Source organism: Suillus subalutaceus, assembly GCF_016647625.1.
Source record: "Suillus subalutaceus strain FC151 chromosome Unknown DFJ58scaffold_107, whole genome shotgun sequence".
NCBI classification, from domain to species: domain Eukaryota; kingdom Fungi; phylum Basidiomycota; class Agaricomycetes; order Boletales; family Suillaceae; genus Suillus; species Suillus subalutaceus.
The window spans coordinates 69,921-179,464 of NW_024540356.1; the positions used below are offsets into that span (position 1 = coordinate 69,921).

The 109,544-nt window shown below is 46.6% G+C and overlaps 38 protein-coding genes and 1 non-coding gene across 39 annotated transcripts; 18 read left to right on the forward strand and 21 right to left on the reverse strand.

Annotated features, from left to right (window-relative positions):
- Nucleotides 1-3,613: 3,613 nt before the first annotated feature.
- On the reverse strand, nucleotides 3,614-4,204 carry DFJ58DRAFT_731525 (uncharacterized protein; the record flags this gene model as incomplete). The annotated part of the gene is made up of 4 exons (XM_041386047.1): nucleotides 3,614-3,678; nucleotides 3,727-3,855; nucleotides 3,907-4,003; nucleotides 4,058-4,204. The coding sequence occupies 4 exons, from the start codon at nucleotides 4,202-4,204 to the stop codon at nucleotides 3,614-3,616; spliced, it is 438 nt and encodes a 145-aa protein (XP_041240399.1).
- A 77-nt stretch (nucleotides 4,205-4,281) lies between these two features.
- DFJ58DRAFT_717758 (uncharacterized protein) lies at nucleotides 4,282-10,037 on the forward strand (the record flags this gene model as incomplete). The annotated part of the gene is made up of 10 exons (XM_041384398.1): nucleotides 4,282-4,636; nucleotides 4,685-4,761; nucleotides 4,811-5,056; nucleotides 6,328-6,676; nucleotides 6,787-6,788; nucleotides 6,826-7,047; nucleotides 7,090-7,353; nucleotides 7,392-7,676; nucleotides 9,202-9,640; nucleotides 9,844-10,037. 10 exons carry the CDS (start codon nucleotides 4,282-4,284, stop codon nucleotides 10,035-10,037), a joined length of 2,433 nt encoding a protein of 810 aa, XP_041240400.1.
- Nucleotides 10,038-10,137: 100 nt separating this feature from the next.
- Nucleotides 10,138-12,933, forward strand: DFJ58DRAFT_731528 (uncharacterized protein; the record flags this gene model as incomplete). The annotated part of the gene is made up of 7 exons (XM_041386048.1): nucleotides 10,138-10,974; nucleotides 11,037-11,098; nucleotides 11,223-11,980; nucleotides 12,033-12,193; nucleotides 12,255-12,552; nucleotides 12,589-12,798; nucleotides 12,851-12,933. 7 exons carry the CDS (start codon nucleotides 10,138-10,140, stop codon nucleotides 12,931-12,933), a joined length of 2,409 nt encoding a protein of 802 aa, XP_041240401.1.
- A 1,244-nt stretch (nucleotides 12,934-14,177) lies between these two features.
- DFJ58DRAFT_853649 (uncharacterized protein) lies at nucleotides 14,178-16,728 on the forward strand (the record flags this gene model as incomplete). The annotated part of the gene is made up of 10 exons (XM_041393858.1): nucleotides 14,178-14,511; nucleotides 14,584-14,827; nucleotides 14,940-15,259; nucleotides 15,308-15,459; nucleotides 15,510-15,888; nucleotides 15,936-15,973; nucleotides 16,031-16,145; nucleotides 16,212-16,318; nucleotides 16,421-16,584; nucleotides 16,659-16,728. The coding sequence occupies 10 exons, from the start codon at nucleotides 14,178-14,180 to the stop codon at nucleotides 16,726-16,728; spliced, it is 1,923 nt and encodes a 640-aa protein (XP_041240402.1).
- Nucleotides 16,729-21,545: 4,817 nt separating this feature from the next.
- Nucleotides 21,546-22,073, reverse strand: DFJ58DRAFT_731531 (uncharacterized protein; the record flags this gene model as incomplete). Its single annotated transcript, XM_041386049.1, has 3 exons — nucleotides 21,546-21,568; nucleotides 21,619-21,794; nucleotides 21,853-22,073. The coding sequence occupies 3 exons, from the start codon at nucleotides 22,071-22,073 to the stop codon at nucleotides 21,546-21,548; spliced, it is 420 nt and encodes a 139-aa protein (XP_041240403.1).
- A 3,940-nt stretch (nucleotides 22,074-26,013) lies between these two features.
- Nucleotides 26,014-26,392, reverse strand: DFJ58DRAFT_844275 (uncharacterized protein; the record flags this gene model as incomplete). The annotated part of the gene is made up of 2 exons (XM_041393063.1): nucleotides 26,014-26,057; nucleotides 26,104-26,392. The coding sequence occupies 2 exons, from the start codon at nucleotides 26,390-26,392 to the stop codon at nucleotides 26,014-26,016; spliced, it is 333 nt and encodes a 110-aa protein (XP_041240404.1).
- Nucleotides 26,393-26,549: 157 nt separating this feature from the next.
- Nucleotides 26,550-28,058, reverse strand: DFJ58DRAFT_804213 (uncharacterized protein). Its single transcript, XM_041391011.1, has 10 exons — nucleotides 27,773-28,058; nucleotides 27,623-27,709; nucleotides 27,548-27,570; nucleotides 27,456-27,489; nucleotides 27,333-27,402; nucleotides 27,226-27,276; nucleotides 27,106-27,178; nucleotides 26,993-27,050; nucleotides 26,692-26,938; nucleotides 26,550-26,631 (listed from the first exon to the last, which is right to left on the reverse strand). Exons 1-9 carry the CDS (start codon nucleotides 27,808-27,810, stop codon nucleotides 26,737-26,739), a joined length of 636 nt encoding a protein of 211 aa, XP_041240405.1. The 5' UTR covers nucleotides 27,811-28,058; the 3' UTR covers nucleotides 26,550-26,631; nucleotides 26,692-26,736.
- A 2,086-nt stretch (nucleotides 28,059-30,144) lies between these two features.
- DFJ58DRAFT_804226 (uncharacterized protein) lies at nucleotides 30,145-31,449 on the reverse strand. Its single transcript, XM_041391012.1, has 6 exons — nucleotides 31,285-31,449; nucleotides 31,128-31,217; nucleotides 30,770-30,918; nucleotides 30,595-30,654; nucleotides 30,484-30,541; nucleotides 30,145-30,429 (listed from the first exon to the last, which is right to left on the reverse strand). The coding sequence occupies exons 1-6, from the start codon at nucleotides 31,320-31,322 to the stop codon at nucleotides 30,231-30,233; spliced, it is 594 nt and encodes a 197-aa protein (XP_041240406.1). The 5' UTR covers nucleotides 31,323-31,449; the 3' UTR covers nucleotides 30,145-30,230.
- An 824-nt stretch (nucleotides 31,450-32,273) lies between these two features.
- DFJ58DRAFT_804235 (uncharacterized protein) lies at nucleotides 32,274-34,109 on the forward strand. Its single transcript, XM_041391013.1, has 12 exons — nucleotides 32,274-32,426; nucleotides 32,520-32,582; nucleotides 32,640-32,775; nucleotides 32,844-32,930; nucleotides 32,983-33,005; nucleotides 33,065-33,098; nucleotides 33,150-33,219; nucleotides 33,276-33,326; nucleotides 33,382-33,454; nucleotides 33,511-33,568; nucleotides 33,619-33,842; nucleotides 33,903-34,109. Exons 3-11 carry the CDS (start codon nucleotides 32,729-32,731, stop codon nucleotides 33,821-33,823), a joined length of 648 nt encoding a protein of 215 aa, XP_041240407.1. The 5' UTR covers nucleotides 32,274-32,426; nucleotides 32,520-32,582; nucleotides 32,640-32,728; the 3' UTR covers nucleotides 33,824-33,842; nucleotides 33,903-34,109.
- Nucleotides 34,110-34,440: 331 nt separating this feature from the next.
- DFJ58DRAFT_804241 (Extradiol ring-cleavage dioxygenase class III enzyme subunit B) lies at nucleotides 34,441-35,869 on the reverse strand. Its single transcript, XM_041391014.1, has 5 exons — nucleotides 35,481-35,869; nucleotides 35,296-35,426; nucleotides 35,019-35,242; nucleotides 34,808-34,946; nucleotides 34,441-34,752 (listed from the first exon to the last, which is right to left on the reverse strand). Exons 1-5 carry the CDS (start codon nucleotides 35,752-35,754, stop codon nucleotides 34,576-34,578), a joined length of 945 nt encoding a protein of 314 aa, XP_041240408.1. The 5' UTR covers nucleotides 35,755-35,869; the 3' UTR covers nucleotides 34,441-34,575.
- A 75-nt stretch (nucleotides 35,870-35,944) lies between these two features.
- On the forward strand, nucleotides 35,945-36,041 carry DFJ58DRAFT_t121. Its single transcript has one exon. It is a non-coding gene; the product is annotated as a tRNA-Leu (tRNA).
- A 40-nt stretch (nucleotides 36,042-36,081) lies between these two features.
- DFJ58DRAFT_804244 (uncharacterized protein) lies at nucleotides 36,082-37,333 on the reverse strand. Its single transcript, XM_041391015.1, has 10 exons — nucleotides 37,205-37,333; nucleotides 37,095-37,153; nucleotides 36,981-37,044; nucleotides 36,873-36,925; nucleotides 36,773-36,820; nucleotides 36,608-36,717; nucleotides 36,506-36,555; nucleotides 36,367-36,456; nucleotides 36,278-36,317; nucleotides 36,082-36,227 (listed from the first exon to the last, which is right to left on the reverse strand). Exons 1-10 carry the CDS (start codon nucleotides 37,213-37,215, stop codon nucleotides 36,219-36,221), a joined length of 534 nt encoding a protein of 177 aa, XP_041240409.1. The 5' UTR covers nucleotides 37,216-37,333; the 3' UTR covers nucleotides 36,082-36,218.
- Nucleotides 37,334-38,205, forward strand: DFJ58DRAFT_706817 (COQ7-domain-containing protein; the record flags this gene model as incomplete). The annotated part of the gene is made up of 3 exons (XM_041383743.1): nucleotides 37,334-37,686; nucleotides 37,742-37,941; nucleotides 37,998-38,205. Exons 1-3 carry the CDS (start codon nucleotides 37,420-37,422, stop codon nucleotides 38,203-38,205), a joined length of 675 nt encoding a protein of 224 aa, XP_041240410.1. The 5' UTR covers nucleotides 37,334-37,419.
- A 100-nt stretch (nucleotides 38,206-38,305) lies between these two features.
- On the reverse strand, nucleotides 38,306-38,746 carry DFJ58DRAFT_731538 (uncharacterized protein; the record flags this gene model as incomplete). The annotated part of the gene is made up of 5 exons (XM_041386050.1): nucleotides 38,306-38,359; nucleotides 38,413-38,523; nucleotides 38,579-38,611; nucleotides 38,662-38,672; nucleotides 38,734-38,746. 5 exons carry the CDS (start codon nucleotides 38,744-38,746, stop codon nucleotides 38,306-38,308), a joined length of 222 nt encoding a protein of 73 aa, XP_041240411.1.
- A 23-nt stretch (nucleotides 38,747-38,769) lies between these two features.
- On the forward strand, nucleotides 38,770-41,791 carry DFJ58DRAFT_804263 (uncharacterized protein). The gene is made up of 12 exons (XM_041391016.1): nucleotides 38,770-39,025; nucleotides 39,077-39,286; nucleotides 39,346-39,415; nucleotides 39,482-39,933; nucleotides 39,990-40,299; nucleotides 40,346-40,555; nucleotides 40,617-40,660; nucleotides 40,716-40,787; nucleotides 40,844-41,032; nucleotides 41,112-41,452; nucleotides 41,504-41,612; nucleotides 41,684-41,791. Exons 1-12 carry the CDS (start codon nucleotides 38,897-38,899, stop codon nucleotides 41,705-41,707), a joined length of 2,160 nt encoding a protein of 719 aa, XP_041240412.1. The 5' UTR covers nucleotides 38,770-38,896; the 3' UTR covers nucleotides 41,708-41,791.
- Nucleotides 41,792-42,951: 1,160 nt separating this feature from the next.
- DFJ58DRAFT_687601 (uncharacterized protein) lies at nucleotides 42,952-48,748 on the reverse strand. Its single transcript, XM_041383330.1, has 14 exons — nucleotides 47,715-48,748; nucleotides 47,580-47,663; nucleotides 47,464-47,530; nucleotides 47,078-47,401; nucleotides 45,911-47,029; nucleotides 44,905-45,859; nucleotides 44,786-44,845; nucleotides 44,601-44,731; nucleotides 44,384-44,551; nucleotides 44,265-44,333; nucleotides 44,133-44,216; nucleotides 43,958-44,084; nucleotides 43,616-43,905; nucleotides 42,952-43,565 (listed from the first exon to the last, which is right to left on the reverse strand). The coding sequence occupies exons 1-14, from the start codon at nucleotides 48,644-48,646 to the stop codon at nucleotides 43,107-43,109; spliced, it is 4,869 nt and encodes a 1,622-aa protein (XP_041240413.1). The 5' UTR covers nucleotides 48,647-48,748; the 3' UTR covers nucleotides 42,952-43,106.
- Nucleotides 48,749-48,871: 123 nt separating this feature from the next.
- On the forward strand, nucleotides 48,872-49,500 carry DFJ58DRAFT_747852 (uncharacterized protein; the record flags this gene model as incomplete). Its single annotated transcript, XM_041387557.1, has 2 exons — nucleotides 48,872-49,094; nucleotides 49,145-49,500. Exons 1-2 carry the CDS (start codon nucleotides 49,067-49,069, stop codon nucleotides 49,498-49,500), a joined length of 384 nt encoding a protein of 127 aa, XP_041240414.1. The 5' UTR covers nucleotides 48,872-49,066.
- A 71-nt stretch (nucleotides 49,501-49,571) lies between these two features.
- On the reverse strand, nucleotides 49,572-50,508 carry DFJ58DRAFT_37087 (uncharacterized protein). Its single transcript, XM_041380083.1, has one exon. It carries the CDS (start codon nucleotides 50,394-50,396, stop codon nucleotides 49,896-49,898), a length of 501 nt encoding a protein of 166 aa, XP_041240415.1. The 5' UTR covers nucleotides 50,397-50,508; the 3' UTR covers nucleotides 49,572-49,895.
- A 1,329-nt stretch (nucleotides 50,509-51,837) lies between these two features.
- DFJ58DRAFT_804280 (uncharacterized protein) lies at nucleotides 51,838-55,616 on the reverse strand. The gene is made up of 15 exons (XM_041391017.1): nucleotides 55,109-55,616; nucleotides 54,951-55,055; nucleotides 54,605-54,883; nucleotides 54,137-54,552; nucleotides 53,582-54,083; nucleotides 53,419-53,525; nucleotides 53,332-53,367; nucleotides 53,232-53,282; nucleotides 53,112-53,176; nucleotides 52,996-53,063; nucleotides 52,855-52,943; nucleotides 52,739-52,806; nucleotides 52,552-52,690; nucleotides 52,367-52,504; nucleotides 51,838-52,316 (listed from the first exon to the last, which is right to left on the reverse strand). Exons 1-15 carry the CDS (start codon nucleotides 55,437-55,439, stop codon nucleotides 51,948-51,950), a joined length of 2,763 nt encoding a protein of 920 aa, XP_041240416.1. The 5' UTR covers nucleotides 55,440-55,616; the 3' UTR covers nucleotides 51,838-51,947.
- Nucleotides 55,617-58,881: 3,265 nt separating this feature from the next.
- Nucleotides 58,882-59,674, forward strand: DFJ58DRAFT_804288 (uncharacterized protein). The gene is made up of 2 exons (XM_041391018.1): nucleotides 58,882-59,420; nucleotides 59,476-59,674. The coding sequence occupies exons 1-2, from the start codon at nucleotides 59,298-59,300 to the stop codon at nucleotides 59,578-59,580; spliced, it is 228 nt and encodes a 75-aa protein (XP_041240417.1). The 5' UTR covers nucleotides 58,882-59,297; the 3' UTR covers nucleotides 59,581-59,674.
- Nucleotides 59,675-60,825: 1,151 nt separating this feature from the next.
- On the forward strand, nucleotides 60,826-66,689 carry DFJ58DRAFT_804290 (myosin 5). The gene is made up of 15 exons (XM_041391019.1): nucleotides 60,826-61,030; nucleotides 61,099-61,228; nucleotides 61,280-61,517; nucleotides 61,577-61,598; nucleotides 61,647-61,841; nucleotides 61,889-62,572; nucleotides 62,619-62,672; nucleotides 62,721-63,514; nucleotides 63,567-63,994; nucleotides 64,045-64,132; nucleotides 64,183-65,338; nucleotides 65,397-65,928; nucleotides 65,982-66,103; nucleotides 66,156-66,257; nucleotides 66,305-66,689. The coding sequence occupies exons 1-15, from the start codon at nucleotides 60,890-60,892 to the stop codon at nucleotides 66,509-66,511; spliced, it is 4,893 nt and encodes a 1,630-aa protein (XP_041240418.1). The 5' UTR covers nucleotides 60,826-60,889; the 3' UTR covers nucleotides 66,512-66,689.
- A 239-nt stretch (nucleotides 66,690-66,928) lies between these two features.
- Nucleotides 66,929-68,195, reverse strand: DFJ58DRAFT_915940 (uncharacterized protein). The gene is made up of 4 exons (XM_041395456.1): nucleotides 67,856-68,195; nucleotides 67,480-67,810; nucleotides 67,357-67,425; nucleotides 66,929-67,303 (listed from the first exon to the last, which is right to left on the reverse strand). Exons 1-4 carry the CDS (start codon nucleotides 68,167-68,169, stop codon nucleotides 67,166-67,168), a joined length of 852 nt encoding a protein of 283 aa, XP_041240419.1. The 5' UTR covers nucleotides 68,170-68,195; the 3' UTR covers nucleotides 66,929-67,165.
- A 110-nt stretch (nucleotides 68,196-68,305) lies between these two features.
- On the forward strand, nucleotides 68,306-69,469 carry DFJ58DRAFT_804295 (vacuolar sorting protein DID4). Its single transcript, XM_041391020.1, has 5 exons — nucleotides 68,306-68,406; nucleotides 68,457-68,621; nucleotides 68,669-68,824; nucleotides 68,883-69,098; nucleotides 69,150-69,469. Exons 1-5 carry the CDS (start codon nucleotides 68,395-68,397, stop codon nucleotides 69,327-69,329), a joined length of 729 nt encoding a protein of 242 aa, XP_041240420.1. The 5' UTR covers nucleotides 68,306-68,394; the 3' UTR covers nucleotides 69,330-69,469.
- A 179-nt stretch (nucleotides 69,470-69,648) lies between these two features.
- Nucleotides 69,649-69,903, reverse strand: DFJ58DRAFT_665201 (uncharacterized protein; the record flags this gene model as incomplete). Its single annotated transcript, XM_041382489.1, has 1 exon — nucleotides 69,649-69,903. A coding segment is annotated over one exon (255 nt), but the record flags the coding sequence as incomplete, so codon positions are not given.
- Nucleotides 69,901-72,974, reverse strand: DFJ58DRAFT_804297 (COG4-domain-containing protein). The gene is made up of 12 exons (XM_041391021.1): nucleotides 72,597-72,974; nucleotides 72,415-72,540; nucleotides 72,134-72,365; nucleotides 71,878-72,083; nucleotides 71,642-71,821; nucleotides 71,356-71,592; nucleotides 71,029-71,307; nucleotides 70,807-70,977; nucleotides 70,575-70,754; nucleotides 70,425-70,526; nucleotides 70,244-70,375; nucleotides 69,901-70,191 (listed from the first exon to the last, which is right to left on the reverse strand). Exons 1-12 carry the CDS (start codon nucleotides 72,960-72,962, stop codon nucleotides 70,099-70,101), a joined length of 2,304 nt encoding a protein of 767 aa, XP_041240422.1. The 5' UTR covers nucleotides 72,963-72,974; the 3' UTR covers nucleotides 69,901-70,098.
- A 67-nt stretch (nucleotides 72,975-73,041) lies between these two features.
- Nucleotides 73,042-73,808, forward strand: DFJ58DRAFT_687612 (uncharacterized protein). Its single transcript, XM_041383332.1, has 6 exons — nucleotides 73,042-73,271; nucleotides 73,322-73,369; nucleotides 73,423-73,460; nucleotides 73,513-73,594; nucleotides 73,646-73,710; nucleotides 73,767-73,808. Exons 1-6 carry the CDS (start codon nucleotides 73,097-73,099, stop codon nucleotides 73,788-73,790), a joined length of 432 nt encoding a protein of 143 aa, XP_041240423.1. The 5' UTR covers nucleotides 73,042-73,096; the 3' UTR covers nucleotides 73,791-73,808.
- Nucleotides 73,809-73,810: 2 nt separating this feature from the next.
- Nucleotides 73,811-75,480, reverse strand: DFJ58DRAFT_804301 (uncharacterized protein). The gene is made up of 6 exons (XM_041391022.1): nucleotides 75,368-75,480; nucleotides 75,247-75,318; nucleotides 75,135-75,197; nucleotides 74,988-75,087; nucleotides 74,276-74,936; nucleotides 73,811-74,221 (listed from the first exon to the last, which is right to left on the reverse strand). The coding sequence occupies exons 1-6, from the start codon at nucleotides 75,379-75,381 to the stop codon at nucleotides 73,926-73,928; spliced, it is 1,206 nt and encodes a 401-aa protein (XP_041240424.1). The 5' UTR covers nucleotides 75,382-75,480; the 3' UTR covers nucleotides 73,811-73,925.
- Nucleotides 75,481-75,605: 125 nt separating this feature from the next.
- On the reverse strand, nucleotides 75,606-77,398 carry DFJ58DRAFT_804306 (carbon-nitrogen hydrolase). Its single transcript, XM_041391023.1, has 12 exons — nucleotides 77,212-77,398; nucleotides 77,107-77,147; nucleotides 76,893-77,052; nucleotides 76,766-76,834; nucleotides 76,642-76,712; nucleotides 76,535-76,583; nucleotides 76,408-76,482; nucleotides 76,277-76,355; nucleotides 76,159-76,228; nucleotides 76,075-76,103; nucleotides 75,967-76,022; nucleotides 75,606-75,909 (listed from the first exon to the last, which is right to left on the reverse strand). The coding sequence occupies exons 1-12, from the start codon at nucleotides 77,339-77,341 to the stop codon at nucleotides 75,824-75,826; spliced, it is 915 nt and encodes a 304-aa protein (XP_041240425.1). The 5' UTR covers nucleotides 77,342-77,398; the 3' UTR covers nucleotides 75,606-75,823.
- A 165-nt stretch (nucleotides 77,399-77,563) lies between these two features.
- On the forward strand, nucleotides 77,564-78,792 carry DFJ58DRAFT_717771 (ATP-NAD kinase-like domain-containing protein; the record flags this gene model as incomplete). The annotated part of the gene is made up of 2 exons (XM_041384399.1): nucleotides 77,564-78,616; nucleotides 78,664-78,792. The coding sequence occupies 2 exons, from the start codon at nucleotides 77,564-77,566 to the stop codon at nucleotides 78,790-78,792; spliced, it is 1,182 nt and encodes a 393-aa protein (XP_041240426.1).
- A 694-nt stretch (nucleotides 78,793-79,486) lies between these two features.
- DFJ58DRAFT_915945 (WD40-repeat-containing domain protein) lies at nucleotides 79,487-81,082 on the forward strand. Its single transcript, XM_041395457.1, has 6 exons — nucleotides 79,487-79,767; nucleotides 79,827-79,939; nucleotides 79,989-80,164; nucleotides 80,224-80,608; nucleotides 80,663-80,773; nucleotides 80,832-81,082. The coding sequence occupies exons 1-6, from the start codon at nucleotides 79,642-79,644 to the stop codon at nucleotides 80,980-80,982; spliced, it is 1,062 nt and encodes a 353-aa protein (XP_041240427.1). The 5' UTR covers nucleotides 79,487-79,641; the 3' UTR covers nucleotides 80,983-81,082.
- Nucleotides 81,083-84,519, reverse strand: DFJ58DRAFT_907372 (fungal-specific transcription factor domain-containing protein). Its single transcript, XM_041395059.1, has 15 exons — nucleotides 84,139-84,519; nucleotides 84,021-84,078; nucleotides 83,907-83,971; nucleotides 83,807-83,851; nucleotides 83,585-83,757; nucleotides 82,990-83,528; nucleotides 82,916-82,939; nucleotides 82,687-82,860; nucleotides 82,535-82,639; nucleotides 82,345-82,486; nucleotides 82,193-82,290; nucleotides 82,038-82,142; nucleotides 81,931-81,990; nucleotides 81,638-81,878; nucleotides 81,083-81,579 (listed from the first exon to the last, which is right to left on the reverse strand). Exons 1-15 carry the CDS (start codon nucleotides 84,180-84,182, stop codon nucleotides 81,182-81,184), a joined length of 2,271 nt encoding a protein of 756 aa, XP_041240428.1. The 5' UTR covers nucleotides 84,183-84,519; the 3' UTR covers nucleotides 81,083-81,181.
- Nucleotides 84,520-85,451: 932 nt separating this feature from the next.
- Nucleotides 85,452-86,559, forward strand: DFJ58DRAFT_37494 (uncharacterized protein). Its single transcript, XM_041380095.1, has 2 exons — nucleotides 85,452-85,815; nucleotides 85,872-86,559. Exons 1-2 carry the CDS (start codon nucleotides 85,564-85,566, stop codon nucleotides 86,511-86,513), a joined length of 894 nt encoding a protein of 297 aa, XP_041240429.1. The 5' UTR covers nucleotides 85,452-85,563; the 3' UTR covers nucleotides 86,514-86,559.
- DFJ58DRAFT_804327 (uncharacterized protein) lies at nucleotides 86,260-87,431 on the reverse strand. Its single transcript, XM_041391024.1, has 5 exons — nucleotides 87,334-87,431; nucleotides 86,903-87,276; nucleotides 86,770-86,845; nucleotides 86,533-86,710; nucleotides 86,260-86,465 (listed from the first exon to the last, which is right to left on the reverse strand). The coding sequence occupies exons 1-4, from the start codon at nucleotides 87,397-87,399 to the stop codon at nucleotides 86,687-86,689; spliced, it is 540 nt and encodes a 179-aa protein (XP_041240430.1). The 5' UTR covers nucleotides 87,400-87,431; the 3' UTR covers nucleotides 86,260-86,465; nucleotides 86,533-86,686.
- A 580-nt stretch (nucleotides 87,432-88,011) lies between these two features.
- DFJ58DRAFT_37512 (P-loop containing nucleoside triphosphate hydrolase protein) lies at nucleotides 88,012-91,169 on the reverse strand. Its single transcript, XM_041380096.1, has 16 exons — nucleotides 90,945-91,169; nucleotides 90,813-90,890; nucleotides 90,620-90,756; nucleotides 90,440-90,568; nucleotides 90,334-90,392; nucleotides 90,056-90,275; nucleotides 89,918-90,003; nucleotides 89,724-89,856; nucleotides 89,623-89,676; nucleotides 89,188-89,577; nucleotides 89,066-89,134; nucleotides 88,934-89,011; nucleotides 88,562-88,879; nucleotides 88,417-88,511; nucleotides 88,335-88,367; nucleotides 88,012-88,285 (listed from the first exon to the last, which is right to left on the reverse strand). The coding sequence occupies exons 1-16, from the start codon at nucleotides 91,099-91,101 to the stop codon at nucleotides 88,237-88,239; spliced, it is 2,085 nt and encodes a 694-aa protein (XP_041240431.1). The 5' UTR covers nucleotides 91,102-91,169; the 3' UTR covers nucleotides 88,012-88,236.
- A 55-nt stretch (nucleotides 91,170-91,224) lies between these two features.
- DFJ58DRAFT_37600 (uncharacterized protein) lies at nucleotides 91,225-92,171 on the forward strand. Its single transcript, XM_041380100.1, has 5 exons — nucleotides 91,225-91,397; nucleotides 91,446-91,533; nucleotides 91,584-91,787; nucleotides 91,834-91,904; nucleotides 91,953-92,171. Exons 1-5 carry the CDS (start codon nucleotides 91,233-91,235, stop codon nucleotides 92,025-92,027), a joined length of 603 nt encoding a protein of 200 aa, XP_041240432.1. The 5' UTR covers nucleotides 91,225-91,232; the 3' UTR covers nucleotides 92,028-92,171.
- A 249-nt stretch (nucleotides 92,172-92,420) lies between these two features.
- Nucleotides 92,421-92,812, reverse strand: DFJ58DRAFT_639186 (H/ACA ribonucleoprotein complex, subunit Gar1/Naf1; the record flags this gene model as incomplete). The annotated part of the gene is made up of 2 exons (XM_041381322.1): nucleotides 92,421-92,698; nucleotides 92,752-92,812. Coding segments are annotated over 2 exons (339 nt in total), but the record flags the coding sequence as incomplete, so codon positions are not given.
- Nucleotides 92,813-92,980: 168 nt separating this feature from the next.
- On the forward strand, nucleotides 92,981-97,080 carry DFJ58DRAFT_804343 (AAA-domain-containing protein). The gene is made up of 14 exons (XM_041391025.1): nucleotides 92,981-93,318; nucleotides 93,371-93,902; nucleotides 93,957-94,087; nucleotides 94,136-94,212; nucleotides 94,260-94,574; nucleotides 94,626-94,831; nucleotides 94,886-95,079; nucleotides 95,134-95,290; nucleotides 95,343-95,500; nucleotides 95,563-95,732; nucleotides 95,785-96,026; nucleotides 96,079-96,457; nucleotides 96,507-96,730; nucleotides 96,781-97,080. The coding sequence occupies exons 1-14, from the start codon at nucleotides 93,085-93,087 to the stop codon at nucleotides 96,996-96,998; spliced, it is 3,237 nt and encodes a 1,078-aa protein (XP_041240434.1). The 5' UTR covers nucleotides 92,981-93,084; the 3' UTR covers nucleotides 96,999-97,080.
- A 377-nt stretch (nucleotides 97,081-97,457) lies between these two features.
- On the reverse strand, nucleotides 97,458-99,623 carry DFJ58DRAFT_731559 (uncharacterized protein; the record flags this gene model as incomplete). The annotated part of the gene is made up of 9 exons (XM_041386051.1): nucleotides 97,458-97,557; nucleotides 97,615-97,706; nucleotides 98,511-98,552; nucleotides 98,614-98,751; nucleotides 98,799-98,963; nucleotides 99,023-99,115; nucleotides 99,167-99,319; nucleotides 99,377-99,466; nucleotides 99,528-99,623. The coding sequence occupies 9 exons, from the start codon at nucleotides 99,621-99,623 to the stop codon at nucleotides 97,458-97,460; spliced, it is 969 nt and encodes a 322-aa protein (XP_041240435.1).
- A 1,776-nt stretch (nucleotides 99,624-101,399) lies between these two features.
- On the forward strand, nucleotides 101,400-105,634 carry DFJ58DRAFT_717778 (uncharacterized protein; the record flags this gene model as incomplete). The annotated part of the gene is made up of 8 exons (XM_041384400.1): nucleotides 101,400-101,603; nucleotides 101,626-101,979; nucleotides 102,027-102,333; nucleotides 102,358-102,449; nucleotides 104,077-104,331; nucleotides 104,355-104,438; nucleotides 105,092-105,393; nucleotides 105,559-105,634. 8 exons carry the CDS (start codon nucleotides 101,400-101,402, stop codon nucleotides 105,632-105,634), a joined length of 1,674 nt encoding a protein of 557 aa, XP_041240436.1.
- Between the last annotated feature and the right edge of the window lie 3,910 nt (nucleotides 105,635-109,544).

Below are 109,544 nucleotides of genomic sequence, written 5' to 3' on the forward strand. Positions count from 1 at the left end.
TGCTTCGCCAGAACGTTGTAAATAGTAATCGCTATTTAAATTAAAAAATGCCGTTCAGGGAGGCCATAGTGTCATATTTATTGATACAATACTGGGGATGGTAGAACGTGAGTTATGCATACTGGCCAAGGATCCCCGACCCCCTACAAATAGTGCTGCTATGGTCCGGTTCGGTCTGCATCAGGACCCCGGCTGCTCCCTATACCGCATGTCCGCAAATTTTCTAAATTTTCCTCTTGGGGCGCAACGTTTTTGAGGCTTGTGGGGCGCACTTCGGACATGCTAAGGTCGCCGAAACATACCAAAAAAGGAAATTTTCCGTAAAAATTTCATACTACTGAATTCTAGTTAGGTACACCCGCGATTCTGCTTCTTGTGAGACCGTACGTTGAACTGTGATGCAATAATGTTGCGCACTATTACCATACCCGCTGTTTCCCATCTATAGAGAAAGATAACCATATGTTTTACGGTGTTTTGTAGAATAAAAACTTGCCATTCAAAAGCCCATGGTTTCAGAGTGTGATACCGGCCATCTGAGATGCTGAGTGCGGATGTTCCAAGATTGTAGACAAGTTCCTTGATACTGGCAAGCATCCATAAATGTCCCGTCCTTGATTGCTGACTGTAGTGCTGCCGTGGTCCGGTCCTGAACCATGGTTCGAACCGGACTTTTGGTCCGGTTCCCCTGTGGTTCGGTCCACGGTCCAGGTGTCAGCCAGAACCGGACCATAGTACGGTTCTCGGTTCTGGCATTGGGAACGGTTCGACTTTGGTTCGGACGGGTCCCGAACCGTTCCGAACCCCGAACCGATATGACGTTGGCAAAACTCTAGGCGCTATGTATACGACATTCCTAACGATGACATCAATGTTGCCTCGTCCCATCCGCCACCCTCGCCATTGTAATTAACCACCACAACCTCATCTAGAATAGCCTATGGTATTATTCCTTGTTCGACCCAATCCAACTCGTCAAAATCAAAAGCATTTCCCTCAAGCACTTCAACTTCGTTAACATTGTGAACTTCTTCAGTCCTTTTCAACTCCTACCAACAACTTCGATCTTGATCCCATCGGTCAATCATATATCATCCCTCAAATCTCACTTTGGCGATGTAAGCGCTGGATTGTGGTGTATCAAGCATGGATGTGATCGTTATGTATGTTCAACACCATCTGCACCAGCACTCTACTCACTTGCATCGTCCAACAGGACGTTCACGTACTCCCTCAATACCTAGTTTATCAACGCTCAATGCATTACAGACCCATATTCGAAGTTCTCCAATTCCAACTCGACGTTCTGCACTCCCGTTTGTCCCTCTGCTCCACTTATTCCTTCATTTTAGTTATCAATAATCAAACTGTGTCTTTCAACAGGTTCTTTCTTTTCTTCTACTCTACAAACTCCTTCTCGTAGCATGTACAGTTGCATCTCATATTTTCAAATATTCTCTTCCTACAATTTCAAGCACACGGTTTTCTGTTTGGCAGCAGCAGAATCCCGTTTGACCTTGCGCACCAACGACCATTGACGATATTGCGCTATCTTGTGATCATTGAATGGACTCTCCCAAGACTTCTACACAGCATCTTCGCAACTCAGTGAGATTTCAGGTCCAGGATTTGGTAGATGAATTTGAGGGCGTGGATGCAGCAGCGAGACAGGCATGCATCAAAGGGATGCGGTGCATGCCCATTTTCCCAGTCAGTGGGATATTCATTGTGAAACTACACAGGGGGTTTGACAGCGTCTATGGATAGGCACTGTACGTGCATGTGTTTACACACCTTAATGTCTGTGCCCCCAACAAGCTGAAGTACATGCATGACCTATCTTCATTATTTAATCTAACGTTGCTGTAGCCTGCTGATTGACCTGGAGAAGATGAGAAGAGATTGGGTATCACGGGACAACATGTGGTGTCTTATAAATTTCAAGGCCATCAAGGACGTGTTGTCTGGACTAATGAACCAGGTTCAGCACTTACCCTCCCTTGTTGTGTATCAAGTGTGATTCAACTGATCTTGTCCAGGCTCAAGTGGAGTTGCACGTCTGTAACCAATCTCTTACCGGCCAGTCCAGACTGCACACGCTAGACATTCAAGACATTGGGGCATTGATTGCCAGTTGTTCAACCGACCCACATGCTACTTCTCAGCTAATTACGCTCAAAGATGATAAGGGACATTGAACTTCACCACTGTCCTTACACCTTGCCGTATCCTCTTTTCTTCACTTCGACTCTGCCATCGTCAGGAGTGTAGTTCCCATTGTGCGAGGAGAGACAATCGGACTTAGACCAACCAAAACAGGTAGCAGGCCCTGCCACGGATGTGGCCCTCCATGACTTATTTAGCATTGCATCCATCCGATCACGCCATTGCTTACATATGAACCACCAAACTGGAGCCATAATACATTCATCAACTCTGTTCACATCACTTGTGATTGACGAGGACTCAACAAAAAAATTCACTCACTACTAGACATTTTAGGGTTCGGTTCGTGTTTGAACCCAAAAAAAACTGAACCTGACCGCTCCGAACGGTTTGTGAAGGTTCGGTCCAGGGTTTGTCGACTCTGGTAGAACTGGACCCAGGTTCGGTTCTTGGTTCTTGCTTAACCCCCGTTGAACAAGACTGAACCGGACCGCGGCAGCACTAGCTGACTGCCAGTACAGCTTTTTTCAGCTCATCTAGGATGTTTCACCAGGCCATGGAGTGGGCTTCACAAGGGTGCAGAGGTTGAATGGTGAAAATAATGGATTGATCCTTGTTTGAGTACTGCAACTACTGCTACCACTACAGACTCTACATAGACAATGTTCTGTCTAAGTATACTATATGTTAGACATAGTCTAAATCGGTCTACATGGTGAATCACTTTGTCGGTCCATAGTAATCAACCAGTACTTGTTTAGGGAAATCGAACATCAGTTTGAGATTTGTTGTCAGTCTAGGCTGTCTGGTGCCCCCTCCAATCCGGGATCAAGGAGGATCCAAGGCCTCTCGGGGCGCTACTGACAAACATAGGGTGTGTCGTACAGGCTTGTGAGGCGCAGCATTTAGGACCATAGGATGGGTGATTTTGCAGGCATGTGGGGCGCTACCGGTGGACATGCAGTATAGGGAGCAGCCGGGGTCCTTCTGCATCAGCAAACTACAACTTTTCCCACAGAAAGCACAAGACTTGTATTCCCACGACAGCTGATCACAGATTTCACAGTTCCACCAAGAGTCACAGCAAATAGTGCCACAAGGTATACATTCATTACAATCACTCACAGTTCTACATGGCTCACAGGACTTTGCATTTGAAAGTTGAGGCTTGGAGTCTGAGTGCGAATCATACTAGTAGTACTTAAAGTGTATATAGTAAAATACCATTGAAATGCAAACTTGACATTTTATTTCAGACTACTGATGGACTTCAGACAATGCAAAATTTAATTCAAACACTAAGACAACAACATGAACATAAAACATTGTGTGAACTGGAAGGGATGGGAGCATAATGCTAATACTAGTAGTATGTACATGAGGCAAATACTATCATAATAACATATACACAAACTTGAAGTGACTCTTGACCGTTTGTGACAAACAGTCAGTCAAGCTGGATAGTGACAACGTGGCCATTTGGGACCTCTATCGTAGCAGATGATGAATTTTCTGTACTCGATAAGGACAATCGTTCTATCTCATAGGTCATAAACTTACCGGGATGCTGATGGTCATCTTCACATTGTGAAGCAGATAAAGGACAATGAGACCAGCCATTCTGTTTGAAGGCAAGTCTCATGCACCCCAGGCCCATGTCTGCATCGTCTAGTGTCTTCTCTGCAACATCTACTCGAAATCTGAGCAAACTCACCAATACTTCACTTTCCCATACTAAACAATCTGCAAGTGCCTTCTGTGCCCAAAATACTTCACGCTTGGCTTGTGCAAGGTCCATAACAAGTTTCGCTTCAGAATTGGTTTGATCCGGTATTGACTGGTGAAATTTTAGGCACCTTCAATAAAACAAGAAATGAATGATTGACTTTACCAAGTAACCAATAGCTTCAAGGAGTTCATAAAGGTCCGTCCCACGTGTCCCTGGTTTTGTGTCATCACAGGGCTGATGATGTGGATTGAGAATGTCATCCGCTAGACCTGATGCCCTTGTTGATAATGCACGCAGATTAATGGTCATTGTATATTGAGAGTATAGTTTCAGGAAATGCTGATATCAGCCTGTGTTATTGATGTGTCTCTTACCAGCTCAGACTTATGTCTCATTCAAGCTGCCCCTCATGCGGTAAAGCCTTTAAAGATCATACTTCCATTGCTCATCATATGAGCCAGCCTCGGTCTGGATGGAATACATGGTTAGAAGATGTCATCAACTTTATTACGCCCAGTGAAGATCATAACATGGACTCAGCAGATGACGAGAACATCGATGTTTCTTATGATCCTGGACTTGGAGGCGAGGAAATTTTTCATTATTTTGGAGAGGATGATATCACTGAGGGAACTGGAGGTCATGAAGTGCATGGTGAAGTAATTGATTACTTTCCAGAGCCTCCTCTGGCCTATGAGGATGGCTACACATTTTTGGGGCTGTTTGATGCAGATGAAAACAGTGTGTGTTGTAAAATGAACCTTTACTATCGGTTTAGCAGTTGACAAGATTGGCAAGTTACAGCATGGCTGTTACGTTCGGGCCTGAGCATGGGGAACATCGACTCTTTTCTATCACTTGAAATGGTCAGTCTGTATACTTTGCTTTCACTGCTAACGATTCACTTCTTTTTAGATCAAGGATTTACCCTTGTCATTCTGCTCTGCCAGAGAATTACGTGGTCGAGCTGAGATGCTGCCCAGCGGTCCATGCTGGAAGTCTCAAGTAATACCTACATCACATCCTACAAAGTCGCCAGTAATTCTGTACTGGCGTGACCCTATCGAATGTATCACCAGCATTTTCAATCACCCGCTATTTCACCATCATATGGACCTCACACCTTGCAAGGTTTACTCTACTGCAAAGAGGCTGTGTCGTGTATACAGTATTCCATGGTCACTTGCGTTTCCACCATCACTTGCGTCGATGCGCAACAACATTGTCAAATCACATTATTTAGACACAATTCTTGCTGGTATGTTTTCGTGGCATATAGAGCTATGCATGGCTGGTATAATGTCTCAAATCTGCCAGCAGGAAAAATCATGATGTTGCAATTTGTAGCTGAAATTTCGCTTTTCTGTACATAGTGCCTTCAAATGATTTTTGTAGCACAATCTGACTTCATATATCAATGAAGATTACCTTTGCTGATATCTAACATGTGTCATTAGTAAAGATCGTAGCATTCCTGGTGTGCCAGTTCAATGCTGGTGAAGGGCTATGTAAAACTTGACAATCAACGAGTTATCAAATCTAAGTATGTTATGCATGACAGATATTAGCTAAATGAGGCGTGTGTTACAAACTGGTGTGTCGCGTACTAACAAAAAACCTTCCTACAAAATGCCTGGTATTGCTCGCTCTGTGGCAAAGAAGAAACAGATGGCTCGTGCTGAGCAAGATAAGGCCTATGCAGAGGCAATGAAGGTATACCATGATGAGCAGAAGAAGCCTGAAAGTGAGAGGAAGAGCAGAAAGGCCATTTGCAGAGATGTTGCGGAGAAGTGGAAAGCAAAGAGGAAAGTGGTTACTGTCAGTGCTGATACACTTCGGCGCAGGCTTGAGGGAGGACAGAAACGAGGAACGTCAAGCCATATACAAAGAAGAAATAAGGCTGTGGGAGGAGGAGAGAGATTGTGCCAAGCTCGAGAAACGTCGGCCAAGGTGGAAAAGACTGAAACAGGGCAAATTAGAGTCGCCGATACCCAAACTGACTCTCGATGACACTGAAGAAGAAGATGAACATGGTGTGAATGAAGACGAGGACATTGACGGCAATGATTCTGATGGTGGGAGTGAGGTTTGATCGGCTTATCGCGATAATTAATCATGTACAATGAGTTCTTATCATTAAGTAATACCTTTTTTGGGACCGACGCAAGTGACGGTGGAGTGTTGATAAAGGCCAGATTTTTGATTCATTCACCGCTCTACACATGCTCTGATGCTCTCAAGATTTTATTATATGCAGTAGTACATGTGTTAAAAACCATTGGTCAATCACGATTTTTTTACAAATGTGCTGTTGTATTGTGCGGTGCGTTCGAAGTTTCGCCGATGCAAGTGACGGGGGAATACTGTATGCTGGATGGATGTCAGGAAACGACGCATGGAACATGCAGGTGAGTAGATGTTGAATATTGAAGTCTGGCACTCATCATGTATTCTTGCAGTCGGCGATACCCAAGAACACAACCCTCCTTGGCACCATTCTCTCTTCTGACAAGACAAATCTCACTGCATTAACAGGGGATCATGTAGCTCATCCCCTCCTAATTAGCCTTGCCAACATTCATATGAATGTACACCTAAAATCATCAACCAACTCTTTCATTCTCGCTGCCCTGTTACCAGTCCCCAGGTTTATTCACAAGAAAAAGCAGATGAAGGGCATATTGGAGGATCACCTCATACACCAGTGCCTTAAGATTGTTCTTGAACCACTCAAGCAAGCCACTCAACATGGTATCATGCTGTCTGATCCTATCGGACACAGTCAGTATTGCTTCACTGCTCTCATGAGCTATATCACTGACACCCCCGAGGCCATGATGCTGGCCATTGTTGGTGGAAAAACATCACCGGTGACGATGGCAATGTATAAGCAGTTCGGGGATGCATTCTGTCATGAACCCCGGACAAAGTCAACGACTCTTGCACAACTTGCTGTTGTGCGCTTATGCACTGATCCCAATGATCTTGAGGTGTTTTTCCGCGAGGCACAGAAGTTCCAACTGAATGGTGTCGACAAACTGTTCTGGTGGGACTACATACTAGCAGACCCCTCCCGTTTTCTTACACTGGAATCACTCCACCATCTTCATAAAGAATTCTTTGACCATGATGCCCAATGGCTCATTAATGCTGTTGGAGATTCTGAAATAGACTTTTGATTCTCAGTGTTACAGCCTATCACTGGTTATCAACACTTTTATGATGGAATCTCCAAGCTAAAACAAGTCACTGGTTGCTGTGAATGGGAAATTCAACATTATATCATCGCTGTCAGTGCGGATGCAGCACCTGTTGGTGTCATCACTGCTGTACGAGCGCTCATGGAGTTCCGGTATCTCATACAGTCACCACATGTTGATGAAGACGATCTTGAGTGCATCTCAGGTGCACTAACTGAGTTCCATGCAAACAAAGATGCAATCATTGCTGCCGGGCTCGTCGGGGGAAGGGCAATAGAACTATTGACAACTTTTAGATCCCCAAGCTGGAGCTAATGCAAAGTATCATTTCCAGTATTTGGAACTCTGGCGTTATAGGACAGTGGTCTGCCGACATCACTGAACACGCCCACATTATGGAGATAAAAGACCCTGCCAGATTGACCAATTACAACAATTATAACACACAAATTTATCGACACCTTGACTGTGCTGAAAAATGTCATCATTTTGAGCTCGCCACTAGCCTTCTAGATCATGGGCAGAGGGTTGAGGAAGAGAGGTTGGACTTGGATGCTGAAGATAGTGACGTTGACGCTGATGTTGACACACAAGATATTCCTATCAATCAAACCTGCTGTGAAAAACACAACCTGACTAGGCACTTGTTAAGGTACTCAGCCAGTATATGTCTAAGCTCTGCCTATGCTGCTATACTTGCAACAAAGATGCAAGAACGTTCGACCCAAGGGAAAAGCTACTAAGGACAACTCAAGATCGAAAGACCCGAAAGAGCGCTAAAGCGTGGGAATAGCGCATCGCAAGATAGAGCGCTAATGCGCGGGAAAGAGCGGAAGTCAAGAAAGCGGACACTGAGTCAAAGGAGGGTAATGGATAGCGAGTGAGATCAAAGGTATTGATTGCAAGAGTAAGGGAAAGTCAAATAGGGGCCATAGAGCGCAACTAAAGGGTGACTACTTCTAAGTAAAACCTAATGGTAAGGAAATACAGTTGAAGGGAAGTAGTGTCGAAGTAGTCACCATAGGCTTCTTATACTAGTTAACTATACCATCTCGGACTCGGAAGGGATAGGATATACATGTAATAAGACTGTAGCACTTTTTACAAACTCGAGGCAAGGCAAATTACATACCAATGAGGTAGGATGGACAATGGATGGATTCTGACATTTCGGGTGGATCCTAGAGTGGGAGAACAGCGTGCTGGATAAGCGCTGAGCGCGGAGGAGGGAACAAGCACTAGATAGAGCGGACAAGCACTAGATAGAGCGGACAAGCACTAGATAGAGCGGACAAGCACTAGATAGAGCGGACAAGCACTAGATAGAGCGGACAAGCACTAGATAGAGCGGACAAGCACTAGATAGAGCGGACAAGCACTAGATAGAGCGGACAAGCCTAGATAGAGCGGACAAGCACTAGATAGAGCGGACAAGCACTAGATAGAGCGGACAAGCACTAGATAGAGCGGACAAGCACTAGATAGAGCGGACAAGCACTAGATAGAGCGGACAAGCACTAGATAGAGCGGACAAGCACTAGATAGAGCGGACAAGCACTAGATAGAGCGGACAAGCACTAGATAGAGCGGACAAGCACTAGATAGAGCGGACAAGCACTAGATAGAGCGGACAAGCACTAGATAGAGCGGACAAGCACTAGATAGAGCGGACAAGCACTAGATAGAGCGGACAAGCACTAGATAGAGCGGACAAGCACTAGTAGAGCGGACAAGCACTAGATAGAGCGGACAAGCACTAGATAGAGCGGACAAGCACTAGATAGAGCGGACAAGCACTAATGCACCTAAAACACATTGCTGGTAGTTCCAACAGCGCTATAAGCGTGGGAATAGCGTTGGATAAGTCGCGGGGAGCATGAATAGCGCTGCGGGAATGTGCACGCATAGTGCGGGAAAGTGCGGAATAGTGTTGGACAAGGGTTATGGCTGAGACAAGTGAAGACTGCTGATAGGGGAGTAGTGAATAATATGAGGAATAACTTTGGTCCACCTATTGAAGGCTTATGCAGGTATACATGCCTAGCGCCAATATGATTGTCACACCGCCAACCACGCCAAACTACAAATTATTCTGCGATCACTAAGGCACTCCAGCAGCGCAAAGTGGGTTCTGTGCCTGTTCCACTTTGCTCCTTTGTCAAGAAATGTACTGCCTTTCATCTTGGATATGAGCCCTCCATTCGGAGCATCACTGTTGATGAAGTCACTATCAGATTTAGCTTACCAGATCTACGACTGGCCATAGCTGATTTCCTTCAATGCGAGGCAACTTATGGACGCCAGCACGTTCATGCAATAGGTGGCCCTAGAAGGGCAGGACCTACTGCTGTCCTCCCATTCAACAGAGTTCAAGTCTGGTTCAAGATTCAGCTGCAAGAGATGGACTTCCACGAGACTCACATCATCAAACCAGCTCAGACGCTAAATTGTGCGCCACCAAATAACCCATGGATTCTAGGTCATTATGATACAGTCATTATCGAGATCAGTGTGGGCTACTCGTGGCCTAGTAGTCGTCTTTCAGGTGCTTTTTGTCTTGCATTATGATAAATTTATGCTCACTAACTGTTACAGGTCATACAATCACACAGATCAGACTCATCATGCGACCCATCAGCAAGAGTGGTGTGCAATGGTCCTGGAAGGATTGGTTCCTCACGTATGTCCAACATTTTGATCTTTCAAATGATTGCGATCCAGCTACATGGCTTCACATACTGAAGTGAGCAAAGCGCTCCAATGGAAACTGGATGGGTGACATTATCCTGGTATCTCAATTGAGGGCTCCTGTCCAACTCATCCCTCGCTTTGGTGCTACTGCTGACAAGCGTCTCACAACATACAACAGCTTGGAGCATGCCGCAGAGTTTTGGCTGAATGAATTTTGGGATAGAAGCACTTTCTTTGCGCTATCAGTCTGAGATTTGATGCAAGATAAGGCCATTTTTGTAGGGTATCAAATAGATCATCAAAGACATTATTTTTGTACCTGTATCCACGCATCCATACTAGTGCTCCCTCATGCCACTTGGCAAACATTTCTGTTCAGTGGGCCTCGGGATGAAGCTGGCATCTTTGATGTCAGCTCCAGAGGTTCATGACATAACAACAATCGATAAACTGACCAGCTTGGAACTTATTCGCTTGATCTTGCAGAAATCTCCACCTGCCAACAGCGATGAGCTCACCCATTTATTATCGTTGATTTTTAAGTCCTGTGCAACTGAAGTTCCCAAAGCAAAGGATCTTAAAGTTCTATTGAAGAAAATCCACCTGGATACCAGGATTGAAGCATTTCAGCACATTCAAAATGAAGCAACCCTCGTACCGCTCTATGACATACATGCATGCCGTTGGAATTGGCCACTCCCAGATTCACATCTAGACAAACTTCCTGGGCAAAAAAGTAAGTGGGCAGGAGAGAAGAGTAGTACGGACCAGGAAGAGATGGAAGGAGAAAATAGTGGTACCACGAATGAGAGGTTGGGAGATTGGGTTTTCATCAATGAAACTAGCACACCCACTGCCTCCGAGTCACAGGCTGAGAGTGTTGGCCAACCTGAAGATGATGAAATATCAATAAATGCCAGCTCCACCAGTGGTGACAGAACCCCAGTGCTCCATGAGATCATCCATGATCCTACAAAACCATGGACAACCGAACAGATTTTTGTGTCCTTCTATAACATCCTTGCCTTTGCCCTCCTGCAGCAACCTGCACTCGCTCAGAGGCATAACTTATCTCGTGTCTGGAGTGCATCAAACTCCTCACGCCCAATACACGGCAATGAAATCGCGCGCAAACCAGACCTCACCTTACTTGATGATATCGAGGCTAGATGGGACACAATCAAGGCCGTATGTGAGCTGACTTTGAGTGCCTACTTACCTTCACATCCCCTCACCAAAACTCTTGACAGCAAGGCTTACCTGCTACTCAAGCACCAACTGTGGAGACGCTTCACACTGTTGGTCTCCATTTGTAATGGGTATCGTGAGCTTCATGTCCACCTATATGACTACTCAGGTGGTGTTGTCAGCCCTTGCATGCATATTGATTGAGAGCTGGACAAGTACTTACAAATATTTTCATCCATTGTCTTCAGCAATCTCGAGTGTATCGGGTTTGACCCCACGATCAGTATCTTGAAGCATACACTTCACCACACACTTCGATCTCCTGATTTCCGCCCTGCCAAACCCTCACCTTCTCTACAGCAGACTCCCAAAGTGATCCCAGATGCGCAGATCATGGAGAACGACTCAGAGACCAATGCCATAGAGGATGTGGTGCCCGAACTTGCAGCCAATATCCCTCCAAACACAGTCGACTCGGAGACCAATGCCATAGAGGATGCGGTGCCCAAACCTGCAGCCAATATCCCTCCAAACATGGTTCCCCTCATAGAAGAAATCCCTCGTGATCCTCTCTGTGGGCCCCTCCCAGAGCCAATAGGAAAAATACGAGTCAATCAGAATACATACAATATCCTGGATCTAATATTCTCTACCCAAGGCCTTGTTGGTTGTGGCACAGCGTGCTATCTGGTCAGAAAGGACGAGGAAGAGTATATCGTGAAGGATCACTGGGTTCTCGGGGGTAAATCAGAGGTCCTGAACGAGATTTGTATGATGGAGAAGATGGATGGGATCCATGGTGTTCCTCACCTTGTCAAATATTGGCTGGTGGAGATGGAACCTGGTGAGGTTGACGAAATGGTGAAGTATCGTCAAAAGGTCCCACACAGCATACAGGGCACCTCCTGTACACATGTTCGCCTGGTCCTGAAACCCCGCGTGCGACCCTTATATCAATTCTGTTCACATGCGGAGTTCTTAACCCCGATACGGGATATCATGAAGAGTAAGTGATTTCAATCGTATTTACCTAACTGTTGCACTCACAAGATTTTCAGTTCAGAAACAAGCAGTGGAGCAGAACCAGGTTCTTCATCATGATTGCAGTTTGAATAATGCAATGATCGAGGATGATGGTAGTGGCTCCCATGGGATGTTAATAGATTGGGAGTTTGCTGTAGAGATTATACAAGGCAATCAGTATGGTGTTGGGGGCACAGTTAGTGTTTTGATATCTTTCTAGGATATGGATATAAATAAATATTATCTTACAACCTCAGGGCACAATACCTTTCATGTTGCGGTCCCTTCTCTTCCAGCTTTATCTCAACATGCTGGATCCATCTGATGAGTGCTTGGGTACACAAGCCTCAGGATCAAAACCATACCCAGCCCCCATGATCACGCATGTTTACAACGACAATCTTGAGTCGATGTTTTACATTTTCATCTGGGTTTGTATTGAATTCAGGGGCCCTCTCAGCATGAAGCGTGTTCTCCCTGTTACTCTCCCACAGTATTCAATGCAGTGCATCAAATGGATAACACGAGAATGGTCTGCATCCACGTACCAAAAGTGTGGGGACAGCAAAACTTGATTTTTTCATCAATCAGACCACTACACTATGGAACTCGCCAAACAGTTTGACCCATACTTCAAATCTCTTCTTCCACTCGCATTAGAGTGGTATGAACTCATTAAAGAACCTAAATGGTTGCTCTTCAACAATGTAATTGATCTGCTGGATAGACACATTACTACACTTCTGAAGGAGGACTCCCCTGAGCTCTTAGTCTCGAAATGGGTAATTCTCTCAGCAGCAGGTTCGTTTACTAGTATCACTAGTGATGAGGAAAGTACATATGTCACCTGTAGATGAAACACGACAGAAGCGAGTGGTTGATCATCGGTGGACGATGGAAATCATACCCAAGCTGAAGAGGAACAAAACTGGGTAGAGTTTGATCATACATACTTTACACATTTAGTATGAGTCACATGATATCCCCATTCTGTACTTGTGAAATAAAGCGCGTGCATCATTACTACCTCGCTGAAGATGAGGAATCATGAGTGGGTCTATACTGAAAAATATAAGATAAGTCGCCTGCAGTAGTCCTCGAACGCAAGTAGAAGTCGGCCCAAGAGGATCTTTACTGAGTCTTTTCCTCGAGTAAATGCGAGGGGATGCGCTGAATGAGTCAGCAAGGGAATCTGCGCAAAGCGCGGGTGCGAGACGCCTTGTAAATGCGAAACGCGCGTTAACGCGACGAAAGGCGAAAGCACGACGTAGGCGGAACCGCGAGGCGGAACAAGCGCGCTATAGGCGCGCTATAGGGGGCAGTGAAGAGGCGGAAGTAGCGCGAAGGTCTTTCAAGATTTTCTCAAGAGAGCTTGTTGCAAAAGAATAGAGAGTCGCGCAGTGGTTGTGTTGCAAATGAATAGAAATTGATTCACAGTATACACTGATGCAGGATGATGGGATGTAGTGAGTAAGTAAGTAAGTGAAAAATCTATCAGAGTCCCCATGTCTAAGGTAAATGTTCCCAGGCACTGAGCCGAAGCGGAAGCGAAGCGAAAAAGAGTTGTTGTGTTGTAGAATAAGGAAATATGTGTAAACAGACGAGGTATATAGCTAAAGTCAGTTGAAAAGATAAAGGGAGACGCACCAGCGGATCATAGAGGGACAGGACAGGACGTGCGGAGGACAGGCGACTTGGAAAAGCGAACGCGAAGGTAAAGCGCGAAAGCGCGTGCAAAGGCGCCGTAGTAACGCAAAAGGCGCTATAGAGGCGCGCTATAGGCGCCAGAATGCGCGAATGCGCGGATTAGGCGGAAGCGTCGCGCGTTTAGCGCGTTTAAGTCGCCTTGTCGTATATAGCGCGCGTTAGTGGAGACGAAGTGGAAATACGGCCTTTGTGAGGCTACTCGCAATGGAGTCTCTACATCGCCTCAACATGTTCAAGCTCCCACTCTCTACCTGCAGACAGTGTTCGACTCATATTTCTGAAAGGTGTCATATTCAGCTTCACAAGATCCTCTCACATTGCCTGCAGGCACTGGAGACATTCAAAATGTATTTGCGATTTTCCGATTATGAGTCATGGTTGAACATTTCCGAGCCTTAAAAGATAGTGCGTATCTCCCAGTGATTTACTTGTGCTGATTGTATTACTATTTCTACTCTCAGTGTGCTCTAGTCATGCCTCCTTGCACTAGCCAGAAGAAAACAAAGTGTAAAGCTGTGGATTCTGATGGTCAAGCAACTTCTGCAAAGAAGTCGCATGCTGGGGCTGAGGCATCTGTAGTGTTGCAGCAGTCAATTTCTGCAGACAAACCATCAGCTCGACGTTCTGGACATCCTGGTGCAGGAAAAGGAGGTAGGGCAGAGCAACTGGAAAAAATTAGTGCTCTCTTAGATGCCCCGGCATGGACTACTCAGCCCAAGGGCTCCACCTCCCTTGACTTGGATGTATCTACCAATCCACTTGCACCCAAACTGCCTCACAAAGGTCGTGGAAGTCGCCCAAAGGCAGGTCTGTTTATATTGGTTTTATATAGTAATGTTGAATATGGACAGAAACCCCCTCCGTCATATACCGCCTCAGAAACAGTGGTGGATCCTGTAACTTCTAAAACAGGGAGGAAGAAAGGTACTAGTAAAGTGAAGAATAACGCTCTCACTCCTACCACTGACTCGGATGTATTGACTACTATCAATCCTGCTTTTTCTCATCACCATCCTGGTGGCCAGTTTGGCTTTGTGCAGTCAATCATCCCTCCTGGCACAGAGCCTGACTTGCAAGCACTCAATAACTCATTTGTAGCAGCTGCCATGAAACAACATGCTCTGTCAGCTTCCCTGGATCTCATCAGGCATCTTCTACCTATTACCACCTCCAGAAATAACAATTTGACACAACTAGCACCTTCAAAATCCACGTCGATTCAATCTAACGCTCAGTTTCTACAAGAACCTGGACCCTGCTCTATTGTCAGCTGAAGATGTACATTCAGGAGCAGGAGATACTGGATCTGAAAGTTCAGAGGCATCTGCTGATGACAACAATGACAATGGAGGTCATGCTGATGATGATGAAGAGGAGGAGGAGGAGGAAGAAGAAGAAGAAGACGAAGAAGAAGAAGAAGAAGAGAAGAAGAAAGAAGAAGAAGAAGCAGAAGAAGAGGAAGAGGAAGAAGAAGAAGAAGAAGAAGGCGATGTTGATGTCGAAGATCAGGAGGTCAGATGGGGAGCTGCGCATGGGCACCTTACTGCGCATCCTGGTAAGTAATTCGCTTGTCACAATTTTGATCACACTGAGCATGAGACAGGGTTCTCAAAGGAAGTTGAGCCCTCACAACCTTGGGTCACCACTGCTCTTCCAAGTGACTTCGAGTTTCAACACTCACGTGATGAGGATGAAAACATGGCCGAGAAGAATTTAGTAGCTGACACGTCCAGCGATGAGGATACTATGATCCAGGTATATATTATTTGTTTCTATGGAGTCTACTGACCTTCCCTTCGTTGAAGCCCGCAGAGCATAATCCTGATGATGTTCTACGGCTTCACCATAAGCGAAATGGACATCCCCACCTGCCTGATCCTGCAGTCCTCGATCTTTTGCGTCAGGCTGAGACCAAACCTTCCGATTCAAAGTCAAGTGATTCGAATACCAAAGCTCATAAGGTATCAGCCAAGATAACAGGTGAAGGGCCTAAGGCTACACAGCTGGGTTGGTATAGTCCCCATTGGAAGAGGTTCCTTGAAGAAATGAAGGGAGAGTGCCATGTCCAGCATGCAATAGAGAATCCATTCCCGACCTTCATTGATGGCTTGTCAGGAACCGTCCCTAAGATCCTCACAGCTTTGCTTGTACAATGGCTTGAAAGCGGTCAACAAGTTGAAGGCAGTAAGTATTTCTCTTCCCTTGAAACAACTTACTCACATGTCCATCAGATATTTGGCCTGATCACAAGTCTGACATGGCCAAGCTTGTGTGTCTGTGTTTTTAGTCACATGCCTGTATCTGATGTACTTTTTATTTATTTCAGCTGTTTGAAGATCTATCAACATGGCGCTCAGACCTCAAGAAAACCACTATTTGTATCACACCCTCTATGTATGACCTTATCCCACCATCTCATGTTCCCCCCAAGAATGTGCTACGTGGGTCGAAGAATGCGCTGCAAAATTACTGGAATTGTCTCTTTTTTTGCGCAACGGTGTAGATAGTCTTGGGAAAACTCGAAACATTGCTCATCCCACACTCCGCGAAGCCAGCACTTCGTTCTTTTACACTGGGTCTTATTGTGTTGCTTGCAGGAGACCCGAGATTTTCTGTGAGCAACTTCCGCTGGAGTGCTTAGCATTGGTTTGCACTGCGGTATTTATTTTGGTGCTTGTACTTACTTGACAACATGCTGACACCATGTTTTTTCTAGTTTAATTGTGTCTTTGACGGCTTAGTCAAGAACAGTAATGGAAAGGTATACCCAAAGTTTTCTGCCAAGGAGTACAAATCAATCTATACCAGGATGGTCGGGCTACTCAACAATATCCTTCAGGATCCTTATCACGGACCAAAGTTGGTAGAACAGCTTCATTTGTGGGCTGTGTCCGGATGGCAAGATTTTTATTTTTTTTGGAGTTTTTCAATACTAATCATTTTTTTCCATACAGGGCAGAGTTCTTCAAGGTCGATGGCAATAATGTTTTGAAGCATCATCATCTACAAGTCGTGCTTGATTGAGTTCTTAGGATCTTGACGCTGCATACAATGAGTTCATTTTACTACAAGTCAAACATCATTTACTTTTAGGATACTGTGCATTCATGTTTACCGCTGTGTTGTTTAATTGAATACATATTGTGATCGTCCTTATTTGTACATGCAAAGACAGTTGGGCAATCAATATGTCATTGGTGAATCCTGTACAAGAGCCTTCAATTTGGGTGTCTGTGAATTTGTGTACAAAAATTCACAAGGAGATGTAGTACTGTGGTGAACTGTCCAGTAGGGACCAAGCTGTGGAGCTTGCATGCTGTACAGCTCTGTATAGAGCCTGGGAGTTCACTGATGTGGTTCAGAGGGGCCCTGGAAGAGAACCAAGAACCAGACCATTGGTTCAGTTCTACAAAATCACTGAACCCAGAACCAGACCACAGAGAACTGTTTGCTGTGGTCCGGTCTGAACCTGAACTGAACCCAAAAATTTTCAGTATAGCGACTGGCCTTGTGTAGGTGAAGCCCAAGCCAGAGTGTCCAGCAGCACATACTTCAGTCATTTTGCCACATAGAACACTGGCCCTGGATGTGCCAAAAGGCTGTAGAATCATGGCCAGCCAGTCACCAGCCGGAGTATGTAGAATCCAGCTGGCCGGAGCATGTGGAATCAGTGTGGATATATGCACATTAGTATTACTATGAAAAAAGTAGCTAGCCTTATGGCTACAGGATGTAGAATCCAGCTGGCTGGAGTATGTAGAATTAGTGTTGATGTAGATAGATATATAATTACTAGGATTACTATGATTGAAATAGTGGCTAGCCTTATACCTACAAGATGTAGAATCAAGGCTGGCCGGTCACTGGTTTCAGAATTGAATACTGGTCAGATGACATCTACAACATGTAGAATCAGGGCTGGCCAGTGTGACAATCATATTGGCACTAGGCATGTATACCTGCATAAGCCTTGATTAGGTGGACCAAAGTTATCCCTCATATTATTCACTACTCCCCTATCAGCAGTCTGTACTTGTCTCAGCCATAACCCTTGTCTGACACTAGTCCACACTTTCCCGCACTTTCCTGCACTATGTGCGCGCATTCCCGCAGTGCTATCCATGTTCCCACGACTTATCCTGCGCTATTCCCACGCTTATAGCGCTATCAGAACTACCAGCAATGTGTCTATAGGTGTATCAGCGCTTGTCCGCTCTATCTAGCGCTTGTTCCTGCGCTTAGTGCTTATCCAGCATGCTGTTCTAGCGCTCTAGGATCCCTTTGGAATGTCAGAAACCATTCACTGTCCATCCTACCTCATTGGTATGTAATTCACTTTGCCTTGAGTTTGTAACAAGTGCTACAGTCTTATTACATGTATATCCTATCCCTTTCAAGTCTGAGATGGTATAGTTTACTAGTATAAGAAGCCTATGGTGATTAATTTGACACTACTTCCCTTCAACTGTATTTCCTTCCCCTTAGGTTTTACTTAGAAGTAGTCACCCTTTAGTTGTGCTCTATGGCCCCTATTTGACTTTCCTTACCCTTGCAATCAATACCTTTGATCTCACTCGCTATCCTTTGACTCAGTCCGCTTTTTTGACTTCCGCTCTTTCCCACACATTAGCACTCTGTCTTGCGATGTGCTATTCCCGCGCTCTAGCGCTCTTTTGGGTCTTTCAATCTTGAGTTGTCCTTAGTAGCTATTCCCTCAGGTCTGTCATATACCATATATCCAGGTACAGATCCAAAGATCCAAATCTCAGATCCGATCCAGATCTGTTGGACACATCTGTTGTCCGGTCCACAGATCCGATCTGATCCTCATTTCATTTCCTGTTCATATAACTCTAACTATCGTTCATCTCCTTTCAGTATTCCTGTACACCGGTAATCTGGTTATCCTTTACTTCCGCTGTTCTTACTGATCCACTTTAACTTATACTTCATTCCTGGTTCATGATTTGTGATCCGTCCGACTTACCAATACACTTTGTTTATACTTTGCTTATTGATCATTCTGTTAGTTATCCGTAGTATATAAACCCTTGTACATGCACTGTAGAAGATCAGTTCGAATATCATCTTAGATTGCACTCATCCCATCCGGACTCTAAGTCCCTCCGTTCATCCTCCGTTGTCCGTCCAGACTTGAGCCCTATACTCTTGTCTAATCTGAGACTTAGGATTGATTCTGATAGTCTATATATCCGCCTCTGTCTTCAGACAGTCTTTATCTGTTAGTTTCTAGTTTGGATCCAATCCAGATTAGCCGTTACTCTATATGTCCGATATCCGGAAGCCTTAACGGATCTGTTACGATACCTATCCGTCCTGCTAGACGCGATATCTTAGTACTCTGAAATAAGGGGCAATCCTCGGGAAAGGGGCACAGCGCATGAGCTGAGGCCAAAGCCCTTTGTATCCGATACCTCTTGAGTACGGTCTTAACAGTATATTCAAACTCATACCTTTCCGAGTATACTTACACCTATCATGCCTTCTACTAAGACACGAACAACACTACACGCAGTCGGACTTACATCCCTCTGTCATGACCCGACACCCATAGTCAACACCTTCACCAGTTTCTCTCAGCAACGCATTAGTAACCGTGGACCCACTCAAACCATATCTGAACTCCTTAATTGTTGACACCCGGAAACTCCTACACGCACTCCTGCCGGAGGACCTCTGGACGACGAAGATCCTGATAATGGTGATGATGACAATTTTCCCGGTGGAAACCTGCCGGATGACTTCGGTGGTGAACCGGACAATGATCCGGATGATGACGGCAATGAAGATGACAGCCTAAACCCACAGGACCGCATTATGCTCCGACTCTCAGAAGCCATTGATAACCTTGCTCGCAATAATCATCATGTACCCGCATACGAAGATTCCAAAGTCAAGGTCCGAGAACCAGATACCTTTGATGGATCCGAGCCACAGAAGCTCCATGCATTCTTCGTCCAGTGTGAGCTGAACTTCCAAAGCAAGCCAAAAGCTTTCCGTACCAGATGGGCTAAAGTCAACTTTGCCCAATCCTACCTTAAGGGTATGGCCCTCGAATGGTTTGAACCGGATCTCCTGTCCGACGATTCGGATGATCGTCTGGACTGGGTAAATGACTATTCCGCATTCATGCTTGAACTCCAAACCAATTTTGGACCTCATGACCCATCCGGTGATGCAGAAATGCAACTCGAGTAGCTCCACATGCGTGACGGACAGCACATTAACAAGTATATTGTGGAATTCCAGCATCTCGCTTCGCAAGTCCACAGTTGGGGTGACGGAGCTTTATGACGCCAATTCTACAATGGACTTCTGGCTCGCATCAAGGATGAAATCAATCACTGACACGCACGAAACCTGTTTCGTACATGATCACGGACACATAACATACTCTCGTACAACCTAATACTGCCAATAAAGGCAGTTCTAATTTCTTATGGCTTTATTACAATTTACTATAATTTTCTTGAAGGTTTTTCATAGCTACATGAATTAATCATTCATATTACGTACTTAGCACAGTCAACAAACTGTGTTAAAAACCCTTATCCTTTCATTAGTAAGCACATTCCCGCACCTTTTGGGATTTTCTTGTACATTTTCCCACCTAATGAGCCATATTTGTGTTAACATCTTAACATCTCAACATCTGCGCAGTCATCATCTGAGCAGTGTCAATCTTCTTACATAATCTACATTTTGTTTAATGATTAGTCATAGTTTCTGGACAGTTCCGAATAGCGGTAACCTCTAAGTGAACATTTGGACACTGAGTCATAGTGAGTCACATGGAGTCATTATGAGTCACTATTCCATATTTAGTAGTTGCATAGCCACCTGTAGAGTAGTATATAAAGGGACATAGTTTCCCTCTTTGAATAATAAGATCCCTTTTTAGAGAGTTTGCGTATCTCTCAGAAAGTTTCTCACCCCTTAATATCTGTGTGAATACTGAGTGAATATTAGTTTATTCCCTCCACTCTTTTGTCACTGTTTCCCACGACATTCTGACTACCTGAGGCCACCTCTAAAGTCACATTAAATACTCTAGCTAGTGCACGGTTACTAGTCGTCTAGTGTAGTTTCACTGCAATTCTCTTTACGACACAGGAAATCAATTCTGTGGGGGAGAAATCCACGTTACTTTAATGATTGAGGATGATAAATAGGACTTATACTTTAGTCAACAATATTAAGAGCTTGGCCACTTAAGACTACATCAAGAAGGTTGTATTCTAGTCTGGATCTGCGTCATTACTCATTGTGAGATCCTGAGCAGCAGAAAGGTCAGTTTCGAAGCCACGTATTTGATTGATTCAACTGTATCCGACTCCTAGTTTGATCTCCCCTGATTGTGAGAATAAGGAGTATCCCAGAGATATCGCTCTGACTCACCACAGATCGCTGTAATTCACGTAACTTTCCGTAATCTGCGTACTGTCGCATCATTATCCCTGAAGAACCCTAAAGTACTGCATCAAGCCAGTTAACTGGGCATTGTTCCTGAGATTCCCAAATATCCTCACCCCTTTTTTAGTCATTGGTAAATTTGTTCAAGGAGAACGCAATCTATATTTGCACCCCCACGAACAACCACATTATCAACCGTTGGTATTGTCTGAACGTTGACCGTGGAGGATAAGTGAAATTTGGTGTTTTATTGCCTTTCACATCCTAGTAAGACAGCGGGCCACACACGGTGGGTCTGACAGAAAAACATCAGGGGTGCGAATTGTAATAGCAATTGCAGGATGAAGGGGAGAACTGCCTATGCAGCCATATTGGAGTAAGGAGCATTGATGAAAGGCAAGGCATGATTAAAAGTGTGGATACTGCGCATCTAGGCTACATGAGATATACAAAATGCTGAGCTCAGAAACTTTGACTCACCGAAAATATCAATCACCTTGATTGAGAATGAACTATCAATGGCGGGGGAAGGTGCTGTTGTTTGATGATCACGGTGATGGTAGTGAAGAAGCGCATCTGTAAGGTCATTGTATTGGGTAGACCAGTCAGCAAGTTGCTGGGCTACACGACCACTGCGATCACGTAAGTCAAGACATCTGCAATACATCGGATTGAAGTGAGGATAATGAGAAAATGATATGAAGAGAGATGAACGAACCTTGAGCTTTCAGTTGTGATTTCCTCCAGTTCCGCATACAATGATACCTCTTCTCCCCATGACTAAATGAAAAACCTTCTTCCCCAGGAGGAGGAAACATGGTGTCAACATCCATGGTGTAGGAGGCAGGGCCATGTCCATCTGGTGGGGTAGAGGTGTTCGCAACAGACTGCTGGTTTTCAGCACTCAACAACTGCTCGCGTTCCCTCAGAGACATCTCTAGAGCATGATGTTAGTACAGAATCAGTAGTGTAGTGAGTCCTACTTTTGAGAAGTGATGCTCGGAGTGCATGGGCCTCTTGTTGACGTTTTTGAATGGCGCCCGCATATTGCTTTTGAGGTTTGGTTCCCCCAACATACACAGTACACTTTCTTGAAATGCCACCCACAGAATGACGTGTTGTGCGCCCCGTCATCTATAGGACTGGCTGTCGGTGTCGTTGTCGTCATGAAACTGCGAGTCAGTGTGGTGGAAGAGGTGAGAAGTACAAATTCCCACATACCTCCTTGGTGTAATCAAGGTGAGTATGTATGAGCAGGCATTAGTGCATAGAGAAGGTGCCCAATGAGAGCGTGTGTAAAGAAATAGAAATAATACGGTAGAATAAAGGAAGAATAATTATGAGGATATGAGCTCACTGTTGTTGACGACAAGCAGACAGGTGGCGGCATTGTGCCCATTATGGGAGGCGGCGAAGTTGCCAAAATGGGTGATGAAGTAACCAGCACCCACGGGTGTGCACCGCGGGTGTGCACCGGCAGTGCTCCCTACGAAAAGAATACAAGTAAATAGCTTATAAGTGGCCTATAGCACCGCTGGTGTGCACCAGCAGTGCTCCATACAAATGAGTTTATGCTTTATTCAGTGTTACTAAGATTACCATAAGGCCAGTTTACTAACCAGGTAATGTGGGAAACATAGGTGCAGCTCACCTAAGGGAGGATATTAATAGTACCCTTCATCCCACCTCTGTGCTGCCTGCCACCCACCAGCTGTCAGGAATGCTATTCTGTGCCCGCCTGCCACTGGAGGTGATGTCAATGGCATCCTCGATTTAGACGCCGCTCGAACCATGCATGAGCTGCTCAAATACCCTGCCCGCCTGTCGTTACATCCATTCCTCATCTTCCCCACACATATCTTCTTTCCTGGCTTACCTTGTTCACATTGCCCAGGACAGAGACGGTGTGCAGCTGAGGTAGTATAATATTATCTTTGAGAAGGCTGGTACACCGGAGAAAGGTGGTGAGATCAAGAAATGGCATGGTGGCAAGCTGATGGTGTTGCTGCATGGCAGCAAAGAGGGACATGATGCCCATGGCCCATGCATTGAGATGCAGTGCCTGGCGGCGGCGGCGGGTGGAGGCGTGATGTGACTGGTGGGAGAGATGTGACTGGCAGGAGAGATGTGACTGGCAGGAGAGATGTGACTGGCAGGAGAGATGTGACTGGCAGGAGAGATGTGACTGGCAGGAGAGATGTGACTGGCAGGAGAGATGTGACTGGCAGGAGAGATGTGACTGGCAGGAGAGATGTGACTGGCAGGAGAGATGTGACTGGCAGGAGAGATGTGACTGGCAGGAGAGATGTGACTGGCGGGTGTGTAATGGTCAGCCATGCTCGGGGGACGCCGGTGTCTTCAATCTTTGTCAGAGCATCACCACCTGTACCAAGACCCAAGACCTAAAGTCTCTTTACTATTTAGACTTGTACCAAGACCAGCCATTTCAGAGACGCCCTCGTCGCGGGAAGATGGGTACCACGGATAAAAACTACCTCATTCACCAATGGTGAATCATTTCTTTTCCTCCTCGCCAATGCAGGACTCCCCTTGTGGACGTCATTGCGACACGACACAAATATGTAAGTTTTCCCAATTTTTGGATATCCGTCTCATGATGCTGATATTGTTTTGTAGTGCACCGCTAATGGAGAAAGGGATAGGCTGGCGCAGCCACCACGTCCTCCTCGCCAGTAAGCCCACGCTGGTGTCTCAACTTGAAGCAGCAGCATGCTACCAGCAGGGACATCCAGTGTAATTGGCGGAGCCACCCCAGTAACGTTGCAGACCGGAAGTACCAGTGCAGCTACTAGTAACCGACCCCCTTCCCCATTAGATGTTGAACATGTTCCAGTCATCAGATGCCTTGCAGTTCCCATGTCTTTCACGCACCGGACAAACGAGTTTGTCTGCTTCTAGCTCCCGCTAGGCTTTCTGCCCTTTCCAAACTTTTACGTTATAGTGGATATCACCACATGTACCAAGTATTTGATGACGCATGCAATTTGATGTTTGCTCCCAATAGACGACTGACATCGCGGTATGGTACGCAGCATTCAGATCATAGAGAAAAAATATTCTCGTTAGGTTTCAAACCTGCACCATCAGGAAAGAACAGACTTGGAATCTGTTAACAACTTGGTCATGAGGTCTTATGGTTGATGTTTGAAGACCTCTCCATGAACTCATGCTCGAGGTGCAATCATAGAGAAAAACTATTGCCAGCAGGTTTTGAACCTGCACCATCAGGGAGGAACAGATTTCGAATCTGTTAACAACTTGGCCATGATTCTTATTGTTGACATTCGATGATCTCTCCATGAGCTCATGCACGAGGTGCGATCATGGAGAAAAACATTGTTGGCGGGTTTCAAACCTGCACGAATAGATCTCGAACCTGTTAACCACTTGGCTAAGAATAGCTAAGATAAATCGATGAATTCAAGTAAACATGCCAAACGGGTAAGGTCTGTCTGACAATGTGGCTGGTTGTGCAGGCGAGAATGACAGTAGCACATTGTAGTGTCGTGAACTGCAAATCAGTCTCACTGTCATATACCATATATCCGGTTACAGATCCGATGATCCGGATCTCAGATCCGATCCAGATCCGATGAACATATCCGTCGTCCGGTCCACAGATCCGCTTTGATTCTTATTTCATTTCCTGTTCATATAACTCTAACTATCGTTCATCTCCTTTCGGTATTCCTGTACACTGGTATACCGGTTATCCTTTACTTCCGCTTTGCTTACTGATCCGCTACACTTACGAATCCGCTTTTACTTGTACTTCATTCCCGGTTCATGATTCGTGATCCATCCGACTTACCAATACGCTCCACTTAGACTTTGCTTATACTTTCGTTCATAGCCTCGCACCTTTGCTTATTGATCATTCCGTTAGCCATCCGTAGTATATAAACCTTTGTATATGCGCTGTAGTAGATCAGTTTGAATATCATCTTAGATTGCATTCATTCCGTCTGGACTCTAAGTCCCTCCGTTATCCGTCCGGACTTGAGTACGCTACTCTTGTCTACTCCGAGACTTAGGATAGATTCCTATAGTCTACATATCCGCCTCTGTCTTCGGACAGTCCTCACCCGTTAGTTTCTAGTCCGGATCCGATCCGGATTAGCCGTTACTCTATATGTTCGATATCCGGAAGTCTTAACGGATCCATTGCAATACTTATCCGTTGCGATACAAGACTTATCCGTTACAATACTTATCCGTCTCACTAGACGCGATACTTTAGCTCTCTGAAATAAGGGGCAAGACTCGGGAAAGGGGCACAGCGCACGAGCTGAGGCCGAAGCCCTTCGGATCCGATACTACTTGAGTACGGTCTTAACACTCACAATGATTAGCTCGTGCAAACACGGGAAGAATCTGATGTTAGCGGTGGTCTTCGATGAGACTGCATGTAACAGTAGTGTCCTGTCATCGCTTGATGATAGGCCGTACAGCCCGTATCAATGACAGCTTGTATGCATAATCTCGTGCATATATGGGCCAGTCCACATGTAGGGCTGCACATCCGTGTGGTGGCGATGGTTGCGCGTGACGCCTGTAGATGGAATCAACTTATAGCGGTCAGAAGAAGTCGTGTAGTAATCGAGTGCACTGAGAGGGTAGTTGCCAGTCAATGATGCCAGCAAGAATGAAAAACTGCTTCTCCCTCAGGATGAATGTACGATATTACCGCAGCCATCAAGTCAATGATGGCGAAGCACATTGCAAGTGACCACCGCGCTACTCCTGAAACACTAACTTGCATGTGAGACACCACGTATCTACAGCAAGCCCAACATGTGGATTCAGGGATAGTATTAATATTCTGTAGGAAATGCAACTTAGTGTCTACTCACCTTAGTGCACGCAAGTAACCCCTCCCTCGTCGACGCTCCTGCTGACTGAGACATCGAAAAAGATTCAATGGCAGCCATCACTGGCACTTACAAAGTAGCGTCCCAAGCGCCAACTCAAAAGGAAAATGCCTCATAGACTCGAACTGACGGTTAAGGGTCATGAGAAATTGGTGAATGAGGTAGTTTTCATCCGTGGTACCCGTCTCCTCGTTGCTTTCTCCCACGACAACAGTAGGATCTGGACTTGCAGATTCCCGAAAGAGGTGGGCAGCGAAGCAGTTGAAATGTAGCTCGAATCCGTGTAACCGAAGTTTTGAAGAAGCGCACGCACGTGAGTCACATTCAAATTCATCCATGCACTTCTCGCCATTCATAGACATTGCTAATGAGTGGGTGCACAAGTATTGTGCGTGCAGCACGAGTGATCGGGTGCGAAGTGCAAATGCATATCATTGCAAGGATTGTGCTGAGCGTGGCTATAAGCGTCAGTAAATGAAATGTCTTAGATCTTGTTCAATGCGATGTCACGAATATAGAGGCAAAACTTGATTCAACGCGATACATTGTACAATTCGTAGCCAACACACGAGATACGGGCGACATTCCACAAGACCAGCGACTGAGTGACCCGGCATGTCAGGGTTCCAAATGAAGTTGCTACCAAATTCAAGTTACTAACCTCAGACAACAGATGTTTCAGTGCGCCAATTCCAAAGTTCCTTCCTCACGCCTTGGTGATCTTGTAATGTCCAGTGTTTGCATCCCGCGTGAGGTTCCAGGTGGTGGTCTCAGAAAGTTTGGCGAGATCCATCTCCCACAACATAGGGGTCTGAATTTCACCTCTCAAGATTTCGGTCTCTTGATAATCTGAGGTAATGTAGGCACGCAGTTTGGGAGTGAACTGTGCGGTAACGTTGCTGTCGTCTCTGTGTGCTGCACTGTGAGCTCCCTGGGAGAGAAATAGGGGGACGACGGCGGACCCAACTTCGTTGAAGTACAGCATCGGTGTAGGCAACAACTGTCCAGGGCTCATGAAGCCTGGAGGCGAAATTCACTGAGGTTAACTAACAGGAAAAAATGGCGGGTCACAAACCTATTGCCAAGTCCTCCTTCACCCCAGCGTCATTGGTAGCTTTCACGTAACCGGCGGTTCCTTCCACAGGACCCTACACGGGTTGTTGTTAAGACAAAGATAGATGGAAACCAAACTTACAGAGAACTTGAAAACGTTACCGGTCTTGGTCAGGATGGTTTGTTGGCCGACCTGCATGAATGCTTGCATTGGTGCTAGGAATCGCAGAGTAGATGAGAACCTCTCACGTTTAACTGTACAGCGGTCGCAGCGCCAACGATATTCCCATTTTCGACCTGTGGTTTGGTGAAAGCAAGCCTATAAGTTGGATCAGCAAAGTTGGTGAGCACAATTTGCATCCTGAGTCTTACTGGCTTGTGTAGGTCGCTTTCATCTGATACGGGCCTGGGACGAAGGTCATGTGTAAGTTGACTTCCACGCAGTAAGATGTGAGTACACCCACCCTCGTCTCCGAATGTGCTGACCCTAAAATATTGTAAGGTTCGAATTAATCGCAGGCGAAATCGAGGGTGCTCACCTCCAGACTACGGGGGAGTGGTCGCCCACGCCAGGCACCGGGCCATTGAAAGTGAGCAGAAGATCCGACTGCTTTCCGAGGTCATTTCTGGGAGACGACGGGGTAAAAAGGTAATGATGACGGCGCGATATCGCTGCAAAAGGCACTCACGACTGAAAAATCAAGTTTCTGACAAAGACGGTCGACATTGTTCGAGACTGTACAACACAAAGTGCGGTAGATAATGTGCGTGGAGTGTAAAGTTTCGAGTCCTGCAGTTAGTAGCCCAGCAAGCCTTTCTTTTATAGGCCCGTGGCGCATCGAGGCCTGGGAGAGATCTCTAGAAAATGCACCTACCCCATAGCAGGTCGCGTGTCGCATTAGCAAACATTCCTCGTATGCGAAATTGCTTCTCGGATTCCAGGAATGTTTGCGTAAATTCTTTTGCGATGGAAGCAATCTCCAGTCGTGCTGCCAGATTAGCAAACATTCCTGAATTTACTCAACATCATGATTCCTTCCGCACTTCGAGCGATGTCGAAGAATGTGGCCTGCGCGACAGTGACTCCTAGTATGCTGGCATTCTATTACAAAATAATTTACCAAACATTCATTTGAGCGATTTCGGCTGCAAGGAATGTTTGCTAACCTGGCAGCACAACTGGAGATCACTTCTGTTGCGAAAGAATTTACACAAACATTCCTGGAATCCGAGAAGCAATTTCGCCTACGAAGAATGTTTGCCAATGCGACATATGAGGGGCACCGCTGGACAATCAGCAAATTGTCTTGACTATGTACAAAAATTTAAATGTGATATGTACAAGATGGAAAATCGTGGCAGAATGGCACAGTGAGGGACTTGGTGGATAGCGACTGGCCTTGGATGAGCGAAGCCAAAGCCAAAGCGTTCAGCAGAGCGTCGTGAGGCAGACCACATTCGCAGCACCAGCTGCAGGATAAGGGTCTGTTAGCTGAGGCAAGAGAAACGCTAGATGGCGGGGATGGCAATGGTTTCGAATCTGCAAAAGTTCTCATCAGGGGCTGGTATTACCCCAATTGCACTGACCTTCTTGTTCTGTTTAGGACTGATACTACTGAGCTTATATACCTATTGGGAGTAAAGGACTTAGCACATCGAGATCCTAAACCCACTCACCGAGGACAGTTTGACCAACAGCTGAACCGAAGTTACTGAACCTGGCGTTCGGTTTGGCGTTTAGAAAATGGGCAGAGAACCGGACTAAAGGGGACTTCAGCAGCACTGCATACTGAGTCAGAATTTTTTTAGGCCTACAGGGTCTACACCGTGGAATAGTGTTGCCGTGAGGTGAAGTGAACCGAGACGAAGTGTCACTTCGTTACTTCGAAAATCGAGGTAGAACGAACCGAAGTGCATCGAAGTTGGACCGAGTGACGAGCCAATAGATCGAGCAACCAAATCATCAGTGAAACTGAGCCTGTCTTGCCTGTAGGAGAACTTGATGATTTACAATGCTTCCATCACCTGCGGTGAGAGTCTGCTCCGACGTAATGTGCACGTCTCTTTGCTTGATGAAAAGACGTGCTCGCAGGGTACAGAGGAGACCTGTGCGGATAAAATATCCATGGCAACACAGAAGTGGAGTGGGTAAACCCTTTCCATGCGCTGTTTGAGATCTGCATCAATGTATTGTGTTTTTTTAGCTGAAACTTGAGCATACCTCCCAATATCGGATGAAGTCCGTCACGCACTCGCCCGCGTGAAACATGACCGGTTCACGTTCATAACGTTCAAGCTCCTGCAAGGCATCCCGCTGATCCTCTTCGAGTTCCTTAGTCCGCCGTCCGCAGATGATGGTTGAGGCGATGACGATGGTGGTAGTGTCGAAATAGGTGATGTTGTGGAAGTGATGCTGATTCTGGCTGAACGATGAACGATGAACCAAGACGTGGCTGAAACACGTGACACTGCGTGTGCTTGAACTTGAGCTGCGCGAGACGCAGAGTATTGATGTGGCCGCTGGTCACCGGTCCGGTCATGGGTAGCAGTATTGAGTTAGACTCGCGTCCTGAAGTTCGAAACGCAGTCATCTAGTAGTAGATAGTTAATATGAGTGTGCAGTAAGGATTGTGACAACTTGAAGACTTCTGAATACATTTGCAGCTTCATACAAGTTTGAGCGCACGCAAGTACTACTGTGAGGTATCACACTGTCACATCATATCTAAACCATCACTGACAAATCTGGTGTAGATAAAGCACCTCGTTGCCACTTCGTAGATTATCCTGAACGAGGTGCAACGAACCGAGGTGGATCGAACTGCGAACCGAAGCGAACTTACCTCGATATCACCTCGCTTCGACGGCAACACTACCGTGGAATGCCTACTAAGCCTACAGAGGCTAGCCTATCAGAGAGACTCGCGACCTAAAGTAGGCTGTCACTGTCTATATAGTCAAGAGTCAAGACCTGCGCAGTGCGCACCTAAATTGTGCGTTTTCCTAATGTGGTAGATCCCTGGATGTTAATCTAACTGTCTTTTTGTGTTTCTGTCTACAGTACACAGATAAAATACAGTACTCTAGCCTGCCCGGGGCCATGTCCGGTGATTTATTGATGAGTGGCACCAATTTCTCATCCCTTCATCACGCCTCAGTGATCGCGTAACGTCCACTTGGGTCCCACGTAATATTCCAGGTAGTAGACTGGTTAAGAGCGGTGAGGTCGCGCTCCCAAATTGGAGGGGTGTGGATTGCAGCTCGCAAGATGTCATCCTCTTGATAAGCTGGAGTAATGTAGGCGCGTAGCTTTGGAGTGAACTGTGCGGTAATATTACTGGCATTTCTGCATGTTGCACTGTAAGTTCGGTGGAGGAGAAATGAAAGGAAGAATACAGACTCAAACTTGGGGAAGAAGAGCGCCGGCTCAGGTATCAACCCACCGAGGTTCGTAGTGCCTGGAGGTGGAATTCACCGAGTCAAATAAAAGGAAAAAATGGCGGTCACAAACCGACTGCAATCTCCTGTCTCTCTCCAGTGTCGTTGATGGCCTTCAAGGCACCAGGGAGTCCTGCTTCAGGGGGTCTACACGACCAATTCGTTGGTTGTTAAGACAAAGATCTATGAAAACTTACAGAGAAATGGAAGACATGACCGGCTTTGGTCAATGTGGTTGTTTGGCCGACCTGCATGTGATTGCTTGCATTGGTACCAGGAATCGCAGAGTAGATGAGAGCCGCTCACGTTGATCTCGACAGCGGTTGTAGCGTCAACGATGCGCCCATTTTGGACCTGCGGTTTGATCAAAGCAAACCTATAAGTTAAATCAACCATACTGATGAGCATAGTTTGCGTCCTATCTTACTGGTGCTTGTAGTTCACTGTCAGCGAGTACACGCCTGCCAGGACGAGAGCCGTGTGTAAGTTGGCAGCTACCAGTAAGCAGTAAAGATATGGGTACACCCACCCTCCGCTGCGAATGTGGCAACCCTGAAATGATATTGTGAGGTTGAAGTAATCGCAGGCGAATCAGAGGGTACTTACTTCCAGACTACAGGAAAATAGTCTTCGTACATGCCAGGCATGTCGCTATCGAAAGTGAGCAGAAGAGTCGATTCCTTCCCGATGTTATTGCTGGGAGACGGTCGAGTAAAAACGTGAGGAAGGTAACGCGATGGTGTTGTATTGCAAAGGCACTCACCACTGAAAAACCAATTTTGTGACAGAGGCGGTTGACATTGTTCGAGATTTTAAAGCACAAAGTGCAGTAGAGATGATCACTGTGCGTGGGTTGAATAGCTTTGAGCTCAGCAGTTAGTAGCTCAGCAAGGCTGTCCCTTATATGCCTGGGGCATATTCAGGCCTGGCTACAGGCACTGGATAAGTCCGAGGGAGATTGGGCTGATCAATCTCTAGAAAATACACTTACTCCACGGTAGGTCGTGTGTCGCATTAGCAAACATTCCTCGTAGGCGAAGTTGCAATTTGGATGCCAGGAATGCTTCCATAAATTCTTTTGCAATGGAAGTAATCTCCAGCTGTGCCGCCGCAAGTTAGCAAACATTCCTCGCAGGCGAAATCGCTCGAACAGATGTTTGGTAAATTATTTGTAATGGAAGTCTACATAGAAGTCGCTGATCTCCATAATATGGGAGAAGGCCCCGGCTGCTCTCTATAATGTTCGTCAGGACAGGTAGGACCTTCCAAAATGGCGACAGTCTGACAAGGATTAGGAAAACGGTCGCGTTCTCGCGCATTCGGGGAGTAAACTTCAGGCATATGCTAAGTTTTCAACATGCATCCACCAGGAATTGAGCTTTGGCAACTTCTGTAGAACCGTAACGGCAGTAAGTGCATTTCACCGCTTCTCTGCATCATGTGATAACTTGCACGCTCCACCACGGTCGCCCACTTGTACCTGTAGATTTAAGGGCTACATATAGTATGATACATCATTGTACTGTGGAAGATAGGTTCCCTACAAGTCTGGCTCGCCGTCCATGGGGAAGTTCTCCTCGAATAAGTGAAACAGGCCGTCCATGGCCAAATTCTCATATGACGAGGGAGTGATGAGAACTAGAAGCTCTGAGGAACTGGAAGAAAAAGTGAGTGGGGGACGGCATTGGCAAGATGTAGAGTAGGACCGCCACAACCTTGTGTTGTCAGGACTTACTAGGCTTAGTAATACTAGAGAATACAGCCAAGGAGTTGCTAGGGCTGACTAAGTAACGTCACCTTGCACGTAGCTGATCTATCTCGGAACAGTAACTTACGGTCTATGAGGCAAATAGATCTGGGGCTGGTCATGAGTCTACCTACATACGACGTCAAACGAAGCAACTGGTAAGCGAGCACGCCTAATTCGTTCGAGCGATTTCTGCTAACCTAGCACATGACTGCCATTACAAATTACGTCAACATTCCTGGAATCCGAAGAGTAATTTCAAGTTCGCCTACGAGCAGAGGAATGTAATGTTTGCTAATGACACGCGCCATGAAGTAAGTGTATTTTCTAGAGATCAGCCCAAATTTCTCCCGGGCCTCAATTTGCCCCAGGCATATAAAAATTGAAGACAGCCTTGCCGGACTCTAACTGCAGAACTCTTGAGAAAGCTCTTCAATCCACGCACAATCTCAAATACATTATGTCCAATGAGTCAGCCCCCTTTGTCAAGAACTTGATTTTTCAGTCGTGAGTGCCTCTGCAATGCAGCGCTATCACGCCGTCCTCCTCACTTTTTTTACCCGACCGTGTCCCAGAAAGGACCTCGGAAAACAGTCGGATCTTATGCTCGTTTTCGATGGCAAGGTAGATGGCATGGGCGATCATTTTCCCGTAGTCTGGAGGTAAGTACCCTCTGTTTTGCCTGCGATTACTTCAAACCTTGCAACATTTTAGGGTCAGCACATTCGGAGACGAGGGTGGGTGTACCCACATCTTTACTGTGCAGTAGCCAACTTACGTATCACCCTCGTCGCAGGCCCATACCAGATGAAAGCGACCTACAGGAGCCAGTAAGATAGAATGCAAATTGTGCTCATCAACATTGCCGATCCAACTTATAGGCTTGCTTTCACCAAACCACAGGTCGAACATGGGAGTGTCATTGGCGCTGCAACTGCTGTCGAGATCAATGTGAGCGGTTCTCATCTACTCTGCGATTCCTAGCACCAATGCAAGTATTCATGCAGGCCGGCCAACAAACCATCCTGACTAAGACCGGTAACGTCTTCAAGTTCTCTGCAAGTTTGGGTTGCATCCATCTTTGCCTTAACAGCTCACGAATAACCCGTGTAGGCTCCTGTGAAAGGAACCTCCAGTTACTTGAAGGCCACCAATTTAGCCGGTGCGAAGCAGAACTTGGCAATCGGTTTGTGTCCCGCCAACTTTTCCTTTTATTTGAAACTCAATGAATTCCGCCTCCAGGTTTTATGGGCCACGGAGCGTTGTTGCCTACGCCGATGTTGTACTTCAAGAACGTTGGGTTCGTCGTCTTCCCTCTACTTCTCCTAGGGAACTCACAGTGCAACGCAGAGATGACGATTTCGTTACCGCACATTTCAAGCCAATGCTGCGCGCCTACGTTACTTCGGATTATCAAGAGACCGAAATCTGGAAGAATAGCCCTACGAACTCTACTTTCTTGTGGGAGGAGGATCTCACCGATCTTGACGAGACCACTACCTGGAACCTCACGTGGGATGGACACACTGGACGTTACACGATCGCTCAGGCATGATGAAGGAACCTTAGAATTGGTGCGCTGAGATATCTGTTGTCTAGATCAGTATCTAAAATTTGGTGGCAACTTCATTTAGAACCCTGACAGGCTTAGTCACTCAGTCGCTGGTCTCGTAAAATATCGGTCGTGTCTTGTGTGTTGACTCTGAATTGTTCAATGTATCGTGTTGAATCAAGTTTTGCCTCTGTATTTGTGACACCGCATTGAACAAGATGGTTCTGTACCCACAGAACAAGTTCTGAACCTCGAACCGAACCACGGTTCGGGAGGGTCCAGAGGTGCAGAATATTTCGATCCACCTGAGTGGCACCATTAATCCCGCAATGTGCAAACCAGAGTCTACTGGAAGTGGAGCATAAAGAGTTACCTGTGCGTTAAATACCTGTACTAAAGGAACTCATCGGACGAGCACTTAGCTTACCACTAACAGTGATCTTGTACAAAATGCAAGTTGAACAGACAGACAAAGCATGTGTCGGTGCATCATATTATCGCAGGAGACTCGTTTGTGAGAAATGTCAAATAATCAAGGTTAATTTGAAGTTTTCGCCATACGTACCAGAATGCCTTTCCGGCTTGAAAGATCCATCGATGTATACACCTGAGCTTTATCCTTTCTTGTCGTCATATTACTCCCTGGGCTTCTGTGTTTATTGTCGTCATTCATTCCGTATTTTAGAATATCAAAATTCATCCTGTTCGCAAATGTAACGTAGCTTCTAGTGCAAAGTACATTCTTCCGCATGTCATCAAATGCCGAATGCAATAGTCGGAGCAGAGTAAATGGCGCTGACGACCTGAACACCCCCCTCCTCACCTGCTCCCGCTGCAACGTACAGCGGAACAAAATGCTCAGCAGAGGGGTGCGCCTGCGCGAAGCCATCGTGCTTCATGAGGTCAAACAGCGACTTCTTCCGTTCGTCAAGCTATCAAGGATAAAAAATAAGCAATTTTGAAAAGAGATGAGTACGCAGTACAAACATGGGACTTGGATGCAGCCACTGTTATTGCCTTATCGAACATCGTCACATTGGGTGATGCCGACTTCTCTGAAAATTGCTTTCGATCATGAAGATTGTGGACAGTCAGACCACCTGCTAAGATGAGAATCCCCTCTTCTCTATGAGTACGATACGTCAGAGATGTCGGCTCCTAGAAGGTACGAACGTAAAGAGTAGACCCAGATACGAACCTGAGTTTCGACAGGGCCTTTCCAACCGCCCAGTTCTGTTCTGGATCACTAGACCTTTCAATGGATACTTGAATGATAGGCACGTCGTCGACCTTGTCCCCAAACATAAGCTTGAAAGGAACAAAGACACCATGGTCGAATCCCGGGCCTTGACGTGGCGGAGAAGTCCGGCCATCCCATCCGCGGTTCTCGCGAACGCCAGAGAGCTTGGCTTCTTCGCCTGCCTAAAGACATTTCAGAATTGGTATGAAGAAAGTGAATGACTTTCTGTTGAGACCTCTTTGTACAACAGGACGACGCGCTCAGCTAAAGCGCGGTTTCCTTTGGATTCGAATGTTTGTTGATAATAATAAGGCTCAAACCCGAAGTAGTCCATGAGTAAAGGATTCCTATCTCCGTAATCCGTCACTGCCAGACCTGATATCAGCGAATGGCTCCTTGGAAGCACACTGGAATCCTTACCGTGACGTACCCCTATCGTTTCCCAATGAGCGCTGAATACGACAATGCCCTTCGGCTTGTACTTGGCCCTCAAAGCTGGGCCAAAATCGCGCAAGAACTTTGCGAGATCGCCCTCAGGGCCCACGGCGCTTGGCATGTGTGAGTTTGTGACCTTCTGCCCGGCAATGAGCATCGGGGACCCGTGCCCAAAGAAGAAAGCAGGGATTTTCTCCGGAGTAGAAGGGAGTGCATCTAACGCAGTTCGCCATTCGCTTTGTGACTTTGGAAAGGACATTATAACGCTGAAGTTAAAGAGAAGGAATGGCGTTGTAACTTGAACAGCCCTAGCAGCTAAGCAGCCGCTATCCCTCCGATGATTCCGATCTCATTTTGATCAGGATGTACCTGCCAAAATTGAAAGCGGTAATTTGCCAAGTAATAACCTTGTGCTGATCAACATTGTCATACATTGCAATCAGGTGATTGGTAGCGTGGCCGAGTTGGTCTAAGGCGTTGGATTTAAGAATCGATCTGAATCCCAATGGGCGAAAGTCCGCGCGAGTTCGAACCTCGCCGCTACCATGAAGCTTTTTGATCTGATATTTTTTTTGATCCTTGCTCATAAAACAACCCAACGGTGCGCATGCCTTCACAATAAAAATATAGGACCAACGATATGGTGATGACTACGGTTGGACAACAAAACAGCTTTGGTACTTCTCGATTTCGCCCCAGTATCTCCATACAAAAAATTCACTCTCAGAAAAGCTACTAGGAAATCAACACACAAGCTGAACCGAATTGTGCTGCATGCTTACCCCTTCAATATTGTCTTCTCCTCCTGGACGCTGTCGCACCCTATAGCTAGGATAAGTGAAGAGGAGACAGCGAAGTAAATGACACGTACTTGCGAGTGGGAATAAATTGAGCCTGGGGTGGTTCACTACCGAATAAATTGCTAATAGAGTCATGACCGCCCGGCTGCGTTCTTACACGTCTAGTTAACCGCATTAGTTCGCATCGCAAGACTGCTGGCGTTGTAATACCTCGTGGGTTTAAAGTCGTCCGGGCTGCCCGGAGAACTAGTTTGAACAGGCTGAATACTTTATGTTAAAATTGGAAAGTGGAGCAGCTGAATGTCACTGCACCTGTGTCGCGGTTGGTGGCGGCGGCGCAGTGGATAATGCATCATCTGTGAATTCTTCCGCAAGAAGTCTGTTGCTTTCTGATGAGGAAATCGTGGGACTCGTGACTGCCTCTGTTTACTCCGACTTGTCAAAGACCAATAACCAGGTCACAAATTCCAGAATCACCAGGTGGCTCCTCTTCGGTGCTCGTTAGCTTGCCAAATTTGGCATATCCTGTAGATCAAATGAGCACTTCTCATTGAGAGAATTGTTCTCGATTATTCACGAGGCAGCTTCTGGATATTGCTAAAGCCAGGATCAACAGTGGTCCCTGTGTATCTGGATGGATCCTGAGCCTCGCAGATATCAGGAAGACGTTTGACAGGCCACTTACTTGAGGAACTCGACCAGGCTGCGCTTGGTGAAGACAATGCTCGTGTTATCCCAGTCAAGCATCCCTATGATGAAATGTTGGGCGCGTTTCACGACGAGCCATGAATGAACATACCGAGGTTCATCGGCCAGTCCTTCTCCTTAGACATATCAACAGCTTGCGAAGGGGTAAACCTGTATGAAGTCATGCAGCATATTGAGGCATGGTCGTTATAAAACACGTACTTCGAGGTCATTCCGATCGCGCAGTATAACAATATCAAAGTCTTTATAAGTTTGCGAACGATGGTCAGCTTGAAAGACGCGTTTGCTTGAAGATACGGTTGTTCCCTTTTCCGGCCATTCCAACCGTGGAAAGTAACAACCTAAGTCACGGTGCTGCCGTCAAACTTGTCACCACCAGCCTGCTCAACTGTGCGATCGGCCTGCGGAATCTACAAATGTTGGCGAGGTGTCGTTTCCAGGCTGCGAATGCTCTACGTCCCTTGACAAGAACCATCACATGCAGAGCATCCAATTTTTACACGGACCCCTCTAGGAACCAAGAGCCTGAGGTTTCTACATCGCCTGACATTCCCCCAGAGCAACGCGAAATTCTGGATAGAGCGCTGCGCGTGGATCAGGCTGGTGAAATTGCGGCTAATTGGATTTATCGAGGACAATTCGCTGTCCTTGGCCGCGACCCACGAGTTGGGCCCTTGATTCAGGTGAGCATCTCGAACAACAAACTAACCATGCTCAATCAACTTATTCTGGCGGAAGGAAATGTGGGACCAAGAAAAACTGCATTTAGAAGTGATGGACAAATTACAGCTACAACATGAGGTACGACCAACATTGTTGTCCGACGTCGCCAAAGCTGCTGGCTATGCGCTCGGGGCGGCGACGGCCCTTATGGGCAAAGAAGCAGCCATGGCTTGCACAGAGGCAGTGGAGACTGTCATAGGGGAGCACTACGATGAGTCTGTCCTTGATTTTAGCTGTTATGTCCGCAAATCTTACGCTCCGGTAAATTCAGCCAACTGAAAGACTTTGAGTTGTTGCCATCATCCCATCCAAGCATCCCACTTTTGAGGGACGTTATCAAAGAATTTAGAGATGACGAGTTGGAGCACTTAGATACTGCTGTCGAGCATCACTCTCAGCGAGCTCCTGCGCATGCACTACTTAGCGCAGTTATCGGTGGTGGTTGCAAGGTGGCCATAGAGTTATGCAAGAGATTCTGAACTACGCTGGCCTTGATAGAATCCCGAAATAGAGACGTGAATTACGGTGGATGGGATATACGTTACGCCCTGGGCAGAGAGTGCGATATATGGTCGAAAATCACGCCTGTGCCAATGCCTCCCCTTTTCGCTTGCCTGCCCAGTTCCATTTCAACTGCAATAACCATATCAGTGAATCATGCAATATATGTAAAGGAGGTAATGTACGTGTGTTTTGCTTGCCATGTAACATATCGCTCCGGGCACGAGTACGAACCCACACATCGTAACCCACGTTGTCCGTGGAGTAAATCTGAAATGCTTATAGGCATCTTCACGCTAGAAACAGAGGAAACTTCAGAAAGACGGAGGCACGCGGTTGAACCCGACTGACCATACGGTTCCATCTTTCAATTGCGGGATCAACCTGGAGGACGTATTAGAGAATGGGGCTTGAGTTTAAGAATACGTCCAAACCTTCAAAAAGCCTTGGTTCGTTTAGAAGTTGTCAGTATATCGTCCAGCATTGTAAAATTATGAACTACTCACTGGGTACTGCCATGGTCGTACTATTGAAGGAGTGGTGTTGTTGTAGCTTGTTTGGCCGCGCTTATTGGCATGTTTCTGTCCGCTGCATAGTTCCTCGTGAATATCTTTTGCTTCTTGACTTTCATCATCTTTCAAGAGCATTTGTGTTAACTCTTTTTATTCCATGGCTTATAACCGTGACTGGGATAAAGGAAAGGACAACTGGGACAGTGGGGCATGGACTACTGACAGAGGAGGCAGAGGAAGGGATGATGACTACGGGGATGGAAAGCGTAGGAAATTTAACAATGGCGTGCGTGGTCCCTCTGTCAAACTTATTCCTTTTCTCATTCATGCTCATTAGGGATACGACGCGAGCCACGCTTACGAAGAACCCAGCTACGAGACCTCCTACAATCAACAGTCTCAGGGCAGACCACAGGACTTTGCACAGGATCATTCTCACGACGACAGGCACCAAAAGGGCTTTCAAGGAAAAAAGCGTCTGGTCCCGAGCGAACCCAGCCCCCACGTCATCTTCCTAGGACTGGATCCTGACTTTTCTGAGGCGGATGTTTGTCGACGCGCTTTACATATCTTCGAGTACCGAGCTGAATCTATGCTATACTTTAGCTGCAGGCGTACCTGTCCAACAATGGATGCAACATTGAAACGGTCACCATTATAAGAGACAGATCAACAGGCACTTGCCCATTCGTATTCATATTCATGCCGTGCATTGACGTTTGTGGCCATTGAATTTTTGAAGGTATCTCAAAGGGCTTCGGCTTTGCCCAGTTCGCGAGTGTTGAACATGCCCGTGCATTTGTGGATCCCATTTTCCCGTTTATTCAAGTGCCTCCACCCGCTTCGCACGGTGCTTCAGCGACAGCAACATTCTATAAGGCCCTTGAGACCGGCATTCCCCACAATGGTCGACGGGTCAAGATCGACTACTCGCAAAGTGCTTTGCCTGACAAAGCTCGTGGTCGCCAGAACATGAACGATGGCACGCGTGACATTGGCAATACCCAAGGACCAGTGCTACTCTTCCGTGGTCTAGATCCGCTGTCGGGGCCGCAAGCGATTGCTCAGGCCATGATGAATTCAGCAGGCCCCGGGACAAACGGAGCTAAAGGCATGAAACGGATTGTCCTCATTAAGGATAGGGTCACATTGGCCAGCTTCGGTTTCGCATTTGTTGAATTTGTCGACAATCAGGTAACACGACGAGGAGTAATACGACATTGGTTTTCTGATCCTGGTTTCTTCTACAGTCTGCAGCTTCAGTACTGGCCACTAGCATGTCTCCTCAGATTCACCCTTCAGGCTTTCGAATCTCCGACAAGCCGGTCGCCGCTTCGTTTGCTCATCAATATTCATTCCAACCAGTTGATCATATGCTGCGCGACGAAACTGCAATTCCGTCATCCATCAACCTGGGTGGAGTTGAAGGCGCATTTGTGAAGTATTGGGATGACTCTGCCATGGTTGCTGTTTTGGAGTTCAAAGTGGAAGAACCTGCACAACCCCAGGTCCAACCCTCAACCGGACCCGTCAAAGAGAAGAAAGAAAAGAAGAAGAGAGGTATGCCAGCGAAATCCTTTCTCTCATCAATTAACTGGTGGAATAGATGATGCCTTGCAAAAACCTCCTGCGCCTTCAGTATTGCCCATCTCGGATAAACCTGTCACGCTTAATTTTAACAGAGGTGCTCTCGGAAGTAAGCTTAATGTATCAACTGCAAAGGCTCCGGGACAACTGTCACTGGGTTTTTCCACCGATGACTTCGCCGATGACGAAGATGACGCCGAGCCAACAACCTCTACAGAAGATAACAAAGGTTCTTCCATATGTTCCCTGCAATTATCTGAGTATGAGAATTGACATTTGTCTTATGGCAGTGACAGCGTCAAAGATGGTCGCTCCGCTCATCACAAGCAAGAAGGTTCGTTTGTTGCCACATGATTTGTCAGGAAAATAATTTTCGGCGTTCGCATCAGACCGTCAGCAATATCCAGAAATGGAATCAGGTTCAAGAAGAACTTAAGGATGGCCCGAATGCCAATGCACCGGTTTGCAGACGTGTTATAATACGAAGAAAAGGCAGCTGATCATGCAGGTTCCACAGGCCAATCCCCCGGTTGTTGTGACGCCGACTGTGGTTTCAACAGTACCATCCAGAGCACCTTCTCCGGAACCTGTAGAAACCGAATTCGAGTTCTCTGATACTACTGCCATGACATGCTTGCTCTGCGCCCGCCAGTTCAAGAGCCTTGATCAATTGAAGCGTCACAATAAGGAGTCCAGTCTCCACAAGGCGCGCCTTTTGTTAATGCAATATTGCCAGAGTGAGCTGACGATTGCTCTCGTTGCAATCTATCCTTTCTGTTATACAGAAAAATTTCAAGGACGCTAATCTGAGAGACGTCGCACGGGAAAAGGCCGTAGCTGCTCGTCGAACTACCGACAAGGCTCCTGAACAGCCCAAATATCGTGATCGAGCATCAGAACGACGTATCATGCATAACCAGCCTGACGTACCTTTACCCGACAATATTGTCAGTACACTCGGTAAGAAGAGACGACACGTTGAAGGCCCGCCCCCGCCTCCTTCACCCCCGCCAGTGGTCAATCCTGGACAGGATGAGGCAAATGTCGGCAATAAACTCTTGAAAATAATGGGTTGGAAGGAAGGTTCTGGGCTGGGCACCGATGGCGAAGGCAGGGTGGATCCAATGTAGGTATTACATATTTTATGGCTTGACGCTGCTGAAACGCGCGACTCCAGTCAAACAAACATTTATGCACAAGGGGTAGGTTTGGGCGCCAGTAAAGGCAGGGAGTTGGGGAAGTATACCGATGGTTATGCTGGTTATGTGCACATGGCACAGGATGCGGTGAGTGTAGTCACTTTCAGCCAAAATCAAATATATGACATGGTGCCTTGGTACTCATCTAAATACCCTAGGCGAGAGAAAGATTTGGAAGCTAGTAGCCGCGTTGCTCTAAGACGCATCTCAGCTTGGATATCCTGTCTTACTCGTGATAATTTATGATTCATATGATTTGTACACATCGAGTGATCAAGTGAAAGTGAAAGTAGAAGTAGAAGTAACTATAACGCTAGAAGCCACAAAAAGGGCGCAAGTAAGATAGTCAAGTAATTGCTTGATGACGAGAATGCGCCATTGTGCTGAGCTACTGTACCGGCAGCTGATGCGGACGGTCCACTAGACCCTAAAGACAGAAGAGTAGATGTCACAACAGGAGATGTAGGAGAGGGCGTGAAAGTAGCCACCCCTTCCTCAACCGTGAAGTAGGTTCCCTTAATCAAATGATTAGTGACAGAAGATGATGTATTACTCGCAGAATGCATACGGCAATTAGAGGTCCAATGTTTGAGGCCTTATGAGCGTTCCGTTAATGAGATATCTGCATGAGGAAACGACCACACCTTAACATAATCCGCGAGGTGGCAAAATCCTGGATCGTTGTTTTGGACAGGGAACCCCTGCGGCGGAGGGACGGCTGGAAACGGCTGAGCGTAGAGTAAGATAACATAACTACAGGGATTGTCAGAATCAGTTGTCCTTTTGAGGAAGAAGACAATAGTAACCGATGAGGTCCGCTCCCGGACGGCGGAGTTGGACCCCTGTACTGTTCTACCGCCACTCTTCCGTATGTTAATACAGAGTGGTCTGTACAGACAATACGTTAACCTCAACAAACCAGATGCAATTAGGAGCACGTCCGTACCTTGTACGGTTACACCATTGACAATCCAGTGACAAATCTGACCCCGCGGGTCAGTATATCCTGGAGCCCAGGCATCAACCATCACAAGAGTGTATTTCTCATTTAACAAGGTTGTCATATTGGCGGGCGTGATAGTGAGGCTTGGGGCAGTTTGCGTTCCTGGCACGGGATGAACAAAATCCTACGGCGAAGAGAATTCGCTTACGAGACTTTGGAAGAAGTTGACCCGGGGTCACGATACCGCCGCCGGTGTACGTTGCAGTCAGAAGCGCAGTAGGGGTGAAGTTTGCCAATAAGTATGGCACCAGACCAGCCCCCTGAAAGTGAGCGCGGATAACTTCTATTCCTAGAGTCGTGTTGTCGGACTGGGCTGCATGCACGAGGGGCGAGGCGAGAAGCAGCAGAGAGAAAATCATGCGTCTACTAGTGGAAGGTATCATGTTCGAAGGGTATCTTATATATGGACTGTGTGGGGTCATAGAATAGTTCAGAACTTGGAATTCTGAAAGTTGAACTTGATCGGATCCAACATTGACAAACAAACAGTCCTTCAGTTAGGTGTGGTGAGCAAGACTATTAAATGCAAAGAGATACGATACAGATAAAGAAGCATCTAACGAAGGCAGATGGAGGAATTATGGCACGTCCGAAAAAGTCAAGTCCGCTGTTATGTCTGGGCTGGGTAGATCTGGTAAGCTTACTGTAGGAGACAGGGCAGATTGTGAGTCAACACCCCCGAGGTCAGTCCTTCTCCGCGTCCGCCGTCGTGGCGCAGAAGAGACGGTAGGTGACGACGTCCCGAAGCCATCGGCTTTGAGAGCAGCCAGCATATCTCGCGCGACGTCAACGGTAGTGTCAAGTGGAAGTACGAGAGGTCTAGTGTCCGGTTTCAAACGAGCCTTTCTTGCGCGACGTGTAACCGTGTCTCCATTGCGCAACTTCTCCAGTAGATTGTCCAGAACCGACTCATCTTCCTCTCGTATGCTAGCATCCTTGGCATTCTGGCGCAATTGCCTCGTCTCTGCCATAGCTTGCTTCCGCTTCTCAACCGCAGCCTTCTCTTCAGCAGCGGTTTGGTTCTCCATTTTGCATTTCTGTAAAACACTAGGTAACCACATTGCACCAACATGTCAGGACCACTGACCTTGAAAGAAGTGACAAAGGTTTTGAAAACCGCAAAGAATTCCGGTGATGTAATGTTCTTTTCGTCCTCACCATAATACTTGACCACTTCCGTGAAAGTGGTTTCCGCATGATTTACATCATCGACAAGATATTCTAGCTTCGACGTTGCCTTTCCGACAAAGGTCCACATCTGGTTGCTGAACCCGTCATTTTGTGCTATGTCGGTATGATAGTCATTCAGTTCTTGGCGAATACGTTTCAAACCATCACGAAGTTCGGCGAGATCCTTTCGAATATCCTGAGTATTCACTGGTGTGAGTTATGTCAGTTAATCTAGGTTTGTTGTACAGCAGGAGCGAACCTCGGTAAGCCTCTGCGGGTTTGGCGAGCTCGTCTAAAAACTCTTCCATGCTTGGAAAATGTTTATGAATTGTCCGCTCAAGGAAGTGGAGTAGTGTGGTATTGTTGACGGATTTAGTGTCAACAAGCTGTGGTGAGATTAAGCCAGGTCGAGAGGACAAAAGAGAGGGATCTACCTTGTTAATGCTGCTCACTCTGAAACCAAAGGCACCTCCCTTAATCCCTGTGCCATTCATGTAGTTGCCAATCATGAGTATGAGCTGAAAAAATATTTGAGGCGAAAATAACACTTTGAGCTCAGGACCTACGTTCAGAACTTCCTTGAAATGCTTAGCATGCAGTAAAGCATCTCCTGCTTCGCCCACCTTCCTTGCGCCCTATGTAATGGTGATGAATAACTTAAAATGCCCAATGAATAACCACATACGTCATCCAGGAGCAGCCGCTGTTCCTCGAACTTGCATTTGTAAAGCATACTCTCTATGCGGGGACCAAGACGGTCAATCTGTATAAGTTTGACCATGAGCCGGTCGGAAGGGTGTAATCCAGCCAGTTCCTCAGGCTCAGCGTTACGGTATACATTGAGTTTGCCAATCTAGACATGACTTAACCACCAAAGCCCAAGTATTTAGTGGGTATCGCACCTGTTCTGGGGTGGGAAGGACGCCTTTGAGTTCGCTCAAGAAGTTTTCAGAGCACATCTCCTGATCGAATTGCTGTATGCGGCGTGCAATTTCCTCAGGTTCCATCCTCTTCACCCGTTGGATAAGTATCTCTGGAAGAATTTTAAGTGGTATGTCCAAAATTTTCTGGCGCTCAAAGAACTCACCAACTCGTTTCTTCGTCTGTGGGTCAAGGACACTCTTCAACTCGGCCTGCCTCTGTCGAGCTTTCCGGCGGGAGAGGAGGGATGTCAACTAAAATGACGAAATAGTAAAGAGAACACACCCATGAGATTGATCATCAACTGCTTGGCTTTGAAGTCCTCCTCCATTTCCATCCACACCCCGTCAGATTGTAATTTGGCAAGCATTTCTTTCTCTTTCTCAGGTTCTTCGTCTTTCCAAAGTGTCTTGCCGACTTGTTGTTGCGGAAGCTTGTCCCACTGCAATTGCTTCATCTTGGCACTAGGTGTAAATGGCATATCTTTGCGAGCAGAAAGTAGGACATTGAGATTTGCACTGAGGAACATGGATGCTCGAGCTGAACTTGATGCTGAACTTGGGATAGAATGAGCACCCTTCAGGAAAGAGGGTGGCGGCGGAGGTGGCGGCGGGGGCGGGGCACTAGAAAAAGTTGGAAGAGGAGGAAGATATCCAGGGGGTGGTGGCGGGGGCGGAGGTGGTGGTGGTGGTGGTGGCAGAGGAGGAGCTGGCGGGGTTGATTCATCATCGTCTTTCGGTGGTACTGGCGGCGGCGGCGGAGGGGGTGGGGGTGGAGGGGGAGGGGGAGGGGGAGGGGGAGGTGCTGCTGTAACGTCAGATTCCTCAGCGAGGGAGGCAAGCGGAGATGGCGTTGGACTACCCTCCGAAACAGGTAGTGTTCGACCCCGGGATTGCAGTTTTCTAGCAAGCTGTTCGGTGAAGGACACAGCAGTGGGTCCACGAGACGCTTCTGAAGAGCCGTCCGAACTAACAGAGGTGGGTTGGGTCTCATCGGTCAAAGTGGTGAATCCACTGCGTGTGGATTGACCGAATTCGCTCTCCGCATCATGTTCTTCGCGGAGTGATGATTCGTAATCACTGTAATCAAGCGCGTTGTCGTACCGAGGTGCGAGAAGATTGTTGGCGCGATGTGAACGGGATAGTGATGGTGTGTCATCGCCTAGTATCATACGGTTTGTACGCCTGGGTGAGCGATTAACACTCCGAGGACTAGCGACGGCACCATCTTCAGGCGATAACTGTACGACACCAATGAGCATTTACAAGCATTGCTAATGAAAAGATCATACAAATTTGGCATTCGCTACGAGTTGATGGTTAATTTGTGCCCGTTCGTCCGCCTCGTCAGCATCCATGAATTGCGACTCATGGCCGTTAGGGACTCCAGATATCCGGGTAGCCTTGGAATGTTGCGATCGGCCTCTTGAACCATTAGCACCCCGCTGGACATCAGACTTCCGAGGAGTGGCGTCGTCATCTGATTGGTCGTTTTCACCACTCCCCTGCCTGTTATCTTGAGATTTCTTGCCACGCCCCTCAAGGATGCTGATGGTTTTGGTTCGCTCGAGATGCTTGTTCAGGGTCTCTATTAGGGTCTTCCGGTCCATAGTTCCAGAACTAGAGTCAAGGATTTTCTCGTAACCCTTGCCAACCTCCCTTAGCATTCTGAACAGTTCCAAGATTTGAGCTTCCAGTTGAGCGATTTGTTCCTCATACCCGACTTTCTGCGTCTCAAGTTGTCCTTGGAGACGCTTCGTGGTTTCCCGGTGAGAGCCAAGCTTTTGTTCGAGGAGGGCGACCTGCGCCTTAAGGTGACCGACAAGACCGTCTGAACCTTGTGACATCTCCTCTTCAAGGGCCTCCTTCTCAAGCTTTAGACGCAGAGCCTGAGAACGAGCTTCGGCAGCCTCTTGAATGGCATCCTGATATCGTTCAGCATCATTTAGCTGGCCAATGATCCGTTGAACAGTGTGCCCAAGTCTCTTCTCCGCGGTGGCAAGTTTCCCGTCCATAACCACGTCCGTGACGAGTGAGTCCAACAACTGATAGAGGCGCATCATATCGGGACCTTCCTCTCGGATGAGTAGTAGATGCCGCATCATAGAGAGGAAGTAATCCTTGGCACCTGTGCTCTCCGTTTTGTGACGAAGGGCATTCCAAATGTCTTCAGCGCTATTGAGGTCGCGAAGTATTTTCTGGTCGTACCGCTCCCGCAGTCGTTGCTCGTCTTCTTCTAGTATGGCTTGCAGTTCTGCAAGCTGTGCTTCCATGGGCTCAGTACCGATCTCGTGACATAGAGCAATGATACGCTGAAGACCAGCAGAGTCCATTAACGAGCGATGGTGCAACCGTACGTCCAAGTCTTCTATGGCGTCTATGATATGAACAATCACGAAAAGATTGGTTGACTAGAGACAATTAATATCCTAGCCAGAGCGCAAGTAAAACATACTTACTGCATAATCTGCGAGGGAATTGTCATGTCCAGCGCCTTTGCGAACTTCCTCGCTAGCTCCGACCAGACTCCCCATCTTGCCCCTGCCCAGCAGCGCGCTCTCAAGAGACCTGAACCAATAGTCATAATATCCGTGTGTCTCGCCATTGGCACCACTAAGGGCTTCTAAAGCTGGAAATACTAATGAAAGAGAGTCTGTACCGTTGTAGATGATAGATAAGAGAACTTCGCAAATCACTTTGCGATTTGGCAGATGAGGTGAATTGAGAGAAGACGCGATTTGAGTGACGACACCATTCAATTTTATAGCGTCGCGCACTCTGGACTAAAGCACCGCGAGGATCTGAGCCCAATGAACAATGATGAGCAAATAAAAAAGAAACATACGGCGCTATTGAAGATAATCTTCAAACACTTGGCGATCTCACCCTCGAGGTGGGTGTCAGATGGGAGCCTATGAGAAGCTTTAGTAGATAGACTTGAGTTTCAAACAACGGTGCTACCTCTTGGCACCCTTACGACTTATGTGCATTAGCGCCTGCGCCAATACAGATGCGCCCTGCAGCTCAATGAAGCGTTCAAGCCAACTAAACAGACCAAGGTTATCAATAATTACAACGCAAAGACTAACCTCCCACCTCGTTTCATGACTCTTCAAAGATACCCAGACACTTGAGGCCTGTTTCGCAGTGATGGTGTTGTCAAGGAACTTCCTGATATACCAGTCTGGTGTTCCCTCGCCAAGAGAGCCTGCTGCACTTGAATCACCCTGCTTCCGAGCCTGTTCCTCTCGAGTCTTTTCTTCCTGCCATCGTAATTGTTCTGCACCATATACCAACTGCCATTTCTGTTCAATGGTGAGGGTGTGCACCGTAGGGAGGTCGCGAGTCGCTGATACGTGTTCAAAGAGAACTTCAATCTCCTCGTCTCTTTCTGGCCGAGGAAAGACGAATTCCTCCTGGTTCGAATGAGGTTTATGGAAGAAATGCGATAGATGACTGGAGTGAGTATCGGAACTCGAGAAGCGAGAGGTGCGCTCGGCTTCCGACGAAAAAGGCATAGAGGAGCCAGGTCGAAGAGAAGAGTGAGATGCGGCCGGTGAAGATGGGAGAGGAATTGAGCCAAAATCAGCACCATTTGGACTACGTCTGCCGGATGAACCAGATGCTTCACTTCTGCGAAGTTTATGGGTAGGAGTCTTGGGTCGCTTTCCGGTGGTGAACGAAGCCACAGATTCATTGTAAAGGGTGGAGGAGTCTGCTGCACTAACACTAGAATCCGGACGAGAAATGTTGGCCCGATCCCGTTCAAGTCTGCTGCGCTGGTAAGCAGTGAAGTGACTGTAATTCATCTCAGTCCCATTGTGGGTCAGAGTGGGGTTTGTGAGGGGAGCTGAAATAACCGGATTTGAAGGTGTACCCCGCAAACCTTGCGACACTGTTCCGACGGGCATTGGGACCAGAGAGGCAGGAGCAAGCTTGTCATAGGGAATAGAATGCTCGGAGAGATCACGACCTGTAACCGAGGACTGGCGGGGACGTCCTTTCTTCCTGCCAAAAACTATGTCCATTGTTAAGGACGTTTCCACTGGGCTGAGCCCGTCGACTCTGCAGAGACGAGTGAAAATCTGTCTAGAAATAAAAAATAATTAAGTAGATGAATGCGTCCGTGCTGTTGTTACTATGTACTTGCTACCACTATGCACTGAGCAGTACATTGCCAGCCACTTCCAAATAAAGGTCAACAACACTAAGTGAGATTCTGAATCAGACCAGGGCCCCTATCAAATGCATTCGCTGTTACTACTTATTCAATCGTCTTACTGACAATGAACAATTCACTTTTGCAGCGTTACAAAATTGGTTACTCGTCTTGCATTCTTTCCTTTACGCACAATCATTGACTTTGACGTCCATCTCACTGTTCTCATTATCACCACTCTTGCCAGTGAGAACGATCTGTCGGACAGTCGGACTGCTTTGAGTCATCCATGTCTGTGTCTGTCTCATTCAGCCTCGGTAAGCACCCGCCCATCAAACATGTGGAACACATATTTACAAACCTCAAGGTACCGTTATCATGATCTTCGTCTTCATGGTCATGGTCACCGTCCTCGGCATACTCTTGCTTGTCATCGTGCGTGTCCGTGGCCACAACGATCGTTACGCCTGCCGCTCGTTGTTCCGGAGAAAGGAGAGTTCGGACGACGACTTGACTGTCTCTATCTCCCCTTCTCGTCCAACGGTTGTTGGTCTTACCTCTACCAAGGGCTTTCCTGTGATGCATATGACTGTCACCCCACCCACCCCAGCGCAAGCTCCCCCACGGCCACACAAGAGTGATTCCTGCGAGAAGGATGAGGTTCACGAGTTGTCTCGCAACAGCTACAATGAAGGCATGGTGGCGTATGGGTATGCTATATAATAATCATCGCGCCTATCACAGGCGTCGTAGAATAAGCTCATACTTCCTCAGTTTGACTGTTTCAGATTACGGGTATTTGTATCAACGGACAAATTGTAGTATAACCTGATGCTATACCCAGAACATGATTATGGTGCGGTGAACGCCGTAGATGAAAACAAATGAAAAGACAACCGTCACGAAGACGGGAATATGCAAAAAATTGTTGGACTCCATGGGTCACGAGGTTATCAGCCTTCGCCACTTGTCCTCACTGCCGCTAACCCACAGTGCCCGTAAAGGACTAGGCTCATCCACTTTTGAAGCAAAAAGCTTTCCCCACTGGGACCAATCCCAACCGTCGCGCACCGCGCCAGAAGGGTGGCACACGCACTTTCACCCAGCCACTCATTGAACTATCCTTGTCGTTCGCACAACTCGGACCATCCATCCACACTCGCACACCACCCCATCACCGTCTCCACGACGTACGTCACGGAAGTCGCATCCAGTCCAGAAAAAGTCGTTGACCACTCAGCCGTCGCTCGAGGTCTGGAACACGCTCCTGGCAACTTCCCAACCACCTTCTTGTTCGTACGCCAATCGCAGTAAACCAAGACAACCACAGCTTCCATGAGTCCTTCACCCGTCATCAATATGATCCTTCTAGATCTACCTGTCTTGTGCGTAATCCCGTCATCCGGGAAAGGAACATGCACGCCACAAAGCCATCCCATCACCGCTGAAACTCGAGAATAAGTCTGTCGCCCCTCCCGAAGGAAGGATGATGCAGCGGAATGACAGTAGACTTGAGGTGTGAAAGCCGAACCCATGGTTAAAGACAAAAGAAGACAGGATTGAACCAGTTGAACCAGTGAATAGGGATCCCAAGTAACCCCATGGGGCGGGCCGAACATGGGTACGAGGAACAGACCGGCGAATTGAAGGATAGTTGAAAAAGCAAAAGCGCATTCGACAGATCATGTCTTCGCGATGATCCCGCCGACATACGTCAGCTTCGAGCGAATGGCCTTGAACATAATCTGAACCTTCAGAATGACAACGGTCAGTAGCATCGCAGATATGGTCACAGAACGCGTTGAAGTGTGGGATAAGCTAATCGTACGCGGCAACTCCGCAGCATGTCTCTGACACGTAGGGTAGGGGAGCCGAGGCTGCAGGGACGACAGCAAAGTTGCACCTATAACACACTAGCCGAAACAGTCTTTAGCATCCCTTTCCTGTACGTACCGTACTCGCGACCAAGTGCATTCCAGACCAGGTTCCATGTCGCAAATCACCGCGAAGCCAGGGTGTTTGCTGCGCATACCAGCGCTTTGAAGCTATGCAAATTTTCTCGTTCCAAAGGAAGTAGAGAAAACAACATTGTTCACGGCGAGCAAATCATAAGACGCCGGGGTGAGGAGCGGGTGATCCCAGTGAGACCACCCACAACTCGAGGAAAGAGTCAAAGACTCGGACTACGGCAATCATGTGCGTTGACCTGCTGAAGAATATGAACCACGAGAGGTGAGGGCAGAAGCGCAAGACAAGATAACTGGTCTTCCAAAAGCGGCCCTGGGCAAATTGATCTCTACAGAAATCTGTGCGTGACCCAGGATGCACGCCACTGGCAGTTAACCACAGAATGCGAACCGGTGCGTGATCTGCTCCTTCTCTTGAAGGTCACCAAATAAAATCCCGCGACACCTCTCTAGCACTCGCTCCGCAGTTCAACCTCTGCCCACAACGTGAACCGAAGCATTTCCGGCACCGCCTTCCCTTTAATCGCAGCCATGTCGAACGTACGAAAGTTATTAGTTTTCTGTGCGTGACGTCCAGACACGTCCACAAAGGGTTCCCGAGGCAGCACATGCAAAGGTCTGTGTGTATGCATGAGTGGAGGTGATTCCGTGATTGGTTACGAGCGCGTTCCGAAGAGGCGATGAAGGTGGTTTCAAAAGAGTTCATTGCAGAAGAAAACAGCAGCAAACGGGCAAACGCCCGAGGCGCGCATGAAAGACCACCGTCATAACGCGGCCCGACCCCAGAACAATGCCGCATTGTTTGTGATTCATGCAAGTAGAAGATATTCTCCCCGTAGTGAAAATCATTAGGGTTAGTATACATCCTGTTAGGATGATATTATGGCTGGAAGCAGCGATGAGCTCGATGGTGGCCTGGATAGCATGTTGGTGCGAGTGGTCTCCCGAAGTGGCCAGGGTGATTGGAAAGTGGACGGCAGACGTTAGACATAGTAGAGTTTGGTATAGAGAAGAGAAAGAGATGTCACCTGAATTTATTGACATCGTGTTGTTTGGTCGAATAACAACGCGTAAACTGCGTGACGTCACAATAGAATAATTCACCTTCGTCTCATTACATATGTCACACAATAACTCTAGCTACCATTACCCATAAAATTCCATCTATGCTACATGACAAGGCCTTTGAATGAAATATCCTTTCTACCCACGTCCCACTGTACTAAACCATCCTTCACCGGGCGTTCCAGGTTCTTCATCAACGTTGTAAACAGTCGTTTCTGGCAAGGTATGGGTCAACCACGCCGATGTACCGAATAGCTGGCGGCACAGCTCCAATAAATCCTCTATGGTATCAACCATATCCCTCATGACCTCACCTTCCGCAACTGAGTATGCCAAAGAGATGCCCTTAACCGACACATCCACGTCGATACCTCGTCGCAAGGAGACTTTTATTTGTGATTCGAGTTTTTCAAGTGCTTGTCTTGCAGATGGGAGGAACTGCGGTAGAGGTTGTCGAGCTTGAAAGACGTGCTGACTCGCAAACAGCAAGACGCAGATACAGGATATCTGACAAGAGCATCTGATGCAGTTCAGCAACCGAATTTGTCGGCACTCACAAATTCCTTCCGTTCTTTCAGGACTGACGCAATAGTCTCCTTGCGGGGTATATTTTCCCGTATCTTTCTAAGACCAGTCATCAAGTCAAGAATCTTCTGTATCTTGAGGACAACTTCGCGGTAGTGGCGCATTGGTTTCTGTGAACGAGTTAGTTGTGGAAATTGAACTAAGTATTCAAACCCACCGGCACTAGACTGAGCTCGTCATTCATAATAGTCAGCAGCGACGAAGATCGATGAAGCGCATTGCGAATTTGAAGTTCTGACTTCAATGTCTCTTGCTTGTCGTGCGGTGTGAATACGTATATATTCTGAAACATCCCCCTGGAATTGGTTTAGGAGGAGCACATCATAACCGAAGGGATAACGTACTGTACGAGGAGAAGATATAACTGGCTGAGCAATCTCAATGTCCTGCTGGTCTGTTTCAGAAACAACACCTTCTGAATATTAGCAAATGAGGTCGAGCATGGATAACATTGCCATACCCGGCTGTACCGAGGAAAGACAAGACTATTCATTGCCAACGCAGTGATGATGCCTAAAGCAATCATTGAAGCCCTCATCCAAGCTAAGTCTGCACAATCGTAAGACATATTCATGTCAGGTCCACAAGTGAAAATCGATACCTTGGGTAGACACTCCCGAATCCGGAGTTAAGTATTGGTATAGCACGATAGGAGGGAGCGTAACAGACCTGGATAACGATCAGTATCGTGCATAGCAGGTCAAATGGAGACATTACGCGACGACACCCAAGGACGGGATCCTGCTTTTCGTGACAAGCCACGTAACGGGTATATCAAACAACTGATAACATTGGTCAGAAGATGCAGGGTGCTGTTAATTTATCGGAACTACTTACTGTAATCATTACCACTATGCCAATAGAATTCTTGCCGCAGATAGCCCATGTCTATGTAAATGCGATCAGGGCGGGAAAGTGATGGTATCGTAGGACGCACGATATAAGCATAGATAGCTCCTAGAATGGTCCCTGACTATCAAATACATCAACACGCCGTCGCAGTTTTTGATCAAAAAGGATTTACGAGACGCAAATAACCGACGCGCCAGGTCGCTCCAGTATTTGTTTCGAGGACCCATACGTAGCTGATAATCATCCATTGGCCGTGGATCCACTTAAACCACTGAAAACCTAACATTGAATTTATGACGATTCACACTTGACTGGGGACGCGAAAATAAACAAACCTGCTGAGTTAGAAGGAAGAAAAGCCGGAAAACTTAGCATGGCCACCCCAATGGCATTTTTCGTCGCATGCTGCAAATGACTGGAATGTTGCATGTTGCGGATTACCCTTGATGCTCCTAGTCGAAGCTGAAGTATGAAGGAATGATTCCAAAGGCGTTGTGGTGTCGACAACAAGCATCGTGGAAAGGACTTTAATGATAACTGTTGGCCACTGGGAATTCTTTTGATGGCATGGGAATAGGAAACCTCTTGACTTGTCACCTCATCATGTCGATCGACAAAAGCAATGCCTTGTCGGACTTCCTCAGCTGATAGAGTTGTCTCTGCTTCGGAAGCATCATGGGCCATAGGTGCCCCATATTCCTCCATTATGAAAGTTCGGGGCGCAATGCCAAGCCACTGCCATGTCAATCGCGGGAGCCAGAAGCGAAGTCTAGAAGCTTCGTGGTGTGCGGAAATATTCTGAGCTACTTGCAGTATGTGGCTCGTGTCGTACGCCATCTAGCTTCGTTGGCGCATTCAGTTTATAATAATCCTCGGATAAGCTTACTTGCCTGTAGCAATGACGTCACAAACAGGCACTGATGATGGAGATGAGAAGGAATGATGGAGCCAGATGGGGAACCCGGTTCTTCGCCTAATGTCCGGATAGTGTTACGCAACTCGGTTTTTGCAGTGTACCATGTGAGATTGAGATTGATGGCAGCCGCAGTAACTGCATCTCTCTCTGTACGCAATGACTTGCGCCATAGGGAGGCATGCGTGTACACGCCGAGCACCAGATCTTCGACTGCTTTGATTGAGATCATAATGGTTTTGCCGAGCTCTATCGCTGAAGCCTCGAAGGAAGGAGATGATACACAGTACGATTCGTTGGACCAGTCGGTCTGACCTGGCCGAGGAACCATTCCCCAGGATAATTCACGGCGCAAGTGTTCAACCATGCCCAGCAGAGGCTTGAGGGACTTGACTAGTATGCTATGTTAATGTGTGGAAAATGAGCATGTGAACAGGATGCTCACCGCTAACGCGCCCAATACGGAGTTCAAAGGCTGCTTGATAGTACATCTCATTCAATATCACAGACCGGTGGACCAATTCTGCATGTAAATCTTTCAAGTCAGTGATTTGCTGGGAAGAAGGATACGTGAATGGATTATCCATGCACACGGCTAAGCATCGGTGGATAATTCTCAAAGTCGACGCGAGTTCTTCAGTAAGGTGAGTCGAGGACCAATGCAAGATCAACATGCTAGAAAACAAGCAAACAGACGCAGCGGTCACAGTGATCCATAAAAAAACTGCCCGAGTCCGAGAGGAAAGCCTGAGTGATCGTTACACTACGTGTAAAGAGAGGAGCGCAGCAACATACAGAGGTTACACCAACATTGTCGGTTAACAGCCATATGGACACAAAGCACGATATCCGCGCAGATAAATGGAGACGAGGAAGACGGCTTTTCGCCCAACCAGCTTTCAGAATAGCATGTTAGCTGTGTCTGTATGGCATGCGGCGGGAGACAAACCGAAAAAGCTGATTATCACAAGGAATACAGCTAGTATGAGACGCGATGTCACTGATCCCTCCTGTGGAATAGCTGCAAGGTATTTGGCAAAGGTCGACATGCCAATACCTGCTAGGGCACCTGCGATGTTTATAATAGTAATTTCAAGCTGCTGGGCCAGATCCTCTTGGACAGAGAACACGAGCTCTTTCAAGCTCAACACGAGGAAAGCCGACGATCCCCCCAGCTGGGAAAATGGATGGATAGTCACAAAAAGTATGCAGAGAAAAGTAGACATGACCCGGGCCAATGCACGACGGGAGATACGCTCGTTTACAAGCTCATACAGCATCGACCGTGTGTGAAGACAAACGAAAAGATGGGCTATACCTCATGATAAGATCTTATTAAAAGGCTCTACATGCCTTCAAGCCACAGCCAAACTTGTTTCGTGAGTAAACGAAGAATGACCGCGAGCCGGCAGGAGTCAGCCAAGAGTAGTACCCTGAGCCTCAGCTGGGAGCCTGAGCTCCACGCTTGAGTTGACCTTTTACATAAATATATTTGACACTGATCCGAGTCCGCGCCGAATCCGGGGTTTGAATTGGTTTACATAATTAGGGCTTTACGCACACCGTGACGGTTCACCTTACTACAGTTGGCTGGTTTCCAGTCAAGGGTCTACTTAATAGATATCGATTGTCTATGTAAGTAATTACGAAAAGTAACGTTCGCTACGAGGGTCAGCTGGCTGGGTAAGGTTCAACGTTCAGGCCTCAGGCCTTAGGTACTATATATATATACATATTACATATGTCCTGTCAGTGATACTATCCCCTACTTACGGTCTATTCGTCAGTGCCCATCATTTCGTGAGTCACATTTCGCTTACCGTTACATCGCGTGACCAACCATGTGATCACGTTTCCACGCCAAAAGGTAAATGATGACTGAGTACTGAGGAATATTAGACTGTAGGATAGCAACGTGTATAATTAATGGGGCCCTGAATTCCTGGACCTCCGGGTCTATGCGATTTCCTGGACCTCTGTAGGTCCAGGTCTATGTGAAAAATTGTTTCACGCCCGATCATGCTGGCCCGCCTTATACCATTTGGCATTCTCTCATTGCCACACCTCTTTTCCTATGTGTGCTTCATGATCTCTTCTCGTTTGTACCACTTGAATCAGGCAGACAGAATCATTTAATTCACCTCAGTATGCAACATGTGTTCGGCCTTAGTGGAGATGTCAGTGTTCGTGCATCCTCTGATCCCACAAGCACATGCAACGACGCTCGTGCGTTCTCTTCATTTGTTCATTTTCAATCTGTGCTCAAAGATGTTTGTAGCTAAAATTCTCATAGCTTCTGATGTCCCTCTCCAGGCTCAAGACAGTGAACAATTGATTAGCAGGTATGTACTGCGCCAGAATTTCGAGTTTTATGCAGTTTCACGCAGTCAGTTGTTGGAGGTAGATCATAAATCGATTCCTTTTGGTGACAACGAGTGTCTCCTACGATAGTATACTTCACCGTCTTCTCATACTTTTGAAGACTATTATCATGCCATCTTGCATCCAAGAGGTTGATCAAATAATAATAGATTGTATAATCTGTTGAATCAATTTTATGCTAAGGTCTCGCGGTGATTAAGATGCGTTGTCGCACTTTGGCATCAAAGCAACCCGAAAATGCACTGGCTAATTTGGAGGTCTCCGAGTCAGGGGCCTCAGGCAGGGCTTATAATTGAATTGCTTACCTACTTAATACTTATGGAGGCAATGTGAGGTGTAAGGGGCCTTTGCAGACAAAAGGGGCAAAAGCAAACATGGTAATACGTACATGTCATTCATGGCCGAGTACGTAGAAACTCATTGATCATCATATCGAGTTCATGGTACCTGGTATATAGTAGTACTTCGGCTCCCCAAAGCTCCCGAAAATAAGGTACGTGTAAGAACGTAATGACAAGACCTTGAAAACCTCGTCAGCTGCAAATTTCCCTCTGACTTACCCGACTAGCTAGTAATAGGATAGGAACAGCAGTGGTAAAAATCTCTTGACCACGTTGGCAACAGGACAACTTTATGACGCTCGCGAACGCGAACGACAACGACGAGCTCGAGGCGCCACCTAAATCTCAATTAACCCAAACTACAACTCGGGTTGTTTACCCACTGTCGCTTTGCTCGTCTAAAATACCCACCATCCTTATCTAACTCCCAAGCCAAGTTTCATTGCCCTCCACCGCACCAAACTCCACTCGCTGCCTTCGTCTTTCAGACTTCTCCAGTGATTGAACGCGCGCTTTTAGCGCCCATGGTCTCATACCCCTGTGTGGCCACCGCTATCCTTCTCCGCCAAAGCCCGCCTCCGCCCAACTCATACCACCGACAATCCCGGACATGCCGCCACGGAATTATTCAACATCGATGTTCAACCACATCTCCCAGGCCTGCAGGTATGGGATTGTACTACTCATATCTTATCATCGCCATCCTCTGCCGCACCCGCGAGCTCGCTTTCTAGATAAAAAAATTGGTACGTATTACCCTCGTAACTACTACAGGACAACCTTCTCGTACGACGTACTCGCGAATGGCAACTTGGATGGCAATGATGACTTCGACGTGTTATCTGTTTCGGGGTCCTTTGTTGAAGTTAAACTAGAACATAGAGACATGTCTCCTTATTTTTTTTGGAAATAAGATTTTCTTCTGTCTCCATCACGATAATGTTGTGTTGTGGTCAAATTTTCTTAAATCATCTTTCATCTTATGTGGTTACTAAGTAGAATAAGGATAAACAAACACACTGTCATTTCCTGGTGACTGGGCGAAAGCAGGCAGTGGTGGGAGGACCTCCGGAAGTCACACTGGCAGGAGGGGTGCCGGTGAGGTTTTGAGGCGTGCAAGAGGCAGCGCCAGGTTTCGTGCGGTCGCGATTAGGCCTGGCTCGTGGTGCAGGAGGACGCGGATTGAAGTATGTCGACCCCCTATCTTTACACAATGTGCGGTGTCGCCGGTTTCATGATACGCCAAACACTGGTACAATGGAAAGCGCACATTGCATCTTCGCCCTCTGCGTGGCCTTCGCGGCGATCCGTCTTGCAGCTTGCTCAACGTGCGTAACGCAGCTTTGCGACGACAGGGGAAACAAATTCTGCCAGAAATGACTTTGGTTGGGCTGTAGATCCTCTATTTTCTGACCATGGACTATGGCCGCAATATTTCGACCTGAACCTATATGCAATAATTTGTCTTATCCGGGTTCCCCATTGCGGGTAATTCCCTACGGTCGTCCTCGAAGATTTTGCAGGTGTGGTACGTGTATGGCATTCGTCTCATACTACGGATAGTATATGGGGACAATACAAACGAATCCAAACATACATATAATACAATGATCTGCTTCCTGATGAGTCCTGTTTCCTTACCACCGGCTCTATAACCCCTTAACGTTTTAACGCTTATGTCTCATTTGTTTTTACATAACCTTCATATGTCAACTTTTATTGTCTATTTTCACCTTCGTTACAGAGGAGGTGGATGCTTGAGTTGTACTGACGCTGGGGGTATCTCCCTAGTATGCCTATGACAGTACTTCGATAGTTCGAAAATTTAAGGAGGTACTGGTTTGTCAAATTTAATCTCTGTCTGCTTTAGGGTCCCGGGAATTTGCACCAGGCAAATTTGCCCAGCTAATTTACCCTGCAAATTTACCGTGAATGACAGTGTCAATTTCACACCCTCGAAAACATAGTGTCAATTTGGGTGAATTTGTTTCTACTGGATAACTTGAATATAGAGCAGCGCAGATCTACAAAAATATCAATCCTCTCGACTTTGTCTCGACTTGCTGCCTATTCAATTAAGGAAATCTTATGGAACCTATGCTGTTGTGTCCCCCGAAGATGCGATTATCAAGAGAGTTGGCACGAGTCTCCAGCGCATGTTAAAGCACGAATACGGTGATGTTTACGATGGGGTAAGGTCGAACCAAGTTGCTACATTGCAAAGGTGCAGATCCTTTCAACCGCAAGCCTCGCAAAAACGAGAATGTTCGGGATTGGTGGCTCGCTGTCCAGAAAGATGAAAACGCGCAGGTTCTTGGGGTGATAAAGTCATTTACGCGATTGGTTCAATTCACTAAAGTCTTGTTCTTGTGTCAGGCTCTCGCGATCAAGTTATATTCTGTGGTACCGGTGTCAATGGCTGACGAGAGGACTGTGACGACCATAACGTGGCTCAATAGTCCTACTCGGAGCCAACAAGACATCGCAACATTAAAAGAAACCATTCAAATTCGCCAGTGGCACCGCTGGAAACCTGATGTAAGTTGCCTTTGCTCGTTCGGACTATTGAAAGACTGATGTACATCTGATTCAGTCAGTGGCATCAAAGACGGCTCCTTCGGTCAAATGGCGCGATATGCATGGCCTGTGCAGCTTGAGCCAACCGCTTCCGCGAGTCATGGACCTCCATCCAAGCTGACGTCTGACACTGCAACTTCATCGACGACACCAATGGATGACGAGTGGGAGACATGGAAGTCTGTAGAGTAAATTACAGTCAATTAGGTGAAATTCACCTCAAATTAACGCTAATTAGCGTCAAAAAGCTGGAGCTTTCGGGGGCTCTGCCCCCAAACCCCCGTCAGTAAATTTGTGTGAATTTCGTGTCATTCACACCTGTAAATTTGGCCCTCTGCGAGGGCCATGCTAATTAGCCTGTCAACCAGACGCCATACCCTAATTCCCGGGACCCTAGTCTGCTTGATCATCCCCGTCTTAGTCATCTTGTGACTTTTTTTTCTTCTCCGTAGGCTCTTACTCCTCTTTTATCACCATGGCTAGCAGCTCAGCGCTCATCGACGTTGAATTCTTTATCTTTCGTTCCTCCCGCCTCGCCCGTAGTGTCCGATCAAGAGCTCCCTGACGACGGGAGCTCTGTAGTGTCATCGTGCGTTCTTCGCAAGTTTTTTGGGTTCTATGAGGTTTCTCGAGTGCGCTTACAAGCGCAGAGGCAATATCCTGCGGAGGTCTTCCTGCCAGTCGCTGCTCCCAGTCTGCGCCAGGTGATAGACAATTTTTCTTTCTTTATAAGAGAGCATTATTCTACGATAGCACGTGCTCATTCGTGTTATACCAACTTATCGTAAGGATCATATCCGTGATATGTTGCGTGTCCATGTTTGTGACGCAGATAGTGTATCTAATCTAGTCGTTTTTAAACTCTTGAAAGCTCCTCGGCATGATTTTTCCAACCAGATTGTCCCAGAACCCTTCTGTGATTCTTCTCGCGAGTCTGATGCTGCCGCTCATCGTGTTGCACGTGCAGGATTTTCTGACACGCAACGCTTGCAAGTTTTGGATCGAGATGCAAATCGTCATCGATAGAATGGTGCCTCGGAGGAGAAGGCTGCGAAGATGAAGGTGAAGAAAGCGTCCATGCACACATTGCTATAGCAGCGTAAGGACGACGCGGCTAAACCAGATGTTTATCTCATGTTATCAAGGATAGTGAAATTGAATCAAACAGTATTCCGTCCTGACTCAACGGTTGCAATATCGAGATAGAGGAAAAGAAAGGTCCTGGAATGTCCGGAGGGCCGTTGCGTTAGTATTATCAGTTGACCTTTCAATAAGTCACTGCCTATTTCCGGACATCATGGACCGTGGGACAAATTATTCAAATGAAGGTCCCTCTGCAGTCTCTAAGTGATCACAATTCGACCGTGTTGCACTCCAGCTCAGGCGCACGGTCAACGTAGCTCACGACCGTTAACTACGACGCCTTGGCAATGGCTGAAAACATTTACAGCAAGGGAACGAGAGTCTGGTTTGAAGACAAGGATCAGGCATGGATTTCTGCAGAGGTCGCAGCTGTTACCAAAGGCGCTGACGATTCGATAAAACTGGCGTTTGTCGATGAACGAGGCAAGGTACGCGTTATATTTCCTGCTGTTCAATTTACAGAATTCGCCGACATGAGTTGCAACGTGAATGACAGGAATTTGTCATTAATACCACTGGCAAGGATATCAAGGCCGGAAAGGAAGACTTGCCTCCTCTTCGAAATCCTCCCTTACTAGAAACGGCAGATGATTTGGCTACCCTATCGCATCTAAATGAGCCTTCAGGTATCTATTTTCTACGGTAACTGTCAGAATCAGTGCTGAGTGCTATTCAAGTCCTGCATACCATTCGTAATCGCTATGCCCAACATAGCATCTACACATATAGCGGAATCGTGCTTATTGCTGTCAATCCTTTTCAGCGGGTTACTCTATATGGACCCGAGATCATCCAAGCTTACAGTGGACGGAAAAGAGGAGATCTGGAGCCTCATTTGTTTGCCATTGCTGAGGATGCATATACCGCGATGGCGAAGGAGGGCATGGGCCAGACGATCATTGTGTCGGGTGAAAGGTAATCTCCATGCATCTGTAGTTTGCTTTTAATGCTGACATACTTACATCGTCGTTTAGTGGAGCCGGTAAAACTGAATCAGTGTGTGCAGTGCTTCTCCATGTTACTAGAGCTCTAAACTATTTTTAGGCTAAATTCATCATGCGATACCTGGCATCGGTAAATCCTCCTGGATCCCAAACAAAAACGAAGACGAAGTTTTCTCTCGACGAATCTAGTGAAATCGAGCGCCAGATACTCGCCACAAACCCGATTCTAGAATCATTTGGAAATGCCAAAACAACTCGTAACGACAATTCTTCGCGATTTGGTAAATACATCCAGGCGAGTAATTTGAGTTTAGGCCGCTGAATATCTAACATGCGCTGTAGATTCTTTTTGATGGCAAACAAGAAATTGTCGGCGCCCGAATCCGGACTTACCTGCTGGAACGATCACGCATTGTGTTCCAACCAACGACCGAACGGAATTACCATATCTTTTATCAACTGTGTACTGGCGCGCCGTCGAAAGAACGAAAAGACCTTGGCCTTGACACTGACGTGACTAAATTTCACTATCTGAAACAAGGAGGACCGACGTCGACACCGATAAGTGGAGTTGATGACGCAGAGGAGTTCCGAGCAACGCAACAGGCATTATCGACAGTTGGAATCAGTGTAGAGAAACAGTGGGCCGTCTTCCGACTTCTCTCGGCACTGCTCCATCTGGGCAACGTGAAGGTTACCCAAACACGAAACGATTCGGCCATAGATGATGCAGATCCTGCTCTTCTTCTTGCTACTCGCTTCTTGGGAGTGAACTTCGCCGATTTCAAGAAGTGGACTATCAAGAAGCAGATCATCACGCGTTCGGAAAAAATTGTCACCGCACTCAACGCCGCACAGGCGACAGTGGTTAGGGACAGTGTGGCGAAGTTTGTGTATGCATGCTTATTTGAATGGTTGGTGGCCATCGTCAATGAAAGTCTGGCTGGTGAAAACGGAGATGCCGCCGAACGAGCTGAGATGTTCATCGGTGTGCTGGACATCTACGGGTTTGAACATTTTCAGAAGGTGCATCCCATCCTTCAGTTAATTCATGATACTCAACTGTTTACAGAACTCCTTCGAGCAGTTCAGCATCAACTATGCCAATGAGAAATTACAACAAGAGGTGAGCATAAAGTATCTGCAACGTGTCCATAGCTTAAGACTGTCGTAGTTCAATTCTCACGTCTTCAAACTCGAGCAAGAGGAGTACGTTAAGGAAGAGATTAACTGGACTTTTATCGACTTTTCAGACAACCAACCTTGCATTGATGTGATCGAAGGGAAACTGGGCGTCCTCGCGCTCCTTGATGAAGAGTCGCGTTTACCGTCAGGCAGTGACGCATCTTTCCTTCAAAAGCTAAGCAGCCAGCTTCTGAAGCCTGCCAACAAAAACGTCTTCAAGAAACCTCGATTTGGAAATTCTGCGTTCACCATTGCCCACTATGCCCATGATGTCACGTACGAAGTCGAAGGATTCCTCGAGAAGAACCGCGATACAGTTCCTGATGAGCATATGCTTTTGCTAGCATCCACGAAGAACCCCTTCTTGAAGGAAGTTCTCGACGCTGCCCTCGGATCTGTGAAAGCAGCCGATCCTCCACACCCCGGGTCACCCTCTCTGTCTGATTCCGGCAGCGGAGGTTCCCGTCGTTCATCCATCATTCCTGATCCCGGTCGTTCATCATTGGTCGCAGCGAACACTGGCCCCAAGAGACCAGGAGCTGCCATCCGGAAGCCCACGCAAGGCTCTATCTTCAAGGCCTCCTTGATCACCCTGATGGATACCCTCAGCATCACAAACGTTCACTATATCCGGTGCATCAAACCCAACGAAGCCAAAAGACCTTGGGAGTTCACACCGTCTCAAGTTTTGGGCCAGTTGCGTGCTTGTGGTGTTCTCGAAACCATACGTATTTCTTGTGCTGGATACCCTTCACGTTGGACTTATGAAGAGTTTGCTGAGCGGTACGATCACCACTGCGGCCTTCCGCATTATTAATTATTGATCATTACACAGGTATTACATGCTGGTGCCCTCAGCGGATTGGCAGCCAATGATACAGCACATGGAACTCAGGCCTCTCTGCTCACTTATTCTTGAGAGAACTATCAACGACCCTGACAAATATCAGAGTGGTCTTACAAAGATTTTTTTCAGGGCTGGTATGCTCGCAGCGTTGGAGTCCCTCCGCTCAGAAAAGCTCAATGCTCTTGTCACGATTGTGCAGAAGAACATGCGCAGGCGCATGGCCGTAAAGAAATACCAGGAGTTGCGCCGAGCTACGATCAAAATCCAAACTTGGTGGCGTGGTATATTGGCCCGTAGACTCGTGGAGAACATTCGTAGAGATTTTGCCGCAAGACGCCTTCAAACTGGTGTTCGCCGTTTCATTCAGAGGTCCAATTTCTTGCAAACGAGACAATCTATCGTATTATTCCAGAGCCGTAGGTATTTTGTGAATTCGGACAACAACATATTAAATCTCTCGCCACAGGTATCCGCGGTGCCCAAGCCCGACGGCTGTATAGAGAGAAAAAGACTTCACACGCTGCTATTCTCTTGCAATCTCTTTCCCGTGGATTGTACGTCAGTAATAGTCAAGTGATGACATTTTACCAAAGTTTCCCCCTAGGCTCTATCGTCGCAGTCACAAGACGGACATCAAGCGTGTCGTTTATTTGCAATCTTGCGTCCGTCGGCGGCTCGCTCGGAAAGAATTGAAGGCTCTCAGGGCTGAGGCCCGTTCAGTCTCAAAGTTCAAAGAGATATCGTATCGGCTAGAAAACAAGGTAGTAGAACTCACTCAAACGCTTCAGACACGCACGGAGGAGAAGAAGGTACTGCAGGCGCAGCTTTGCGAATTGGAGAAACAGATTCAACAGTGGACATCGAAATACGAAGAGGCCGACACAAAAGCGAAGTCCTTTCAGACTGCACTATCAACAGCCGAGGCTGAACTATCACGCCGTGATGAGCTTCTTTTAGCAAAGGCTGATGTAGAGAAGCGATTGGACGAGGCTGTTGCTAAGGTCGCGGAGAAGGAAGCGATGATGCAAAAGCTTTCAGATGAGCTCGTCGCACAAGCAGAGAAGCTGCAATTCCAGGAGAAGGCCTTTGCTCATACCCCCTCACGTTCTGTCGAAGATGGGTCCGTTATACTGACTCTCAAGAATGAGGTTAGTAGCCTACGGGAGCAGCTAAACCGAGCCAATGCCTACAACGCCCTCACAAGGAATGCTCGAGTCGAAGCTCCTGTATCACCTACCTTTGCTCCGGCGTTGCGTATACCTGATTCTGGTGGTCTTTCCAACGGCGCAGCCCTTGTCCCGCCTTCGAGTAATCGTCACCAACGAAGACACAGTTCCGCAGGCGTTGTTCAACTCAGCCCGGCCGAAACCCGCACGTCCGTTGATGAACTCATGCTCGATGTCAAGAAGAATCAAGCTCTCAACCATCGCGCAGTATCCGTTGCATATAACGGCGAAGACAATGTCCTTCGCATGCGCAACAACGGCCTGGCAGATGTTCGCTCGTATGATGACCTTGCTGAGGAGAAGATCAAGCTTATGCAGGACACCAAGCGACTGGACGAGGATGTTCTTGTTGGTCTCATCAGGGGCCTGAAGATTCCAGCACCAAGTCTCACTAACCCGTCGGCTGTGAAGGAGATCCTTTTCCCGGCGAATCTCATTAGTCTTGTCACCAATGAAATGTGGAAATACGGGTTGATACCGGAGAGCGAGCGGTTTTTGGCAAACATTATGGAGTCCATTCAAGCCCATGTGATGGTGAGATCGCCGACTATCATCGAGTGTTTTCATTTGCTAACCATGTTGAACCTTGAAGTCGTTCAGCGGTGAAGATTCCATTATACCCGGAATTTACTGGCTGTCGAATGTTCACGAGATGTTGTCGTTCATCTATGTGGCTGAGAGCGACATGCTACAAGGTATTGGCCCTGGAGAAGAGAATGCTGTCCGAGAGTTTGACTGGAATGATTACGAACGGCTTGTCACGGTCGTCAAGCACGACCTTGGCAGCTTGGAGTATAACATATACCACACGTGGATGCTAGAGACGAAGAAGCGCCTTGCGAAGATGGTCGTACCTGCTTTGATAGAGAGCCAGTCTCTGCCAGGGTTTACGACGAGCGATGGCGGTGGTCGGTTATTCAATCGTCTCCTGAATACAAACAGCCAGCCAGCATATAGCATGGACGACATCCTAAACCTTCTGAACATAGTTTGGAAGAGTCTGAAAAGTTATTACATGGAAGATTCAGTGGTGCAACAAGTCATGGCTGAGCTTCTCAAGCTGGTCGGCGTCACGAGCTTTAATGACCTTTTAATGAGAAGAAACTTCTCCTCTTGGAAACGAGGTGTGTCTCCATCCATCACACAGCGTCGTTTCATTGACATCAAGTGATTTAAGCCATGCAAATTCAGTATAATATCACACGTATAGAAGAGTGGTGCAAGTCTCACGACATGCCCGAGGGGACGCTCCAGTTAGAACACTTGATGCAGGCCATAAAGCTCCTGCAACTGAAGAAGGTGCGTCTTACTGTTACATCAGGTCAAACGTTGATTGACACCCATTGAACAGGCAACGCCCGCAGATATAGAGATCATCTATGATGTTTGCTGGATGCTTAGTCCGATGCAAATACAGCGAATGTGTACGAACTACTACGTGGCAGAATATGAGGTATGACACACGCATTCTGCAATTATTTTCTTCGCTGACTCCTCCAGAACCCCATTTCTCCTGAGATTCTACGTGTAGTAGCTTCACGCGTTCAGGCAAATGATCGGAACGACCATTTACTTTTGTCTCCCGAATCGGAAGAAGTCGGTCCATTTGAGCCTCCCTGGCCTCGCGAGGTGTCTGGCTTGGAGACATACGTTCCAGCATACCTCAATGTGTCTCATCTACGCAGATTAGCTGCATTAGTAGCTTGATGTTTCGCCTGCGCTTGACCCCGACGTTCCTATAATATACCTTACACAGCCCATCGATATAGCTCTAGCTACTTCAGGACCTTGTTAAATCCGTTTATGTATGAGGCATCCCCGACTCCCAACGTTAGTGGAGCCCTTGTCGAACACGAACGGTTTCCAATCGACATTTGACCTGTCAGAGGCTTGTCAAGTTGTCTTTGTGTTTGTCATTCAGTTCTCGGTGAGCCCCTTTTTTCTGTTATGCATGCCTCGGTGGGCCAGTCCTGCATGGTGTCTCGAGCCTTCCGTTATGGGGTGTTCTAGAGTTTCGCTGTTGACCTGGTGCCCGGGTCTTGCCACGGCAATCGAAAGTAGAACAAGTTTCGAACCTACAACAAATCTCTGTCCTGTCACGCTTACCACTTGGCTAAGACTGGCCGAGATTATAATTTAAGGACATCATGCATTGACAGCAGAATCACACAGGATTCAGTCATTTGCCAACGCAACACGAGATAAAAAAAGACTAGGTTGTGTTTAATTCGATGGACACAAAACAAGCCAGGAATAAGCGAGTCAAAACTGGCGCCGGCGCCGTTACAATTCAATAGGCTTGTGGCAAATCCGGCGTGATCTTCAAATTGAGATGAAGACGAGTATCATGACATTTATCGATCAATCACTTCGAATATGAGGAAGAACCGACAATATGACAGTACAAGTGTCCTCCACTTGCTCAGACAACAACAGATCATTCTGGAGGGGTGAGCAACTTGAAGGATCTGAGACTGATTTCTCTATGAGGCATAGCGGCTAGCAGGACGATGAGGTTATCGAGATCGTATTCTTGGGCAAATTTCACTGACTGTTTGATACGAGGAGGGAACCCCAAGATTCGCCGAGATCAGGTCCAGTGCCCTGCCCGTGACGACAGACTACAAGCCAAAAATGAGATAATCCACATAGCCTATCAACAAGATGGATGTTACCTTCCTGAACCAAAGTACGCATTCTTGCATGGGCATCCCAGTCACCTCCAATCGAGCTTTGATGTGCAAGCGTTCATTGACAGGTACGGTGGATGGTTTGTCCCTAGGGTCTCCCGCAGTAGCACTGTGACGCATCTTCATGAGTGTAACTTTCTGTATCTGGGCTAATTTCTTCGGGTCCGTAGGAGGTTTGACTGTGCGTCGAACGGCCAGGGGAGTATGTGAAGGTGGGTTGGCAAAATGGCGTGCAAGGATATCTTGAGCGTCCTTCTTCCCATCGGACTCCTGCTTCTGCAGACCTGCACATGAATGCAAATCTGGATGACGATGACTAGCCGGTTGAGTTCATTGTATAAAACGATTCCGGAAGACATACTCGATACAAAATGACAGAAGGCATTTCGGGCATGCCGCAGATGAAGTTGGTTTCGTTTCTACATTAGCCTCTTGACTGATAGTAGCACTTTCAAGGCTCGGTTTCTCGCAATTCCCAAGAGCACATCTCTGGCGTTTTACGATGGGGGTACGTCCCTCGGAAAGCCCATCATGATCCAATGACGCACAAGTGTGTTTATCAGGCGAGATGTGGTACCTACAAAACACCTTGTTACAGTGACACTTGATTGGTAAGAAATCAACTTCATGGCAGGACGTTAGATCGCAACGCAGTCCGACTGCATCAGGTTCCATAGGATGAGCGGAAACGAGAAAATGGCCATATCCAGATTGAGTACTATAGATAAGAACCTAGTTCCCAAATTGGATACAGGCATGTAAGGTCATCTAAGCAATAAGTAACAATATTATTACGTAATTAAATGGATACGTAGTAGCTAACGCCAAGACCCATGCTCGAGAGTAGCAAGCGCGCAGCAATCCTGTAACTTCTTCACCACCGCCCGGACACAGACTGTTATGAACATCATAGTGCGCTCTCTATTTCAATTGTCACTTAACATCTACTAATGTTTTCAAAGGAAACTCTATTTGGAAGGACGGTCACGCCCGCCGAGCGATTGCGACAGCATCAGCGTGCATTGAACAAAGCACAACGAGAGCTTGACCGCGAACGGTCAAAGCTCGAGCAGAGCGAGAAGAAACTTGTAGCAGACATTAAGAGGAGTGCCAAAGCTGGCCAAATGGTACTTTACTTTCCTTCGTCGTGTATCAATTTCAATGTTTTCAGTAGAACGCATGTAAAGTGATGGCGAAGGACCTCGTTCGCACTCGGCGCTATGTCCAGAAGTTTTACCAAATGAGGACGCAACTACAAGCCGTTGGACTGAGGATACAGACTCTAAGAAGTAATCAACAAATGGCAGATGCCATGCGCGGAGCCACGAGGGTATGTTTAGCGATTCTTCACGTGTTCAACCCTGCGTCCTCATTGACACCTTTTCTAGGCCATGGCATCGATGAACAGGGGATTGAATCTCCCAGCTATCCAGAAGATCATGAATGAGTTTGAAAAGGAGAGCTCGATGATGGATATGAAGGAAGAAATGATGTCAGATGCTGTGGACGATGTCATGGAGGATGATGCTGAAGATGAAGAGGAAGAAGGTGATAAGATATTACGAGAGGTTCTTGACGAAATAGGTGTCAACCTTTCTCAGCAGGTAAGTGTGGTCCCATCCCTATCTCACATACATATATTCACCTACCTGCAGCTCACGGACGCACCTACTGGTCTCGGTTCAATATCGTCACCACTGACGGAACGCAGACCTGTGGCACTGGGAGAATCGATTGGCGGAAGTGGCTCTCCCAAAGGCGACGACACGGCAGGGGGTGGCCCATCGGATGAAGATAGCCTCCAAGCAAGACTAGATGCTTTAAGACGAGGGTGAACTTCAACTCATACATCCCGCCCTTCACTTTCACACATTCTCATTGACTGCCTGGCTATCTCATCACGGAATATATATCTATTTGCCCTACGTATAGTGTTGCCGCCGCAGAGGCGAATCGAATTGAGGTGGTAAACTGACACGGTTCGGACTAACGAGTTGAAACGAAGTGTCCCTCGTTCACCTCACGATTTGGAAACGAATTTGGGAGTGATGCGGACCGGTAGTCCAGTCCATGAGAAGCTAGGGATTTTGCATGCCGACAACAACGATTATTTGCAAGTTACTAGTACACGACCAGCAGACATACTAATTATAATCAGTGTCCCTTGCATTCTGGAGCAAGCTCGCGAAGATTCCCAGCAGGCATTAACTCGTCAGCTGCCCTGGGAGTCACATGCCCAGATATTGTGTAGTCCCGCTCGTCAGCCACCAGGTCCTCTGTAAAATTGAGGCGGTCTTGCTTGTAAATAAACTTCAGGACTTGTAGTGCTTCAAGTGTGATCGGAAATAAGTCGCTGCGCTCTAGAGTGCAGGTCTCTTTGCTGAATGAAAATATGCGCTCGGAAGGCACAGATGAAGCATGACCCAGAGTAGAAGCGGAAATCCGGATCCCCACGTTGTACGGGGCATCTAGAAATTCTGCAAAGGCGTGGTCTGCATCAATTGAGGGTTATGGAGTACACCAAATCGATTGTAAATCTCGAGCCGAATCGAGTTCACATCCAGTTTAACTCGCCTCGACAGCAACAATACAGGCTACATAAATTTATACTTTCAATGCCACGACATTTTTTGCATCCTGTAAACTGAAAGTCCAGGATATGCCTGAACCACTGTAGAACCCATCCACATCTTCTTCCTAAAGAGCGAGTTAGTGACTGGAATGACATTTGATTCATAAGTTTACTCACATTATCCAAGTTCAGTAACGAACTGATCTGCTGCAAGCGCACAAACTTTTCCCGGATGTCTCCAAAGATCGTTTGAGACGAGAGATATGTCATTATTGATCGAAGGTCACGGTCGAAACGGACGGCACCCAACTATACTAACGTTACCTTCAAGATGAGCACGGAGAAGCATAGCGCTTACCTCAGAGAAATGTAGCGTCAAAATATACTTCTCCCAGGGTCGGGCAACGACATCGAGTGCAAGCCCAAATAACATGCGGTAGTTATTATCCGTAAACGCATCCTGTGCAAATATCAATATATGCTCCAGACATTGTAGCGGAAAGTTGACCTTGTACCCATCGACCAATCCCTCCCACGTTTTAATAAACCGCTTCCGAACCACGTCGTGTTGTTCTGCGGCATTATAGGAGTCTTCGTCGAGTACATATGATACGTCTTTGAACACGTCTGGAATCAAGGTGCGTAATTTGGGTCTCATTAGCTGGTTGAAAAGCTGTTCTACGCCTGCCTAAAATCTAGTTCAGCGAAGTGATCCTCGGTGAGAATAAGCAAGTACATACTTTCAGCGCCGAACGGAACTTAGCTACAGATCCTGTTAAACTGGAAATTACTCTTTTCACGTGTGGCTGTTCTGCATCAAGGAATAGTTGTGTTATGGTTTGGTGACCAAGAAGGTCTTTCGTCAATCGCTCCATGTGTGAAGAAGATAGATCAAGGTCATTGAGGAGAATCTTGTACACAATGTGTCAGCGTAAAATCCTAGTCGACAGGAGGGTACCTACGATGAACGATGTGCGGCACTCTCGTTCAGATTTTTCCCCACGTCCGCCACCGCCCGTGTTCGCCGCCGTTCGATAAACTTCATCAAGCTTCCTCTTGATGCCGCCAGCATAATCATGATCCATAAAGTCCTTCAAGAGATCAGTCATTCGCTCAACATGCTTGAACGAGCCCGCAGACAGAACTCGCGAGTAGACTGTCTTGAGAATGTAGAATACATCGTCTGGTGTAGTAGTAGTAACAGGCGATTGCGAAAGATCAGGAGACGACAACCGGTGAGCCTCCAGAACAGTTCAGTTCGAGGTACTGATGTGTGCGAGAATAAATACCTTGTCGATGATAGTACGCGTATACCACGTCTCCATCGGAACATAATAAGTCATGAGAAGTTCGTCAAACTCTTGATGAGAGCGACTGGATTCCACCAGTTGTAGTAGATCTGGTTGAATTCCAGAGCCCCAAGCATTTAGATCGTTGTTGATATGTGACTGATGCCCTTCATGATTGGCACCTCGTAAAACAGGAGTGACCCGGCCGCTTTGAGTATCTTCCTCAGCATCTCCATCCTTGGCATTGTAAGCTTCGTGTGGGTTTCGCGTGGATGAGGATACTCACCTGCATTTGCTCCACAAGAAACTTGCGGAAAAGGTACCATCGACCGCTCATACCCGCTATCTCAGATAAGAGTTTGTCGATCTCGCGAGGGTCCAACTCATCGTCATCTTGGGATAAAACCTGGGGTGATTGCTTGCGGGAAGGTGCGATGGAGAAGGAAGAGCTGGACACATCTAGAAGCTACTGGGCACTGGTCTCAAAATCATCATCCAATTGCATGGATTAAAATACTTCACCTTCCTCTTTATTGACCTATCTTCTCTCCAGCTATCCAATGTAAGCCGCACAACACGGTCGCACTCATCCAGCAAGCGCTTGATGACGATCGTCATCTTACCTGCCCCATAATATTTATCGACGACCGGTTGGTGGTGGTCAACTATCATAGCAACACTTTCTAGCAGCGCTGTAAGTGCAGTCACAAAGTATAGAGGTGAGGAGGCTAAGTGAGATGTAAGAATGCGGTTATTGTCCAAGCCTGATATGGCGTACTTTTGGCTGATGTTGGAGCTCTCACTCGCACAAGATCGACCACAAACGATGCATAGGCCTCGAGACCTTCTGCCTCCCAACCGATAGTAGGAAAGAGTTTGAAGTAACGAGTCGTAGCTGCAGCATCTCGCGAGCGAGATGCTTGTTCGAAGTGACTCCTGAAAATGGACAAAAGTTGTTCTCGTGCAGCCTGCAGGGTCTGCGCTGGAGGTAAGTGACTCTCAGCTGTAGGCTGCTCGGTTTGATGAGAAGAGTCTGATATGTTTTGAGTAGTTACTCACAACAACAGACTCTGCAAATGGCCCTGAAATGATTGTAAAGGGCAAGGACATAGCGCGCGCGCAAGATCTGGCGGCCGATTCCCAGTCTTGGTTTTCAATGCAAGACTGTAATTGAGCAAGAGAGGACTACATAACAGCATGGATTGAATATAAAGGTGGACTGACGACATTTGAAGACATACTTTCAGTTCCATGACTTGCCCGACCCGCTCAGCAGCCTCTCCAACGCGTCTCATTTCCTCGTCAAGCGAACGTACACGTCCACCCACGCGTTCTGCTGTCTGAGCAGTAGCTGAGACCTTGGCCGAGAAGTTCGTCGCTTCAATTTGAAGGTCATCGAGACGCGGAACGAGAGCCTCCAACTGCTGGAGTGACTTGTCAATAGATTGACGATTTGAAAGAAGCTCTGTCAGGGAGTTTGAGAGCTCTGTTTCAACGGATTGATACCACGACAAGCATGATAGTATCTCGTTTAGAGAAGTAAGAGTCCGTGGATCTTTGGGGGATTGGAGGTCGTCTGGTGTTGTATTGAGGATACTCCCGGACATTGGTTACTGGCACTGCTCAAGTTAGTAATTAAATAATCTAGTTCAATTGGACTGAGCCCGATGCAGTACATAACATCATATTTTACTGACTGGCCGACGCCGTGAACTGTTTTTTCTCTTCCAGTACTCGCAAGATGTCTCATGAAATTTCTGACGTGCTCACAAACGTTGCTCTCCCAAAAACTCAGGCGACTATAACTCTTCGAGTAATCAAATCCTTCGAATACCGGACGGAACGCAGTCTTGTCTTACACATGTTGAACCTTGAGATTACAACAGTTGGCGAACTCAAGGATATGGCTCGGCGAGGTATGTTACGTTGTTTAGCATTTTCCGACTTGTTTCATCCTTCGCTGCAGCTATTCAGACTGGTTCGGGATGGAAGCCGTATCGGAACGTACACCTAGGTTAGCATCACGGCCTCTGTCTTGATAGGAGAATGTTTAAATTTCCGGCACAGATACACTTAAGTTGTACACCAAAGCTCACGGTGCCAAGGTATGGTCCCCGACCCGTACAATTTTGAGGCTTGGCCTGAAACCCCTGTCAGACGACCAATCTAATCATCAATATGGACCACGACGACTGGATTTTCGACGATGACGCCTGTACCCTAGCTGAACTTGGTATTGGTAAGTCCTTGAGCGTGTGGATACATGTGATTGTTGACTGTCGCGCCCCAGAAAACGAGACAGAGATAAGCTTCTTTAATCATGCAGCCTACAATGCATTCAAGGAAAATCCCGAAGTACAATTCCCTCTCATCTTGATGAAGTCCTTCCTTCTCACCGCCGTCAAACTCAGATTCGATGGGACATTCCTCAGTAATGCAGAGTGTCAACCAAGAAGTGAAAAAGTGTCAATGAAATGAAAATGCGTATTAAATGTAACGAGTGTAACAACAGATGCCGAATCTCTAACGCAACAGATATCATGCTAATCATGCTAATCGACATGCACAAATCACTGATTTGCGCATTGAACACGCGGCTCTCCTTCATGATCCTCGTCCATCGACTCATCTGACATAGCATTCGCCTTTGACCGCGCGTCAGGCTCGTCCAGATCCACCTCCTCGAGATGAACGTTCTTGGGGAACTTCTCGATCTCTGTTCGTGGTGGCAGTGCCCTCTCAAGTAAGGGGATAACAGCCGGATCGATGTGTTCGGGGAAATTTACAGTGAACTTCACAAACAGATCTCCCGGCTCATGATGTCGCTGAGAGGGCATTCCCTGGCCGCGTATGACTTTGACAGCATCTGCCAAAAACATCAGCACCATGTTTTATCACCATGCTCTTCATAAATTCTCACCGTTCTTGACAACCTCGCCAGGAACAAAGTTCACAACAAGGGCGCGTTCATCCAGGTGACGAATTACAACTCGGCCACCCCCAAGGGCTGTCAATAGATCGATCTCTAGTTCCGTTATGAGATTGGTCTCTTGACGTTTGAAGCGGTCATGCGGTTTTTCTTCTATGACGATAACGACGTCTCCTGAATCGGCGTTTGGCGACTGATCGCTTTCCCCGCTGAAAATGATCGTCTGGCCGCCCTTCATACCCTTGTCTATGTGCACTTCCAAAATCTTCTTCTCAGGCATGACTTTCTTGCCTTTGCATTGCTGGCAGCGATCCTTTGCGTTGATCACCTCTCCCGTACCCGAACATTCGTCGCAGGCGGACTGAATCTGCTGGATCATGGGGCCCATCTGGCGCAATGTGACCTTGATGCCACGTCCGTTGCATGGAGAACACGGTCGCACAGCGCCTTCTTTCCCGCCGCGACCGTGGCACTTGGTGCAAAGTGCGTTGCGAGTAAGGGCAAGTTTAGTTGTCTTGCCCTTGTAGAGATCCTCAAGCGTGACGTTTACACGATGTACGAGGTCCTTAGTCTTGCGGGCAGCTTGTTGGCGACCGCCGCCGCCGCCACCACCAAAGAAACCGCCACCGCCGAACAATTGACTGAAAAGGTCCTAGGGGTTCAAGTCAGTCCAACGCCACTATCGATGTCCACTAAGGCTTACCTGGGGATCCATCCCACCCATTCCGCCTTGCTCGGAAAGACCAGCTTCACCTCGAGCATCATATATACTACGTTTTTGTGAGTCGGAAAGAATCTCGTATCTACAAAATGAGACAACGAAAATTTGAACATGTAATGTAAGACGTACGCATGTGTAACTTCCTTGAAGAGTTCTGGGTCGCCACCTTTGTCAGGGTGTAGTCTCAAGGCTCTGCGAAACGAGTCAATGACGTTCAGACTTGCCATGATTCTTATCTCACTTCTTCCTGTATGCCTTCTTCAAATCAGGCTCTGAAGCATCTACTGGGACTTCCAGGAGATCATAAAACTTTCTGCGCTAAGTGTTAGCATATAAATCGGCTTAAATATCACTAGCCGCACGTTTCTTTGACCATGGCGTAGGGAGGGTAGCTAGAAGACAGGAAGGTGGCTGACACAGAAGTGGACGCTGTTCACTTTTTCTAAGGATTCCACCCGCGCTCAAGAATCCTGTGGAATCTACTAGAATTTTCTTTAGCTGTGCTAGCTTCTCTCAAAATGGAAAGGGTCTTTTTTTCGATCACTGCCACATTGCCAAGATTGTCATTAATGATCACAGCTTTTGAGGAGCAGGCGCAGACGGTTCAGATGTTCCTGTAGATACAGCTCGATGAATAGTACAGGATGTCCGGACTTTCCAAAGTTATTCTACTAAGGCTGTAGGTGAGATCACCGTGAGAAATCGTGAGTCATGCTTCAACGTTGTCAACGTTCCCCCTTGTTCGAAAGACATGGTCGATTATGGAAAGACTACATAGCTACGTCAACAGCATTGTCACCTATGCTCTTCATACCTTATCAGGCGCTCACATCGGGATAGACATCAAAACGACGTTGTTTTGTGACTGGTATTCCAGCTCTTACTTCGTGGAACGGTTCAGGATCTAAATCCCGTGTCAAATCAGCAACTTGTAAACAACGTGAACGATGTTAATATTCACCGATATCGACATGCAGGATTGACTCGTTTTCATCAGCCTCCGCGAGTACACGGGCACTGAAAGTTGCTTTAGTGCGATCCGGGTACGTCGAAGGATAATATGCCTTACTATGGGTCAACGACCATCGAGTGCCCCCACTATCAGGATAGTTCAGATCTTTTGGTTGCACAATTAATGTGGCGGTTCACTTACTGCATGGTACCCAGCGGTCATATCCCGTGCTGGGCTGCACATGGAAAAGAAAACCTGGTTATCGTTGGCCCTAAAGGCTACGTCAGGAACTATTGAGCACAGTTGGACAACGCGCTACCGAGCTCGTTGAAGGAGTTCCCAATGCAAAGGTCCAGTGGTGAGATTAAATGCCCCAGGATAAACTATGGCATGACAACCTTGAGGGGTTGTGCGTTTTTCGTTCCTTGTATAAATCATATAACCACGGACCTCGCCGTGCCGCTATCATTGCTAGTTCCGGGAACCTAACATCGTAGCATAAACCGAGGCCAATACGTGCAAATTCTTGGGAGAGTTTCATCGGGTGCGGCGCAAGCACTTTGTATGAGGTTCGTACCAGTATCAAAATAGTTCGTTGTCGTTCCTCCTGTCAATGTTTCACTCTCCTGTAGGTACGATAAGATCCAGAAAAGACGCTAAAGCGAGAACTAGTAAAGGGCATACCTTGAATGTTATCTTCCCAGGGATGTCGATGTCGAATAAGTGAACCTTGCGATGTGATGCAACAAGTGCACCTCCATCCACGTACGTTAGCGTTGATTGGAGTAAATTTGAGGGAACTTGACACCTGTCGGAGAATACACAGTGCATGTGTTGTAGACGTTGTTCGTCTCTTCATCTCTCTCGGGTATCGAACCTGTTGAACAAAATATAAATTTTCTACCTCCTTGCCATACGTTTGAGCGAGGTACGACCTCCAATGAGCCAGATTCCTGCCTCCTTCGCAGCAGAAGACAGCATCTTGACACTTTCGCTTACACTCGCTTGAATATCATACTCCTTGCCAGCAGTGTAGCCAATGTTCTCGGCATACGCGGGGAAGTGAACAAAGCCGTACGGCGAGTTAAAACATTCCTGAAAACAGAATAAGATGAGATACAGTCAGGTGAATTGAATTTGACCCCATACTGGCAATACAACAACTTGAGGCTTGTCTGAATTGCTCTTTACTGCCATTCACGATCATCTCGCGAGCATGTTGAAGATTGGCTGCCTTATCAGAGCCAATAGAACCAAGCTGGATAAGCGTGAGGGTGAATGGCTTGAAGACAGGAGGAGTGACTGAAGCCATGGTACGACAAGTAAAATGTTTGAGATTGTGCGACAACAGTAGCGCTCCGGATAGACGCAGGTGCGGAAACATATACACAACTAAGTTTGCTATCTTCTAAGTTCTGTATCACCACTGCTCGGGCCTCGGCCCGGAGTACCGTAAGCATCTTATCAGTGAACAACGAGGTCCTTAGAACACTCCAAGTCATCTTCAGTTTGTGAGCTAAATTCCAGCTGGTGACTAGCGATACAAGGAATTCGTTACTGATTATACGTTTATCAGAGCGCCATGGCGAGTTATCCACTGCTAGTGATGTACAATCCCGTCTGTGGAAATGGCACTGCCGAGGCCTTTTTCAATGAACATGTCTTTCCTCGTCTCGAGGAAGCGAATATCCAAGTTACCCAAAGAGTGGCAACTGGAGCCGCTGGACATGCTGGCACCATAGTGTTCGAATTCCTCGAACGATATGAGGGCAACGTGACAGTCATACTGGGCTCCGGTGATGGAACACTGCACGAAATCATCAACGCCCTCTCACTCGTGGCACTGAAAGGTGTACGTGAGCATGTTGTATCATCCCCAGTTCGTGTAGTTCTTGTCCCGTGTGGGACGGCAAACGCTCTCTACTGCTCGTTATTCAAACCAACCTCCACTAATGAGGGCCCAGCATACAAGCTGAAGTCTCTTGAAGCATTCATCAGGGGCTCAAATGTCGTTCCCCTCACGCTGGCTGTCACGACTCTATCTTCTCCACCGAGCTCAAAGCAATCTTGTTCCAAGGTCGCTGTTTCAGCGGTAGTGACCTCTACTGCTTTGCACGCCTCTATCCTCCATGACTCCGAGAGCCTGAGGAAAGAAATGCCAGGCATCGAAAGATTCAAAGTTGCTGCGAGGAACAACATCACGCAATGGTACAGCAGCCATGTCAAGCTCCTGCCTGCGCGATCTGCTCAGGCTGTAGAGATATACGATCCAGACCAAAAGACTTTCGTAACTCACGAAGATTCAGACGACCATGGCATTGTAGATGTGTATGGCCCATTTGCATACTTTCTTTCTACCGTCAATGTCGATCGTTTGGAACCTACTTTCAGAATCACCCCTCTAGCGTCCGATTCTGTTTCGTCGGAAGTCTCGCTAGACCTTGTCATGGTTCGACCTCACCGTGATCCTAGCTTCGTCATGGATACCATAGAAGCTCGAAATGCATTTGCAGAAAAATCACATACCGTGCTGACTGCAGCATACCAAGATGGGAATCACATTAACCTGAGATACACCGACGATGGAAAGATAACCAGTGAAGGGACAGGTCCCACTGTGGTAGAATATATCCGGTGCAGAGGATGGGAATGGATACCCGTGAGTTTCCCCCTCCTGATCTTCATACGCATGCTGATAGCGAGTAGGATGACGTCGATGGAAAGGCCCACCTTCTATGCTCAGATGGAGCCATATTCTCAATCGTGAAAGGCGGAAGAGCAGCATGCAGGGCAGTAGTACCAGCCAATGATGCAGGATTTTTGGTATACGTCTAATGTCAAGCAAGGTTGTTCCAATCTCAGGAGGTATTTTGGTCGAAAATAACTTGCTGTCAGGATTCAGCAGCGCGTCTTTGTACGATAGACTTCCTCGGAGTTATATGTCTTTTGTTCCATCACTGGCATGGTTTGTTCAATGTATGTACTTGAACTTATTGTCAATTAGGACAGGAATTGGGTCGACGATCGTTGCGCACAAATTCTACGAAAACGCTTGGCATCTTCACGTCCTCCGCTCTTACTGCGCATCACCCTCCCTAATAAATCAGAGTTAGGCACGCAGTGTCCTCCCACACCGTTACTTTGATCGAACTTCAGCCTGATCGAATCAAGGGAAACCGGCGATCAAAAATGGTCCTTGTCATACGTCTAATGTCCGTCTTTAGTACTTGGTCATGGCATTCTCGAGAAGCTTAATGGTGACATACTATGACCCACGTTTTGCTCTTCACGTACTTAGAACACCTCTAACTGGTTCTGTTCGCGCGAGCCTTGAAGCTTGAGGTTCAAGCTCAAGGCAGCAAACGCATCAACAAGCTTGTTACCTGTCATTGCCCTTCCCTATGCCACACTTATCAGGCCAGCGGATGCGGAACTTTGAATGTATGGATGGATGTAGTACATAGCGGGGACTTGTCAGCCAGTACTTTGAAGGACAGCCACGGGGTCCTCGTAAGTTGTGAATTTGTCGCCCATAAGCAAGCTTGATTATTACGGCAAGACCAGCACGGCCGCGGGCTGGCAGTACAAAACTTCTGTTACATACCACGCCTCGTTTCCGGCTGTACTGTAAACCTTGGCAGAAAGCTGATCCTCTTGAATCCATTCGCCGCACGTTCAGTGGACATGGATAGCGGAGTAGTGAGAATCAGTCATGGATCAGACGTTTTTGTTGTTCGCGCATGTTCTAATGATGATGGGGCAGACTTGTTGGCTATCGCAGGCGAGCATTCAGTGGAAGTCTTCCGTGTAGTATGTGCGTTCCCAAGTTGTATGAACTATGCCGTTGATCATATCTTTTTCTCTTTAAGAGCCCACCCATCAGTGAAAGGGTAGCGTCTTTTCATATTGGGAGACGCATAACAGCTCTAGCGTGGTCGCCTCGATCCATTTCGCCTAGTTCAAGTGATGACTGGGTTATTGAGTAAGGCGGTCCTCACTGTCTGCAAAGCATGAAATTGACGCTGTCTTAGAATTACTGCTGCTGCCTCAGACTTCAGCCTTCACCTGCTCACAAAGTCTTCAACATCTTCCGAGAACGTGTTCGCGTTTGGTGGTGGTCTCAGCGGACACCACGGCAAAGTCAATGACATGTGCTTTTGTGGAGGACGTGATCAAGACAATGCAAGATATGTCGCAACCGTAGCAGGTGCGTCACTCGTTCAAAGTGCATATAGAGCATATCTGAACACTAAATCTTGTGTCCAGATGACAAAATGCTGATGGTTTGGGATCTACATCCGGCGTTGGATATTTCTTCTGGAATCCCTTCTCCAGAGAGGTCAATGGGTGCCAACGCGTCGTCGTCACCCCATCCCCGTCCTCAACCAACTGCATATGGGATTTCGTTTCCCCATCCCCTTGTTACTGTGAATTGCCACCAATTCAGCAGCAAAGAATTTCTCGTATCAGACTGCCGAGGTTCTATCTTCTTGACGGACTGGAGGTCTGATCCAGAGCAAAGTGAGCAGGGGAGCTGGAGGCATTCCAGTGTTATTGAGCTTGTTGAACCACACGCGCTGTCCAAGTCATTGATGGGCATTTCATCACAGTGGACAGGATTTGCAGCTTGGCGTCAAGATAACGTCGATATGTCGGTGCACAATTGATTCTGAGTTCGACCTACAGCTGATTCTATGTTATTTAGCGTAGGGGCAACTTACGGCTCCCGCTTTTCCATATGGGATTTGTCTAAGCCCCAGGGTGGAAAACCTTTACAAACAGGTGTAAGTTTTCCTGAAGGTGGTCACCAATTCCGGTACGCTTTTGTCGGTCCATTGTTTTTAACTATCGAAGCCCTCACATTGGTCTATAAGATGGTGTCTGACGAGTCCAGACTATTTTGCTGTTGCATCCCAGTGCCCAACCAAAGGAGCTGTTATTCACATTCACGACATGAATTATGTTCATGCACAGCCTCACGTCATTCAACATTGCTCCCCGCCCCCATCGCGTCCGGGATTTTGATTTTATGGCTAGGAGGGGTAATCCAGTGCTTGCAGTTGCATATGGTGTAGAAGTCGTTGTTTTCCCCATCGGCGTTGAGTAACATTTCGATAGAGAATTAACCACGATGAAGTCATTCATAAACCAATACTACTGCTGTACTGAAGTGCTGCCAGAAAATTACGTGTATGAAAATAAGTGCAAGATAAGCAACGACCCATCAACTAGTCCCAAATCCATTTTGTCCCATAGGTGCTATGTGGACGTATGGATGCTGGGAATAAGAAGTAGATGTGTCCCCGTAGGCGATATTGCGGAAACCGTCGTTGGCAGGAACGGTGGTACCGTTCTCTCCAAAACCAAGCTCGACTAGCATACTGCGGTAGTAATGAAAGTCGGTTTCTGAGACATGCCCTATGTTATAACCCGACATTTGACTTGGAGGGCCATACGAGCCAGAAGCACGGCCTAACGCATCGGTATAGTTCGACCCTCCGCAAGGTGCGCTTTGACCATTCATATCAGGATGCTGCGTTGGATACGTAGAATATGGCATTGATAAGGGAGATGGACATGCAAACTGCTCGGGTGCGCATGGAACACTCGTTATATATGAACCTGACGAATGAACAATGAATTGTCAACATATACACCACATAGGGCGGAGACGACGTACTTTGAATGTTTGGGTCAATGGGAATGTCTTTTTGAGCATTTTGTCGTGCCCGTTCTATATCATTACGAACAAGACTCCACAGAAACCGAGCGTGGTAAGCAGCTGATGTTGAGGTGGGCGAAAGGTGAGAAGCTTCTTGATATGCATCGGCTGTTTTCGTGATCGCAGTATGAATCTGATGAGCTGCACCCTCCGGCAATTCTGATTGCAAGTCTGTGTGAGTATTAGAGCTGCGGAGTAACTAAGGTCGACGCATCAACTTCACTCATATTTGGAGGTAGCACATTTATTACCTTCAATAGAAATATGGCAGAGTATGCAGTCATAACGGAGGTTGTCTCTTGTCCATAGCGCTGCATAAAGTGTCAATTAGTGGAAAGTGCGCTAAAGCAAGACTTACCAAAACACCAAATTCCCTAAAGTCTTTTGATGCGATTCCCAACACACTCAATGCATTTTCAAAACATGCAGATAAAGCGCGAACATGACTATTTGTGCGGTTGGCCTGAGGACGACGGTATAGCAATGATGCATCGAAAAAAATTGCGTACTTACGGGTGGGACGCTGGATTGAACACCAAAACTATTCAAGAAAAGGCTCGAATAGAGGCAAAAGAGATTGGTGAAGGAAAAGTGGAAAGACTCTCCGTTAGCTACCAGTAAGATATGAGGTCATGCATCAGGATATGAGATGTCGTGTTCCTCACCTTTTCTCATCTCATGGTCCCAGGTAGTAGTCCACAGTGCAAGCTTCCCATTGCAGTTTTTCAGCACCATATCGATATTGACTTGACTGTTTCCACCGTCCGAAAGACTCCGGTTCGTGTGGAACATGTCTGTAGCCTCGGTCTAATACCATTGGATTCTATCACGCAGGTATTAAGAAAAAGGTCTCACCGCTATACGACGGAGTTGTGCGAAAGCAGAAACGATGACATCTTCGCATCGAATGGGGGATCCACCCTGCTCATGCCAGGTTTCAGAGTGCCTTATGAAGTCATCCTACAGCGAGTGTGAACCATCATCTTGGGAAAATAAAAATGTTTTACTTCAGGGAGCATCCAATGCCGACCCGTCTGCATGCTGAGACTCCGGTCATGTACAAAGAGGACGAGGTATGTCCTCTCTCGGTTCCGCCTTTCACGAAGCTGGAAATCGGTTTCGTGAGCAGGAGGTTTCGCATGATATCGGTTGAGGCCAAGTTCCACAGCCATTCGACACGCCTGAACAAAACCCGACAATTAATTTGTCGAGATTGATTAACTCTGGAGCGCTCACATATCCAATATACATCCATGTCCGCTTCGATGAGATTCAGCTTGAGTAAGTTGAGACATCCAAAACACACTCACGTTGTCCTCTTGTTCTCTCCAATAAGTCAGGCACGCAAATGCTTGGATCACTTCTACTCGTTTCCAGCCTTCTGCAAATGCCCGGACTGCGAGGTCATTAGCAAGCTTCAGACACTCCTTGTATAAGCTTGGTTCGAAGAATTTGCAGCCAGCCATTATCAAGGTAGTAAATAACAAAGGGCATTTAGACCGCACATAGGCAACGGAATGCAGGGCTGGATCGAAAAGATTAATAAACGGATTCAGTCGAAGGAATATGGCATCAAAGAGGATCTTTGCTTTGTTTTCGTTGATTAAGCCGGCTGTGATTGGATCATTGTAGCCGATCGGGAGAGGCGCCGGGCGCAATGACTGTGGGAGGTAAGGATTTCGGGGCACATGGAGCATTGGCGACTTGTGTTCTGGGTTGAGGATGGTCCTGAAAAAGGAGTTTTCCCTTCTGATTAATTTGGCAGGGAATTTCTCGTCGCTCCTTTCCCCGTCCTCTTCCTCCTCTGGATCAACAGTGCGTGAACTGACGCTCGAAGCCGCATATCCATCTATGATAGTATGTTTTGAGTCACAGTTTGTATTTTCGTAGCACGAAATAAATTACCAGCGGAACCATAAGCGTCAGAGGACTGGAGTCCACCAAACTGAGTGTTCTCTGTCTGAGGAGTGCGGGGGTCGGCAGGGAATACCGTCGACAACGATGAATCACTTTGTTTGAGTTTCGCCGTGTTTAATCCCTTCTCTAGGCGTCGGAGCATTTTAGACGCCTCAGATAGCCTTGGGACCTTGTGAGAGGCAGTAGGCAAAGTAAGAGAAATATTCTGACTTTGATCCAGGTTTGCGGCCTCTGCGATGTTTCTCAAAGACACATCTTACAGAAAAAGGATTAACGTCTTGGTGGACTATTGGAAGAATTCATTACTTACTCTACACCTGTTCTTTTGCACCTTTGACAAGACTTGAGACCGTCGTCTGCTCCGACACATTTCATCTATCGGGAAGTCAGATGACTTATTTATCTCGATCAGTCGACCACCCACCTTTGCTGCCCGACAAACAGTGCATGCTCTTGGATTGCGCACGATAGGCGCTTTTGAACTGAAACGAGGCTCGGTAAACATTCCTGATTGACCAGATTTCCGTCATGGAAGGTCTTACGCTGCCCTTGACTGCTCGTCTACAAACTCTGAAGTGCCTTGCATTCCTACTTGAAGTCGATACGGTTATCAACGTCAACGGTGACTCGGCGTCTCTTTATCGACCGGGGAAGGCCGGTTAATTTAGACTGAAATTAAGGTGTGCTAGAGAGGGTTAAACTAGTAAGGAGGACGGGGAGACACTTCCACAAACGATAGAGGGGAAGAGAAAGTAATGGGGGTAGGAGGATGAAGGATTTGAAGTAGTAATACGCTGCGATATCGATGAGGCGGAGAGAGATGGGGAAGGGCACAGTCGCAGTGGGATCTGTTGCAAATAAAGCCGAGCGGCAGAAAGAAGTCGAATTGCCGAAGACGGCAATCATAAAATTGTCCGATTATTATACAAAACAAGAAAATACAGCATAATTCATTTAAGATAGACCATCCCCGATAGTTACTCTAGTAGGGTCATCTCGCTACTATGGTCAAGTATATGATGCGAACTGTCTTGAAATTTAGTTTTTTACCTAGTGATATTTGACAGTTGAACGTTGAATCTGCCGTACTCACGGGTATCTAGGCGTTATCCTCATGCATCGCCTTATCCTAACATCCGAGAAGGGAGGGAATTCAATGAACGCAGGTTGCCGAGCTTAGGTACAGGTACGCTCCCTCCGGACTATTGGTTATTTTTGGTTGACCGAAATTAACTGTTACAAACTGTAGTAGTAGTACTATGTCGTGATTTTGAACACTTAGAGATATCAAGCCGAGACGAAAGGTGGTGCTTAGCACGAAATGAGCAATTGGGTGACTCTCAAAATAACGATCAACGCAACTCCAACACGACTGTACGACGGCTCAAATAAAACTCCGACTCGCGCCAAGTTATTTTTATTCTAGTTCCTTGGGTCAGATGCTACTTATTGCGGGGGAACTACGCCCATCACTCTAGACCTTTAACCGTGCGTCCAATCACGTCACGAATTCCATTGATTGATTTCGACTTTAGATTACATAAATATCTGTTTTTCGTGAGTTCTTGATGCCGTGACCGAGCCGTGTAGGCATGCCGCCGCATAAGTATGGGTTCTGGCCACGCACTAAAAATATGCATCGGGTATTATTCTCAAGTGTACCATGATGTGCGCGCAAAACACAGCTTCACATGCCTTCTGGAGACTAGATTTAGACTGCCTCCATCTCACCAGAGTCTTTGACACAGCACAAAGAGTGGTTCTCACTCAAAGCTCAATGACAATCATGGATATGTGGTGTTACAGCTGCTGGATTTGGAGTATTGACGTCAGGGACACCTCGTGCCTAACACGCACCTATTCGTCTCGAACGTGACCTTACGTGGCATGGCCCTTTGTGGTACCTTGTCTACGACGTATACAAGGAAGATATGTTCAGTCGATAGCAATCCTCGGTTCCCTTCGCCATGCCCCCACTAACTGGTAATGTTAACGTAGCTATTCACATCACTTCCAGCATTATTGGCGAGGTAACAATTTCAACAAATTCCAGCACAGCAACAACTACGACAAGCACCGAACACGCTACACCAATCTCCATCCCAGCAGCCGTCGGCGGTACTGCCGCGGGAATAGCGCTTGCGGTTGCAGTGGTGGTGGGATGGAGATGGTGGTCATCGATCGTTAGACAAGCGAACAAAAAGTGCCGCTCGCCAAGGGTACGTTCTATGTAAATCTCAACTTTAATATCTTTGTCATTCATTGTGCTCAACAGCAAAATGTTCTCAGGAGACATGACAGAACTACTCCGAACAAACCAAACGAGGAAGGCTGTGGCCCCTCGAGCAGTACGGATGGCACTGGGTGCTCATACGGGAAAAAGAGTTTTTCAGATTCATCGCCAAACACAATAGGCACTACATCATCCCACACAACTCCCGTTCAGCCTTCCTCGAGTATGGCTGCACTGTTACCAGCACCCCCAATAAAACCCCCACGGAATCCAGCTCGTGCTCTGCGACGTCCTTCGGGTCAACTCAAGGAGAGCCTCGCGCGTGGAAGCAGGTCATCATTTGCCCGGTCGTCGAACAGGTTGTCTTATAAATCAACCATCAGCACTGCTTCAATGTATTCTACCCAGACTGATGAGGAACAACACTTACGCGTGCCCGCAGCTGTCATAACAGCAGCCTTGGGTGGCCCTCGACACCTTTCAAGATTTGGTCATAGCTCCGAGCCCTACACCATTGGTGAAGAGCAGACAGATACAGTAGTTCCTAGCTCAAGCCTGCGGGACTCTGCGCACATTACCCAATTACATCGGGTGTCAAATATTAGTGCTGGGTCATTGTGCCTTCAGCAGGGTGAACTGACAGCGGATTCAATTGGAGTGGCATATGGCGGTGAAGAGCCGTGATGAACTATGAAAGGCTCACGGCTGGGGGGCTATTTCCAGAGGACGAATGATTGGGCCACGAAATCAAATTGTACTATCCATAGCATAGGATTCACACCCTACTAGACTCTCCCATGAAACACGACATGGACCATGCCACAAGTGTGGTAGTGGGTCTTGGCTCTTGATGGTGCCTACCGAAGAGAAGCGAGATGTTGCTGGCAGGTGCATGCGGAACAGTGAGTTGAGAACCGAATGTCAGGAACAATTTGCCTACCGATTCCGCTTGAGCTACACTAGCGTTGAATTCCCTCACTTCTCGCCAGCAGTCCAAAGGCGCGGTGGGATTTTGTCTATGGAAGCGACAAATGAGAATCTCAGGACGGGGTGAACAAGTGAGATAGGCTCGCCTATAGCATAACACAACTGCTTCGCCGCTTTCCTTGACCCCAGGATAATCGCTCAGCTGCTTCCTGGCCTGGAACCTGTCGACCTTGGTACGAATCTCTTCAAGATCTCCCATCAACGTCATGCTATTCTTGACATCACCCTCAGCGACCTCATCCGAAGGTTCTCCGCCTGCCGAGGACATCTCCCGGTCAATGTTCTCCCTCTCAAGGGCGAGTTCTATTTCCTTCTGTACACTTTCCTCTTCCGCTCGTAGATGCTGCAGCTCCGCTTGTATACGAGCACGTACGTGGGCATCAAGTGTAGATTGCCGTTCTGGCGAGGTGTCGGGTGACATTGAGCGATCCGAGAGGTGGTTCACGACATCCTGCGAGAACTTGATATTACACACAACTTCAGGAAACTAGTCTTTAGGATAGTAAGAAGACCAGACCTGTATGGGTGTCTCATTGTAAAAGACCTTTTCTTCTGTGTCCGCTTTGGACTGGCCAGCGCCCATGATTGAAAAGACTTTCACGATAAGTATTTCAGTAATATTAGCGCTTATGGTGTTTCGGACTTTCAACTTGAGCTCGGCAAGCTTTACGGATGTATATTTCTTTTTTTTTCTTTTTGGAAAAGCGAGTTTATTACACAGCAACTGACACCGTTTGCTAAGTATGTACTAAACGCTTATAGCGACGCACTAGCGTCGTCCGAGGACAAAATGCTACTTATGCACACTCCGCATCTGCCAGTAGGAGTAGTGTGGGACTCCGTACACTACCTGGTTACCTCGATATGCGGGGGCCTGGGTAGTTTGATACCCACTAAAACATCTAGAGTAGTTACCCAGTTGTTTCGAAATGGGGTGTCGATGTCGATTACGTCAGCCCACGTGTTATGACCTGTGTTGTTGCCTTTGGGACTCGTTTTGTCTTGCATACTATATTGCTCTGTCTAGTTGTAGACGTCGGTTTAGCGTGTGAGTCCACCTTTTGACGGCAACGTCGTCTGTATTTGGTTTTTAATGACACGTTCGCAGCGCAGCGTCCATATGAGGTAGGCTGATTCTGATATCAGAATTCTCAGGAGGCGTGACGCCCCTAAAATTTCTACTGCAGTTTTCTTTGCGTCGTTCGGGTTTCTGTCTCGGGGTATTTGTGAGAGGCAGATGGCCCCGCAGCCGAGGATGATAGGAACTATCGATACCCACAGTCCCGGTGACCTCTTGCCAGCGCACAATGCTACCTCACAATACGGGCACAACGTCGCCATATTCCAGGTAAAAATTGCAGAACGTCAACAGTAGAACAACATTGATTGACCACCAGAACCAAGTCCCATCCATATCGAATTAACCCGCAGCATGCCTATGTTGGTATTTATGACCGTAATCGAGTAGCCTTCACCAGTTGAGCGAGTACAGGGCCACACAAGGGAAATTTGACTCACCAGTCTGGTTCGATTTCTGAGAGTATTCTTATCCTAACAAAAAATGAAGTTTACGGCCCCTCATACAAGTAGATAGACATACTGCGTTTTCTTGGTTTCTTCCACTTCGTGGAAGACCACCCATCCAGTCCGCGACTTCCGAGTGAAAAGCACAGATGTTGGGTGAACATACAGAGTCTGCTCGAGTGAACAACGGTGAATGTCGTACATTCAGCAGTATTGCTTACTTTGTTCCCCTTCACCGAACGATACGTTCCATCTGCAACCCATCGGGCACCGTTGCGCCAATACCCACTGACCAAGCATTGCCGAAGCCGTTTAGCATCACCTTCGCAGCTCTGGAGTGGTAAGTTGAAGCGAATCATGTATTTCTTCAACTGGGACCGAATCGACACCGCTCTCGACATGGCGCGGAAGTTGAGAGCATGAGTTTTACACCATGATGAAGATCGACCGTATTTAGTGAAAGCATTATATGCTGCCAAACATAAGCAATCAACTTTTGGGTGTAGCGAGCAAATACCATTTAAAAGGGTCAGATGGTCCTGATATCAATATTGTCAGTCTACTGATTTGAGGCGAGCCAGGATGGATCATACCCCTTCCTCGGCTGTGAATTTTCGTCTCTCCAGTTCTGCAATCGCTCCGGGAGCACCATCAGGTATAACAAATGCATCCTATGATATCAACAGGTAAATACGATAGGAACGTCGGTCCAATGAGGCACTCACTTGTATTGAAATCATGGCAGCAATTGTGAGAATTTCCTCACCGCAATTGAAGTCCTTCGAGGTGAAAAGCTGCCTGTGCATCAAGCCATGCAACAAAAATCAATACTGGTAGAAAAGCGCACCATTCTAGCTATATTGACCTCGATGGGGCATTCTGCAACTCGCTCACCGATTGGAGTAAGGAGGCCGTCGTCGCCAATCATTCCTGCAGCAAAGAGCCCCTCAAGCGCACGGAGAATGCTTTCTGCTGGAGGTGCCGAGACCCATTCAAACTTCATAAGGTCATCTATACCTAGGGACTTCAGTTGCAGAATTGGAGTGGTCATATCAGTGCGAGTGATCTCAGGCGGCGTGCTTGTAGGAAGAGAAGCGAAAACGGAATCAGGATATAATCGATAACAGATTCCTGGCGAGGTCCGTCCGGCGCGACCAGCTCTCTGTATGGCAGATGCTTGGGAAACAGGAACTGTCGACAGTGAGGCAAGGAAAGTAGTTGGATTGTATGTCCGTATCTGGTGTCCATGAGAGAACGCGATCAATAAGGTAATGAAACTTACCTTTACGAACCCACTGTCGACAACAAACTTCACCCCATCGATGGTGACGCTGGCCTAATTGCATCATAAGATACCAAGTTGCCAAAAATGGTGCGACTCACTTCCGCGATGTTTGTGGCGGCGATAACCTTTCGCGTCCCTCGTTCTGCAACATTGAAAATCCTGAGTTGTTCTTCTGTGCTTAGGCCAGCGTGCAGTGCAAGAGGAATTATCTGTGTGGCTCCTCGTGGAAGTCTAGAAAGCATCAGAGTTTGCATGAGCACGGGGAAAATACACAAGTAAACAGAATGCGCACGTAGGAAGAAGTTCTGTGAGTTCCTCTAAGCATCTTTCTATTTCCTCACGTCCCGTCAGGAATATCAAAATGTCACCAGCGCCGTGCTGCGTAATAGGGAGTGATGGGTAAAAGGGAAAGAAGGTCCAGGGGACGCACCTGCAGGTTAATGTTCCATGCAACCTCTACTGCCTTCCTCACATAGTCTGGAGCGGGCTCTTGAAGGTAAGCAACCTCAACAGGAAACATGCGCCCTTCCAGACTAACAATAGTGGCGTCGTCTGGATGTGTCCCCGAAGTGAAGTATTCTAAGAATGATCTAGCATCCAAAGTAGCTGATGACACTATCAGCCGAAGCGATGGGCGCTTACGCCTAATTCTGTTATGCCATTTTAGCTAAGTAGCCAAGGGGAAAGATTAAAGTATGTTTGACAGACTTCTTCAAGACACCCAGAAGTAGATCTGTGTAAAGACTTCGCTCGTGCGCCTCGTCAATCTAGCAACCCACTGAGAATATGGCGACAAGAACAATGCAGTACTGACCATGATGACGCTGTAGCGTGAGAGGAGAGGATCAATCAGCGTCTCTCGAAAGAGCATGCCATCGGTCATGTAGCATATGCGGGTTCGCTCCTTGTCACTGACATCTTCAAAGCGAATAGTATATCCAACCTACGGGAATACTCGTAAGTGATGCAGAGGCACATCAGCCTAGTGGCGTACCTCATCCCCAAGAAGGGTACCAACTTCTGCTGCAACTCTGATAGCAACAGACGTTGCTGCCACGCGTCGTGGTTGGGTGCAGGCAATTACATTACCTTCGGATGCCCAACCAGATTCTAGGAGATACTGGGGTAGTTCTCAGCCTGGAGTGAGATGGAACTGGGATTATCCGTGAAATTTGATGATTGCTCACGAGTTGTTTTTCCTGACCCTGTTTGACCGACAACAATTGTGACACCATGCTTTTCTATACAATGCAAAAGTTTTTGCCCTGTAAAACAGAGTTGGATAGTGCTTAGAAAACAACGGCAGTGATTGAACATACGGTGTTGCCAAATGGGCAATCGTTCACGCTGCGCTTGTATAGAAAGGGAGCCATGTGAAGGCGCAGATTGAACGACATTTCCTTCCTCCTCTGTTGCCCTGTCAAGTGTGCTTCCAGGTCCAGCAGTTCCTGGCTTCCAGAACGTCAAGGTGGACATGGAGTGTGATGCAGTAAGTATAACGATAGATGGTTGTTTGGATTCAAAGGCTTTGCACGCAATGTACAAATAACTGCCAATAACGCGCTGTCAACGTTATTACAATTAATCGTTCTTTCCTTCTTTTGCAAATGGATGCCCGAGAAGATCTACCTAAAATATCAGTGGAGACAGAACAGGACTGGCGACGTCTTCAGCGAAATATCTCAACCGCTTTCCTCGATAGATTGGACTTGGAACTGGAATCTCAGGGTGTCAGCCAAGACAGGGAATCATTTCTACCTCACATAAATCAAGTGAGTAAAGCATCTTTCATCCAAGCACGATATTCTGAAATCTGTTAGTTCCTCGACACACTTTTTGCGATAACTAGACCGAATCTCCGTATCAACGGACGCACTGCAGAAGAGTCATACGACGACGACGACGAAGGTGAGAGCTACATGCTTGATAGAGGAATTGATTTTGCTGATGAATAGTAGAGATGGAGCCTTTTGATGAGGCTCTTGATCGACATATTTGGTCGCTCTCCGATCAGCGACTGAAGTGGGATAGGGAAATCGGAGGTCGCCGCCGGACACGTCCCACCGAAATCGAAGCTCTGGTTCAGGGGGTTTACACTCAGCATCGTAGTGTTGACATGGAAATCGATGCGAATCAGGAACCATATCTTTCAGGTCTGGATGGTACGTGTAAACGTTGAATGGGGGAACACATCTAACTGACCCATAGACAGCCAACTTGATCCTACGATGGAAGAAACTTTCGTGGATGCCGTTACTATGTCGGCTCAGCTTTGTCAGGTAGGGTTCTTCCAATGCGTAATTCAGTGTACTTCATGATCTCTGCAGTCTATTTCCATGCAGTATGAGCGGGCAAACAGATTTACTGCTGTTTCGAGCGAGGTCAAGGCACTGAAACCTTGATATCTACACACGCACGATGTGACGCACGCTGGGACTAACAAAATACTAAGCACTATGGTCACGATCCCCTGAATCCGCCTCTTCCACCCCGGGGTGCAAAACCTCCACTGCTACCACGGCCGCTTCCTCCTCTGAAACCTCCTCTGAAACCGCCCCGATCGCCACCGAAGCCACCTCTTACTCCGCCCCGGCTAGCCCCTCGTCCTCCCCGTCCTCGTCCCCCAGGGGCACCCCCGTCCCCGTGGCCCACTGCCCCTTGCTATACCACGCCCGCGTTCTGAAGACGATTTACAGTGAATAGGAAGCATATATAAGAGAGGAGAAAGCATACTTGTTACACCTAGAGAAATAAGGCTCAGGTGTAGAAGTGGAAAGACCTATAGAATAGAGCATACCTGCAACTTTTGGTTTTGGGAGGAATCGCTCAATGGGTAGCAATTTATCACCTCCGATATATACTGTATCCCCTTTCTTGAAGCTGCTTGCAACCATACCTTCTCCCATTTTGACTGAGAAATAAACTTCATTGATAGGGCCAAGGATCTCGTCAACTTTGCCAATCACAGATTTGTTTTGGAGGTAAATGGGGGCGTTGAAGTAGGGTACTCTGTCTGATATGAGAGAGGAGCACAACATTTCATCCTCTACAGCATGCATGAATGTCCCCATTTCTGCAAACAGTGAAAACGGTGACGCGAAATTGTAAGGATAATAAATATCTTACCGACGACTGTAGCTGGAGGACCAAAATCACGCTGCTGGAATCCTCCACGTCCCCCACCGCGTCCTAAAAGATGAGGCAAATTGGACTTTCTATAAGAATCATACGCGTACCTCCTCTGCTAAAACCTCTTGCTCCTCGACTCATGGTGTTGAGAGAAATAAAAACGATGTGATTATGTAAGCGGCTAGCAATTCGTTTGCGTGGTAACTCCCTGCCAGACTGGTAGAAGCTTAGTTACTTGCAGTTGTATGGCATATGCACACATACGATTTCGCGTTTGTCACATCTAGCCTGTAGAACACTGGCCGGCGAAGGCAACATCTCTTGAATTCAATGAGCTTATTTTTTCGTCATTCGCTCAGCGTAGAAGGCGAGTTCACTCTCAAAGATCCTCCGAACTTGGCTGGTAACGATACCGTGCTCCTGAGCTCCCGATTGTGGACATATTTGTCTACACCGCACGATTCCTGCGTTCTCGTCCTAATATCTTCGGGCGACTCAACCGCACCCTTATTAGCATCCCAAGACTTGGAATGCTTGACTTGTTGGGCGAACGAGGATCCTGATGTGCGTCCATTAAATATGGACATGTTTTGTCCCACCTAATTATCGTCACAAGATCGAGTGCATTACAGTTCCACCTCACTGGCCAGACCTGTATCCTCATATTTTCGGATCATTCAATGGCCGACGGAAACTGCACGTGTCCCGTGCAGGAGACGTCTCGCTCTCCGAAGTGGTATTGACAGCCCAAACTCCCGACGCATACAGTTTTGCATTGTCCCACAGTTCTTCCCTTGAGGAATGGCTTTTCCACTCATCGCTGATCATTCGAACTGGTGAAGAATTACACCTTCCCCGAACGTTATTTCTCTCAAATGGCGACGCTTCTGAAGCGTTGCCCTCGGCGCTCTGCTCGTATCGCTACAAAATTGATGTTGCATATCCATACTCTCAAGGAATTGTGGAACACAATGTCACGCAGTTTGTGGTGGCCTGTTTCGACGAAGGAGCAGAAATTGGAGGACTATCGGCTGTTGGCATATACCCATCTGATGTTGAGATAGCTTCGGAGCCACTTGAGATCAGCGAATCTTTTCTCATTACTGCCGCACTTCCAGCAACCGCCCAACATAATGGTCCCTATGAGGGCGAGTGTGTGTCTGCCAGTTTGAATGTCCTGCTAACGTAACTGAATATTGCAGCCGCCGCAACGAACGCCTATTTCCGGCTTGAACCAATTTCGCGGGAGACTGCAGATGTCCTTAACCATGATGTCGCTCTGTACCTGCGAACCTCTGATTTTCGTCGGGTTGGCGTCCTCGATGGAGACTGGGTACGTTATTTGCCTTATTTTGCGCGAAACTAAACTTGCTGTGCTCAGGCTATCGTCAGTGATCTCGAGTCATCCCAGGCAAGGCTAGTGCGGGTGTTTGCGCATGATTACGAATCAGTCCCTTCGTACGGTTTTGATATGTGATCTTATTCCAATCTGAAGGGATTTTTAGTGGTGTTGTGAAAGCTTCGCCGTCGCTGATTTCCAGCATCCGTGTAGACTCCTCTAGTCTGGTATGGATTCGTCCGAGCCCTTTTGGCAATCGTCAACCGGCAATACCAGTGGCTCGTACTCTTACTCTCGCTCGCATCGCATCTCCGTTTTCCACTGGACGCAAGTTCGAGACTCTTTTTCTTCAAGAAATACAATCCTACTTCAGTTCCTGTAAACGCTTGGTCAAACCAGGAGATTTAATTAACGTGTTCATTGATACCGACAACGCAGAGCTTACCGATAAGCTCGACAATGGCAAGCTCCCAATCCATCGGTGAGCTTAGTTTGCACAAAATATCCAGAGCCTGCCTCATTTCAGCACCAGGCTGTCGAGCGGCAATGCAGTGGTGTCCTTCGTCGTGGACAAAGTCGACTACGACCCTATCAGTGCTGTTGATGAGTATTGCAGTCATCCCCAATTCGCTCGAGGCGACTACGGCTGTTTCGTGGACTCCCAGCGCACTCGGATCGTGCAGCTCGGAACAAAACATCATAAAGGCTTACTAGACATACGTAGCTGCAATGCCCTTCGTGAGGACTTTAGCTTTCGCAGCGTTGAGTGACGTGTCGTTAACAAGCGAGTAGCAAACGCTAGTACCAGACCAGAGGAACTACCTTTCACAATGGATGCAATGACTCGTTTGTCGGACGCGCCTCGGTTTAAAGGAGCTGCGGAGTTTGGCATCTGGCCACTTCTGCTTATTTCAGGAGCTCGAGGATCCGGGAAATTTACAATGGCCTCTTTTATAGCCCGACGCCTTGGAATCCACATTGCAGAAGTACGATCAACTACTGAACTTGTCCTTCACGAAATTTATTCATCTCATCGATAGATCAACTGTTTTGCGATAATTTCGGAAAATGAGGCCAATACAGAAGGCAGCTTGAGAGCTCGAATTGAAATGGCAAGTTCATGCGCGCCGTGCGCAATCGTGATTCGGCATCTAGACGCGTTGTCCCAGTCTACTCCAGCTTCGGAACCGGGAAAAGGTGTGCAAACATCTTCCTTAGTGCGATATCATCATCTTAACCAATACCCTAGGTACTACATTGTCACATGCGCTGAGCGATTGCCTGGCGGACTTAGAATCCCATATGCAATCCACGGGCAGCCAGATCTTTGTTATCGCAACTGCGAGTGACACATCCAAGGTCCCTGCTATCCTCCTCTCGCGCTTTACAAACGAGTTTGTGCTAAAGGTGGGGTCGCTATTGATTGCTCACACAAACGCTCTGAATAACATTCGTTGTACCTATTACAGGCTCCGACTGAGGCAGAACGATCGAGCATAATATATCATTGCATGATTGATGTTAAACCGGCTTCTGATGTTTCAGTGGCTTCTTTTGCTACGCAGACTGCTGCACTAGTTGCTATTGATATAGTCGACTTTTTGACACAAGCGGAGGTTATTGCTGCTAGAGAGTCACTGTGCGGTCAGAGTTTTTTGAGTTAATAACCTCGCTGACCACGATGTTTGCAGTGACGAAATTACTTGTCGAGCACGGTCCCTAAGTACGATAGCTATTCGAGCAAATCAGGTGGAATTGTCGCTTTTGAAGGCGAGGACAACTTTCGCTCAAAACATTGGGGCTCCGAAGATCCCTGCCGTCATGTGGGAGGACATCGGTGGACTGTCGAGAGTAAAGAATGAAATATTGGACACCATCCAACTTCCATTGGAGCACCCTGAATTATTCATCGAGGGATTGAAGAAGCGTTCAGGTACACCCATTCTCTAGCTTAGTTACCCTGCTGCTGAATGTGCCACACCCAGGAATCTTATTATACGGTCCCCCGGGCACAGGAAAAACGCTGCTCGCGAAGGCAGTGGCAACTTCGTGTTCATTGAACTTCTTTTCAGTGAAAGGACCCGAACTTCTGAACATGTACATCGGAGAGTCTGAAGCAAACGTTCGACGAATATTTCAACGTGCTCGTGATGCAAAACCATGCGTCATTTTCTTCGATGAGCTCGACTCTGTGGCGCCAAAGCGAGGTAATCAAGGGGACTCAGGTGGTGTTATGGATCGTATCGTAAGTCAGCTTCTTGCAGAACTGGATGGGATGTCCGCTGGAAGTGGGGGCGACGTCTTCGTCATCGGAGCTACCAATCGCCCTGACCTATTAGACCCGGCTCTTTTGCGACCTGGAAGGTTTGAGGTAACATTCTTTTGCATAATCAGCCTTACATTTCTTGCTCAGGTTTGACCGAATGTTATATCTTGGGGTTAGCGAGACACACGAAGCTCAGCTTGATATCCTTCGTGCGCTTACAAGAAAATTCAAGCTCGATCGTGATCTCAGCCTCGCGGACATTGCTGAAGAGTGCCCGTTCCACTACACAGGAGCCGACTTCTATGCTTTATGCTCTGATGCAATGTTAAATGCATTAAACAGGAAGGTTACTGAGCTGGATAACAAAATAGGTCTGTTGAAACACACAATGTGTGATGCATTCTGACGACACACCGAACAGCACAACTCAACAAACAGTCAGAATTTCGACAACACCAACTGACACCTCAGTACTATCTCACTGAAATTGCCAGATCGGATGACTTGCACATTTTGGTTACCCAGATGGACTTCATTCGTGCTCTAAATGAGCTAGTCCCTAGTGTTAGTGCAGTAGAGATGCAGCACTATGCTACTATTCAGAAGAGATTCATGCAGGAGATAGTGGAAGATATGTAACTGATGGTGGTGTCTGGATACCTTACATGACCTATTGGGAGGGTGTTTGAGGAGGTAATAAAATACACGAAGTCCTTCAGGATTCGCATTGTCTTGGATGTTGAGACTTGACAAATGACCTGATTTTTGCACATCAGGAAAAAGCACAGTACCTACGCGAGCCTATGTAGCCTATGTAGGCTGGTTAGGCCATTAGGTAAGTCCTGCCTATATAGGCAGGCCCTGTATACAGTAGGTTCCTTGTAGGCACCATAGGCTTAGATGTAGTCTTAGGTTAGGTACTGTATACAGCCCTCAAATTTATTTGTGGCCCTGTCCAATACTGCATTTGGCACTCGTCTTGATTACCATGGTACTATAGTACTATCAACAGACCTTGCTACTACCAGCACCTGCTGCCGGCATCTACTACATCCCATCTGAATCCTCTGATTCTGACTCTTCTGATTCTGACTCCTCTCAGTATTCCCATTCTGCTGCCGCTGCAGCAAATTTGTCCATTGTGAATTGTTCAGTGAATCCTGTGGCAATGGGATCGTTTGGAATGCTAGCATGATGACTGGTGGGTGATTGTGAGACTCCACAACCTTGGATGATGTTGTCAACAAGTACTTACCACACAGACTTCAAGAGCTTCTTGCAAATTTTTGAGACAATCTCTGCTTGCTTGGTGCCCTTGTAAAACCGGACCAATAGGTCATAGTAAGACTGAAAACGGCTGCATATTGTTCCTTGTTGAACATCATGTCCACCCACCCTTGTTCCAGTGGTCCACTCCATGAGTAGTGTTTTAAAGTCCAGTTGCAGGACCACAAAAAGACCGGCAACCGGACCGGACCGCAACCGGTCCTAAGCAGGACTGGTTGCAGTCTTTTCCAGTTGCAAGATCAGTCCAGTCCAGTTGCCCAAAGTTTGTAAAAAATCAAAGGACCGGTACAGAACTGGTTAAGACTGGTCTTTTGGAGAACCGGTTGCTATGTACGTGTAGTACTCATCAGCGCGATTCTAATGGTGGTCCAATCATGCAAACGGTTAAGATTTGATAAAGTTATGAGACTTTACAAGAAAAAGCTGCAAATTAATGGGATGTCTTATATCTTAGCTTTTATTTAGATCAAATCATAATCAATTGACAAGGCAAGACCAGCTATATACTCATCTATACTAGGGCTACAGTTAGCATCAAGACACCTAAGCCTTATAACAACTTTTATTTTTTGACATTTCATATTTGACTCACTCGTGGGGCGGAGTTTGGTAAAAGTTTTAAAATGCTCATATCTTGTTCAAATCTTAACCGTTTTATACAACTAAAGCACCGTTGGAATTGCAGGAGTGAGTAGTACACTGCCATCGGACGGTTTTAGTTGTAACTTTTCTAAAATTGGTTATAGGACCGCAAAAGATCAAAAATATCGGTCTTTATCAGTCCAGTCTGGTTTTTTTGATATCATGGGAATAAAAAGACCGGTCTGGTCCGGTTGCCTCCCATATATGGTAAAAAGACCGGACCAGACCGGACTTTGAATCACTATCCATGAGACATGCTTCTGCCTGTCAGTGAAGCAGTCAGTTCATCCCTTGTGAGTCACAAACATCAACTGCAGTTACTTACTGCAGTCAACAGCACGACAATGATCCCGAATGTCACCCCACCTGTCTCTCCATCCTTGAAATAGCTTGGATATTTAACCCCCATTGATACTTTCTTGATCAACTTGGCTTCGAAGGCACCTTTACACTGCTGACAGTCCTGTCACTGGCCATAAGTATCTCTCTTGGCAACTGGAACAAGCTTACCTTATAAGTCAAGTTCTTATGATTCACCAGCACAGCTGCCGCTAGCACAGCATTCAACTTGATAGCTGCTGGTATCTTCTCATCAATGAAGCCAAACTTGGCTGCCATGAGTGGGCACATAAGAGTTTTGAGTTCACTCCATAGATTTGAGCCACACAACTTTATCTGTTGGAAGTCCTTAAAAGAAAGCACCAGATCATGATTGCAACATGACTTGGACATACCAGTTTGTATGCATCCTCATCATACTCAACTCTCACTCCATTTGCACGACAGGCTACATTCCATGCCTCACCGGACCAGGTATGACTTTCAGCCTCACTTGGATAGATCAAATGATTAGCCAAAATAGACTGATAGTGGCTTACAGCTAGTTGAATGACAGCTGAGTAAAGGCCACCAAAGTCGCTGCATGAAACACGACCTTGGCTACCACCTTCCCTGATCTTCACCTTCTGGACCACCTGCAGTGTTTCTGTTGTTGCAAGAGCAGGTGCTGGATGTTTGAGACTCAGTAGGTTCTGATCAGATCCACATGGGAAGGGTGATGGCAAACTGAACTAATCCGGAGCAGCCACAATCTCTTGGCTTGAGATATCCGAGATGCTGTTGTATTGTGTACCTTGTGGTGGATCTGCAGGACCACCACTCAGAGGAGCTGGCATTCCCTGTGAAACTTGTTCAAGTCAGCAGTGTATACTATGGCGCAAGTTGATATTGTATACTTACATGTCCCACAGGCAATCTCAGAACAGGATTGACCATAAGCTCAGGCACTAGACTTGGATCCTGGTTGAGGAAGCACAAGCCTTGAACAGGTGCCATGGGTGGAGGAATATGATGCATGCGTGGAGTTAGCCTAGGAGGGACCCATTGATTTTCTTGCTCCTTGCGTTGTGTGGGTGTTTTGACTGCTCAAGGGACACTTGCTTTCCCCTTCGGCTTGCTGTTGAGAGTGACTGAGCTAAAAGTGAACTGTCATAGTATAAGGTACATAAATCAGCAATCAGGAATAAAAATCAAAGTGAAAGTTACCGTTGATTGCTCGTCATCGATGTCGTTGATGCTGTTGTTATCATCGTTGGACTCAGGCCTGAAGCTGTTGAAATTGTTGATCTCCTCAAGGACTTGCCAATTGCAGAGTGCCAGGGTAGCATATTTTAATGTCTTCTTTGATTCTTTGTTGAGAGCTTCGTTATCTGAAGGAGGTGTGAATTTGAGTGACTAACAATAAATTTAACATTACCAAGCGCTTGTTGTTTTGCAGAAGTGCATTGAACCTGAGGTTCTTGGGATTGATCCTGCTGAGTTGTCTCCATGGGCGCACCAGCACCATTGAGAGCCTGGAGCTCTGCTCCTTTACTTGGGTTTTTTTTCATGCCATCTGAGGGTGATTCTGAGTCAATTTGAAGCAAGTGCGAGATAAGGTGAAAATTTACCAAGTTTCAGCCACAACATATGGGTGGGCCCAGGTCATCCAAATTGCGACACCTCCAATGTCATTTCAAATCAGTATTCACAAATTGACGATAGAGTACTTGCCTGCACTGTCATGCCTACCTGCAAGGACTGCAGCCACTTTCTCCCTACACCATCTGGCCTTAACAAACATTGTGAACTTGAAGGCATGTCAGCAAAAGTGGCAAGACCGCCTGAAAAACCTCAGTATTAATGTTTTTGACCTTGTTGAAGGATATTCTGCTGAGTCCACTGCTACTTTGCCAGACAAGGACTCAGAAGACTTGGACACTAACAAGGAGGAGGCTGACTTGGATCAAAATTTCAGAGATAACACATACTTTGACACACCACCACACTCCCCCCTTCACTCCCCCCCTATCAGTGTCACAGGTGAAGAGAACCCTGTGCTTGTGCAGAAAATTGTCAGGTGCATGTAGAGGAAGTACCTAACTCAAATGATGCCACACCTGTAAGAACCTAAGTGGCTCTTGCTGTGAGTTCAAAGGGGTGTGGAGACTGCTAGTGTGATGCTGAAACGCTATAGAACTAGATTAGGGTTTAATGAATGTTATGCAATAATGATCGAGACGAGTGCGAGACAATAAACAATGGATATAGCGATACAATTTAGATAAACGAGTGCGAGACTGAGACTGGGAGACTGGTATGATTGCCTGCAGTAGTGAGTGTACATGGGCTACTTTTATACTGTGAGATGTTTAAGGGTCGGGTATAACTATGCTGAATTGATTATGTGATGACGGACGCTGAAGGGAGTGGTGTCCATGCCTGACAGGGTAGAGTAGACAGAAGGGAAAGAGAGTACGAAAGGATTGAGTGAGTAGTAATATAAATGGGTATGGTTTTGACAGAATAACAAGAGTTGCATATTGTTTTGACAGATTTGGGAATGGTGAACTGAGAATGAGGTGAGAGTGACAAGAACGGGGAGCTGAGGGTCGATAATGACGAGGAATTGACGCTGAAAGGAAGTTGAGGTCTGTGCTGACTAGGTTTGGCGCTGAGCTGGATGGTGGTTGTGGTAAGTGTGAATGCGGCACTTTCCGGCATCAAACAATTGGTAATCCTTACACACCTGTCGGTGATGAGACCTGATGGATTGATTCATATCCTGTTGACATGTTAGCTGGGGCTCATGTGGGTGATCCTGCAGAAATTGTACCCACCAAGTTTGACAATATTCAGCACCAGCTGGAGACCAATGACCTGAGTGACTCGGGGGTGTGGGGGCCATTCAAAGATGAAGAGGAGTGGCAATTAGCCAAATGGTTAATACAGAATGTTGGGCAGAACCAGACAGACAGGTTTCTCAAGCTACCAATTGTAAGTTTGGTCATCTTTCAAGTTTTGGTGCATGTATGAGACTCACATCATTCAAATTCAAAGACGTGCAGATCTTACCTACAACAATAACTGGTTGTTCTTGAAAAAAATTAATGCACTGCCAATGACGGGGCCAGAGTGGCAATTCAACATCATAAAGGTTGCAGGTGACCAAGTTGATGCAAATAGAGATATGAAGTCAGCTGAGTTAGAGCTGTGGTGTTGGGATCCTGTGGACTGTGTTTGCGAGCTTATCAGCAATCCAACATTTAAAGATATGATGGCATATGCACCGGAACATGCCTATGAGGATAAAGAAGGAAAATGTTGCATATATGACAAAATGTGGACATATGACTGGTGGTGGGATACACAGGTAAGATAACATTCAATCAAACATGTTTGGACACTCACTTTGATTAGGGAAAGCTCCCAAAGGGTGCGACAATTGCCCCACTCATACTTGCCTCAGACAAAACTAGTCTGTCACAATTCTGTGGTGACAAATCTGCATGGCCCATGTATTTGACTATTGGGAACATCAAAAAGGCCTCCCGCAGGCAACCACAAATGCACACTGCCATCCTCATAGGGTATATTCCTGTAGCCAAGCTTGACTGTTTCAGCAGGGCTACACGCTCCATTGCTGGCTATCGACTGTTCCATGAATGCATGTGCCAGGTTCTTCAGCCTCTTGTTGTGGCTGGTCATAAAGGTGTCGATATGGTGTGTGCAGATGGATGGCTGTGATGAGTGCACCCGATCCTTGCCGCCTATGTGGCAGATCACCCTGAACAATGTCTGATTGCCTGCACAAAGGAAAGCTTTTGTCCTAAGTGTCGCGTTGTCTTAATAACCAAGGGTCTTATATAAATACGTGTAAGAATGTAATGACACCACAATTACACTGGATAAGACTTCTTGCCAGTCCTCGATTAACACGGTCTATGACTTTTCTTCTTTCGTGGTAGATAACAGTGTGAGTTCTTGGGAGGCTCGCTAAACCAATCAGTCAGATTAACTTAGCCGGAGCTTTATTATCTCTGATTGAAACTATGGGATTGTCTAGGATATACCGTCTAGACACTTGAACTGGTTTCCTGAATATACAGGTTAACTGTTGAGAAGCTGGTCTCAAATGTGACTACGTGGACCAAAGCTCGTGTTGGTCAATATACAAATACCTGGTGAGAACGCTGATCTCACAAATAACAACAATGACAAATAAAAAACAATGACAAATAACAACAATGACAAATAACAACAATGACCAAAGCTCGTGTTGGTCAGTATACAAATACCTGGTGAGAACGCTGGTCTCACAAATAACAACATTGACCAAAGCTCGTGTTGGTCAGTAAACACTACATGGTGAGAACACTGGTCTCACAAAATTGGGTTTCTATTGCGAGAAACTTATGTAATCTCAAGGGAAACACTTTCCCTGCACTTGCCTGGACAGTTCTTACAAAGGAAATGGGCTTTGTAAGCAGCAATTTGTTCAGACTGAAGCTTCTTAGGTGAGAGTTCAATTTGCTCAAGTGGGAGTTCTTGAATGCAACAAGTGAGAGATCTATTTTTTTGGGGGGGAGAATGGGCTCTCCTTATATACATTTTGTGTGGGAATATTATGTAAGTAAAAAGGTGATGTAATGACTTCAGAATGTGAGAAGAATATTCCAAAAACTGGAGCAGAATGTTCTAGCAGGTGCAAAAGAACATTCCAGAATATTCATGGTGGGATAATGACATCATTCTGAGTCACTATGAGTCACTATGAGTCATTATGAGTCATTGGAATGTTCTAGCAAATTCCATGGAACATGACATCATTATGACATCACTATGATATCATATCTTTCAACCAAAATACCTGCAGGAGTGTAGGTGAAGTCCTATGACATCATTATGACATCATACCCTGTAGGTACAATTTTATGAAGCATCTGATTAGTCAGAGCATCCTAATAGAAAAGTAAAGTAAAGAAACACTAGAGAAAACAACTCAAAAATAATGGAACAAATAATAGTACACAATACACGGGCTTTTTTTGATAGGTTTTTGTTAGGCTTTGAACTTTTCTCTATGGGTTTCTCTAGCCAAAGTGAATAAGCCAAAGGAAAGGCAATACCTTAACCTTCATTTTGCTTCTCATATCAACTAGGTCATTATGTGATTCCCATCTCACATATGACTTTTCTTCAAAACATGGTGGATTCATGAATCACTGAGGGAAAACTGAAACTATTGGACCAAGGTTTGATACCAAGGTATGGGTTGACTAGTCTGAGGACTAAGCCTAACAGACTTTGTCTTTTAGGGGGAACCTAGTAGTCATGTCCATGTATGATTCCCAAATCATGCAGGACAGCGTCCACTATGACAGTCATGGTGAACCTCTATCATCACTTCTGCAGGACCCAGAACAAAATATTATCATGTTAAAGCAAAAACAAACAGAGCATCAGGTAGCTGCCTGCACTTGCGAGGGTCTGTGTCCTGTGTATCACCCCCTTCTGGGCCGATCTTCCTTTTTCTGACATCTTCGCATCCGTAACACCCAATATCTTGCACCAATTACACAAGGGTGTATTCCACAACCACCTATTGAAATGGTGTACTGAGATTGCAGGAGAGAAAGAAATTGATGAATGTTACCAGACAATGACCAATTACCCTGGCCTTCAGTATTTCTTGCAGGGAATTCACTTGTATCTCAATGGACAGGTACTGAACACCATGAAATGCAGCACGTCTTCATGGGAGTGTTGATGGGTGCTGTCCAACCAAAGGTAGCTCAAGCTGCCCATGCTGTTCTCGATTTTATCTACTATGTGCAGTTCCATTCCTGTTATGAATGATGCGAGTTTGCAACTGGAACTTGGATGGGGGCTCTTGCTAAGCCTGCTGAGACCAGCGAGCATTTGATAGCAAGAGATCACAGCAATGATACTGTCTGTCTGACAGCAAGGTTATCGATGATTAGGATGGCGTGTCTCTAATTGTGTTCCTCAGCTAGCAAGACTATTGGGCAATGAGCTCAATAGAGATTAAGATGAGAAAGCGAAGCTCGCTTAAGGCTTCTAGCAGATAGGCAGGTAGAACCAAGTAGATTCAAGTTAGAGAGTACAAGCGATACCCTACTGGTATATATAGGTAGGAGGTGGTTGAGGGCAGGACTGCCAAATTAGTGGTAAGGGTAAAGGGGAACGAGTCAGAGCGAGTCATATGTAAGATAACACCGGTTAGACGGTAAGGGCAAAGGGGAAAGTGAGTCAGAGATAAGTACCGGTCAGGCGGCAAGGGCATAGGATTATGAGTCAGAGGAACGAAGCAATGGTAACAGTAAAATGTGCACAGCGATCTGGAAGAGCTGTGCATTCAAAGTGAAATGACGTAGTAAGTACAAAGTCAGACAAAGAGAAAGAGAAAATGAATAGGGGCCTAACATGACCTGATGTTTTGTAACAATTCCCACACTTTACAGTCCCTAGATGCGCTGCAGTCTGCCCTAGATGAATTTCACCAGGATAATCAGATTTTTATAGACCCGGGGGTATGTGAAGACTTCAACATACTGAAATTACACTCAATGGAACACTACATTGGATCTATCAAGTCCTGTGGTTCAGCTGATGGCTTCAATACCGAGTTTCCTGAGCATTTGCACATAGACTTTGCAAAGGGCACTTATAATGTGACAAACCGGAAGGACTATGTGGCACAAATGACAAGGTGGTTAGCATGTCAAGAAGCAGTTGATCAATTTGAGGCCTACCTCAACTGGAGGTTGCAGAGAGTCTTGGAGGAAGAGAAAGATGAGGCTCAATCTGATGGAGGTGATGCGGAGGTAGAAGCAGTGGATGAACAACACCTGCCTAATCAAGAAGTTGTGCCACTCTCTTGCATCCTTGCAGCATGACCACCTGTCATATACCATATATCCGGTTACAGATCCGATGATCTGGATCTCAGATCCGATCCAGATCCGATGAACATATCCATCGTCCGGTCCACAGATCCGCCTTGATTCTTATTTCATTTCCTGTTCATATAACTCTAACTATCGTTCATCTCCTTTCGGTATTCCTGTACACCGGTATACCGGTTATCCTTTACTTCCGCTATGCTTACTGATCCGCTATGCTTACTGATCCGCTACACTTACGAATCCGCTTTTACTTGTACTTCATTCCCGGTTCATGATTCGTGATCCATCCAACTTACCAATACGCTCCACTTAGACTTTGCTTATACTTTCGTACATAGCCTCGCACCTTTGCTTATTGATCATTCCGTTAGCTATCCGTAGTATATAAACCTTTGTATATGCGCTGTAGTAGATCAGTTCGAATATCATCTTAGATTGCACTCATTCCGTCTGGACTCTGAGTCCCTCCGTTATCCATCCGGACTTGAGTACGCTACTCTTGTCTACTCCGAGACTTAGGATAGATTCCTATAGTCTACATATCCGCCTCTGTCTTCGGACAGTCCTCACCCGTTAGTTTCTAGTCCGGATCCGATCCGGATTGGCCGTTACTCTATACGTTCGATATCCGGAAGTCTTAACGGATCCATTGCAATACTTATCTGTTTCACTAGACGCGATACTTTAGCTCTCTGAAATAAGGGGCAAGACTCGGGAAAGGGGCACAGCGCACGAGCTGAGGCCGAAGCCCTTCGGATCCGATACTACTTGAGTACGGTCTTAACAACCTTGTTCATCGCACTGAGTTATATAGACTTATGATTTGGTACTACACACCTACCTGAAGACCACTAGGCTCTCTGTTTTGTTCGCCATCTAGAACATTATGGGTAATCAACTATGGCAAGTGTTGTAGAGCACTTGTGTTAAGCATTAATGTTTGATGTCTAGCAGAGTAGTAAATAACCAAAAAGCTTGATAACAGATGGGGTCTTTGGGCAGAAGGTCAAACATTAGCATTTAATGATCTAGAAGTATAGGAGGTGAAAAGAAAGTGTCGACATTTATTTTGATATTAAGAAGCAGAAGTGCATAGAGCACCTGGCCAACAACGCAAGGAGACAGTGGAGAGAAGTAATACTGAAGTGACCAAACATTGGTGTTCAATAGTCGTGAAGTATACTAGAGAACAAACAAACATTTGACATTTATCTAGAGGATATGGTCTCCAGAGGGCAGGCCTGGAAGTTTGACCTCCAAGTGATACATCAAATATTGACATTTGATGGGTCAGGAGTACAGCAGATATACTGAATTAATATTGGTTTCAAAAATATGAAACCAAGGTCTGCAGATTGCAGGCCCAGCAGTATAGCATAAGCATTGACAAAATGAATGCCTCATTGGACATTGGCATGCAACAACCCTTGAGTATAGTAGAGAGTAAACATTCAACATTGATTTTGAGGGTACAATACAAAGGTCATTAGAGTGCAGACACAGGAGTAACAATAGGAAAGGAGTATCCAACCAGTTGTTCTTGAATGAAGTGGTCAAGCATTAACATTTGACAGCCTTGAAGCATAGTGTAGTAGTGAGGGTAACATGTGACATTTGTTTTGAGAATATAAAATAAAGGTCTTTATAATGCAGCAGGCCCAGGAGCATGGTAAAAAATACCAATGCAAACCAAGTGTCTGGTCAAATATTGGCATTCAATGACCCAGGAGTGTATAAGATATAAATCATGGATAGTAGATTCAAGAATATAAAAAAAGTCTTTGGACTTCAACATCATCAATGGCCAATGCTAATTTTCAATGTTAATATTCAAGAAATAAAGAAAGTACATAGCATTTTCTAATACAGGCATTACAACAACTTACATAATATGACTTCATTGGTTACTGCTGGAGTCATTGAAGTCACTGGACTCTGAGTCTGAAGTCATTGTTTGCATACCAAATAAGGTCATCAAATCACCTATTATTGAGTCAAGGTTGCAAAACACCTCATAGTACATATTACAACATATTCTCAACCTTCTACTCTCATCTTCCAGCTTCCTATTGCTATTCAACTCATATTTTCTTGGACTGTGCTGGTCACTATAGTAACTCCATCTTCTAGTGGGGATGTCTCAATGGGCAGGTGTTAGTAATTGGCCCAGTTGTTAATTGCACTAAGCGTGTAATGCTCACACTGCTTGACCAGCATGATGCTTTCATGAGCTCCCCTCACTACAATTTAAGAGATTTCTAGCTTGCTCAAAGGTATTGTACAAAGGCTAGCACTTGCTCTGAATGACAGAATGGGGGTCCTAGCTGTTAATGAGATAGCAGTTGATTTGTAAGTGTCAATTATGCATATGCTTTTAGATCCACTCATATCTATCAGGAGCATAACATACTTCTACCAGTTGATCACTGGGTGTAGGCAGATAGTGCTTATCCACCAAGCACTTGGTGTATTATCCCTTTTAAGAAGGCCTGCAATAGACACCTGACAGCAAACCAGAGGACATTTAATTTTAATCTTTCTTCAGTTTATACAATTATTTCCTGATTTTTCTAAATTTACAATTTATCTAGGTCTATGTCCATGTTGAATATGTGTTTGCTGCATTGAAAGGGTGATTTTAATCTCTTTAAGATCTCTGATAGAAATCAATTCAGCTGATGACTTGTGGGCAGCTGTCCATTGGATCAGTGTTGTCTCATTCTTCATAACATGATCATACGGTTTGAAGAAAATTGAGGTTGCAAAGAAACCATTGGTTCAGTTAAATAGGCCCATCAAGTAGATTATATGAGGGGACTCAGGGTCATGCACAGTATGAGAGGTTAGTGTATATCTTATTTGACAGTCTCCACTCAAAGGCACACTGTAGTGAAGATTGGGAGTAGCCACAAATTCCATGACAAAGCAAATATATAAGAACATCAGTGTATATTAAAGGTAACACAAGAGAATAAGTGATATGCACGTACAAAAAGCTTGAAAGTAGCATAAAGCAAGGACAAATAATTAGCATTGAAAACTCAAAACCCAGAACCAGAACTAGTAAGGGGAGGCATATTCATCTTGAGGTGTACATGCCACCTCCTCTGCATATGCATATGTTAGTGCATTATGCATTTTAATCTCTGCTTTGTAAAGGCATATTTTAGAATCTCTCATCCCAGAGAAATTAATATGCAACAGCTGCTTTGGTTTGCTCATCTGTGCACTCAGTTTTCAGGAATTTATATTCATTGACTTGATGAGTGAGATTGTATTTAGCCATGTAGTGCTCATTTCAAAGTTCTTCTGGAGTAATTCTATCCAATTGTGTGCTCTTAATTTCTTCATTGAGGTAGTTGACCTGACCTTAGACATCCAACTGCCGCTTCTTCATATGCCTCAGTTTCCCTCCAGATAAAAAATTAGCAGGGGACATCAAAGGGAGGCTATGGTAACATTGGAGTCATTACAGTAATCACACTTGAGGGGGAGTAGGTTATGGAACATCATCAAGGAGAAGTCTATAGTCATCATCAGGAAGGCACATGTCAGTGTCATTGGTAGGTGAATTGGAAGTGTCCTGAGAGAGAAACATGCTAAAATGGGGGTGCTGGATATACTAAGGGTACTCAGTACCAGTGAGATAGTTGGGCTGGGTTTGTAAGGGGATGGTACTGAGGGTAACAAGCAAACCTCAGTCATAAGTGAAATGACTGTAATTGAATATTATACCTAACAAAGTGAAGTGAACTATTATCTGTTAGTATGATTAAATAGAAAACAAGTTCTGTACTCACTCTTAGTCATAAGTGGAATGACTGAGGGAAAAATAGGAACAAAAAATGCTAAGTGTTCTGTGGTATAAACATATACAGATACTGCTGATACTTGTGATTTTATTGAATGTCAATATCCACTCAAATGAGGCAGTAGGCCGAGGGCTTTTGTGAACTTTAGATGTTTTTCTCTAGCAGTGCTTTTTCATTATGTCTGCAACCATTTACTC

Excerpts from the sequence above, each read along its gene's own strand:
- DFJ58DRAFT_804213 (XM_041391011.1), bottom strand. The coding sequence starts at position 27,810 with ATGTCGACCGTCTTTGTCAGAAACTTGATTTTTCAGTC. Across the intron at positions 27,403-27,455 it reads AAAGCGACCTACACAAGCCA|GCTTGCTTTCACCAAACCAC; the intron begins GTAAGACTCAGG and ends TCCAACTTATAG. Across the intron at positions 27,179-27,225 it reads GTAACGTTTTCAAGTTCTCT|GGTCCTGTGGAAGGAACCGC; the intron begins GTAAGTTTGGTT and ends CAACCCGTGTAG.
- DFJ58DRAFT_804226 (XM_041391012.1), bottom strand. The coding sequence starts at position 31,322 with ATGTCAACCGCCTCTGTCACAAAATTGGTTTTTCAGTG. Across the intron at positions 31,218-31,284 it reads ACAAAATTGGTTTTTCAGTG|CAATAACATCGGGAAGGAAT; the intron begins GTGAGTGCCTTT and ends ACCGTCTCCCAG. Across the intron at positions 30,430-30,483 it reads CTCTTCTTCCCCAAGTTTGA|AAATGCCAGTAATATTACCG; the intron begins GTCTGTATTCTT and ends TGCAACATGCAG.
- DFJ58DRAFT_804235 (XM_041391013.1), top strand. The coding sequence starts at position 32,729 with ATGTCCAATGAGTCAGCCCCCTTTGTCAAGAACTTGATTTTTCAGTC. Across the intron at positions 33,327-33,381 it reads GTAACGTCTTCAAGTTCTCT|GCTCCTGTGAAAGGAACCTC; the intron begins GCAAGTTTGGGT and ends TAACCCGTGTAG. Across the intron at positions 33,569-33,618 it reads TTGTACTTCAAGAACGTTGG|AGATGACGATTTCGTTACCG; the intron begins GTTCGTCGTCTT and ends AGTGCAACGCAG.
- DFJ58DRAFT_804241 (XM_041391014.1), bottom strand. The coding sequence starts at position 35,754 with ATGTCCTTTCCAAAGTCACAAAGCGAATGGCGAACTGCGTTAGATGCA. Across the intron at positions 34,947-35,018 it reads AAGGCCCTGTCGAAACTCAG|AGAAGAGGGGATTCTCATCT; the intron begins GTTCGTATCTGG and ends TCGTACTCATAG. Across the intron at positions 34,753-34,807 it reads TGGCTGCATCCAAGTCCCAT|CTTGACGAACGGAAGAAGTC; the intron begins GTTTGTACTGCG and ends TATCCTTGATAG.
- DFJ58DRAFT_804244 (XM_041391015.1), bottom strand. Across the intron at positions 37,045-37,094 it reads GGACTGGCCGATGAACCTCG|GGATGCTTGACTGGGATAAC; the intron begins GTATGTTCATTC and ends ATTTCATCATAG. Across the intron at positions 36,318-36,366 it reads CAATTTATTCCCACTCGCAA|GGTGCGACAGCGTCCAGGAG; the intron begins GTACGTGTCATT and ends TCCTAGCTATAG.
- DFJ58DRAFT_804263 (XM_041391016.1), top strand. The coding sequence starts at position 38,897 with ATGGCTTATAACCGTGACTGGGATAAAGGAAAGGACAACTGGGACAGT. Across the intron at positions 39,934-39,989 it reads TTGAATTTGTCGACAATCAG|TCTGCAGCTTCAGTACTGGC; the intron begins GTAACACGACGA and ends TTTCTTCTACAG. Across the intron at positions 41,613-41,683 it reads TGCACATGGCACAGGATGCG|GCGAGAGAAAGATTTGGAAG; the intron begins GTGAGTGTAGTC and ends TAAATACCCTAG.
- DFJ58DRAFT_687601 (XM_041383330.1), bottom strand. The coding sequence starts at position 48,646 with ATGGACATAGTTTTTGGCAGGAAGAAAGGACGTCCCCGCCAGTCCTCG. Across the intron at positions 44,846-44,904 it reads GTTGATGATCAATCTCATGG|CTCGACAGAGGCAGGCCGAG; the intron begins GTGTGTTCTCTT and ends CCCGCCGGAAAG. Across the intron at positions 44,732-44,785 it reads ACAGACGAAGAAACGAGTTG|AGATACTTATCCAACGGGTG; the intron begins GTGAGTTCTTTG and ends AAATTCTTCCAG.
- DFJ58DRAFT_37087 (XM_041380083.1), bottom strand. The coding sequence starts at position 50,396 with ATGTTCGGCCCGCCCCATGGGGTTACTTGGGATCCCTATTCACTGGTT.
- DFJ58DRAFT_804280 (XM_041391017.1), bottom strand. The coding sequence starts at position 55,439 with ATGCTGTATGAGCTTGTAAACGAGCGTATCTCCCGTCGTGCATTGGCC. Across the intron at positions 55,056-55,108 it reads TGTGATAATCAGCTTTTTCG|CTGGTTGGGCGAAAAGCCGT; the intron begins GTTTGTCTCCCG and ends CTATTCTGAAAG. Across the intron at positions 53,064-53,111 it reads CCGTCCTTGGGTGTCGTCGC|GTCTGTTACGCTCCCTCCTA; the intron begins GTAATGTCTCCA and ends ATCGTTATCCAG.
- DFJ58DRAFT_804288 (XM_041391018.1), top strand. The coding sequence starts at position 59,298 with ATGGCTGACGAGAGGACTGTGACGACCATAACGTGGCTCAATAGTCCT. Across the intron at positions 59,421-59,475 it reads GGCACCGCTGGAAACCTGAT|TCAGTGGCATCAAAGACGGC; the intron begins GTAAGTTGCCTT and ends CATCTGATTCAG.
- DFJ58DRAFT_804290 (XM_041391019.1), top strand. The coding sequence starts at position 60,890 with ATGGCTGAAAACATTTACAGCAAGGGAACGAGAGTCTGGTTTGAAGAC. Across the intron at positions 65,339-65,396 it reads CCATTCAAGCCCATGTGATG|TCGTTCAGCGGTGAAGATTC; the intron begins GTGAGATCGCCG and ends TGAACCTTGAAG. Across the intron at positions 66,104-66,155 it reads AGCTCCTGCAACTGAAGAAG|GCAACGCCCGCAGATATAGA; the intron begins GTGCGTCTTACT and ends CCCATTGAACAG.
- DFJ58DRAFT_915940 (XM_041395456.1), bottom strand. The coding sequence starts at position 68,169 with ATGGAACCTGATGCAGTCGGACTGCGTTGCGATCTAACGTCCTGCCAT. Across the intron at positions 67,811-67,855 it reads CTTCTGTCATTTTGTATCGA|TCATCGTCATCCAGATTTGC; the intron begins GTATGTCTTCCG and ends TCAACCGGCTAG. Across the intron at positions 67,426-67,479 it reads GCGTACTTTGGTTCAGGAAG|TCTGTCGTCACGGGCAGGGC; the intron begins GTAACATCCATC and ends TTTGGCTTGTAG.
- DFJ58DRAFT_804295 (XM_041391020.1), top strand. Across the intron at positions 68,622-68,668 it reads GTGCCAAAGCTGGCCAAATG|AACGCATGTAAAGTGATGGC; the intron begins GTACTTTACTTT and ends TGTTTTCAGTAG. Across the intron at positions 68,825-68,882 it reads CCATGCGCGGAGCCACGAGG|GCCATGGCATCGATGAACAG; the intron begins GTATGTTTAGCG and ends CACCTTTTCTAG.
- DFJ58DRAFT_804297 (XM_041391021.1), bottom strand. The coding sequence starts at position 72,962 with ATGTCCGGGAGTATCCTCAATACAACACCAGACGACCTCCAATCCCCC. Across the intron at positions 71,308-71,355 it reads CGCGTACTATCATCGACAAG|GCTCACCGGTTGTCGTCTCC; the intron begins GTATTTATTCTC and ends ACTGTTCTGGAG. Across the intron at positions 70,527-70,574 it reads GATTGGTCGATGGGTACAAG|GATGCGTTTACGGATAATAA; the intron begins GTCAACTTTCCG and ends ATATTTGCACAG.
- DFJ58DRAFT_687612 (XM_041383332.1), top strand. The coding sequence starts at position 73,097 with ATGTCTCATGAAATTTCTGACGTGCTCACAAACGTTGCTCTCCCAAAA. Across the intron at positions 73,272-73,321 it reads CAAGGATATGGCTCGGCGAG|CTATTCAGACTGGTTCGGGA; the intron begins GTATGTTACGTT and ends CCTTCGCTGCAG. Across the intron at positions 73,461-73,512 it reads CCAAAGCTCACGGTGCCAAG|ACGACCAATCTAATCATCAA; the intron begins GTATGGTCCCCG and ends AACCCCTGTCAG.
- DFJ58DRAFT_804301 (XM_041391022.1), bottom strand. Across the intron at positions 75,198-75,246 it reads AAGAAGGCATACAGGAAGAA|AGCCTTGAGACTACACCCTG; the intron begins GTGAGATAAGAA and ends CTCGTTTCGCAG. Across the intron at positions 75,088-75,134 it reads TTCAAGGAAGTTACACATGC|ATACGAGATTCTTTCCGACT; the intron begins GTACGTCTTACA and ends CTCATTTTGTAG.
- DFJ58DRAFT_804306 (XM_041391023.1), bottom strand. The coding sequence starts at position 77,341 with ATGTTTCCGCACCTGCGTCTATCCGGAGCGCTACTGTTGTCGCACAAT. Across the intron at positions 76,584-76,641 it reads CTGGGAAGATAACATTCAAG|GAGAGTGAAACATTGACAGG; the intron begins GTATGCCCTTTA and ends TCGTACCTACAG. Across the intron at positions 76,356-76,407 it reads AATGATAGCGGCACGGCGAG|GTTGTCATGCCATAGTTTAT; the intron begins GTCCGTGGTTAT and ends CAACCCCTCAAG.
- DFJ58DRAFT_915945 (XM_041395457.1), top strand. The coding sequence starts at position 79,642 with ATGGATAGCGGAGTAGTGAGAATCAGTCATGGATCAGACGTTTTTGTT. Across the intron at positions 79,940-79,988 it reads AGTGATGACTGGGTTATTGA|AATTACTGCTGCTGCCTCAG; the intron begins GTAAGGCGGTCC and ends ACGCTGTCTTAG. Across the intron at positions 80,609-80,662 it reads CGTCAAGATAACGTCGATAT|CGTAGGGGCAACTTACGGCT; the intron begins GTCGGTGCACAA and ends TATGTTATTTAG.
- DFJ58DRAFT_907372 (XM_041395059.1), bottom strand. The coding sequence starts at position 84,182 with ATGCAAGGCACTTCAGAGTTTGTAGACGAGCAGTCAAGGGCAGC. Across the intron at positions 83,972-84,020 it reads CTGTTTGTCGGGCAGCAAAG|ATGAAATGTGTCGGAGCAGA; the intron begins GTGGGTGGTCGA and ends ACTTCCCGATAG. Across the intron at positions 83,529-83,584 it reads TGACGCTTATGGTTCCGCTG|ATGGATATGCGGCTTCGAGC; the intron begins GTAATTTATTTC and ends ATACTATCATAG.
- DFJ58DRAFT_37494 (XM_041380095.1), top strand. The coding sequence starts at position 85,564 with ATGCCCCCACTAACTGGTAATGTTAACGTAGCTATTCACATCACTTCC. Across the intron at positions 85,816-85,871 it reads AAAAGTGCCGCTCGCCAAGG|CAAAATGTTCTCAGGAGACA; the intron begins GTACGTTCTATG and ends TGTGCTCAACAG.
- DFJ58DRAFT_804327 (XM_041391024.1), bottom strand. The coding sequence starts at position 87,399 with ATGGGCGCTGGCCAGTCCAAAGCGGACACAGAAGAAAAGGTCTTTTAC. Across the intron at positions 87,277-87,333 it reads ACAATGAGACACCCATACAG|TTCTCGCAGGATGTCGTGAA; the intron begins GTCTGGTCTTCT and ends TGTAATATCAAG. Across the intron at positions 86,846-86,902 it reads GCAGTTGTGTTATGCTATAG|ACAAAATCCCACCGCGCCTT; the intron begins GCGAGCCTATCT and ends TCGCTTCCATAG.
- DFJ58DRAFT_37512 (XM_041380096.1), bottom strand. The coding sequence starts at position 91,101 with ATGTCCACCTTGACGTTCTGGAAGCCAGGAACTGCTGGACCTGGAAGC. Across the intron at positions 89,857-89,917 it reads CTCACAGAACTTCTTCCTAC|ACTTCCACGAGGAGCCACAC; the intron begins GTGCGCATTCTG and ends GATGCTTTCTAG. Across the intron at positions 89,135-89,187 it reads AGGTCAATATAGCTAGAATG|CTTTTCACCTCGAAGGACTT; the intron begins GTGCGCTTTTCT and ends ATGCACAGGCAG.
- DFJ58DRAFT_37600 (XM_041380100.1), top strand. The coding sequence starts at position 91,233 with ATGGATGCCCGAGAAGATCTACCTAAAATATCAGTGGAGACAGAACAG. Across the intron at positions 91,398-91,445 it reads TTCTACCTCACATAAATCAA|TTCCTCGACACACTTTTTGC; the intron begins GTGAGTAAAGCA and ends GAAATCTGTTAG. Across the intron at positions 91,905-91,952 it reads TGTCGGCTCAGCTTTGTCAG|TCTATTTCCATGCAGTATGA; the intron begins GTAGGGTTCTTC and ends TGATCTCTGCAG.
- DFJ58DRAFT_804343 (XM_041391025.1), top strand. The coding sequence starts at position 93,085 with ATGAGCTTATTTTTTCGTCATTCGCTCAGCGTAGAAGGCGAGTTCACT. Across the intron at positions 94,832-94,885 it reads ACGTAGCTGCAATGCCCTTC|CAAACGCTAGTACCAGACCA; the intron begins GTGAGGACTTTA and ends ACAAGCGAGTAG. Across the intron at positions 96,731-96,780 it reads TGAGCTGGATAACAAAATAG|CACAACTCAACAAACAGTCA; the intron begins GTCTGTTGAAAC and ends CACACCGAACAG.